Raw genomic sequence first — 101,096 nt, forward strand, 5'->3', positions numbered from 1 at the left:
GACCCGGTGGGCTGAAGGGCCTGTTTCCACGCTGTATCTCTAAACTAACCTAAACTAAACTAAATGATCAAGACCAAAGTCCAGTTAAAAATTCTTTTTTTTTTTAGAACGCGAGTCAAAGGCCGTTCCTTTAGAAAGGAGATGAGGAGGAATTTCATTAGTCGGGGTGTGATGAATCTGTGGAATTCATTGCCACAGATGTCTGTGGAGGCCAAGTCATTGGGTATTTTTAAAGTATTGGGTATTGACAGATTCATGATTAGTAAGGGTGTCAGGGATTATGGGGAGAAGGCAGGAGAAAGGGGTGGAGAGTGTACAATGGATCAGCCATTATAGATGCAATGGGCCGAATGATAAAATTGGAAATTGTCCCTCGACTGTGCAGGATAGTGTTAATGTGCGGGGATAGCTGGTCAGTCCGCACCAGCGATCTCCGCACACTAACACACAATACACACACTAAGGACAGTTTAGTTTAGTTTAGTTTAGAGATACAGGCCCTTCGGCCCACCGTGTCCGCGCCGACCAGCGATCCCGCACATCAACACTATCCTACACCCACAAGGGACAATTTTTATGTTCACCGAGCCATTTAACCTCCAAACCTGTACGTCTTTGGAGTGTGGGAGGAAACCGAAGATCTCGGAGAAAACCCGCGCAGGTCACGGGGGGAACGTACAAATCCGTACAGACAATAACCTGTAATCAGGATCGAACCTGGGTCCGTGACGCTGTAAGGCAATAACTCTGAGTAAGGCAAAGCCCCAATTTCAAAATAGTCGGCCAGGACTCGAAGGTCTGGGCTACAGGGAGAGGTTGAGCAGGCTGGGACTCTATTCCTTGGAGCGCAGGAGGATGAGAGGTGATCTTACAGAGGTGTACAAAATCATGAGAGGAATAGATCGGGTAGAGTCTCTTCCCCAGTGTAGGTGAATCGAGGATCAGAGGACATAGGTTTAAGGTGAAGGGGAAAAGGTTTAATAGGAATCTTCGAGGTAACTTTTTCACACAAAGGGTGGTGGGTGTATGGAACAAGCTGCCAGAGGAGATAGTTGAGGCTGGGTATATCCCAACGTTCAAGAAATAGTTAGACAGGTACATGGATAGGACAGGGTTTGGAGGGATATGGACCAAACGCAGGCAGGTGGGACTGGTGTAGTTGGGACATGTTGGGACGGTGTGGGTAAGTTGGGCCGAAGGGCCTGTTTCCACACTATATCTATGACTCTATCACTATGACGATCCAGGTGAGCCCCAGGCTGCTGCAAGGCCTCCAGCCGTCACTGTTAGTATATACTATGCTATTATGTATAGCAAGTGTGGGACCAGTGTGGCTTCACAAAGCATTGAAGCAATGATCATAAAGGCCCAGCTTCGGTGACCAGGCCGTGTGATCCGGACAGATGAATCCCGCATGTTCTATTCAAGAGAGAGTTAGATTTAGCCCTTAGGGCTAATGGAATCAAGGGATATGAGGAGAAAGCAGGAACGGGGTACTGATTTTGGATGATCAGCCATGATCATATTGAATGGCGGTGCTGGCACGAAGGGCCGAATGGCCTACTCCTGCACCTGTTTTCCATGTTTCTCTGCCTCGTCAACTCCTGTACGGGGTTCTGTCCCAGAGTCAAAGGAACCCAGGGCGCCCACAGAAACGGTGCCCACAGCATCGAGGGGCAGCTTCAGCACACAGGCCGAGCCCCAAAAGAACCGGGAACCCGTGCCAGTAGCAGGACTGGCTGGTGTACAACCATAGAGTGATAGAGTCATACAGTGTGGAAACAGGCCCTTCGGCCCAACTTGCCCACACCCGCCAACATGTCCCAGCTACACCAGTCCCACCTTCCTGCGCTTGGTCCATATCCCTCCAAACCCTGTCCTATCCATGTACCTGTCTAACTGTTTCTTGAACGTTGGGATAGACCGGGTCTCGACGACCTCCTGTGGCATCTTGTTCCATACACCCGCCATTCTTTGTGTGAAAACCACTAGGAGGGCGACCAGCGGTTTCGAAGCCGACTGGTTAGCGCCGGAGACAGGTGGAAGGCTGGGGTCCTGAATCCCCCCAACAGTGCCCCCCCATCCCACTGCTCCTGCATCGGACCCGAGAGCCACACTCGATCCCACAAGACACGAGACTGCACAACCATGCCATCGTCGACTACGACGGGCCACCACCACCATTATGTACTGTATACCTGATCTGCTTGGATAGCGTGCAATGCCGCCTGACCCGTTGAGTTACTCTAGCCTTTTGTGTGTATCTTCAGTGTTTGCCAGCATCTGCAGTTCCTGCCTATGCATAAATTAAGATTGTTCTGGGTAAGATCTGATAGGTTGCTAGAATAATTTCAGGAAGGATGAAAAGGTTAGTATACAAGTTTAGTTCAGTTTAGAGTTACAGCACAGAAACAGGCCCTTCAGCCCACCGAATCCTCACCGACCAGCGATCCCCGCACATTAACACTGTAATGCACACACTGTAATTAACACTCTAACGCACACACTAAGAACGATTTACACTTAGAAACGTGGAAACATAGAAAATAAGTGCTGGAATAGACCATAAGGCCTCTCGAGCCAGCACCGCCATTCAATATGATCGTGGCTGATCATCCAAAATCACTACCTCGTTCCTGCTTTCTCCCCATATCCTTTGATTCCGTTAGCCATAAGAGCTATATCTAACTCTCTCTTGAATACATCTTGAAAAACAAAGCTTTTCAGATATACTACACATAATAGCATAGTATGTACAATTAGTGTAGGAAAGAACTGCAGATGCTGGTTTAAATCGAAGACAGACACTAAAAGCTGGAGTAACACAGCAGGACAGGCAGCATCTCTGGAGAGAAGGAATGGGTGACGTTTCGGGTCGAGGCGCTTCTTCAGATTATTAGTGATGGCTGGAGGCCCCGCAGCAGCCTGATCTTAAAATTTGACCTGAGTCCTATGAATTTTTCTCTCCACTGATCTAAATGTCTATAATTCCCTAACTCATAGTGAACTGCAAGAAGCAATGCCTTATGTAACACTGTAATCCAATGGGATTAACGTAAGGTCATGTTAGTTTGAAAAATGTAGCTTAAAGCCAACCTGAAATAAATCAAAGATAGACACAAAAAGCTGGAGTAACTCAGCGGCTCAGGCAGCATCTCCGGAGGGAAAGAATACATTACACTTTGGGTTGAGACCCATCTTCAGACAGGATCTGGGTCAGGGTCTGTCTAAGGGTCTCCCGCTGAAACGTCACCTATTCATTTTCTCCTGGTCGGCGCGGACTCGGTGGGCCGAAGGGCCTGTTTCCGCGCTGTATCTTTAAGCTAAACACAGCTAAACAGGAGGCTGGGACTGGGATGTAGGAGACCAGGAGATACATGGGTGTGTACGAAGGAACTGCAGATGCTGGTTTACACCGTAGACACAGAACGCTGGAGTAACTCAGCGGGTCAGGCAGCATCTCTGGAGAAAAGGAATAGGTGACATTTTGGGTTGAGGCCCTTGTTCTGAAGAAGGGTCTCGATCTGAAACGTCACCTATTCCTTTTCTCCAGAGATGCTGCCTGACCCGCTAAGTTACTCCAGCACTTTGTGTCTATCTTCAGAGACATATGGAGCTGGGAATGCAAGGCTAAATTGAAAGGGGGCATAAGAGACAGCCAGGTGTGTTTGCAATTTAGAATTTTGCTAATCGAACTTGGTTTTTAGACTATAGAGATGCAGCGTGAAAGCAGGCCCTTCAGCCCGATGAGACAGCGCTGACCATCGATAACCCCGCACATTAATACTATCCTACACACTGGGGACAATTTACAATTAACCTACAAACCTGCATGTCTTTGGAGTGTGGGACGAAAACAGAGCACCCGGAGAAAATCTTCATGGTCGCGGGGAGAATGTACAAACTCCGTACAGACAGCACCCATAGTCAGGATCGAACCTGGGTCTCTGGCGCTGTAAGGCAGCTACTCTAACGCTGCGCTGCCGTGCCACCCCTAGTGTACAGGAGTAAATCAAGGGTTAAAGCAGCATCCCTGGATGACATGGACAGGCAATGTCACAGGTTGGGACCCTGACGATGGGTCCTGATCCGACACATAACCTAAGCATGTCCCCCAGAGATGCTACACAATCCACAAAGTCACTCTTGCACCTTGTGTTTCAGTCATCTTAAGATAGTTAAGATAGCGGCACGGTGGCGCAGCAGTGAAGTTGCTGCCTTCCAACGCCAGAGACCCAGGTTCAATCCTGACTACGGATGCTGTGTGTATAGAGATTGTACGTTCTCCCCGTGACTGTGTGGGTTTTCTCCGGGTACTCGGGTTTCCAAAGGCATACGGATTTGTAGGTTAATTGGCTTCAGTAAACTGTAAAATGTCTCCAGTGTCTAGGATAGTGCTAATGCCGCTAGTCGGCGTGGACTCGGAGGGGCCGAAGGGCCTATGTCCACACTGTATCTCTAAAGCCTGAATCTTATTAACTATCTTATTAACGTATTAATTAGACCTTTAATACGCAAACACCACGACATTATTCCTTTTTGGCACTAACAGTGAAAATAATGATTTTAAATCAGCAGCAGTCAATATTATTCCCACCCTCCTGTTCAGGGCCCTGTACAAGGCAACAGATAGGCAGTCTGCTTCCAACCATTTCAAATGCACACTGGAAATGGCACAGACCTTCTTTTCCTTGAAGGTCCGGACTACAGAATGAAACTGTGTGGGTTCAATGAGCACGATGGTGTTGAATCTGTTCCAAATATTATTCCATGGGCACACATACACTTCTTGTGCAAGTCACATACCAGATGCCATATTGCCGAAGGCCGATGAGATTGGTTTAACATGGCATCATGTACGGCACAGATATTGTTGTTCCGAAGGGCCTGTTCGCGTGCTGTACTGCTCTATGTTGTATGTTGGTGCTGTGCATCGGAACTTGAGTGCAAAGACGCTTACTGTCAATTGTTATGTGAGGGATATTCTTGGAGGTGAATTAGCAACAGGTCTCAGTTTGCAATACACTAATATAGGCAAGGCAAGGCAACTTTATTTATATAGCACATTTCATACACGAGGCAGACTCAAAGTGCTTCACATAAAAACATGTCATACAATAAATGAAATAATAAAATGAAATAAAATAGAAGAACTAAAAGAAAAGAAAAGCAAAATTAAAAATGCATTATAAAAAGTGCAAAAGTTAAAAGTGCAATGTAGTTAAGATTTAGCTGAAAGCTAAAGTAAACATAAAAGTTTTCAGTCTTGTTTTAAAAGTGGTCAAAGTTGAGGCAAGTCTTAAATCTTCAGGAAGTTTATTCCAGCTATTTGTTGCATAGCAACTAAAGTTATAGTGTGAGGGAGAGGGGGAGGGAGAGGTAGGGAGGGAGAGAGGGAGGGGGGGAGGGGGGGAGGAAGATGGAGGGAGGGAGAGATAGGGAGGGGGAGGGAGTGAGAGGGAGGGGGAAGGGAGGGAGTGAAGGAGAGGGGGTGAGGGAGAGGGAGATTGAGGGGGGGGAGAGAAGGAGATGGAGTGAGATAGTGGGAGAGAGAAGGGGGAGGGGTGGAGAGAGAGAAAAAAATGGGAAAAAAGAAAAAAGGGGGAACTGGAGTAAACCAAAGGGGTCGCAGGAAGAACATGCAAACTCCGCACGGACAGCACCTGAGATCAGGATGTGACGAGCTGAGAGGCAGCAGATATACCAGCTGTGCCACTGTGCCATCCTTTAGCACCATTGTTCGGGTTCGACCCTGACTACGGGTGCTGTCTGTCCGGAGTCTGTACATTCTCCCCGAGACCTTGTGGGTTTTCCACGGGTTCTCTGGTTTCCTCCCACACTCCAAAGACAAACAGGTGTGTAGGTTAATTGACTTTGATAAATTGTAACTTTTTCCCAGTGTGTGTAGGATATGTTTTAGTGTACGGGGTGATCGTACTGAGTAGGTTAACCTATGATGAGCGTTTGTCGGCACTGGGCCTGTACTCGCTGGAGTTTAGAAGAATGAGGGGGGGACCTCATTAAAACATACAGAATAATGAAAGGCTTGGATAGAGTGGATGTGGAGAGGATCTTTCCACTTGTGGGAGAGTCTTGGACTGGAGGTCATAGCCTCAGAAATAAAGGATGTTTCTTTAGCAAAGAGATGAGGAGGAATTTATTTAGTCAGAGGGTGGTGAATCTGCGGAACTTATTGCCACTGAAGGCTGTGGAGGCCAAGTAAGTGGATATTTTTAAGGCAGAGATAGATAGATTCTTGATCAGTACGGATGTCAGGGGCGATGGGGAGAAGGCAGGAGAATGGGGTTGGGAGGGAGAGATAGATCAGCCAAGATTGAATAGCAGAGTAGACGATGGGCCGAATGGCCTGATTCTACTCCTATCCCTTATGACCTTATGACGGTTGATCGGGCCGGAACCAGTGGGCCACAGGGCCTGTTTTCCCATTGTATCCCACAAAGTCTAAAGATCCCCCACTCCGGACATTCCTTGATCTCCCCTCTCCCGTCCGGAGATGGTGCAGAAGCTTGAAAGCACGCACCACCAGACTCAAGAACAGCTTTTTCCCTTCGTTTATCAGGCTTCTCAATGGTCCTCCCATAAGCCTAGGGTGCTGTCGGATTCACCTCTCCCCCATTGCTGGCATTGTATTCTGTCTATGGAACTAGTGTACTACAATGCTGAAAACTGTATTCTGCACTCTGTATCTTCTCCTTTGCTCTACCTATCACTTCTTCCTCTTGTACACGAGTTTGAGTACAGAGATTCCTGGGATGTCAGGACTTTCATATGAAGAAAGACTGGATAGACTTGGCTTATACTCGCTAGAATTTAGGAGATTGAGAGGGGATCTTATAGAAACGTACAAAATTCTTATGGGGTTGGACAGGCTAGATGCAGGAAGATTGTTCCCGATGTTGGGGAAGTCCAGGACAAGGGGTCACAGCTTAAGGATAAGGGGGAAATCCTTTAGGACCGAGATGAGAAGAAACCTTTTCACACAGAGAGTGGTGAATCTCTGGAACTCTCTGCCACAGAGGGTAGTTGAGGCCAGTTCATTGGCTATATTTAAGAGGGAGTTAGATGTGGCCCTTGTGGCTAAAGGGATCAGGGGGTATGGAGAGAAGGCAGGTACGGGATACTGAGTTGGATGATCAGCCATGATCATATTGAATGGCGGTGCAGGCTCGAAGGGCCGAATGGCCTACTCCTGCACCTATTTTCTACGTATCTATGTATCTATTGTATTACCCGAAGAGTGATCCCAACCCGAAACGTCTTGTATCTATATTCTCCAGTGATGCTGCCTGACCTGCTGAGTTACTCCAGTTATACTTCCTGAGAAGGCTTAGGAAATTTGACACGTCCCCACCAACGCTCACCAACTTCTACAGATGCACTGTAGAAAGCAATGTACTGGGGATGCATCACATCACAGCACGGTTTGGGAACAGCTCCATACAAGACCCGCAAGAAATTGCAGAGAGTTGCGGACGCAGCCCAGGCCATCGCATAAACTGACCTCCCTTGCATTGACTCAATTGCTACCTCACGCTGCCTCAGCAAGGCCAGCAGCATAATCGAGGACGAGTCGCACCCTGGCCTCTCCCTCTTCTCCCCTCTCCCAGCAAGCCGGACTGCTCATGAATAAGATTTATTTTCATTTGTTATTTTATTTCTACCCCTGGCTGTCTTGTATGACTGACCTGTATGACTGATCTGGCTGGTGAATTTCACTGCACCAATTGATGTATGTGACAATAAATGAACTTATACATGAGGAGCAAGGGCTGGAGAGAAGGGTGACCCGGGGTCATGCCACCAGCGCCTTCAAGGTCGGCTGCAGGAGGAGGCCCCTGGGACACAAAGATGGCCGTGCGAGGAGAGGAGATGAGAGGAGAGGGACGTCAGTTAGCGGGAACTGCTCCAGTACATCGAGCGCACGGACCGACCGGACTTTAGACTTTCAATAACGGCGCCAAAAATGGCAGAGCCAGCATGTGTAATGGATGCAAAGCGAATTTAACTGCGCAGCTGCACATGTGACAAATAGAGACACATTGAACTGGATAGCGTGGATGTGGAGAGGATGTTTCCACTGGTGGGAGAGTCCAGGACCAGAGGTCACAGCCTCTGAATTAAAGGGCGCTCTTATAGAAAGGAGGTGAGGAGGTGCTTCTTTAGACAGAGGGTAGTTAATCCGTGGAACCCATTGCCACAGAGGGCTGTGGAGGCCAAGTCAGTGGATATTTTTAAGGCGGAGATAAATGGATTCTTGATCAGTACGGGTCTCAGGGGTTATGGGGAGAAGGCAGGAGAATGGGGTGAGGAGGGAAGGATAGATCAGCCATGATTGAATGGCGGAGTAGACTTGAAGGGCCGAATGGCCTAATTCTGCTCCTATCACTTATGAACCATGCTGCCGATGTTGTAGTTTGCTTTCCGACCGAAGCTGCCCATCAGGCTATTTTATTGCGATCAGGTTCGTCTTAATGTTTATCAAATAGTTTGATTTACTCGATTTATAGATGACCAGCGTCTTCCTTGTCTTTCCTTCATTGCAGGAAAATGGGCAAAGGAAGTATGGAGGCCCTCCTCCTGACTGGGAGGGTCCATCGCCTGAGAGGGGCTGCGAGATTTTCATCGGGAAATTACCACGGGATCTTTATGAAGATGAACTTGTACCGGTTTTGGAAAAGGTGATGATTTCTACCTGTTTTTTTTTCATTTCAAGAAGTTAAATATACGTTAAATATACGGTAGAGTTGCTGCCTACAGCGCCAGAGACCCGGGTTCCATCCTAACTACGGGTGCTTGTCTGTATGTTCTCCCCGTGACCTGCGTGGGTTTTCCCCGAGATCTTCAGTTTCCTCCCGCACTCCAAAGACGTGCAGGTTTGTAGGTTGATTGGCTTGTTGTAAAATGTGAGAATTGTCCGATGGTGTGAATGTGCGGGGATCGCTGGTCTGTGCGGACTCGATGGGCCGAATGGCCTGTTCCTGCGCTGTATCTCTAATCTAAACAAGTAACCCAAGCAAAAAAATGTATTTAGTTTAAGTTTAATAATGAATTAATTACAAACAGCACCTATGGTCAGGATCGAACCCAGGTCTCTGGTGCTGGTCTCAACCCGAAACGTCACCTATTACTTTTCTACAGCCTGTCCCGCTGAGTTGCTCCAGCATTTCGAGTCTATCTTTGATGTAAACCAGTAGTTCCTTCCCACACAAACTGAAAACCAGATTCTTTCAACATCCAGCCATCATAATTTCACCTTGGCTTTGTAAATCTCAGTTAACTTTGTAATTAAGAACTTTGTTCATTGCTGCCCTTCATTGTTTGTCCACCGTGAGTGACTACTCAAATAAAGCTCTGTGCACATGTTCTCTATTTACACTCCCGGCGCACACTATTATGCAATTGTTCTTATCTTATTTGCCTTTGATGTGCCCAGAGGTAGACTCCTCGCTAAGATTTCTCGATCCAAAATCTTTGTTGCTCTCCCTGTGGTAGAGGCCTGAATGCGACTCTTTTAGATTGCTAATGAGTCGTAGAAGCAGAATTAGGCCATTCGGCCCATTGAGTCCACTCCGCCATTCAATCATGGCTGGCCTATCTTTCCTTCTCAACCCCATTCTCCCCATAACCCTTGACACCCTTACACCCCACCTTAAAAATATCCAATGACTTGGTCTCCACAGCTGTCTGTGGCAATGAATTCCACAAATTCACCACCCTCTGATTAAAGAAATTCCTCTTCGTCTCTTTTCTAAAGGTGGGTCCTTTTATTCTGAGGCTGTGCCCTTTGGTTCTAGCCTCTCCCACTAGTGGAAATATCCTCACTACATCCACTCTATCCAGGCCTTTCATTATACAGTAAGTTTCAATGAGGTACCCCCTCGTCCTTCCAAACCCCAGCGAGTACAGGCCCAGCCATCAAACGTGACTCGCGTATTAACCCAATCATCCCCAGGATCTTTCCCGTGAACCTCCCCCGGACCCTCTCCACCGCCAGCACGTCCCTCCTCAGAAATGGGTCCCAATGGATAATATACAAGGTTCTAATGGATGAATGGAAAAATCCTAGTGGCAACATGTGGGAAACCACATTCAGTGCCTCTCCTCACTGAACCACACCCATGACAATTAGCCTCTGCTCACTTGAGCAAATACTAATTCTTGACAGCCCGTGACCTTAAGTTCGTAATAGTCATCATCACCATCGTGGAAAACGTTAGCGACGCAGTGGTGCTGGTTTCCAATGGGAACGGTGACGGACGCACCACACATCTCTGTCCTCAAGATCCCGCGGACTTCTGCCGCTGGAAGTATAGGATTTTGCTGTGTGTGTGCTTTATCATCATTCCTTACAATGCTATGTACGACAGTGATCGCAACTTCTACTGACATATGGATGGCCGTTGGCTCGCTAGAAGCTCATCCGCCCTTTGACAGGTCTTGTTTTTGGTCCTGCTGGGGGTCCACAGCCTCCTCCTCACCTGGCAAACCAGGTGGGCAGACGGTTTAGTCGCCGACTATCCGACCATGGAGCAGGTAGCACGGGGTTACATGGTACCGTAGCGGGGGTAAACTCCCCCCCCCCCCGACCTGACTTGAATAATAGTGAGCCTTATGCAATGATTTTATCAAAGGCAGAGCTGCAGTGTTGGACTAAACTAAATTTACTCACCAAACCTTTACATCGAACGTAAACCAACAGCCGACTTAAACAGAGGAATATCGTTACAGGGTTAAGTTGAATCAGAAATCTAGGCCCACCGAATCTCCCTGTTGCTGACTATTTTAACTACCCCTCCCATTCCTACACTGACCTTTCTGTCCTGGGCCTCCTCCACTGTCAGAGTGAGTTCACATGCCAACTGGAGGAGCAGCACCTCATATTCCATAACCCATCAGTATGAACGTTGAATTCTCCAATTTAAGGTCATTTCCCCCCTCCCTCTCCGCTTCACCCCACTGTATTAGTTGGTGAGGATCTGTGCAAGACGTCGAACTCTCCAGTTAATTGTATCTCATTTTGTTTATCTTGCCTACGTGAACTAGAAAACACATGCTTTTTATTCCCTGAAGATAGACACAGAATGCTGGAGTAACTCAGCGGGCCAGGCAGCATCTCTGATGAGAAGGAATGGGTGACATTTCGGCTAAGACCCTTCGTCAAGATATGTCTCGACCCGAAACGTCACCCATTCCTTCTCCCCAGAGAGGCTGCCTGGCCCGCTGAGTTACTCCAGCATTTTGTGTTTATCTTCGGTTTAAACCAGCGTCTGCAGTTCCTTCCGACTGCATTTTGTTCTTCATTGTTTACTTGTCTCTTCACCCAGATTGGAAAAATATACGAATTACGCATGATGATGGACTTTAATGGCAACAATAGAGGATATGCTTTCGTCCTGTTTACCAATCGGCAGGAAGCCAGGAATGCAATTAAACAACTCAATAATTATGAAATAAGGTTAGTTAACGGCACGGCGGAGAAATACCGGTGTGGTTTCAAAATGTACCTTGCATGCGCCACCAGGCTCAGGAACAGCTGCTTCCCCTCTGTTATCAGGCTTCTGTCCTATCCATGTACCTGTCCAAATGTTTCTTAAACGTTGCGATACTCCCTGCCTCAACTACCTCCTCCGGCAGCTCGTTCCATACTCCCACCACCCTTTAGTGTGAAAATGTTACCCCCCTGGTTCCTATTAAATCTTTCCACCCCCTCACCTTACTCCTATGTCCCCTCCTCCTTGATTTCCCCCGCTCTGACCAAGAGACTCTGTGCATTTACTCGATCTATTCCTCGACTTTGGAGTGTGAAGAAAGGTCCTGACCTGAAATGCCACGCATCCAACCCATGCCCTCAACAGATACTGCCTGGCCTGCTGAGTTCCTCCAGCACTTTTTTTTGTTTCCCCCCCAGGTAACAGCACCTGCAGTTCCTTGCGTCTTCACAAGTTATAGGAGTAGAATTGGGCCATTCGGCCCACAAGTCTACGCCGCCGTTCAATCATGGCTGATCTCTGCCTCCTAATCCCATCTTCCACACCGACTAGCGATCCCCGCACACTAATACTAGTCCTACGCACACTAGGGACAACTGTACATTTTATAGCAAGCCAATTAACCAACAAACGGGTCCGTCTACACACCAACAGGAACGGCCGCCTCTTGGGCGTTTGCGCGAGCGTGGACAACTGCCGCCTGTTTGTCGGGGGCATCCCCAAAACCAAACGGCGGGATGAAATCCTGGCTGAAATGAAGAAGGTGACGGAGGGGGTGATGGACGTCATCGTCTACCCCAGCGCAGCGGACAAGGCCAAGAATAGGGGCTTCGCCTTCGTGGAGTACGACAGTCATCGAGCCGCGGCGATGGCCAGGAGAAAATTACTGCCAGGTTTGGAAACATTTCGTTTAGTTTCTCATTTTGGACACACAAGGGACAATTTTTACATTTACGCCAAGTCAATTAACCTACAAACCTGTACGTCTTTGGGGTGGGGGAGGAAGCCGAAGATCTCGGAGAAAACCCACGTGTGTCACGGGGAGAACGTGCAAACTCCGTACAGACAGCACCCATAGTCGGAATTGAACCCGGGTCTCCGGCGCTGCAAGGCAGCAACTCTACCGTTGCGCCACTGTGCCGCCCTTGCATGTTTTTGCCCGTTGCCCAATGCATGCTTTTGAATAGGACAGCAGGAGGCTCCTCCATTGTCAGAGTGAGGCTAAACGCAAATTGGAGGAACAGCATCTCATATTTCACTTGGGCAGCTTATCTGCGGAGAATGGAGGCAGATTAGATTAATTTATCTAGGCATCACGTTCGGCCCAGTCATGGTAGGCCAAAGGGCCTGTTGTGGCGGCTCCCAAGGGTCGTGCCACCTTAGTGTCGAACCCCTCGGCACAGGAGTGGTTCAGTCCGGAGGCGGCCCTTAGCCGGAGGCTTTAAAGGCTGGGGTTTGGGTGCCATCTTTCTCTCGTTTGGTCTTCCCTACAACCGGGAGGATCAGAATAAAAAGTGTCTCTCTCTCTAAACACGACTCCGTGCTTTATTCCAAGACACACGCTACATTGGTGACCCCGACGCTCCATTGGCGTCATGATGGAGAACAGAGAAAGCCCTACCTCCTCACAGGCCGGCCTGGCCCTGTCTCTGGACGCGGTCTCCGTTAAACTGCCCAAGTTCTGGACCACCCGGCCGCTCATCTGGTTCCAGCAGGCGGAGGCCCAGTTCAACCTGCGGGGCATCACGGTCGATGCCACCCGTTTCTACTACCTGGTACGAAACGATGATAAAACGCCACCATGCCGACAAATTCCTGCAGGCCACGCACCGTGCGTGGGCGGGGAAACCGGCGGATGGCGTCGACCCTGTCAGGCAGGGGAACCGCGCCTTGCGCAGTCACGCGGTGGCCGAGGAAGTCAATTTCATTCACCCCAAAACGGCACTTGTCCAGGTTGATGGCCAAACCATGCTCGCTGAGCCGCTGACAGAGCTGTCGAAGGTGAGCACAGTGTTCCTGTTGCGAGCGGCTGGCCACCAGGATGTCGTCCAGGTACACGAACACGAAATCGAGGCCGCGACAAACCCCGTCCATGAGGCGCTGAAAGGCCTGTGCTGCGTTTTTGAGGCCGAACGGCATCCGAGTAAACTCGAAAAGCCCGAATGGCGTGATGATCGCCGTCTTCGGCACGTCATCCGGGTGAACTGGGATCTGATTTTAACCCCGTACCAAATCCACTTTGGAAAAAATCGTGGCCCCAGCCAAATGGGCCGTGAAGTCCTGGATGTGGGGTACGGGGTATCGATCCGCTGTTGTTGTCGCGTTCAACCGTCGGTAATCCCCACATGGCCGCCAGCCCCCGCTTGACTTGGGGACCATGTGGAGTGGGGACGCCCAAGGGCTGCTTGAAGGGCGGACGATCCCCAAGGCCTCCATCGTGCGGAATTCCCGCCGTGCCAGACGCAGTTTATCTGGTGGCAGTCGCCGTGCTCGTGCATGGAGTGGTGGGCCAGTAGTCGGGATATAATGCAACACTCCGTGGCTGGGGGTTGCTGATTGAAACTGCGGAGTGAGAATGTCCGGGAACGCAGCCAAGATACGTGCAAATCGGGAGTCCACGGACGCCAGTGGCCGTCCCACCGGTTGATCCACACGCAACGTGATCGGCTCCATCGTAGTGGCGTTGATCAAACGCTGACGTCCGACGTCCACCATGAGGGAATGCGCCCGGAGGAAATCGGCCCCGAGCAATGGTTGGGAGACGTCGGCAATGGTGAAGCTCCATGAGAAATGGCAGGAGCCGAGCACGATGGGAACCATCCGCAGTCCATATGTGCGGATGGGGCTGCCGTTCGCCGCGGTGAGGACGGGCCCCCGCTTACCGGAACGAATGTCGGCCAGCGAAGGGGGCAGGACGCTGAGCTCCGCTCCTGTATCCACGAGGAAGCGGGTCCCGGAGCGCCGATCCCAGGCAAAAAGGCGATGATTTGTCCTGGACATGGGGGGCCGGCCGGAGGCAGTGTCGATCGACCGGTTGAAGCCGGCACACCTGGACATTGACCAGCCGGTGCTGGTTGCCCAACCTCGGCCCCGAGGGCGCCCCCCTTCACGGCTCCCTCCGCCTGTCACTCCACCTGTCCTCCCGCCGGTCCCTCGTCCTGTCCCTCTACCTATGCCTCCGCAAGCCCCACGAGCGGCTAACTTCCGCACACGGGCCGGCCGGGTCGTTCGCCCGCCGGTGCGTTTCGTGCCTCTGGCTCTGGGGGGGGGTCCTGTGGCGGCTCCCAAGGGTCATGCCACCTTAGTGTCGAACCCCTCGGCACAGGAGTGGTTCAGTCCGGAGGCAGCCCTTAGCCGGAGGCTTTAAAGGCTGGGGTTTGGGTGCCATCTTTCTCTCGTTTGGTCTTCCCTACAACCGGGAGGATCAGAATAAAAAGTGTCTCTCTCTCTAAACACGACTCCGTGCTTTATTCCAAGACACACGCTACACTGTTCCTGTTTGATGGGCCGAATGGCCTAATTCGGCTCCTATTCCTAATGACAATTGCACAAAGCCCAGTATTTCAACGCAATGTCTTCTTTTTCATGTTTAGCAAATTGACAAACGTTCTTTTTTTGTTAATTTAGGAAGGATTCAGTTGTGGGGACATCCAATAGCTGTGGATTGGGCTGAGCCAGAGGTGGAGGTGGATGAAGAAACAATGTCATCAGTCAAAATTTTATACGTACGTAATCTTATGCTTCCAACCAGCGAAGAAACTATTGAGACAGAATTTAATCGTGTCAAACCAGGTAAGACCTGTAAACGTCAATACGGGAATGGGGAAGCATTTTGTCTGAACTCTGGCTGATTGGAGGGTTAAAGATGAGGGGTTACCAGTGATTTGTTTCAATGGGCCTTTCGAGCCTATGTGAACAGGGTGGCACTGTGGTACAGCGGTAGAGTTGCTGCCTTGCAGCGCTTGCAGCGCCAGAGACCCGGGTTCAATCCCGACAATGGGTGCTGTCTGTACGGAGTTTGTACGTCATCCTCGTGATCGCTCCCCATGCAGGAAAAATATTCCCAATGTTGGGGGAGTCCAGAACCTGGGGTCACAGTTTAAGTCCAATTAGGACTGAGATGAGGAAAAACGTTTTCACCCAGAGAGTTGTGAATCTGTGGAATTCTCTGCCACAGAAGGCAGTGGAGGCCAATTCACTGGATGTTTTCAACAGAGACATAGATTTAGTTCTATGGGGCTAACGGAATCAAGGGATATGGGGAGGGATACTAATTCTGGATGATCAGCTTTGAGCATATTGAAAGGCGGTGCTGGTTTGAAGGGCCGAGTGGCCTGCTCCAGTACCTATTTTCTATGTTTCTAAACAGATTCAATGTTTCAGGGGCGGCACGGTGGCGCAGCGGTAGAGTTGCTGCCTCACAGCGCCAGAGACCCGGGTTCGATCTTGACTACGCGTGCTGTCTGTACAGAGTTTATACGTTCTCCCCGTGACCTGCGTGGGTTTTCTCCGAGATTTTCGATTTCCTCCCACACTCCAAAGACGTGCGGGTTTGTAGGTTAATTGGCTTGGTGCAAGTGTGAATTGCCCCGAGTGTGTGCAGGATAGTGTTAGTGTGCGGGGATCGCCGGTCGGCACGGGCACGGTGGGCCGAAGAGCCTGTCTCCGCGCTGCGTCTCCAAACTAAACAGCGCTCTTAAATTTTGATTTCAGGCACAGTAGAAAGAGTGAAGAAAATCCGAGATTATGCATTTGTTCACTTTGTAACTCGAGACGATGCAGTTAATGCCATGAACGTGATGAATGGAAAGGTATTGATGGAATTTCTATTAACTAAAACACACTCACAGAGTCATAGAGCCATATAGTGTGGAAACAGGCCCTTCAGCCCAAATTGCCCATGCTGACCAAGTTGCCCCATCTGCTCTAGTCCCACCTCCTCGCATTTGGCCCATATCCCTCGAAACATTTCCTATCCATGTATCTTCCACAAATGTCTTTTAAATGTTGTTATAGTCCCTGCCTCAGCTACCTCCTCTGGCAGCTTGTTCCTGAAACCTACCACCCTCCCTGTGAATAAGCCCCTCGAGTCCTGGCAACAACCTCGTCAATCTTCTCTGTACCCTTTCCAGCTTGACAACATCCTTCCCAAGATGGACACAAAATGCTGCTGTAACTCTGCAGGTCAGGCAGCATCTCTGGAGAAAAGGAATAGGTGACGTTTCAGATCGAGACCCATCTTCATCAGACATTGTTCCAATAATATGCTGCCCAAAACTGGACACAATACTCTAAATGTAGCCTCAGCAACGTCTGACATAACTGCAATCTGACCTCCCAACTTCTAGAAGGGGCTCGCCATGAAAGGTCACCTGTTCCTTTTCTCCGGAGATGCTGCCTGTCTCGCTGAGTTACTCCAGCATTTTGGGCCCATCTTCTACACTCAATAGTGTAGGTAGGAACTGCAGATGGTGGATTTAAACTGAAGATCGATGCAAAAAGCTGGGACAGGCAGCATCTCTGGAGAGAAGGAATGGGTGACGTTTCGGGTCGAGACCCTTCGTCTTCCCGTGACTCTCAGTCTGAAGGAGGGTCTCGACCGGAAAGGTCACCCATTCCTACTCACCGGAGACACTGCCTGTCCCTCCGAGTTACTCCGCCATTTTGTGTCCACCTTCCATGCTCAATACCCTGACTGATGAAGGCCTACTGGCCGAGAGCCATTTTGACCGCCCTAATCTACCTGTGGCGCCACTGTGGTCAACAAATTGGAAGTCGGTGGTTAATAATGTTTAATAACGTGTTTTCTGTCCACTGTCTCCCACAAGGTGCTGGACGGTTCCCCGATCGAGGTGACACTGGCCAAGCCTGTGGACAAGGACAGCTATGTGCGTTACACCCGGGGAACAGGAGGTCGAGGGGCAATGCTGCAGGGAGAGTACACCTACGCTTTGGGTCACGTGTACGACCCAGCAGCGGCCTACCTTGGAGCCCCCGTCTTCTACGCACCCCAGGCTTACGCCACCATCCCCAACCTGCGGTTTGCCAATAAAGGACATCTTAGTGGGGGGGGGATGATGCGGGCCCCTTCCGTCAGAGGTAACTCTCTCCCCCTCTGCCCCCTCTCTCTCAGTGGTTCTACCCCCCCCCCCCCCTTCACCAGAGTGGGAATGGCAGGCACCATTACAGCACTCATTCTCGATATGGGAGACCGGTTCCTCGATAAACGGCCACCAGCTATAATCTGAATGGGCGGCAGAAATTCCCATTCGGGTTCTGAGGCCGGGTGATGGAGGAGGATAAAGAACTATTTGTTTAAGAAGGAACTGCAGATGCTGGAAAATCGAAGGTAGACAAAAAAGCTGGAGAAACTCAGCGGGTGCAGCAGCATCTATGGAGCGAAGGAAAAAGGCAACGTTTCGGGACGAAACGTTGCCTTTTTCCTTCGCTCCATAGATGCTGCTGCACCCGCTGAGTTTCTCCAGCTTTTTTGTGTACCGAGGATAAATAAATGTTCAGTTTAGTTTTAGTTTAGCGATACAGCGTGGAAACAGGCCCTTCAGCCCACCCAGTCCACGCCGACCAGCGATCCCCGCACATTAACACTATCCTACAGACACTAGGGAACAATTTACACTTGTACCAAGTATACAAACCCAAGCCGATTTGCCTACAAGCCTGTACGTTTTTTGGAGTGTGGGAGGAAACCGAAGATCTCTGAGAAAACCCATGCGGTCACGGGGAGAACGTACAAACTCCGTACAGACAGCACCCGTAGTCAGGATCGAACCCGGGTCTCTGGCGCTGCAAGGCAGCAACGCCACCGCTGCACCACCGTGCCGCTGTTGGCGGAGTGAAAGGGTTGCGTGTTTCGGTTTGAAAGAGCTGTGAAGACGGCGCGGTGTCCCAGCGGGCACAGCTGCTGCCCCACAATGCCAGAGACACGGGTTCGATCCTGACCTCGGGTGCTGTCCGCGTGGAGTCTGCACGTTCTCCCTGTGACCTGCGTGGGTTTCCTCCGGGTGCTCCGGTTTCACCCCACATTCGTGCAGGTCTGTGCAGGGTGATTGTCCTCTGTACGTTGCCCCTAATGGGTTGCGAGTGGGTGAGAAAGTGGGATAACATAGAACTAGTGTGAACAGTGATGGATGGTCGGTATGGACTCAGTGGGCCAAAGGGCCTGTTACCATGCTATATCTCTGAACTAAACTGAATTGGCTTGCAATCCTGAGGGAGTCATACAGTCAGCGTGGCCCTTCAGACCACCTTGCCCACACCGACCAACATGCCCCTTATACACAAATCCCACCTACCTGCAGTTGGCCCATTTCCTTCTAAACCCACCCTATCCATGCCCCTGTTTAATTTGTTTTAAATATTATGATGGCATTTAAACATTGTGATATTATTTCTACCTGTTGACAAATAATTTTTTTTAAATATCAGATTCTATATGAATATCTGTTATTATATTTTTGCAGAGAGTTTTCATTTTAGAAGAACAACAGTCTAAATTGCAATAGACGTTCAGAAAAATATAACAGGCCTTGTCGACATAAATGAACACCTTCAGATTGTTATTCCACAGCAGTTGATAATATAGTGGTTGACCTACAAATATTGAATGCCCTTAAAAACAGGGAGTGATTGAACTGGTGTGTGGGCGTGTACGCACCCACCTATATCCGGCACGGTGGCGCAGCGGTAGAGTTGCTGTCTTACAGCACCGGAGACCCGGGTTCGATCCCGGCTACGGGTGCTGTCTGTACGGAGTTTGCAGGTTCACTCCGCGACCTGCGCGAGTTTCCTCCAAGATCTCCGGTTTCCTCCCACACTCCAAAGACGTGCAGGTTTGTCGTTTAATTGGCTTGGTGTAAGTGCAAATTGCCCCTAGCGTGTGTAGGATAGTGTTAGTGTGCGGGGGTCGCTGGTCAGCGCAGCACTCGATGCATTTTTCCACGCTGTATCTCTAAATTAAGCTAAACTAAACTAAAAAGAGGATGGAAAAATGAAAAGTTCATATTTTGTGACTATTTGAATGTTTTAAGACCACTCAGTATAAGCTAGGGGACCACGTCCCTACAACCCCACTTCCCCGCAATGGAGTGATGAGAAACCAGCGCAGTTCTGGGATAGTGAAGTCTTTGACTTATGCAATAGGCGAGAGACAAGACCGATTTAAAATGGCTCACTTTCCACCTCCACAACCATGTTTTTTGTGGACGGGCTGCGATAGAGAACTTACCATGTAGCTGGATGCCTTCTCCTCGTGGCACCGTTTATTGGTGTACTAAGACAATCGACAATAGGTGCAGGAGTCGGCCATTCAAGCCAGCACTGCCATTCAATGTAATCATGGCTGATCATCCACAATCAGTACCCCGTTCCTGCCTTCTCCCCACATCCCCTGACTCCACTATCTTTAAAAGCCCCATCTAACTCTCTCTTGAAAGCATCCGGAGAACCGGCCTCCACCGCCTTCTGAGGCAGAGAATTCCACAGACTCACCACTCTCTGTGTGAAAACGTTTTTCCTCATCTCCATTCTAAATGGCTTACCCCTGATTCTTAAACTGTGGCCCCTGGTTCTGGACTCCCACAACATCGGGAACATGTTTCCTGCCTTTAGCGTGTCCAAACCCTGAATAATCTTATATGTTTCAATACGATACCCTCTCATCCTTCTTAACTCCAGAATGTACAAGCCCAGCCACTCCATTCTATCAACATATGACAAACCCACCATCCCGGGAATTAACCTGGTGAACCTATGCTGCACTCCTTCAATAGCAAGAATTTGAGGAAGGACATAGAAACATAGAAAATAGGTGCAGGAGTAGGCCATTCGGCCCATCGAGCCTGCACCGCCATTCATTATGATCATGGCTGATCATCCAACTCAGTATCCTGTACCTGCCTTCTCTCCATACCCCCTGATCCCTTTAGCCACAAGGGCCACATCTAAAGGCAGGTACAGGATATTGAGTTGGATGAATAGCCATGATCATATTGAATGGCGTTGCAGGCTCGATGGGCCGAATGGCCTACTCCTGCACCTATTTTCTATGTTTCTATGTCCTTCCTCAAATTTGGAGACCAAAACTGCACACAATACTCCAGGTGTGGTCTCACTAGGGCCCTGTACAACTGCAGAAGGTATTATATCAAACCAGGTCACTCAAAACGATTGGCATGCAACAATTTTCCAGCTTTAGGATCAATTACAGTATAATTCTCCGAAATATTTGTGCAGTCGTTAAAAATTCATCTTGTCGCCTTCCATTAGGATGTATTTTGTAAAATTGAGGAAACAAATATGTGGGAAATGGAACAAGTTACAAATTTGCACATTTTCAGTGAAGGGAGGGATATGGATGATACGCAGGAAATCACAGTTTGTCTCGGCATCGTGGGCAGAGTAGACAATGTGGGCCGAAGGGCCTGTTCCTGTACTGTACTGTTCTGCATAGTTTAGTTTAGGTTTGTGACACAGCGTGGAAACAGGTCCTTTGGCCCACTGAGTCCACACCGACCAGCGATCACCCGTACACTAGTTCTATCCTACACACTAGGGACAATTTACAGAAGCCGATTAAACAACAAGCCTACACATCTTTATAGAGTGGGAGGAAACCGGAGCAACCGGAGAAAACCCACGTAGACACAGGGAGAAAGTACAAACACTGCACAGACAGCACCCGTAGTCAGGATCGAACCCGGGTCTCTGGCGCCGTAAGGCAGCAACTCTACTGCTGCGCCCCCGTGTCGGCCTACAGTTAGACAGTGTACACCCTTCCTCTCTCCCTCCCTGCTTTCCCCACCTGCTATGTGCCTGGGGAATGCCATGTTCTATGTTTTACATTCTATGGCGAGTCAATTAATGTAAAAGATCTTTCAATGAGTGGAATATCTTAAAGCTGCTTCAATGGTGCAGAAAACCACATGGAGAATTTTAAATTTTCCCTTTAGTCTATGAATTTATCAAGTGTATGTGAAATAAAACATAAAACAAGAATTCCAATGAGGTAGAATTTCTGCAAGCCTGTTTATGCTTCAAAACCAAATAGTGAAAGGCTTGGATAGAGTGGATGTGGAGAGGATGTTTCCACTCGTGGGAGAGTCTTAGACTATAGGTCATAGCCTCAGAATTAAAGGAAGGAGATGAGAAGGAATTTTGTTGGTCAGAGGGTGGTGAATCTGTGGAATTCATTGCCACTGAAGGTTGTGGAGGGTGTCAATGGATATTTTTAAAGCAGAGATAGAAAAATTCTTGATTAGGACCGGTGTCAGGGCTTATGGGGAGAAGGCAGGAGAATGGGGTTGGGAGGGAGAGATAGATCAGCCATGATTGAATGGTGGAGTAGATGATGGGCCGAATGGCCTAATTCTGCTCCTATCACTTATGACTTTCTGGCAGAGAGCAAAATAATGTGTTGCTAAAATTGCTGATTTTAAAGAAAGGTGTTGATTTATAACTTAGTAAATTCTATTGAAATATGTACGGCATTGTATTGGGGAACCGGCTAATACATGAGAGATACTGTAACAAACCAATCGTACTTTTGGATTATATGTTTAAAAGCATGTCACGGATACCAAGCCAGTTAATTCTTCTTCACAAATTCAACGTGAAAATCAGGTCTCCACGAAGAAATTGCAAATTTGGTCAAAATATTGGTCAGAATCGCGTTGTTCTGCTTTTGAATGTTTTCTGTGTTCAATAAGGAAATAACAAAGCAAAATCATATCTTAATCTATGCATGTTTTAAATAAATGTTTCACCGAGTACTTTGAAAGATGAGCTGATTGGGAGAAAAAACATTTTAAATTCTTTGGCACATGATGTGCTGTTTACAAAAATATCACAAGCATTTGCCTCAAGATCTTCTCCCTCGCCCACACACCTCTTTCCCAATGATTATTCTTCAACTTGTGTGGAAACAGGCCCTTCAGCCCATCTTGCCCACACCGGCCAACAAGTCCCAGCTACACTGGTCCCATCTGCCACAGTTTGGTCCATATCCCTCCAAACATGTCCTATCCGTGTACCTAACTGTTTCTTAAACGTTGGGATAGTCCCAGCCTCAACTACCTCCTCTGGCAGCTTGTTCCATACACCCACCACCCTCTGTGTGAAAAAGTTACCGCTTGGATTCCTATTAAATCTTTTCCCCTTCACCTTCAACCATGTCCTCTGGTCCTCGATTCCCCGACTCTGGGCAAGAGACTCGTGCATCTACCCGATCTATTCCTCTCATGATTTTTATACACCTCAATAAGATCACCCCTCATCCTCCTGCGCCCCAAGGAATAGAGACCCAGCTCAACATCTCCCTATAGCTCAGACCCTCGAGCCCTGGCAACATCCTTGTAAATCTTCTCTGTACCCTTTCCAGCTTGACAACATATATTCCTATAACATGGTGCCCAGAACTGAACACGGGTCCCAGCTCTGAATGCGGCCTCACCAGTGTCTTATACAACTGCAACATGACCTCCCAACTTAGTTTTTAAAGAAACTCGCTAATCTCCACTTTGTGCATGACCAAGAGAACTGTTTAACATGAGGCGGGCACAGTGGTGCAGCTGGTAGAGCCACTGCCTCACAGCGCCAGAGACCTCGGGTGCTGCCCGTGCGGAGTTTGCATGTCCTCCCAGTGACCGTGTGGGTTTTTCTCCGGGTGCTCCCGTTTCCTCCCACTAGCCAAAGACGTGCGTGTTTCTAGGTCAATTGGCTTCTGTAAAACTGCTCCTAATGTGTTGGGAGTGGATGAGAAAGTAGGTTAACATAGAACTAGTGTGAGTGGGCGACAGATGGTTGGTGTGGGCTCGGTGGGCCGAACGGCCTGTTTCCATGCTGTGTCTCTAAACCTCGGAGTCATAGAGTCACACAATGCGGAAACAGGCCCTTTGGCCCAACTTGCCCACAGCGACCAAGGTGCCCCATCTAGACTAGGCCCTCCTGCCCGTGTTCGGCCCATATCCCTCACAACCTTTCCAATCCATGTACCAAAGGAATCCAAATGCCTTTTAAATGTTGTTATCGTTTCTGCCTCACCTGCCGCCTCTGGCAGCACATTCCATTTACCCACAACCCTCTGTGTGAAAAAATTGCCCCTCAGATTCCCATCCATTCTTTCCCCTCGTGTCCATTTCCATTCTGCCAAGATGCACAACAAAATGGCGCCTCTTGCACGCGGGCTCAGTAGACTATTTCTGTACACTTGCTAATTGGGGATATCCTTGTGTATGGGAATGCTGTACTGGACTGTGTGAAAGAAAAGAATCTCACTGTGCGTTTACACACTGTAAAAGCACGGTAGAACCATTGCACATATCAATGGGGCAGCACGGTAGAGTTGCTGCCTTTCCGACCCGGGTTCGATCCTGACGACGGGTGCTGCCTGCACTGGGTTAGTACGTTCTCCCTGTGACCTGCGTGGGGTTTCTCCGGTTTCTTCCCACACTCCAAAGACGTGCGGGTTTGCAGGTTAATTGGCTTCGGTAAAGTTGTAAATTGTCCCTCATGCGTGTAAGGATAGTGTTAATGTACGGGGTGATGTGCTGGTCGGCGCAGACTCAGTGGGCCGAAGGGCCTGTTTCCGTGCTGTATCTCTGTAAGTGTTGCAAATTAGATGTTGATAGGATAGTTCAGACTGACTAATGAAATTCCTCCTCATCTCCCTTCTAAAGGTACGTCCTTTTATTCTGAGGCTATGGCCTCTGGTCTTAGACACTCCCACTAGTGGAAACATCCTCTCCACATCCACTCTTTCTAGGCTTTTCACTATTCTGTAAGTTTCAATGAGGTCTCCCCTCATCTTTATAAACTCCAGTGAGTGCAGGCCCTGTGCCTTCAAACGCTCATCAGATGTTTGTTTAGTTTAGTTCGGAGATACAGCGCAGAAACAGGCCCTTCGGCCTACCGAATCTGCACCGACCAGCGATCCCCACACATTAACACTATCCCACACACACACACTGGGGACAATTTACAATTTTACCAGGCCAATTAACCTACAAATCCTGTACTCCTTTGGAGTGTGGGTGAAAACCGAAGGTCTCAGAGAAAACCCACGCGGTCATGGGGAGAACGTACAAACTCCGTACAGACCAGCAGCCGTAGTCGGGATTGAACCTGGGTATCTGGGGCTGTGAGGCACCAACTCTACCGCTGCGCCACGGGTGTGTAGGAAAGTGCTAGTGTACGGGCTGATCGCTGGTCGGCACGGACACGTGGAAAAATCATAGAAAAATAGGTGCAGGAGTTGGCCAGTTGGCCCTTCGAGCCAAGCACAACCATCCAATTTGACCATGGCTGATCATCTAAAATCAGTACCCCGTTCCTGTTTTCTCCCCATATTCCTTGATTCCTTTAGCCCAGAGAGCTAAATCTCTGTACGACACACGGCGGGGCCGAAGGGGCCCGTTTCCGCTTGGCACCTCAAGAAGTGTACAGTCTGATCATGATTCGATGCATGAACGCCATCTTTCAACCCACTCGGTGACCAACATGAAACCTCCTCATTTTCACGGACGAGAATCAAGGTGATTTCTGGTGATTCAGTTTTGATGCCTTCTTGCATTCCTAGAAATTTACATGAATGTACCTGTAGGGGCTGCAGGAATTAGAGGGCTAGGAGGCCGTGGTTATTTGGCTTATACGGGTATTGGACGTGGTTATGCAGGTTACCACGTGAAAGTGGACAAGAGACAAGAGGACAAACTTTATGACCTCTTGCCCGGAATGGAGCTCACCCCAACCAACCCAGTCACACTAAAAACCCAAGGACTCAAGCACCCGTCTCAGGTAAGGAGATTTTCACCAGTTTCCGGGCAAAAAATATTTTCGCACGTTCGTTCGATTGAGGGGGATTTAAAAAAAAACTGACGGGTGGTCAAAACGAAACATTGTGTCTCACTGCAGGTCTTGGAAGATATTTGTCAAAAAAACAGCTGGGGGCAACCCATTTACCAGCTCCATTCTGCAATTGGACCTGACCAAAGGCAGCTTTTTGTGCACAAGATCACCATTCCTGCTCTCGCCAATCAGTACACAAACATGTAGGTTCTAGTTTTTAATGTTACCTTGTGCTATCTTTCGACAAGTTTTTTGTTTCTCTCCCTTGTGACCGCCAGCTTGTCGGAATTGCAGGCGCTGGTTTGGACCCGTCTGAAGAAGGGTCTCGACCCCCCCCCCCCCCCGAAACGTCACCCATCCCTTCTCTCCAGAGATGCCGCCCGTCCCGCTGTGTTACTCCAGCATTTTGTGCCCAGCTTGTTCGTAAGGTCACAAGGAATAGGAGTAGAATTAAGCCATTCGGCCCATCAAGTCTACTCCGCCATTTAACCATGGTTGATCTATCTCTCCATCCTAACCCCATTCTCCTGCCTTCTCCCCACAACCCTGACACCCGTACTAATCAAGAATCTATCTATCTCTGCCTTAAAAATATCCACTGACTTGACCTCCACAGCCGTCTGTGGCAAAGAATTTCACAGATTCACCACCCTCCGACTAGAGAAATTCCTCCTCATCTCTTTCCGAAAGGAACGTCCTTTAATTCTGAGGCTGTGCCCTCTGGTCCTAGACTCTTCCCCTAGTGAAAGAATTCCACAGATTCACCACCCTCTGACTTAATGAGTTTGATGCAGTGTCTACCCGATCTGACGGGTTGCATTGGACTGCGTGTTTTGCAAAAGATGAAGGAGTGAAGATTCAGACGTGAACCTCATGTTGTTTCCTGCAGGCAACCCTTCACACCGCCCAAACTCTGCACGTCCGTGGAAGAAGCCAAAAGCTACGCGGCAGAGCACGTTCTGCAGATCCTGGGTCTGCAGACAGAGGGCGCCGAGCCGCCAACTCCGGCTTTCACAGGTATGTATGTGGAGGTCGGTGTGGACAACAAAAGGGAGGAGTAGATCAGGTAGATGCACGGGAGTCGGGTCGAGTCCCTTCTTCACACTGAGAGTCGGGGTTGAGGGGGGGGCGGGAGATTGCAACCTTCACGTGGTCCGCCCTGTTTCGATGAATGCAATCAACCCGGCGTGCACAATCAAATAAGATCCAATAGAACAAGTTGTCCTACAACTTTAGGCTGTGCAAGAAGAAGAAGATGATGAAGGGTTGAGGGAAACCAGAGATATGGAAGGGTAAAATATTGGATAGACTCGGCTTGTACTCGCTAGAATTTAGAAGATTGAGGGGAGGATCTTATAGAAACTTACAAAATTCTTAAGGGGTTGGACAGGCTAGATGCAGGAAGATTGTTCCCGATGTTGGGGAAGTCCAGAATAAGGGGTCACAGTTTAAGGATAAGGGGGAAATCTTTTAGGACCGAGATGAGAAAAACATTTTTCACACAGAGAGTGGTGAATCTGTGGAATTCTCTGCCACAGAAGGTAGTTGAGGCCAGTTTATTGGCTATATTTAAGAGGGAGTTAGATGTGGCCCTTGTGGCTAAAGGGATCAGGGGGTATGGAGAGAAGGCAGGTACAGGATACTGAGTTGGATGATCAGCCATGATCATATTGAATGGCGGTGCAGGCTCGAAGTGCCGAATGGCCTACTCCTGCACCTATTTTCTATGTTTCTATGTAAGGTGTGAAAACGACAGATCAAAGCAGATGACGATCAAGAAAATGTACAATGATTCATTGTTGGCGGAGGGGAAGGTGACAACGAGGCGCACAAACAGTAAAATTAATCAGGAGGACAGCGACACTAGTCGGAGAACTAGGGTGGGGGGGGGGGGGCGAGAGAAAGGGAAAACAAGGGTGACTTGAAATTAGAGAAATCAATATTCATTCCGCTGCAAACGGCGAGCTGCCCAAGCAAAATATGAGGTGCTGTTCCTCCATTGTTCATGTTAATGTTGGGCAGAATCATGTAATCAAGGATGGACAGCGTGGGCCGAAGGGCCTGTTCCTCTGTTGTACTGTGTAGGGAGGAACTGTAGATGCTGGTTTAAACCGAAGATCGACACAAAAAATGCATAGTCACTCAGCGGGACAGGCAGCATCTCTAGAGAGAAGGAATGGGTGACGATTCGGGTCGATGAAGGCTTCGGGTGAAGAAAGGTCTCGACCAGAAACGCCACCTGTTCTGTGCCTCCAGAGATGTTCATCATCATCATCATCATCCTTTATTGCCATCTTGCAAGGCAACAGTTGTACAGTGCAAAATGAGAAAACGTTTCCCAGGGAATACCGGAGCATCGCACATAAAAACTTAAACATTTCCCGCATAAAATATAAACAATAGAAAACAATCCAGTTCCTGATAAAACAGTACGAATAGTTTAAAACATAGTGCAGGTAAAAACAGCAACATTAAAAATACGTAAAAAACAGTCATAAAATGTCCAGGGCAGCTGATTTGAGTGGCCTGAGCCAGTGCCAGAGTTATTACTCGGTGCCAGTTATGAAATTGTCAGTGCAAAAGCAGCAGAATCAGATGGAGTGACTGTTTAGTAGCCTCTGACCCGCTGGGTTACTCCAGGTTCTTTGTGTCTATCTTCGGTTTAAACCAGCATCTGCAGTCCCTACCGACACAAACTGTGCCATGTTCTATGTTCTGCGTTCGTACGGTCGATCTGGTGGGTGGCCCTCAAGGTGATGACCTCTTCCTCTGGGTGTGCCTGGCTCCTGCTTGGCTTATTCATCATCTGATCTTTCCCCCCCCGTCCCCGTGTTACGCTGCAGGATACGCTCTGACCAGCACCGCCACTGCGCTGGCCGCCACGCAGCTGAAACAAGCCGTCGCCCTGGGGCAGGACCTTGCCACCTACGCCACCTACGATGCCTACCCAGCCTTCGCTGTGCCCACCCGCGGCGATACCTACGGAGCTTTCTGAGACGACGTGGACTCTGAGCAGCAACATGGCCGACACACGTTAACAGTGCCTGCGCCAACGCCGATTTTAAACTCGAAACATAGAAAACATAGAAACATGGTGCAGGAGTAGGCCATTCAGCCCGTCCAGCCAGCACCGCCATTCAATATAATCATGGCTAATCATCCAGCATCAGTACCCTGTCCCTGCTTTCTCCCCATATCCCTTGCTTCCATTAGCCCGAAGAGCTAAATCTAACTCTCTTGAATGCATCCAGTGAATTGGCCTCCACTGCCTTCTGTACCAGAGAATCCCACAGATTCACAACTCTCTGGGTGAAAAACCTTTTTTTCTCATCTCAGTCCTAAATGGCCTACCCCTTATTCTTAAACTGTGGCCCCTGGTTCTGGACTCCCCCCCAACATCGGGAACAATTTTCCCCGCATCGAGCCTGTCCAATCACTTAAGAATTTTGTATGTTTCTATGACGTACCCTCTCATCCTTCTAACAGCCAATTGCTTATAACTTATAGCCAAACATAGGAGTAGATGAACAGTGATTCTAATCATCGAGTGTGGGAGCGTGATTTCAATAATAGCTAGAATCTAATTTGATTGTGTATGCCTTGCCAGCTATTATTATATATGTATATACATATACATTAAGGATGTATCTTAAGTTAAGAGAACTTTTAAAATGAAGCAAAAAAAAAAAGCTATATAGCCCTTTAATATTTTTATATTTCTCAGGTATAATTTGGCCTTTATGTTTACATTGTACTTCATGCTTATGCCATACAGGACACTTGGATATTGGAAGAATATTTTTTTTTAAGTGTTTTGTGTAAGATGTGTGCAACTATTCAGTTAAAAGAATTATCCAATATTTAGTTTAGTTTAGTCTTCATCTTATCGAGCCCACACACAAGATTAGTTGTTCAGCCAGAGCTCAACACACTTCTCAGCATCTGCATACAATGGTGTCTGTCTTGTCGCTTCTTGTGAGTGGTGGTGGAAAGATTGGTGGAAACAGGGCCGTGACGTGAACGCTCTTTCCTTGACCCTAGTTTAGTTTAGTTTAAAGATACAGCACGAAAACAGGCCCTTCGGCCCACAGGAACGAACCCGGGTCTCTGGCGCTGTGAGGCAGCAACTCTACCGCTGCGCCACCATGCAAAAAATGTTGGATCCTGTATTTACTGATGGAGTTCATGTTTACTAAATTTCAACACATCTTTTAGGCTGCCTTGTGCCAAGAGGGAACCTCAGCCAAGGTTGAGTCTAACGACAGTGCCAAACAAAATACTACTGACATAAGTAGATAAGTAGATGCCACGCAAAATATTTCTATGTCCAAGTATAAAGTGAGTTATACCTTTCTGGCATACATAACAGGGAGAAGTAGTTCTTTAAAAAAAAAATAGCTTCAACATACAGCTGCTGTGTATTATTATCTGAATAAATTTGAGACTGAAGTTGAGTTTTGTTCAATATTGGCCGCCTTAGCGTTTTAAAGATAGCCAGTCCCTTTCTTTTCTATGTAGGGTAGAACTGCAGATGCTGCTTTAAACTGAAGACAGACACAAAAGTCTGGAGTAACTCAACAGTTCAGGCATCATCATTGGAGAAAAGGAATAGGTGACGTTTCGGGTCGGGACCCTTCCTCGGACTGAGAGTCAGGGGAGAGGGGAACGAACGAGAGATTATAGACAGTACTTAGGAGAAATTAATGGAAGGCGTAAAAAAAGCAACGATAATCTAGGAAATGTTGCTTTGGTCATTTTTTTTTTGTTTTCGTTTGGAACAAAACTATTGTGTTTAGAAGAGCATTAACAGTGTACCTGAGCTCGATAAGATATTCCACGGAAGGTGTCAAAGCGGAAAAACAGCGGTAACAGTATTAAAGGCGCCCCTGTGCGCTCAAAAAACTATTTTTGTATCAGTTGTCAAAATATCAATGTTTGTACAGAACGTAATATTTTCTTTCAGATATTGAAATGGTCATTAAGAAAATTTACCGATCATTAAAGAGGCTGTTATCATTGGAAAATTGCTTAGTAATAAATATATACAAAATCAGCACCACAGAAATATTGCTTAGTAATAAATATATACAAAATCGGCACCACAGAATTATAACAATGCTACTTTATGTCAGTTTAAGTTATAAAAGGAATATTGTGAAGCCATAGAGTGTTTACTTGCATTTTAATTCCTCTTTGTCCAGTTCCCATCAAAGTGATATAAAACCTGTGTCTCAAATGATACCACATTTTTGGGGGATCTATCAGTGAGTGTGACACATTTAATTAAAGATATCTTCATTATTAACTGTGTTTTTGATTTTTTTTGCACAAATACACATGATTAGTTAGGTTCCAAACTTGAACAGTGGATGTTGATTGCATTCTCAGCATAGTTCATAAGTGATGGGAGCAGAAATAGGCCATTCGGCCCATCAAGTCTACTCTTAACACACACTTAACACAACATCCATCACAATGAATCTCCAACACCTCCCCACTGTGATGGAAGACAAAAGTCTTATCTCTTCCCTTTGTTCTCAATGGGGCAGCCCCATTAGTGTGCGGGGATCGCTGGTCAGCGCGGACGCAGTGGGCCGAAGGTTTTTTTTTGTAATGTCAAGACTGTAGGAATGAAATTTCGTTCAAACCTTGTCTGTTTGAATGACAATAAAGGGCATTCTATTCTAATATAATATGCAACATATTCGGGTTGCAGTAATGGTGAAATGTCAAGACGTACATTTTATAAACACACACACACACACACACACACACACACACACACACACACAAAATGCTGCACAGTTAAGGCAAATAAATGTGTTCCCAGCTGAAGGGCAGCTAAGAGTCAGCCACATTACAAAGATTAGTTGCATGCAGGATAGAGCAGGTAACTACAGAAGAAATCCTTCCCCAAAGAACATTAATGAACAAGTCACAAAGAACTGCAGATGCTGGTTTACAAACAAAGACACAAAGTGCTGGAGTGACTAAGCGGGTCGGGCAGCATCTCTGGAGCACATAGATAGGTGACTTTTCAGTCGGGACCCTTCTTCAGACGGACACTTCAGTTTGTTAAGTGTGGGAAGGAACTGCAGATGCTGGTTTAAATCGAAGGTAGACACAAAAAGCTGGAGTAACTCAGCGACACAGGCAGCATCTCTGGAGAGAAGGAATGGGTGACGTTTCGTGTCGAGACCTTTCCTCAGGCCCGAAACGTCACCCATTCCTTCTCTCCAGAGATGCTGCCTGTCCGGCTGAGTTACTACAGCTTTTTGTGTCTATTTTCAGTTTATGATGCGATTTTCCTTTTCCCTTCTTACAAAGTACGAGGCAGTCTGGCCACGATCTCTGGAAATGCTGCCTGACCCGTTGAGTTAGTTTGGTTTATTATTGTCACATGAACTGAGGTACGGGGGAAAAGCGCGTTTTTGTGACGTGCTATCATGTCAGTGAAGACTGTACACGATTACAACCAAGCCATCCACAGTGTACAGCCACAGGGTAAAGGGTATAACGTTTAAAGGTCTCTAGCTGGTGCGAGGACGCTTCTGTTGCCTGATAACAGCTGGGACGAAACAGTCCCTGAATCTGGAACGTTACTCCTGCACTTTGCCTTTTTGCCCCTGTCCCACTTAGGAAACCTGAACGAAAACCTCTGGAGACTTTGCGCTCCGCCCAAGGTTTCCGTGCGGTTCCCGGAGGTTTTTGTCAGTCTTCGTACATGCTTCCACTACCTGCAACCTCCGGCAACCACCTGCAACCTCCGGAAACCTTGGGTGGGGCGCAAAGTCTCCAGAGGTTTCCGTTCAGGTTTCCTAAGTGGGACAGGGGACAAAAGTGGGACAGGGGCATAATGAACCAGATTAATTTTTAACATCAATGCAGTGACATCATAGTTATCCTAACAGGTGCTAGATTTTTATTACAAATTTATTTCATTACATTTTCAAAACCTTCCTCAGATGAGAGTCAAACATGTTCCTGGATCGATAGTCCAGAGGACGGGAAAACACAGTTAACCTTCCAAATCGCTGACCTTTCAATGTTTAAATACACTTTGACTCCACCTCTCTTGTTCTTTGCTCCAGCTTTATTGATCCCTTGCTTGAGAAATAGTCCTGGTTGTGCTATTATTGAGTAGATCAAAGTTATGGCTTCAGTCCGGAGAGCTGGAAAGGGTACAGAGAATGTGCAAGAAAGAACTGCAGATGCTGGTTTAAATCGGAGGTAGACGTAAATTGCTGGAGCAACCCAGGGTCGAGACCCTTCCTCAGACAGAAGGGCACAGAGAAGATATCCGAGGACGTTGCCAGGACTAGGGGGTCTGAGCAATGGGGGGAGAGAAGTTGAGTAGGCTGGGACTCTAATCATCGGAGGGCAGGACAACGAGGGGTGATCTTACATAGCTGTATAAAATGACTACAGCAATAGATTGTGTAAATGCGCAGTCTCTTGCCCAGAGTAGATGATTCGAGGACCAGATGACATAGGTTTAAGGTGAAGGGAAATCATTTTAATAGGAATTTGAGAGGTGACTTTTTTACACAATGGGTGGTGGGTGCATGGAACGAGCTGCCGGAGGAGGTAGTTGAGGCTGGGACTATCCCAACGTTTAAGATGCAGTTGAGCAGGTACATGGATTGGACAGGTTTGGAGGGATATGAACCAAATGCGGGCAGGTGGGACTAGTGCAGCTGGGACATTTTGGCCGGTGCGGGCAGGTTGGGCAGACGGGCCTGTTCTCCCCCCCCGCTGTATCATTCTACAGTATCCCTCTCGTCCTGAAACTGACTCTTCATTATAACCCTCTTCCGAAAATTGCCACAGGTTGAATTAGAATGTTTCCAATATTAATATCCTAAACTCAGGATTTGGCCCTGGACCTCATTCATCCTTATTTGAGGCCGGCACAGTGGCTTAACGGTAGAGTTGCTGCCTTCCCGCGCCAGAGAGCCGGGTTCGATTCTGACTACGGGTGCTGTGACCATGTGGGTTCTCTCCGGGTGCTCTGGTTTCATCCTATTTTCCAAAGGTGTACAGGTTTGTAGGTTAATTGGCTTCTGTAAAATTGTAAATTGTCTCTAGCGTGTAGGATTGTGCTAGTGTACGGGATGATTGTGGGTCGGATTGGAATCAGTGGGCCGAAGGGCCTGTTTCCGCGCTGTATCTTAAAAGTCTATTCACAATTCTGCAAAATATATTTATTTATTGCGATTATTCGCAAGGATAATTTGAGACGATATCTTGTCTATGTTATACAGAATTTCAATCCTATCAGCAATCTTTTCAATTAATCTAATTTGCAATGTTTTGTTAACGTTATCACGTAATTTATTTTACATTTATCCGGTAGAGGGGAGTGAGTTGATCTTCAGGAATCTCCTGTTCCTATTCTACTGCTCCTGTCACCGAAGATTATTTCTATCCCAGAAAAGGGGAGCAAGGTGGCACAGCGGTAGAGTTGCTGCCTCACAGCGCCAGAGACCCGGGTTCGATCCCGACTATGGGTGCTGTCTGTACGGAGTTTGTAGTTCTCCCCGTGATCCACGTAGGTTTTCTCCGCTTTCCTCCCACACTCCAAAGACGTACAGGTTTGTAAGTTAATTGGCTTGGTGTAATTGTAAACTGTATTGTAAATTGCTGCACGACAGAGAGCATACTAACGTATGGCATCTCTGTGTGGTATCTCAGCTGCACGGAGGCGGAGAGGAGAGCTCTTCAGCGCATCGTCCACAGAGCGCAGAAGATTATTGGGACACCGCTCCCAGCCTTGGAGGGCATCTACCACACACGGTGCCTCAGGAAGGCCGTCAGCATCCATTAAGACTCCTCACACCCTTGTAATGGACTGTTCGAACTACTTCCCTCCGGCAGGCGTTACAAGGCCTTCTACGCCCGCACCTCCAGACTCAGGAACAGCTTCATCCCCAGAGCTATAGCGGCTCTGAACCGGCCCTGCTGAGTGCCCCCTACCCCCCTGGACTGTCTCCCTCGGATGGTCACGTCACACAGACACATCTGCACCATGTCCTCGCAGTATCTAAATCTAAATTGTATTAGTTATTTAAGTTATGACATCAGATGGAAGCTGCAAACCCAAATCTCGTTGCGCTTATGTGCAATGACAATAAAATATATTATTATTATTATTATTATTTTTAAATTGTCTCCACTGTGCGTAGGGTAGTGTGAGTGTACGGGGATCGCTGGTCGGCGCGGACCCGGTGGGCTGAAGGGTGTGTTTCCGCTGCAGTATCTCTAAACTAAACTAAACAGATCTCAACGACATCCAAAAGCAAATAATCTGAATAGGCAGAATTATATTTTAATTGACTGTCCTCCCACTCTGTAATCAGGGGGCTTTGAAAAATCTTCTGCGATTTAAACGATCTTGTGATTCAGGAACTTCAACTTGTCACTTGGAAGGTCGTGGAGGAGCCGTTATAAGGATTGAAGATTGGCTTTAGAAATTGTAAGGTCTTAAAATGACCAAAATGGCGGATTCTGTATGTTCCAATCTCCACGGAATACGGGATGTGCCAGGACACCGTGACATTGCTGTGACCTCTCGGACCTTTGTTCCAGTACAACCTCAAAATAATAACAAACAGCAGTTAGAAATTGCAAACATGATAGATTCTTCCAAGTCCTGCCTTCATCTGCGGTGAACCCTTCAACATTGGATTAATTATAGGAAGGATGTCAACAAAATAGAGAGAGTACAGAGGATATTTATTAGAATGTTGCCTGGGTTTCAGCAACTAAGTTACAGAGAAAGGTTGAACAAGTTAGGTCTTTATTCTTTGGAGCACAGAAGGTTAAGGGGGGGACTTGATAGAGGTCTTTAAAATGATGAGAGGGATAGACAGAGTTGACGTGGATAAGCTTTTCCCACTGAGAGTAGGGAAGATTCAAACAAGGGGACATGACTTGAGAATTAAGGGACAGAAGTTTAGGGGTAACATGAGGGGGAATTTCTTTACTCAGAGAGTGGTAGCTGTGTGGAATGAGCTTCCAGTGGAGGTGGTGGAGGCAGGTTCGATTTTACCATTTAAAAATAAATTGGATAGGTATATGGACAGGAAAGGAATGGAGGGTTATGGTCTGAGTGCAGGTAGATGGAACTAGGGGAGAATAAGTGTCCGGCAGGGACTAGAAGGGCCGAGATGGCCTGTTTCCGTGCTGTAATTGTTATATGGTTATTGGTTTGGTTTAGTTTAGTTTAGAGACACAGCGCGGAAACAGGCCCTTCGGCCCACCGGGTCCACGCCGACCAGCGATCCCCGGACATTAACACCATCCTACACCCACTAGGGACAAAATATTTTGCATTTACCAAGCCAATTAACCTACAAACCTGTACGTCTTTGGAGTGTGGGAAGAAACCGAAGATCCCGGAGAAAACCCACGAGAGCTGTGGAGGCCAAGTCAATGGATATTTTTAATGCAGAGATAGACAAATTCTTGAATAAAACGGGTGTTATGGGGAGAAGGCAGGAAAATGGGATCAGGAGACAGAGATCAGCCATGATTGAATGGCGGAGTAGACTCGATGGGCCGAATGGCCTAATTCTACCCCTCTAGCGTGTGAACGTGAACACAATAACAATGCATTTTCTAGCATGGAGTACAGCCTCTCCACCACTAGAGGCAGCACTGCTGCAAGACTGGTTGGAGACAAAGGTTCACCTGTATCTCCTCCAACCTCATCTACTGCATCCGCTGCTCTAGATGTCAGCTGATTTACATCGGTGAGACCAAGCGTAGGTTGGGCGATCGTTTCGCCGAACACCTCCGCTCAGTCCGCAATAACCTACCTGAACTCCCGGTGGCTCAGCACTTCAACTCCCCCTCCCATTCCCAATCCGACCTCTCTGTCCTGGGTCTCCTCCATTGCCAGAGTGAGCAACAGCGGAAATTGGAGGAACAGCACCTCATATTCCGTCTGGGGAACTTGCGTCCGGATGGCATTAACATTGGATTCTCCCAATTTTGCTAGCCCTTGCTGTCTCCTCCCCTTCCTTAATCCTCTAGCTGTCTCCTCCCACCCTCCCATCCGCCCGCCCTCGGGCTCCTCCTCCTCCTCCCCTTTTCCTTCTTTCTCCCCCCCCCCCCACCCCCCATCAGTCTGAAGAAGGGTTTCGGCCCGAAACGTCGCCTATTTCCTTCGCTCCATAGATGCTGCTGCACCCGCTGAGTTTCCCCAGCAATTTTGTGTACCTTACTGCTGCAAGACTGATTGATTGCATATGGTAGTTGAATACTAGAAATAAGTAATGCACTGTTTTAGAAATTAATCAATAAGAAGATGCTTTGACTTATTCTCGAGTCCTAATGGACTGAAAATACAAATGACTGGCACAGCAAATATTATTTCCACTTCGAACAAATACATTTTTGATCTATTTAAGGTAAAAGCTGCTAATACCTGAGGTTGCAGTTAGAACAGACAGCACAGGAACAGGCCATTCAGCCCACAATATCTCTGCTGAACATGATACCGAATTATACTAATCTCAGCCTGCACCTGATCCATATCCCTCCATTCTCTGGATATCCTTTAACATCAAGGAGCTCGCAGTCTCGGGAGAGACCGAGTCGGGAGCTCCAAAACCGCACGACTTTCGACTATCCCCGATCCCGGGATAGATCGCCCGGCGCGGGGGAGCTGAAATCCCCCCCCCCCCCCCCCACCAATGCAGGAGCTTGATCGCCCAGACGTGGTGGCCTGCCGCCGGCTACGGGAGTCAAGATTGTTAAAGCTGCCACAGCCAGACATAAAAACAGTTTTTATCCACGAGTAGTTGCTCTACTCAACAGCCAAAAATCTGTCGCCTCCCTTTGATCTGGTATTTTGTTGGTTCACATACTTGATCAACGGTGTTTCATCATTCATGTTTTATTATTATTAATGTTTAGTGTTTTCTGAGTCATTCGTAACTGTCACTGTATGTCATGTTGTTATTTGTGGGCGGAGCACCAAGGCAAATTCCTTGTATGTGAATACTTGGCCAATAAACTTACTTACTTACTCTCACCAACTTCTACAGGTGCACCGTGGAAAGCATTTTATCGGGATGCATCACAGCACGGTTTGGGAACAGCTCGATCCAAGGCCACAAGAAGTTGCAGAGAATTGTGGGCACAGCCCAGACCATCACACAAACCAACCTCCCCCCTTCCATTGACTTCATTCACACCTCACGCTGCCTCGGCAAGGCCAGCAGCATAATCAAGGACCAGTTGCACCCTGGCCACTCCCTCTTCCCCCCTCTCCCATCAGGCAAGAGGTACAGAAGTGTGAAAACACACACCGCCAGATTCAGGGTCAGTCTCTTCCCAGCTGTTTTTCTGGCAACTGAACCATCCTACCAACAACTAGAGAGCGGTCCTGAACTACTATCTACCCCATTGCGGACCCTTGGGCTATCTGTGATCAGACTTTACTCAGCTTTATCTTGCGCTAAACATTATTCCCATTACCCTGTACCTGCACACTGCAGATGGCTTAATTGTAATCATGTATTGTCTTTTCACTGACTAGTTTATTTTAGTTTAGTTTAGTGATACAGCGCAGAAACAGGCCCTTCGGCCCGCCGAGTGCACGCCGACCAGCGATCCCCGCACATTAACACTACCCTGCACACACTCGGGACAATTTACACTTGTACCAAACCAACTAACCTACAGACCTGTACGTCTTCGGAGTGTGGGAGGAAACGGAAGATCTCTGAGAAAACCCACTCTGTACAGACAGCACCTGTAGTCGGGATTGAACCGATGCTGGCGCTGCAAGCACCGTAAGGCAGCAACTCTACCGCTACACCATCGTGCCGCCCCCTAGTTAGTACACAACAAAAGCTTTTCACTGTACCTCGGTACACGTGACATTAAACTAAACCCAACTTATGTCTTGTTTTGAAAGTTACTATCTTTGGTGTAAACCAGCATCTGCAGTTCCTCCCTACACATGCTTTCAAATGCAGTTTCCTTTATCTGATGCAGGGTCGGTCTGTTACTACATTTCCCTTCCACAGATAGCCAAGTTAAAGCTTTTTTTTTTTTACAACTCTGAACTTGAAGGGTACGAGAACACACAGTGGCGTGGCGGAGGAACTGCTGTCTCACTGCGCCTGAGGCCCAGGTTCGATCCTGACCGCGGGTGCAGGGCGTAATATGCCATAGAGTCATAGAGTGACACAGTGCGGAAACAGGCCCTTCGGCCCAACTCGCCCATACCGGCCAACAATGTCCCAGCTACCCTAGTCCCACGTGCCTGCGCTTGGTTCATAACCCTCCAATCCTGTCCTATTCATGTACCTGTCTGTTTCTTAAACGTTGGGATAGTCCCAGCCTCAACTACCTCCTCTGGCAGCTTGTTCCATACACCCACCACCCTCTGTGTGGAAAAAGTTACCCCTTGGATTCCTATTCAATCTTTTCCCCTTCACCTTGAACCTGTGTCCTCTGGTCCTCGATTCCCCTACTCTGGGCAAAAGACTGTGCATTTACCCGATCTATTCCTCTCATGATTTTGTACACCTCGATAAGATCACCCCTCATCCTCCTGCGCTCCAAGGAATAGAGACCCAGCCTACTCAACCTCCCCCTATAGCTCACACCCTCTAGTCCTGGCAACATCCTCATAAATCTTTTCCGAACCCTTTCAAGCTTGACAACATTTTTCCTATAATATGGTGCCACCGACAATAAAAGACTTACCGTGTGTCCCAGGAGGCATCATTGTACCGAACTACCCATCTGCCAGCCACATGGTCAGATTTCTCGACTGTCAGAAATGTTCCACCAGCCTAAAGCAGACGTGGGATAATGCAAATGTATATCAAGATTACGGAAACTTATCAATAAACTTGTAGCAGCAAAGAACTTAGATTTAGCTCTTAAGGCTAATGGAATCAAGGGATATGGGGATAAAAGCAGGAACGGGTTACTAATTCTGGATGATCAGCCATGATCATATTGAATGGCGGTGTTGGCTCGAAGGGCCGAAGGGCCTACTCCTGCACCTACAGTATTTTCTATGTATCTACATTTCTATGAACTGCAGATGCTGGTTAATGCACAAAAGGACACAAAGTCTGTAGGAAGGAACTGCAGATGCTGGTTTAAACCGATGATAGACACAAAATGCTGGAGTAACTCGGTGGGACAGGCAGCATCTCTGGAAAGAAGGAATGGGTGACGTTTCCGGCCTGACCCAAAACGTCACCCATTCCCCTTCTCTCCAAAGGACACAAAGTGCTGGAGTAACTCAGCAAGACAGGCAGCATCTCTGGAGAACATCAGTCGGTGACGTTTTGGGGTCGAGACCCTCCGTCAGACTTCGTAAACTTGGCTGAGCGAATAAATGTAATTGGGCAACAGTTTGACGGTTGTATCTAAATGACATTGGAATTCCAATCATTCATATTGCCGTTCCTCATCATCTCCAATGACTTTCCTACTCGGTCTGTCAACTGAACGCTGATCCACTAATCTGTGTCCAAAATGTCGCCTGTCCATTCCTCCAGCCACTGAGTTCCTCCAGCGCTTTGTGCTTTTCTGAAGGTTCCAGCATCTGCAGTTCCTTGTGTCCCCGACAATCTGTCTCCGTATTCCACTTATACAGATGCGCCGTAGAAAGCATTTTTCTCGGGATGCATCACAGCACGGTTTGGGAACGGCTCCATCCAGGATCGCAAGAAATTGCCACGAATTGCGGACGCAGCCCAGACCATCACACAAACCAACCTTCCTTCCATTGACTACATTTATACCTCACGCTGCCTCGGCAAGGCCAGCAGCATAATCAAGGACGAGTCGCACCCCGGCCACTCCCTCTTCCCCCCTCTCCCATCAGGCAAAAGTGTGAAAACTCCAGATTCAGGGACAGTTTCTTCCCAGCTGTTATCAGGCAACTGAATCATCCCACCACAACCAGAGAGCAGTGCTGAACTATTATCTACCTCTGTGGTGACCATCGGACTATTCTTGATCAGACTTTGCTGACATTATGTTATTCCCTTATCATGTATCTATACGCTGTAAATGGATTAATTATTATGATGTATTGTCTTTCTGCTGACTGGTTAGCACGCAACAAAAAGCTTTTCACTGTACCTCGGTACAGGTGACAATAAACTAAACTGAAAATGAAACTCTTCTCCACTGTCTAATATATTGGTCATAGTTGGTAATTTAATGCACTTTATCGCTAAACCTAATCAATGATTCACAAGTGGTTACCTGAATCAGAGGGATTCAGAGCTATACCATAGTCTTTCTGTTGCCGATTTGTCCAAACAGGTCTGTGGGTGCTAAAGAGCTCTCTGGCCTAATCCATATCCCAAAGATGTGGGGGTTGGTACGTTAATTTCAGTTTAGAGACACCGCGTGGAGACAGGCCCTTCAGCCCACCGGATCCATACTGGCCATTGATCACCCTTTTGCACCAGTTCTACGTTGTCCCAGTTTTGCCTTCACGCCCTACACATTCGGGGGAATTTACAGGGGGGCCAATTAACCCACACACCCGCACGCCTTTGGGATGTGGGAGGAAACCGGAGCACCTGGAGGAAACCCACGCGGTCAATGAGCACACGCAACACGGACAGCGCCCGAGGTCAGGATTGAAGCAGAGGACTTTAGCACTGTGAGGCAGCAGCTTTACACTTTGGAGATAGAACGTGGAAACAGGCCCTTCGGCCCAAAGAGTCCGTGCTAACAAGCAATTACCCCGTACACTAGCACTGTCCTACACACCGGGGACTATTTACACTTTACAGAAGCCAATTAACCTACAAACCTGTACGTCTTTGGGAGTGTGGGAGGAAACCGGAGCACCCGGAGAAAGCCCACACGGTCACTGGGTGAACATGCAAACTCCGTACAGGCGGCACCCGTCGTCGGGATCGAACCCGGGTCTCTGACTTGCTGTAAGGCAGCAACTCTACCCTCTGCACTGCCATAAATTGGCCCTAATGTGCAGAGAGTGGATGAGAAAGTAGGATAACATAGAACTAGCGTGTGAATGGGTGATCGAAGTTCATCTTCAGTGGGCCAAAGGGTCAAATTTCATGCTATACCTTTCAATCTATCAATTCAAACAATAACTTTTTTCCTTCACCATCACCATCTGGTTAAGTGACATACCATGAAACCAACCGAGTTCCTGGGATTGCCGCTAATAAAAGTCACTTCTGCAACATCTCCCTACAACAAATAGAAAGGTGGAAAGAGAGTTAAACATTGCATCGAGAGCACACAGGTTTTACAAGGCAATTCTTGCAATATTTCCCCCAAAAATTGTTGGCAATTTGATCAGTAATTTCAAGACTGAATCACTTGTTAAAACCAGAAACAACCCCACTATTGAACAACCCCGCATTCAAACCTTCTCTCATCGACAAAACATATCAACAATGGGATAGACTGGGGATTAGGAAAGTAGGGGATATGTATGAATTGGGCAAACTGTTATCATTTCAACAATTAAAATTAAAATTTAAATTGAAGGATAATCAATATTTTAAATATATACAGGTATGTGACTTTATGAAGAAATAAACACGTAGATTTCAAACTATATTTTTAGACCCTTTAGAAGAAGCAATGAATATTAAGGCTGATTCACAAAAATTAATATCATACTTTTATAATAATATATTATATAGAGAATCACCCTCAACAGAAGCACTAAGGGAAGATTGGGAACATGAGCTAATGATAAAGATCTCGAAGGATAGATGGGAAAAGTATTTGATGAATACACATAACTGTTCTATTAATACAAGACATAATTTAATTCAATTCAAATTATTACATAGACTATATTATTCAAAAACGAGGTTGAATAAATTTTATCCAAACGTCTCTCCCAGATGCGATAAATGTTTGTTTCAAAACGCTAATATAACACATTCATTTGTAGGATGTACAAAGTTGAATACATTTTGGAGTGATATATTTGATATATTTACAAAGCTCTTCAAGTCAAGAATAGAACCCAAAATGGAATGGATTATATTTGGAATAATAGGAGAAGATACCAATTTAAATAAAGACCAAAATGTTTTTTTTAATTATGGGTTAATAATTGGAAAGAAATTGATACTTAAATTTTGGAAAAATACAACCATACCAACTGTTAAAATGTGGATTAGGAATATGATGGACATAGCACGCCTTGAAGAAATGAGACTCCGACTAATAGATAAATATGACCAATTCTTAAGGAGTTGGTCTCCTTTCATCGACTTTTTGGAATCATGTGATGCAGCGGTACCATAAGGATTGCTGATTTCAGTTCATGACGTGGATAGATCTACATCTCCGAATACAGATTTGAAAAATTCTCTTTTAAGGGGCCTTCTCTTCTATTTCTACTTTCCACCTTTTCTTTTTTATTTTATTTTTTTATTTTTATTTTTTATATCCACACTTCACGTTTTTCTACTCTCTACCATCTATTTTTCCACTCTTTCCCCTTTCTATTGTTTTCTTTTTCTTGTCTTGCTTACTTCCTTCTCATAACATAAAACTAGAGGTTGTACATAGAATGGATTACGGTATGACATAGTTGGCACCTAAAATGAGGTGCCACTGTATTGTTTTGTATTGTATTAACTTCTAATAAAATAAACAAAAAACAAAAAAAAAAACAAAACAAAAAAAAAACCAGAAACATGGATCAACATTGCTGGCTTACCGGCTTGTATGCAGCATGTGCATCTATAACTACATCACCAAACGTTGTGTTCTTCGGCTTCTTATCAACGGGGTTAGGAGGCAGCAAGGAGATCAGCTTCTTGTCCGGGAAATTGGGTGGTTCGGGACCTTTGGGCAACTGATCAACAGAATTCTAGAGCATTGGAAAATGGATACATGTTATCTTGCTTTCCCCTCTCTCTGTCCCTGCCTTATCCAAGTTCTCCGACCAGTTTCACTGTCCTTCTGATTAATTTTCCTGATCGGATGCCACCTCATCTCCTTCCCCGCAGCTAGCAATGAGCCATTCTACATTCCCTTAACATCTTCTGCTTTGATCTGTCATTTTCACACCTTACCCCTCCACATGTCTGGACTCCCTCTCCCCTGAATCTCAGTCTGAAGAAGCTATTGTAGCGTACAGTTTTGGTCTTCAAATCTGAGGAAGGACATTATTGCCATAGAGCGAGTGCAGAGAAGGTTCACCAGACTGATTCCTGGGATGTCAGGACTGTCTTATGAAGAAAGACTGGATAGACTTGGTTTATACTCTCTAGAATTTAGGAGATTGAGAGGGGATCTTATAGAAACTTACAACATTCTTAAGGGGTTGGACAGGCTAGATGCAGGAAGATTGCTCCCGATGTTGGGGAAGTCCAGGACAAGGGGTCACAGCTTAAGGATAAGGGGGAAATCCTTTAAAACCGAGATGAGAAGAACTTTTTTCACACAGAGTGGTGAATCTCTGGAACTCTCTGCCACAGGGTGTAGTCGAGGCCAGTTCATTGGCTATATTTAAGAGGGAGTTAGATGTGGCCCTTGTGGCTAAGGGGATCAGAGGGTATGGAGAGAAGGCAGGTACGGGATACCGAGTTGGATGATCAGCCATGATCATATTGAATGGCGGTGCAGGCTCGAAGGGCCGAATGGCCTACTCCTGCACCTAATTTCTATGTTTCTATGTTTCTATGTAACAGCTATTCTAACTGTATATTATCAAAGAGTATATCAACTCTAAACTAAACTAAACTAAGACTTCTGTATGAAATAGTTTAGTTCAGAGATACAGCGTGGTAACGTGCCCTGCAGCCCACCAGGTCCGCGCCGACCAGCGATCCCCGCACATTAACGCTATCCTACACACACTAAGGGACAATTTTTACATTTATTACGCCAATTGACCTACAAACCTGTGCGTGTTTGGAGTGTGGGAGGAAACCAAAGATTTCAGAGAAAAGCCACGAGGTCACGGGGAGAACGTGCAAACGCCGTACAGACAGCACCTGTCGTTGGGATGGAACCCGGGTCTCTGGAGCTGAATGCGCTGTAAGGCAGCAACACTACCGCTGCGCCACTGTGCTGCCATTAGAACCTATAGTGGAAACTAAAGCTATTGAAAGAGACTGAAGCGACCTTATTTCAGTGACAGTTTTACCTCATTGCGGGTTTAGCCTGGAGAAATGAGCTCCTGAGAGGAAACACAATAAGCTTCAACACTGACCTCAGCTATGGCCTTAGCCAAGCCTCTGAACGACTGTATGTAAGCGGAGAGAGTGTGGGGACCGTATATGGTTGATGCCGCTTCATAGCGTTGAACCTGGTGGAGAAACAAGCATGATTGTGTAGTGGTGACACTCAAATTATCAAAGAGCAGATCCTCAAAACAAAACATCATCACAGAAACCAACCTCCCTTCCATTGACTCCATTTACACCTCACGCTGCCTCGGCAAGGCCAGCAGCATCATCAAGGATGAGTCGCACCCTGGCCACTCCCTCTTCTCCCCTCTCCCATCGGGCAAAAGGTACAGAAGTGTGAAAACGCACACCTCCAGATTCAGGGACAGTTTCTTCCCAGCTGTTATCAGGCAACTGAACCATCCTATCACAACCAGAGAGCAGTGTTGAACGGCTATCTACCTCTTTGGTGACCCTCGGGACTATCCTTGATCAGACTTTACTGGCTTTACCTTGCGCTAAACGTTATTCCCTTATCATGTATCTATTCACTGTCAATGGCTCGAACTGTAGCTGCTTGTGAACACTGAAGATGGACGCAAAATGCTGGAGTAACTCATCAGGACAGGCAGCATCTCTGGAGTGAAGGAATGGGTGGCGTTTCGGATCAAGACCACTCCTCAGATTATACATACTGTAAATACAATCAAGTCAACCTCAAGTACAAGACACAGTGCATAGGGGAAGGCTGTAGAGAGTTAATGGCAAATTGTAAGTTATCGGGTAAAGAGATTTAATAAAAGACTGTGTACGAAGGATCTGCAGATGCTGGTTTACACAGAAGATAAACACAAACTGCTGGAGTAACTCAGCAGGACTAGCAGCATCTCTGGAGAGAAGGAATGGGTCACCCAATCCTCTCTGGTGAAGAGTGTAACAGCTATAAGGTAACGCCAGCGATTCATTTATTGAAGAGCCCTGCGCAATCTAATTATAACATGGTTTAATTTAGTTTAGGTTAGAGATACAGCGTGGAAACGGGCTCATCGGCCCACCCAGTCCAGGCCGACCATCAATCACCTGTTCAAACTAGTTCTATCTTATCCCACTGTCTCATCCGCTCCCTTCACATTAGGCGGTAATTTACAGCGGGCCAATTAACCTACAAACCCGCAAGTCTGTGGGATGGGGAGGAAACCGGAGCACCCGGAGGAGGCTCGTGCGATCGCACGGAGAACGTGCAAACTCCACACGGACAGCAGCCGAAGTCAGGATCGAACCCGGGTCTCCGGCGCTGTGAGGCAGCAGCTCTACCAGCTGCACCACCGTGCTGCCCTCGTGACATGAGCTAAACAGTTCTCTTGATCATAGACAATGATTCGATTCAATGATTCAATGATACATTCTCGTCACATGTACCTAGGTACAGTCAAACGAAGTCGCCATGTTTCTAGCGTCGAAAGTTGGTCGTTCTTAGTTCTCGGGGGAGAACTCTTTAATGAGTTTCTTTAAAAGTTACTTATTAAGGCAGCACGGTGGCCCAGCGGTAGAGCTGCTGCCTTACAGTGCTTACAGCGCCGGAGACCCTGGTTCGATCCCGACTGCGGGTGTCGTCTGTACAGAGTTTGTACGTTCTCCCTGTGACCTGCGTGGGTTTTCTCTGACATCTTCGGTTTCCTCCCACACTCCAAAGACGTACATGTTTGTAGGTTAATTGGCTTGGTGTAATTGTAAATTGTCTCTAGTGTGTGTAGGGTAGTGTTAGTGTGCGGGGATCGCTGGTCGGCCTAGACTCGGGGGGCCGAAGGGCCTGTTTCCACACTCTATATCTCAACTAAACTAAACTAATAAATAGTAATTCATAAAAAGGCACATTACATAGCAGGAGGAGTGAGATCAGATCACATCAAGGCATTAGCCTCAAGTTCTCTCAGCCAAGGCCTTGAAGTGTGAATTCACAGATATCCTGCAAGATATCCTTGGTGAAGTCTGTCAGTTTCTAGTGTGGCCACCAGGTGGAGCTCTGTGCTCACCAATCCCTCCTGTGATAAGACACAAAATGCTGGAGCAACTCAGGCAGTCAGGCAGCATCTCTGGAGAGAAGGAATATGTGATGTTTCAGGCCTAGACCCTTCTTCAGACTTCAGGGTCTGAACCAGGGTCTTGACCCGGAACTTCAACTATTCCTTCTCTCCAGAGATGCTGCCTGACCCACTAAGCTACTCCAGCATATTGTGTCTATCTTCAGTGTCAACCAGAATCTAAAGATCCTTCTAATACATTTGAACTTCCACAGCAAATACTTTGCCAAGGGAAGCTTTATGAAACCGCCTAAAGGTACAACATTAGCCAAAGCCAACTTATACAAAACAAATACAGCTGAAAGGAGTGCTGAGAAGATTTACAAAGATGTTTTAAGTTCCGGTGATAGGAGCAGAATTAGGCCATTCGGCCCATCAAGTCTACACTGCCATTCAATCATGGCTGATCTATCTCTACCGCTTAACCCCATTCTCCTGCCTTCTCCGCATAAACCTGACACCCGTGCTAATTAAGAATCTATCTCAGCCTTAAAAATATCCATTGACTTGGCCTCCCCTGCCTTCTGTGGCAATGAATTCCACAGATTCACCAGCCTCTGACTAAAGAAATTCCTTCTCATCTCCCTCCTAAAAGAACATCCTTTAATTCTGGGGCTACAGTATGTCATCTAGTTCTTGACTCTCCCACTAGTGGAAACATCCTCTCCACATCCACTCTATCCAGGCCTTTCACTATTCGGCAAGTTTCAATGAGGTCCCCCCCTCATCATTCTAAACTCCTGCGAGTGGAAGGCCCAGTGTCATCAAACGCTCATCGTCTGCTAACCCACTCATTCCTCAAAACCCACTCGTCCATATGCAGGCACAAGGCACCGTGCAAAGTGTGTCGAGACCCCCTAGTCACTGCTCCCCCCCCCCCCCCCCCCCCCCCCCCACCCAATTGACGATGGAGCAGAGAGCCAGAGGCACCGGCTTCTGCCATGTGTTTCAGTTTAGTTCATCGTCACAGCAAAAAACTTTTTTGTTGGGTGCTATCAAGCCAGCGGAAATACAACACACTATAACAATCGAGCCGTCCACAATGTACAGATACATGATAAAGGGAATAGCATTTAGTGCAAGATAAAGTCTGGTAATGTCTGATTAAAGATGGTCTCCAGTGAGGTCGGTGGTAGGTCAGGACTGCTCTTTAGTTGGTGATGGGTTGGTTACCATCAGTGCATGAACAGATTGTGCAAGTCTCTTCAGCAAATGAATCACTGAAAGTAACTCAAAAACTCACTGCTAACTAACTCCTAACAAAATCCCTTCACCCAATAACTTGCATCCACCCTTTGAAGTATGATTCACCACTTAAGATCCTCTAGCCTTCCCCTCTGCGCTATCTATTGTACTAGAGTTTGACTTTCCCCAAAAAGAACCCACATGATAATATGTTACACGCTTTAGCAGGTCTTGAACCAAGGTTGCTAGGTGACGATGCTGGGCTACGCTATCATTTAATGAGATAAAGGGCAGGCAAAGATGTATCAAGGTCAAGGGACGTTTAAAGTTCACTTCATAGACTCAAGGAACCATAGTGGTCTACTTTAGATACAGCACAGAAACAGGCCCTTCGACTCACCGAGTCCGCACCGACCAGTAATCCCCGCACATTAACACTATCCCACACACACTAGGGACAATTTACAAATTCACTGAAGCCTATTAGCCTACAAAGCTGTACGTCTTTGGAGTGTGGGAGGGAACCGGAGATCCCGGAGAAAACCCACACGTCACTATGAGAACGTACACACTCCGTACAGACAGCAGCCGTAGTCAGGAGAAAGAAGAGGGGCCATCGAGATCATATTGAATATGAATTTCACCGCACCAAGTACACGTGACAGTAATAAACCTTAACCTAAAGGGTGGCGCGGTTACACGGCGATAGAGCTACTGCCTTACAGCGCCAGAGACCCGGGTTCCATCCTGACCGTGCTGTCTGTACGGAGTTTGTACGTTCTCCTTGTGACCTGCGTGGGTTTTCTCCGAGATCTTCGGTTTCCTCCCACACCAAAGATGTACAGGTTTGTAGGTTAATTGGCTTGGGTAAAATTGTAAATTGTCTTTCGGGAGTGTAAGGTCATAAGGTCATAAGTGACAGGACCAGAATTAGGCCATTCGGCCCATCTAGTCCACTCCGACATTCATCATCTCTCTCCTAACCCCATTCTCCTGCCTTTTCCCCCCATAAACCCTCGACACCTGTACTAATCAAGAATCTATCTATCTCCGCCTTAAAAAATATTAACTGACGGCCTCCACATCCTTCTGTGGCAAAGAATTCCAGAGATTCATCACCCTCTGATTAAAGAAACTCCTCCTCATCTCCATTCTAAAGGAACGTCCTTTCATTCTGGGGTTATGTCCTCCGGTCCTAGACTCTCCCACTAGTGGAAACATCCTCTCCATATCCACTCTATCCAAGCCTTTCATTTGGATACACTACCTTTAACAGGGTGGTGTTAATGTGCGGGGATCGCTGGTCGGCGCGGACTCGGTGGGCCGAAGGGCCTGTTTCCGCGCTGTATCCCTGAACTAAACTAAACTATACTAAACATAAAACCTCATCCTGGCGTGAATGACTGGGTGGGATTGTGTGTAAAGCCTTGCCTTCAACAGTGCAATGAGGTTGGGTGGGACACGACATAGCACTGGGTCCACTGTATCTGTGAACTCATGAAAACTTGGCTCTTCAAAGGAAAAAAAATAATTTCTGGAATTAGTCATGGATCCAAATCCAGCTGGAAAATCCAGTGCTTTAGCAGCTTTAAGAAGACTGCTGACATAGGAATTTTGGCAGCTGGTGAACAGATTGCAGGGAGTATTTTGAGCCGCTGTCCCCTTAAGACTGTTTTGCAGAACATCATGTAACATTCCTTCAACAATTTCTACAAAAACACGAACAAAAAGGAAAACATTAGCAGAGGAGCAGTAATTGGCCGCTGTGCCCTAGGACTTTCTCCATCAATTCTGGAGTTTTAGTTCATTTTCACAAGCATCGAGGCATAGTGAAAAGCTTTTGTTGCGTGCTAACCAGTCAGCGGAAAGACAACACACGGTCACATGGGTGCCAGAGGAGGTAGTTGAGGCAGGTACTATAACTGCATTTAAAAGACACTTGGACAGGCACATGGATAGGAAAAGATGAGAGGGAAATGTCCTAATTTGAGGAAGAACATCCTTGTGATTGAGGCAGTGCAGCGTAGGTTCACGAGATGGATCCCTGGGATGGCGGGACTGTCATATGAGGAAAGATTGAAAAAACTAGGCTTGTATTCACTGGAGTTTAGAAGGATGAGGGGGATCTTATAGAAACATATACAATTATAAAAGGACTGGACAAGCTAGATGCAGGAAAAATGTTCCCAATGTTGGGCGAGTCCAGAACCAGGGGCCACAGTCTTAGAATAAAGGGGAGGTCAGAGAGTTGTGAATTTATGGAATTCCCTGCCACGGAGGGCAGTGGAGGCCAAATCACTGGATGGATTTAAGAGAGAGTTAGATAGAGCTCTATGGGCTAGTGGAGTCAAGGGATATGGGGAGAAGGCAGGCACAGGCTATTGATAGGGGACGATCAGCCATCATCACAATGTATGGCGGTGCTGGCTCGAAGAGCCGAATGGCCTCCTCCTGCACCTATTTTCTATGAAATGAGCCAAATGTGGGCGGATGGGTCTAGTGTAGATAGGAAGATCGATACAAAGAGCTGGAGTAAGTCCGTGGGTCAGGCAGCATCTCTGGATAGAAGGAATGTGATATACTACAGATGGTTGGTTAGCTAAAATTGGAACATTCAATGTTCATACAATTGAGTTTTAAGCTACCCATGTGAGGTGCTGTTCTTCCAGTTTGCATGTGGGCCTCACTCTGGCAATGGAGGAGGCCCTGGACAGATAGGTCTGTACAGGAACGGGAAGAGGAGTCAAAATGATTTGCAATAGGGAGATCCAGTAGAATAATTCAGATCTGCCAACAAGTTAAAGAAGGCTGAAAGGTAAATGAAAATTGACAAAATCGCAGAATTCCATTGATACCAATTATATTATAAAGGGGCTGTCCCACTTGGGCAACCTAATTGGTGAGTTTAGAAGAGTTTGAAAAAAATGACATGTTGAAGACCTCCTTCGACTATGTAGAAGACCTCCTTCCACCTCCTTCGATTATGTTGAAGACTAGCTTCAACTAGCTATGACTAGCTATGACTAGCTACAACTAACTTCGGGAAAATTAGACACCGAATGGTGGAGAATGAAGGCGACCTCCTTCGATCTCCTTTGACCTCCCTTCGACTATGATGAAGACTGTTTACGACTACCTTTGACTACCCTCGATTACCTACAACTAACATGCCGACCTACTACAACCTACTACGAATAAACCTGCGAGTAAAAAAAGTATCAATTTTTTTCCAAGGTAACATTTTTTTACTCGCAGGCATTTTTTAACATTTTGAAAAAAACGCCGCGACCTAGCTGAGGCCGCGAGTACGCAGAGACCACTGTCGAGCATGAAGGAGAGTTACAAAGACCTCCTACGACCTCGTGTCGACCATCCTGCGAGTATGAGTCGAGGGCAAACTCACCAGAACTCGCGGATTAGGTCGCCCAAGTGGTACAGGCACTTAATGTATCATCATATCTATTAATAATCTATCATGTGAGATATGAAGTCTTTAATTACCTGGTATTCTTCATAAGTGGTGATATAATGTGTGTACACGTTACATAGGCCAGCAACCACCACATCGAAGTCTTTCAAAGATCCACTGGATTCAAGCTCCTGGGATGGAAAAAGATCGGCATTTGAAATAAAAGTTATTAATGCAATATTTTCACACCCAAATACGGATATGAAAATCTACTAATCATTAGTGTTGTTGCAGGCAATATCAATATTGTCAGATAATGTTACATGTAAGTTTTAGTTTAGGTTTTGAGCAGCGTGACAAAACAGGCCCTTCGGCCCACCGAGTCCGTGGTGATCAGCAATTCCCGCACGCTAACATTATCCTATACACACACACACACTAGGGACGATTTACAATTATACCAAGCCAATTAGTTCCGTTTTAGTTTATTGTCATGTGTACCGTGAACAGCTTTTGTGCTTCTTTGACGTATGGGAGGAAACCTGAGCTCCCAGAGAAAACCCACAAGCAGACAAGAGTCAAGAGAGTTTTATTGTCATGTGTCCCAGATAGGACAATGACATTCTTACTTGCTGCAGCACAACAGAATATGTAAACATACTACAAAACAGAAGATAAAAGTTCAGTGTGTCTATCGACCATAGACCATATATACACAGTAAATAAACAGATATAGTGCAATAATAATAATAATAATAGACTGTTATGGTTCAGAGCTTATTTGATGTTGTTTTTAATAGCCTGATGGCTGTGGGGAAGAAGCTGTTCCTGAACCTGGATGTTACAGATTTCAGGCTCCTGTACCTTCTTCCCGATGGCAGTGGCGAAATGAGTATGTGACCAGGATGGTGTGGGTCTTTGATGATGTTGGCTGCCTTTTTGAGGCAGCAACTTCACTAGATCCCTTCGATGATGGGGAGGTCAGTGATGGACTGGGCAGTGGTCACAACTTTCTGTAGTCTTTTCCGCTCCTGGGCGCACAAGTTGCCGAACCAGGCCACGATGCAACCAGTCAGCATGCTCTCTACTGTGCACCTGTAGAAGTTCGAGATAATCCTCCTTGACATCCCGACTCTCCGTAATCTTCTCAGGAAGTAGAGGCGCTGATGTGCTTTCTTTATAATTGCATCAGTGTTCTGGGACCAGGAAAGATCTTCTGAAATGCGCACGTCCAGGAATTTGAAGTTTTTGACCCTTTCCACCCACCATAAGAAGCAGCCGTAGTCAGGATCAAACCCAGGTGTCTGGCACTGCAAGGCAGCAACTCTACCGCTGCGCCACCGTGCCGCTCCAAGAACATTTTAAATTCATTTCAAGGGCATCTTTGGCAAGGCCAGCACCTATTGTCCATTGCTAATACCCACAAGAGGATTTGTTTGTGCTGCCATCTTGAAGCAATTCAGTCCATTCAGTGAAGGGTCCGTGTTGGGATTTACATTGAAGGAGCAACAAAGGTTTTCTAAGATGAAATGGTGATCAAACCCACACTGGAACAAATTAATCCATTCGGAGAAATAGAGAACTGCAGATGCTGGAGTAACTCAGCGGGTCAGGCAACATCTCTGGAGAACATGGAGAGGTGTGTTTCTGTTCGGGACCCTTCTTCAGAGTTCAGACCTTCTCAAATCTGAAGAAAGGTCCTAACCCGAAATGTCAGCCATCTTTTTTCTCTCGAAATGCTGCCTGACCCACTGATTTATACCAGCACTTTGTGTCTGCCAAAATGATTAATTTTGAATTTGGCCATCATCGCTCAAAACATTCCTGTGGAGGCAGTTTGTACAATTTACATTATGGGCTTCAATGTGGACATTGGTCATATTCAAACATATGAGGCGCGTTTGAAGGCTGTGGGCCTGTACTCCTTGGAGTTTAGGATGAGGAGGGGGACCTAATTGAAACCTATCGGATAATGAAAGGCCCTAGATAGAGTGGATATAGAAAGGATGTTTGCAGTGATGGGAGAGTCTAGAACAGGAGGGATAAGAGGACGTACCTTCAAAATGGAGATGAGGAGGAATATCTTTAGCCAGAGGGTGGTGAATCTGTGGAATTCATTGCCACAGACGGCTGTGGGTATTGAAAAGGTGGAGATCGGCAGGTTCTTGATGAGGAAGGGCACGAAAGGTTACGGGGAGAAGGCAAGAGAGTGGGGGTGAGAGGGGAAAATAGATCAACCACGATTAGCTAGCGGAGTAGACTCGATGGGATGAACGGCACTCTCTTGCGGTATTGGATAGAGCTGTTCCCAAAACTGGCTGTGATCATAAGGTCATAAGTGATAGGAGTAGACTTAGGCCATTCGGCCCATCAAGTCTACTCCGCACGTTCAATCATGGCTGATCTATCTCTCCCTGCAAACCCCATTCTCCTGCCTTCTCCCCATAACCTCTGACACCTGTTCCAATCAAGAACCTATCTTTCTCTGCCTTAAATATATCCACTGACTTAGCCTCCACAGCCTTCTGTGGCAAATAATTCCACGGATTCACCACCCTCTGACTACCCAAAGACATTCCTCCTGATCTCCTTCCTAAAAGATAATCCTTTAACTTGGATGGCCTCTGGTCCTTGCCTCTCCCACGAGTGGAAACACCCTCTCCACATCCACTCTGTCAAAGCCTTTCACTATTCTGTATGGTTTCAATGAAACATACCCCCTCATTCTTCCAAACTCCAGCGAGTCGAAGCCCGGTGCCGACAAATGCTCGTCATATGCTAACCCACTCATAACTGGGATCATTCTCGTAAACCTCCTCTGGACCCTCTCCAGAGCCAGCACATCCTTCCTCAGATATGGGGCACAAGATTGCTCACAATATGTACCATACTGTGCAGCAGACTCTTGTGTAAATAAAGCATGAGCAAAATTATCTAATCAGTACTTGTGGAAATACTTGAAAACTGTAAGTTTGCAACAAGAAAGTAGAAACAGGCTGGGACTATTAGTGGGCACGTTATTTAATTGAAAGAAAACTATTTATTCTTGTTTAAATCCTAACTTAAATCCTCGTGCGTCAGCAGGCAAGGTTTGCTGCTGCAAGGAATTATAGACTGTTCCATGTACGTTTTGTAACATGGCGACTCTTTGTGTATTGCCAAGGTGAGGTCTGCTGTATGATTTTGCCGGGTTGTAAGCAAAAACAAAGCATTCCACGGTACCAAGCCACAGGCGACAATAACATTTCATTGAATCATTAAAATTTGAACTTTAGATGGGCATTTTACACAATAGTTATGTGTGTGACTCATGAGGGAATTCCAACATGGAGGCCAGGAAAGAGCTCCGAGGTGGAGACCACGGTGGTGGAGCTCCAAGGTGAGACCACGGTGGGGGAGCTCCAAGGTGGAGACCACGGTGGGTGGAGCTCCAAGGTGAGACCACGGTGGGGGGAGCTCTAAGGTGGAGACCACGGTGGTGGAGCTCCGAGGTGGAGACCACAGTGGGGGAGCTCCGACGTAGAGACCATTGGGGCGCAGCCACAAGAACAGCTGACTGGTTTGCGGAAACGAATGCATGGGAGGGCAGAAATGCACTGTAACCGAGACCTGCAGAGATGCACAACTCGGGTATAAAGAATTGGGCTGAAAGAATAGCTTACGTGAGGGTGAGTTTACCCAAGTCACCTGTCACGTAGGTCGGGGAGAGCCTGCCATTTATATCACCGCTAGCTGTCAGATCTCCCTCTGCTAAAGTTGTTTCGCAAGCTGTTGTATTTGCGACATTAAAACAGCGGCTACAACTTTTAAAGTATCGCTGTGATTCCCAAGGTTACAAGGGGAGTTATACAAGCGTCTTACTCTCTCACAGTAATTGATATTTAGCGATGAGAACAGTTTGAAGGTTTTATGGTTTATTCAGCACTCAAGATTTTAATAGGGCTGTTTCGGGTGGCAATAAAAATGAATTGATGGCGTATCAAAGAGATATCTGGGCTGCAGTGAGCTGCGTTTCACACTGTTTGCACTGGAGGTTTTTACAGAACCAATAAACCAGGTTTCAGGGCACCAAGCTGGTTGGGGAGTTTACAGTTTACTTCATACTTCAGTGACACAGCGCGGAAACAGGCCTTTCAGCCCACAATCACCCCGTACATTAATGCCCCTGTCCCACTTAGGAAACCTGAACGGAAACCTCTGGAGACTTTGCGCGCCACCCAAGGTTTCCGTGCGGTTCCCGGAGGTTTTTGTCAGTCTCCCTACCTGCTTCCACTACCTGCAACCTCCGGCAACCACCTGCAACCTCCGGGAACCACTCAGAAATCTTGGGTGGGGCGCTAAGTCTCCAGAGATTTCCGTTCCGGTTTCCTAAGTGGGACAGGGGCATAACACTATCCTGCACACTCGGGACAGGTTCTTCCCAGCTGTTATCAGGCAACGGAACCATCCTACCACAACCAGAGAGCAGTGCTGAACTACTATCCACCTCTTTGATGAAACTCCTTGGTTGAACGTTGCTGGCTTTTACTCTGGGTAAAAGACACTGTGCATCTACCCGATCGTAAACACCTCTACACGATCACCCCTCATCCTCCTGCGCTCCAAGGAATAGAGTCCCAACCTGCTCAACCTCCCCTTATGCCTCAGGCCCTCGAGTCCTGACAACATCCTCGTAAACCATCTCTGCGCCCTTTCCAGCGGGCCAACATCCTCTGGCTGTGATGGGCGAATTCGGTACTGCCCATTAATCAGCCTCAATGTCCTTTTAAATAAAGTTCATCCACCAGGAAAACAGGGAGCTCATTACAGCATCACGCTCCGCTCAGCGCATCTGAAGTATCTCACGTAAATTCAGCACAAAAGAATCAACTTACACGCTTCACCGTTTCTCTCAGTCTTCTTCCAGACATCGTCCTAGGTGGGGAAAAGGTCAGAAGGAAAGAATTGGATAGTTTAACAACTTGTTTCCCGAACCAGTTTGAAGAAGGGTCTAAATACCAAACGTCACCCATTCCTTCTCTCCAGAGATGCAGCCTGTCTCGCTGACACACTGCATTTTTGATTTTCTGTTTTTGGATTGAATTCTGTTTTTAATTTGTGTCTCTGTGATGTCTTTTTTTACCTGTTCTATTCCGATTATATGTTTTTATTCCGATTACTATGTAAGGTGTCCTCGAGATGTCTGAAAGGCGGCCATTAAATAAAATGTATTATTATTATTATTATTTTACATTTTATCTCAGTTTGCTTTGTTGTATCCTTCTCCCAGCCAAAGATGATCTATTCTACTTTTTCTTGATCTCATTCCCTTTCTCCTGTTTTCACACCTTACACTTCCTTATCTATGTATCTCCCTTCCCCCCTGACGTCAGTCTGAAGAAGGTTCTCAACCCGAAACGTTGCCCATTCCTTCTCTCCAGAGATGCTGTCTGTCCCGCTGAGTCACTCCAGCATTTTGTGTCCATCTTCCCTCTAAATATTTCCAATCCATATACCCGTCCAAATGTCTTCTAAATGTTGTTATAGGGGCGGTACAGTGACACAGCGGTAGAGTTGCCACCTCACAGGTAACGAGATCTGGGTTCGATCCTGACCATGGGCACTGTCTGTATGGAGTTTTTACCTTTCCCCGCTGATCGGCTCGGTGTTGGGGCCGCAACTGTTTACCATATATACTGGAAAGATGATCCCAATGTTGGGCGAGTCCAGAACCAGGGGCCACAGTCTTCGAATAAAGGGGAGGTCATTTAAGACTGAGGTGAGAATAAACCTTTTCACCCAGAGAGTTGTGAATTTATGGAATTCCCTGTCACAGAGGGCAGTGGAGGCCAAGTCACTGGATGGATTTAAGAGAGAGTTAGATGGAGCTCTAGGGGCTAGTGGAGTCAAGGGATATGGGGAGAAGGCAGGCACGGGTTATTGATAGGGGACGATCAGCCATGATCACAATGAATGGCGGTGCTGGCTCGAAGGGCCGAATGGCCTCCTCCTGCACCTATTTTCTATGTTTCTATCTGCGTGGGTTTTCTCCAGGTGCCGTTCACCATGAAGATCTTGCCCTGGTTTGGCTTTCCAAATTACAACACCACACACTTATCTGCATTAAATTCCATGAGCCATTCATTCCCCAGCCCACCTGTCCAGCTGATCAAGGTCCTACTGTAATTTTTGATAACCATTTTCACTGTCACTTGATACCACCCACTTTAGTGTCATCTGCAAACTTACTTAAATCACGCCTTGCATATTCTCATCTAAATCATTGATATAAACCACAAACAACACTGGGCCCAGCACCGATCCCTGAGACACACCACTAGTCATAAGGTCATCAGTGATAGGAGTAGAATTACGCCTTTCGGCCCATCGAGTCTACTCCACCATTCAATCATGGCTGATCTATCTCTCCCTCCAAACCCCATTCCCTCGCCTTCTCCCCATAACCTCTGACACCTGCACTAATTAAGACAAGTCACCTCCCACCACCTGCTCTGCTTTCCTCCATGTAGCCAATCTGGATCCAGTTGACTAGCTCTCCTTGAATCCCATGCAATCAAACTCTCCACAGCAGCCTACCATGCAGAACCTGATCAAAGGCCTTGATGAAGTCTCTATGGACAACATCTATGATTTTGTTCTCTTGAACCATCTTATTTGATCTGATCAAGCCCAGGAGATTTCACAGTTCATAAGTGATAGGAGCAGAATTAGGCTATTCGGCCCTTCAAGTTCACTCCGCCATTCAATCATGGCTGATCTATATCTCCCTCCAAGCCCCATTCTCCTGCCTTCTCCCCATAACCCCTGACACCCGTACTAATCAAGAATCTATCTATCTCTGCCTTAAAAATATCCACTGACATGGCCACCACAGCCTTCCGTGGCAATGAATTTTACAGATTCACCATCCTCCGAGTAAAGAAATTCCTCTTCATCTCCTACCGAAAGGAACATCCTTTCGGTAGGAGATGAATGGCTTAATTCTGCTCCTATCACCTATATCATCTTACGGTTTTCAGTTTGAACATTAAGTGGGTTTCAGGCATGAGAGTAAAGTTTGGGAATTTTTTTAAATCTATTATCTCAACGAGAAATCGGACCGCAGCGGAATCGATGACGTCCAACAGTTCTGGGGACAACTCACGTGAACTCTCCGGGAACAGCAACTATCGCCAACATGCCGATGGTGAGAATTTGCACGTCCACAATATCCGGGTGCCAAGGGACTGGTTTAGTCATCTGGAAGGAAAAGACACACCACTCAAAACACTACCGACTCCCCTCCTCGATCCAAAACATCGCCCATTCCTTCTCTCTGGGGATGCTGCCTGTCCCGCTGAGTTACTCCAGCATTCTGTGTCTTATCTTTGGTGTAAAACAGCATATCAAACATCTCAAAATACACAAAATGCTGGAGTAACGCAGCGGGTCAGGCAGCATCTCTGTAGAAAAGGAATAGGCGACGTTTTGGGTCGAGACCCTTCTTCAGACTGAGAGTCAGGGGAAAGGGAAACGAGAGATATAGACGGTGAGAGGAAACAAGAGATATAGATGTTGAGAGGCAATAGACAAATGAATGAATTATATGAAAAAGAAGTAGCAATGATTAAGGACACAGACCATTGTTAGCTGTGGCCTAAGTGAAAACGACTTAGACAATGAGACTCAACAAGGGGTGGGAGATTGCAACCTTCACATGGTCCACCCTGTTTCGACAAATGCAATCAACCTGGCGTGCACAAACAGACGATCAAACAGAACAAGTTGTCCTACAACTTTAGGCTGTGCACGCCATACGCAAGAAGAAGAAGACGACTCAATAAGGCGACTTTGAAGCTCGTACGAGTTGGTGGGGGAGGAACGGAGAGAGAGGGGATGGAAGGGTTACTTGAAGTTAGAGAAATTAATATTCATACTGCTGGGTTGTAAGCTACCCAAGTGAAATATGAGGTCTTGTTCCTCCAATTTGATAGCGACACAAAATACACAAGGTTGTGGTTATGTGCAGGAAGGAACGGCAGGTGCTAGTTTACACCACCAAAGATAGACTCATAATGCTGGAGAAACTCAGGAGATAGGGCTCAGAGATGGGGCCAGTTCACGCCTGGAACAGGGATTGCTCGACGTAGCTCCGGAGTTGCTGCCTGTCCCTCTGAGTTACTCACCGCACACTGTTTGTCTATTCTACGTTGTGGTTATACTGTGTTAACTTCGGAAGGAAAGACTCCCACTTACCTCGCCTGTGTTCAAAAGTATTGGCTTGGGGAGGTGACAATCTTGCGTTTCATTCGAGGGTTTTCCCAGTAGCACGTCACGGATGGAATCCCAAAACGGATCCCCTTCGACCGTTCCTGCAAGGGCAAAACATCACATGGGGTGGGTCTGAAGGCAGCATTTATTTTAAATATACAGAATGGAAACAGGCCCTTCGTGGCCAACCAGCCCACCCCAGCACATTAACTCTATCCGACACACCCTAGGGACCATTTACAGAGGCCAATTAACCTACAAGTCCGCAAGTCTTTGGAATGTGGGCGGAAACCGGAAGATCCGAAATAAACCCACACGGTCACAGGGAGAACGTACAAACTTTGTACAGACAGCTGTCAGGATTGAACCCGGGTCTCTGGCGCTGGTCTCAGCTAATCTACCGTGTCATCCCCAAACACACTTTTAGTTTAATTTGGAGAAACAGCATGGAAACAGATCCTTTGGCCACGCCGACCATCGATCACCCATTTACATAGTTCCATGGTATCACCCTTTCTCCTCCACTCCCTACACATTAGGGGCAATTTTACAAGAGGCCAACTAACCTACTGACCCACGTGTCTCATGGGATGTGGGAGGAAACCGGAGCACCCAGAGGAAATGGTCAACATGGTCAACATGGAGGACTGTCAAACTCCACACAGTCAGCACCTGAGGCCAGTTTCGAGCCCGGGTCTCCTGCGCAAAGAGGCAGCAACGTTGCCATTGGCGTTACTGTGCTACCAATATCCAAGATTGGTGCTTTTTTCGACGATAGACGCAAAACGCTGGAACAACTCAGCAGATTAGACAGCGTCTCTGGAGAGAAGGAATGGGTGACGTTGCGGGTCGGGACCCTTCGTCTGCGGAGGGGTCTCGACCCCTTCCGGTAGGCGGCGCGACTCTCGTCAGCTGCAGCCTCTGCAGTCCGTCTGCGTTTTTATTATTTTATGTCTATGTTTTTATGTAGTTTTTGTTATTTTTGTTGGGGTATGTGTGTGGGGGGGTGGGGGTGGTGTGGGGGGGTTGGGGGTAACTTTTAAATCTCTCCCTGCACGGGAGACCCGACCTTTTCTTTGTCGGGTTTCCGTTGTCGTTGGGGCTGCAACGAGGAGCGGCCTCCAACAGGAAGACCGGGGGCTGTGGTGCCGACTACTCACCTCACCGTCGCGGAGCTGGCCGAGTCCAGAGCGGGTGGAGCTGTGGTGGACGCTGCTGCGACCCGACCTACGGAGATTCGGTGGCTGCAACTGCAGGTTTGGCGGACGGTAACACCGGGAGCCCGCGGGTCCCTGGAGGGAGACCGCTTTTCGGGGCTTCCGCAGCGGCGACTACTCCCGCCCGAGTTGCGGGGTTGAAGAGCACCTGGAGCGGGGCCTTACAGCACCGCCCCGCGCGGCTTGGAATGGCCGCGGGACTGTGCGAGCGCGCGCCGGGGGCTCTAACACCAAGACCTGGTGTGCGACCTTGCATTACCCGGCGTGGCGTTAATGGCCACGGGACAATCGCCATCGCCCGCCGGGGGCTTTGACTTTGACTCTGACATCGGGGGGGAGAGTGCAGTGGAGAGAGAAGTTTTTTTGGCCTTCCATCACAGCAATGTGATGGATGTTTATGTAAATTATGTTGTGTCTTGGGTCTATTTGTTTGTAATGTATGGCTGCAGAAACGGCATTTCGTTTGGACCTCAAGGGGTCCAAATGACAATAAATTGAATTGTATTCAGTATTCCTTTTCTCAATAGATGCTGAGTTACTCCGGCATTTTGTGTCTATCTTCGGTTTAAAGCAGCATCTGCAGTTCCTTCCTACATTATCTTTTAGTGGGCTTGCATTCTCTTACCTTGCATATTAGACTTACCTTGTGTAAAATTAAAAGCACCCACTCCATCAGTTGTACCAGCAGCGAAGCTGTAGCCAAGGGCAGGTTTACAAGTGTGACCCTGTAAAAATTGAAAGCCCATGAATAGTGTTTATGGTCTCAATAATCACAGGCAGTGTTTGATGGCACTGGGCCTCGACTCGCTGGAGTTTAGATGGATGAGGGGCGACCTCATTGAAACTTACCAAATCGTGAAAGGCTTCGAAAGGGTGGATGTGGAGAGGATGTTTCCACTAGTGGGAGAGTCTAGGACCAGAGGTCATAGCCTCAGAAATAAAGGACTTCCCTTTAGGAAGGAGATGAGGAGGAATTTCTTTAGTCAGAAGATGGTGAATCTGTGGAATTCCTTGCCACAAACGACTGTGGAGGCCAAGTCAATGGATATTTTTAAGGCAGAGATAGATAGATTCTTGATCAGTACAGGTGTCAGGAGTTCTGGGGTGAAGGCAGGAGAATGGGGTTAGGAGGGAGAGAGAGATCAGCCACGATTGAATTGCGGAATAAACTTGACGGGCCGAATGGCCTAATTTTGCTCCTATCACATGGCCTTATGACTCACTGCTTCCAAAAACACATTAGAAAATCATGCTGGTTTGCAAATAAAAAGACAGAAAGATGGAGTTAGGCAACGGGTCAGGCAGCATCTCTGGAGGAAAAGAATAGCTGACATTTGTGGTCGAGGTTATTGTTCAGACTAAAGGGTCTGAAGGGTCTCGACCCAAAACATCATCTATTCCTTCTCTCCGGAGATGCTGCCTGGCCCGCTGAGTTACTCCAGCAATTTGTGCCTGGAAAATTGAAAGCCCGTGAATAGTGCTTATGGTTCTACAGTCTCAGACTTACCGCTTCCAAAAGCATGTAAATATTCATTAGCATTACGTACGACTTGGAATAATCCAGACAAACCGTTACATAGAAATAATTATATAGCTTCGAGCCAGCACCGCCATTCAATATGATCATGGCTGATCATCTAAAATCAGCACCCCGTTCCTGTTTTCTCCCCATATCCCTCGATTCCGTTAGCCCGAAGAGCTAAATCTATCTCTCTCTTGAATACATCCAGTGCATTGGCCTCCACTGCCTTCTGTGGGAGAGAATTCCACGGAAACAGGCCCTACGGCCGACCAAGTCCTCACTGGCAACGATCAACCCTTACACTAACTCAATCCTACAGACTAGGGACAAATTAACCGAAGCCAATTAACCTACAAACCTGAGGTACACAAAAATGCTGGAGAAACTCAGCGGGTGCAGCAGCATCTATGGAGTGAAGGAAATAGGCCTATTTCCTTCGCTCCATAGATGCTGCTGCACCCGCTGAGTTTCTCCAGCATTTTTGTGTACCTTCGATTTTCCCGCACCAGCAGTTCCTTCTTAAACACAACCTACAAACCTGCACGCCTTTGGAATGTGGGAGGAAACTGGAGCAGCGGGAGAAAATCTACGCAGGTCACGGGGAGAACGTACAATCCTCTTTCCCCTGAAAACATATCCAGATGTAATTTCCCTCTCATTCCAGCCTTGTACACTATAAACCATAATCACCCTGGCTTGCCTTTTTAAGAGAACTTTATTTTTAGCTTAATGTCGCTGGGTGAGTTATTCCACTGTGTAAAACAGAGTGATGAGCAATCAGAATTCGATTCATTTGGCCCAGACACAATTGCTTTCAACATAACGCATAGATCATGGAACTGAACACCAAATGAACAGGCCATTCGGCCCACAATAGTTGTGTCAAACATGATGCCAAGTTAAACTGATCTTATGTTTAAGAAGGAACTGCAGATGCTGGAAAATTGAAGGTACACAAAAAAGCTGGAGAAACTCAGCGGGTGCGGCAGCATCTATGGAGCGAAGGAAATAGGCAACGTTTCGGGCCGGTTTCGGCCCGAAACGTTGCCTATTTCCTTCGCTCCATAGATGCTGCTGCACCCGTTGAGTTTCTCCAGCTTTTTTGTGTACCTTAAACTGATCTTATCTGTCTGCACATGATCCACGCCCCTCTCTCCTGTGGCCTTCCATGTACCCATCTAAAAGCCTCTTCAAAGCCACTATTGTATCTAAATTTTATTTAAGTTTAGTTTAGTTTAGAGATACAGCGTGAAAACAGACCCTTCGGCCCATGCCGACCAGCCACCCCCCCCCCCCCCCCCCCGTCCGCGAACAGCATCCAACACGCACTAGGGATAACTTATAATTTTACCAAAGCCAATTAGCCTACAAACCTGTACGTCTTTGGAGTGTGGGAGGAAACCGGAGATTCCGGAGAATACCCATGCAGGTCACAGGGAGGACGTACAAACTCCGTACAGACAGCACCCATGGTCAGGATTGAACCTGCGTCTTTGGCGATGTAGGAGCAGCAACTCTACCACTGTGCCGCCCAATATTCCAAAAAAAACAATTATTGCTGATAAAGATAATCTTCCTTAAGATCTCCAATTTGTTGAGTTTTACCTGACAGTAGTCTTGAAGCAGCACTTACTGGCAACATGCATTTAATTTGGACAAATAACGTTCCTTTAGAAAGGAGATGAGGTGGAATTTCTTTAATCAGAGGGTGGTGAATTTGGTGGAATTCATTGCCACAGAAGGCTGTGGAGGCCAAGACAATGGATATTTTTAAGACGGAGATTGACAGATTCTTGGTTAGTACGGGTGTCAGGGGTTATGGGGAGAAGGCCGAAGAACGGGGGTTGAGAGGGAAAGATAGATCAACCTTGATTGAATGGCGGAGTAGACTTGATGGGCTGAATGGCCTAATTCTACTCCAAGAAGCTTATGAGATATGTGGATAGGAAAGGTTTGGAGACATTTGGGCCAAACGTCTCAAATCAAATCAAACAGCCATGATCATATTGAATGGCGGTGAAAGCTCGAAGGGCCGAATGGCCTACTCCTGCACCTATTTTCTATGTTTCTATGTTTCTAAACATGGGCAAATGGGACAAGATCAGATGGGGCATATTGGCCAGCATGGACGAGGTGGGCCGAAGGGCCTGTTTCCATGCTGTATAACTCTGTGACCAATCGAGGTCATAAGGGATAGGAATAGAATTAGGCCATCAAGTCTACTCCGCCATTCAATCATGGCTGATCTATCTCTCCCTCCTAACCGCATTCTCCTGCCTTCTGCCCATAACCTCTGACACCCGTACTAATCAAGAATCTATCTATCTCTGCCTTAAAATTTTCCACTGGCTTGGCCACCACAGATTCACCACCCTCTGACTGAAGAAATTTCTCCTCATCTCTATCCTAAAGGAACATCCTTTAATTCTGAGGCTGTGACCTCCAGTCCTAGACTCTCCCAATTTCGCAATGAATAAAGGCAGTCATGCACAATGGAAAGAAAGAAAGAAGATAGACACTAAAAGCTGGAGTAACTCAGCAGGTCAGGCAGTATCTCCAGAGAAAAGGAAATAGGTGATGTTTTGGGTCGAGACCCTCCTTCAGACCCGAGAGGTCACCTATTCCTAATCTCCAGAGATGCTGCCTGTCCTACTGAGTTACTCCAGCTATCTTCAGTTTAAACCAGCATCTGCAGTTCCTTCCTACACAGAAAGAAAGAAAAAGTGTTTCTTCACATGAGCTATTGAGCTATTGAGCCTGGTACCCACTTTATGTGTGGAATTGAACTGAATCGTAACATCAGTCATGTTAACCCATTGATGTGCAAAGTTGATGGGGCCTTTGATTTCTCTCGTGGCTGTTCTGGATAACTCCTGGAAAAAAACAACATATCAAAATTAACCACATGAATTCCAGAATCAAATCAACGGCAATCCATTATATTAATCCAAGAAAGTACATTTGTACATTTTTATTTAGTTTAGTTTAAACACAAAAAGTTGGAGTAACTCAGCAGCATCTCTGGGGAGAAGGAATGGGTGACATAGAAACATAGAAACATAGAAAATAGGTGCAAGCGGAGGCCATTCGGCCCTTCGAGCCAGCACCGCCATTCATTGTGATCATGGCTGATCGTCCCCAATCAATAACCCGTGCCTGCCTTCTCCCCATATCTCTTGATTCCGCTAGCCCCTAGAGCTCTATCTAACTCTCTCTTAAATCCATCCAGTGAATTGGCCTCCACTGCCCTCTATGGCAGGGAATTCCACAAATAACGTTTCGGGTCGAGACCCTTCTTCAGTTCTTCAGCTTTTTGTGTCCATCTTCAGTTTAAACCAGCATCTGCAGTTCCTTACTGCACATTTGGTTTAGTTTAGTTTAGAGCTACAGCGAGGAAACAGGCTTTTCGGCCCACCGTAGTCCGCACCGACCAGCGATCCCCACACATTAATACTACTGTATCCTAAACACACTAGGGACACTTTTACATTTATACCAAGGCAATTAACCTACAAACCTGTACGTCTTTGGAGTGTGGGAGGAAACCGAAGATCTCAGAGAAAACCCTCGCAGGTCATGGGGAGAATGTACAAACTCTGTACTGACAGCACCCGTGGTCGGGATCAAACCCGGGTGCCTGGCACTGCAAGGCAGCAACTCTACTGCTGCGCCACCGTGCCGCCCATACATGATTTCATGCATAATTTTTCAATAAGAACATTGGACATAAAACAGTGCCACACAGGAACTGGCCAAGAATGATGCCAAGGTAAACTAATTTAAACTCATCTCCTCTGAACATTACTAAACTGCTTACACACGTTTAGAGATCTCATAAACTGTGCTACACTGTCCACAACGACATGTTCAGTGAAGTTAGCTTTTCTGAATGAATGGATTTTATTCAATTGTTTTCTTCCATTTTACATAAGTTCATGATAGCTTTGTAACATTCAGCCCCTGAGACTTTAGACTTTAGAAATACAGAGCGGAAACAGGCCTTTCGGCCCAATGAGTCCACACCAACCAGCGATCACCCTGAACACACGAACAATCCAACGCACCAGGGACAAAGTTACAATTTTTACCAAAGCCAATTTACCTACAAACCCTGTCAGTCTTTGGGGCCAGAAAATAGACCGAAACAAACCAATTGAGTTTTATACAATGAACTGCTGGGGTCCAGGCATAGAGCTTTGTTTGTTGTTCCTCCCAGTGATTAGAGTTCAGAGTTACAGAATGGAAATAGGCCTTTCAGCCTAGCGAGGCCCAGCTCACCATCATACGTTCACAAGTTATTGGAGTAGAACTAGGTCAAGTCTACTGCGCCATTCAATCATGGCTGGTCTATCTTTCCCTCTCAACCCCATTCTGCTGCCTTCTCCCCATAATACCTGACACCCTTACTAATAGAGAATCTGTCAATCTCCGCCTTAAAAATATCCATTGACTTGGCCTCCACAGCTGTGGCAATGAATTCCACAGATTCACCACCCTCTGACTAAATTATTCCTAATCTCCTTTCTAAAGGTACATCCTGTTATTTGAGGCTGTGGCCGCTGGTCCTGGACTCTCCCATTAGTGGAAACATCCTCTCCACATCCACTCTATCCAAGCCTTTCACATCAATCAAAGATAGACACCTAGTAACCAAACATCTCTGGAGGAAATGGATAGGTGACGTTTCGAGTCACCTATCCTAATCCTTTTCCAGATCACCCGCCACACTAATGCTATGTTATCCCACTACCGGAACCACTCCCTGCACATTAGGGCCAATTCACGCAAACCGACCTACAAATCCGCATGTCTTTGGGACTTGGGAGGAAACCGGAGCACCTGAAGGAAACCCACGTGGTCACAGGGAGGACGTGCAAACACCCCAAACTCACAGACAGCACCCAAGGTCAGGATCAAAGCCGTGCCTCTGGCGCGGTGAGGCAACCAACGTGGCTCCATTCTCCTCCCCCTTAGCTTTGACAAACAGTGCTGAGGGTTTGGCTTGATGTTACACTGAAGTGGACAGGCCCTAATGTCGATGAACTTAACCCACCTTTGCCTTGTTATAGATGCTGCGGCCAATAATCGCAGTGCTGTCAAACATATCTCTCCCGGGGCCAGATGACATACACATCGAAGGCTGTGAAGTAACAGGGGACAAATGTACAAAGTTCACATAAATAACATGTTTAAAGACACAGTTCAAAAACAGGCCATTCGGCCCACCCACTCCATGCTGACCACTGATCACCTGATCACACTCGTTCTATATTAACCATGTGTTTTCATGTGCCACTTAAAGTAACATGGAGATGTTTAGTTTAGAGTAACAAGCCCACCAAGTCCAACGCCAACCATCGACCACCCATTCACACTAGTTATCCCACCTTTGCGCCCGCTCCCTACACATTAGGGGCAATTATTTACAAGAGGCCAATTAACCCACAAACTCGCACGTCTTTGGGATGTGGAAGGACATCGGAGAAAACGCACGCGGTCACAGGGATAACGTGCAAACTCCATACACACAGCACCCATAGTCAGGAGGGGTTCGGGGACCAATTTTTACTTGCTAACAGTGTTTCGATATCCACTGAGGTATCATGCTATATTAAAAGCTGTACTACATTAAAATGAAGAAGGGTTTCGGCCCGAAATGTTGCCTATCTCCTTCGCTCCATAGATGCTGCTGCACCTGCTGAGTTTCTCCAGCATTTTTGTGTACCCACATGAAGATCAGTTGTGAGCCCGAGGTCAGGATCGAACCTGGGACTCTGGCGCTGCGATGCTGGTTGGTGCCCGGCGATCCAAGCCCATTAACATTATCTGACACACACTGGGGACAATTTTACATTTGTATACCAAGCCGATTAACCTACAAACCTGTACGTCTTTGGAGTGCGGGAGGAAACCGAGGATGGCGGAGGAAACCCACGCAGGTCACGGGGAGAACGTACAAACTCCGTACAGACAGCGCCCGTGGTCGGGATCGAACCCGGGTCTCTGGCGCTGTGAGGCAGCAACTCTAACGCTACGCCACCGTGCCGCCCGATCCAACTTACCCCACCGATGGGACAGGTGCTGTCAGGATTGTCGCACGATTCGCCAGTGTTGATACAGTGGGGGCCCTGGGTGTTTGAGGAGACGTCGCCCAGGTTGGAAGAAGCAAAAGCTGCCACAAAAGGTCCCTGCGAATGTAAACACCAAAACAAGTTCAGATTTAGTTTAGTTTATTGTCACGCGTACCGAGGTACAGTGAAAAGCTTTTTGTTGCGTGCTAACCAGTCAGCAGGAAGACAATACACGATTACAATTGAAGATAGACACAAAAAGCTGGACTAACTCAGCTAGCAGGCAGCATCTCTGGAGAGAAGGAATGGGTGACATTTCGGAAAATTTCAGACAGAAGAAGGGTCTCGACCTGAAATGTCACCCATTCCCTTTCTCCGGAGATGCTGCCTGTCCCACTGAGTTACTCCAGCTTCTTGCGTCCATCTTCGGTTTAAACCAGCATCTGCAGTTCCTTCCTTCATCATGATTATATTTAATCCATTACTGTGTATAGGTACATGATAAGGGAATAACGTTTAGTGCAAGGTAAAGTCCGCAAAGTCCGATCAAGGATAGTCCGATGGTCAGCAAAGAGGTAGATAGTAGTTCAGCACCGCTCTCTGGTTGTGGTGGGATGATTCAGTTGCCTGATATGAGCTGGGAAGAAACTGTCCCTGAATTTGGTGGGAGGCGTTTTCACACTTCTATACCTTTCGCCTGATGGGAGAGGGGAGAAGAGGGAGTGGCCAGGGTGCGACTCGTCCTTGATTATGCTGCTGGCCTTGCCGAGGCAGCGTGAGGTGTAAATGGAGTCAATAGAAAGGAGGTACACAAAATTGCTGGGGAAACTCAGCGGGTGCAGCAGCATCTATGGAGCGAAGGAAATAGGCGACGTTTCGGGCCGAAACCCTTCTTCAGACCCGAAACGTCGCCTATTTCCTTCGCTCCATAGATGCTGCTGCACCCGCTGAGTTTCCCCAGCAATTTTGTGTACCTTCGATATTCCAGCATCTGCAGTTCCCTTTTGAACTCAATAGAAAGGAGGTTGGTTTGTGTGATGGTCTGGGCTGCGTCCACAATTCACTGCAATTTCTTGCCATCCTGGATGGAGCCGTTCCCAAACCGCGCCGTGATGCATCCCGATAAAACGCTTTCTGTGGTGCATCTGTAGAAGTTGGTGAGAGTTGTAGGGGACAAGCCACTGGCTGAAATAATTAACCGGCTGTTTCCGACTGAACATTGCAGATCAAATTGTTCAGGTCCCCAAAGAGAAATGAAAATAAAAATCAGTAATGGAGGACATAATTTATATTCAACTCACTGAATTATTCATTGGCTTACATTAAAATCATGTACATAATTTATGCTACGCCTGTTAATATTTTACAGTATGGAGGAAGGGATAATTAAATTTGCATATCATATTAAGGCTGGAGTTGAAGCAAAGGACTATGTCAGAGTCTGCGGCAATCTTTGTGACAGGGATCGAGAAGTAGGATCAATGTGAGTCAGTTGCAAATGTTATTTTGCTGCAATTTAACTCCAGTGTGACCTGTGAAGCCAATTAACCACCATCCTGTGTGTTTACTGGTCCCTCCTCTCCCCCTTCTCACAGTCTATAGACTTTAGGTTTTAGAGATGCAGCTCAGAAACAGGCCCTTCGGCCCACTGAGGCCGTGCCGACCAGCGATCACCCCGTACACTAGCTCTATCCTACACACTCGGGACGAGTTACAATTTGCAGAAGCCAATTAACCGACAAACCTGTACGTCTTTGAAGTGTGGGAGGAAACCGGAGCACCCGGGGAAAACGCCCACGCGGTCACAGGGAGAACGTACAGATTGCGTACAGGGAGGACCGGTGGTCGGGATCGAACCCGGGACTCTGGCGTTGTGACGCAGAAACTCTGCCGCTGCGCCACCGTGCCGCGACAGGTCGTCCAGATCTGTTGGGGATGATAATGGGGCCTGTCCCACTCGGAGATTTTTTTCGGCGACTGCCGGCATCATCGAATGACGTATCAGGGTCGCCAAAAGATTTTGAACATTTCAAATTCCAGCGGCGACGAAAAAATGTTGCAACAAAAAATGTTGACCTGATACGTCAGTCGACGATGCCGACAGTCGCCGAAAAAAATCGCCAAGTGGGACAGGCCCTTTCTTCACACAGTGGTGGTCCTGCCTTGGTAGGTGGGCCTAGATTTTATGCTGAAATCTCAGGAGTAGGACTTGATCCCAAAACCTCCAGAGTCAAGGCTGTGACCTCCGAGCTACAGCTGATAGTGCCTCTCTCTCTCTCTCTCCCCTTCTCTCTAACTCTCTCTCTCGCTCTGTGGTATTCAGACCAGAAGACAACTTCCAATGTAAAAGCAAGGAACCGCAGAAGCTGGTTTCCAAAAGCAGACAGAAAATGCTGGAGTGACAAAATAGGTGGCACAATGGCGGAGTTGGTCGAGCTGTTGCCTCACAGTGTCAGTGACACAAATTTCATGAAGGATTTCAGTCTGAAATCTAAAGCAGGGTTCCAACCCGAAATGTCACCTGGTAACTGGAAGTAAAGAGGCGGGTCAGGCAGCGTCACTGGACGACACAGACAGCTGACGTTTTGGGTCGGGACCCTTCTTCAGACCGCACTGCAAACCTTCACCAAGCCAGTTTTAAGCAACTGTGCAGCCTGTCTATTAGCATTCATGATTCCATCTCGTAAGGCTGTGGTTCAGGCTTCAGCTCAAGCACATAATCCAGGGGAAGTGCTTCAGTGCATGAACAGGAATGTGCAGCATAGATATGAGTTCAGTTAACTTTAGTTCATCATCTCGTGTGCCGAGTTACAGTGAAAGGCTTTTTGTTGCGTGCGAACCAGTCCCGACTACGGGCGCTGTCTGTACGGAGTTTGTACGTTCTCCCCGTGACCGCATGGGTCTTCTCTGAGATCTTCGGTTTCCTCCCACACTCCAAATACGTACAGGTTTTGTTGGTTAACTGGCTTGGTATAAGTGTAAATTGTCCCTAGTGTATGTAGGGCAGCGTTAATGTGCGGGGATCGCTGGTCGGCGCGGACTCGGTGGGCCGAAGGGCCTGTTTCTGATCTGTATCTTTAAACGGAACTAAAGAAGACAATACATGATTGCAATTGATCCATTTACAGTGTATAGATACAACCTCTTGTTGCATTGACTTCTTCCCTGTGAGATTAGCTCCGATAAATGTATATTAAAATAATCTTGCTGGAATTCAAAGAGCAATTGAATCTTGTGATGTGTGGAATGGAACTGCAGACGCTGGTTTATACAGAACATAGACACAAAGTGCTGGAGTAACTCAATAGGTCAGGCGGCATCTCTCTGGTGGAAAAGGATGGGTGACGTGAAGGAGGGTCCCAACCCGAAACATCAACCATCCTTTTTCTCCTGACCCGCTGAATCACTCTGGCACTCTGTGTGAATCTCGTGAAGCCTGGGCAACAATTCCTCCCACAACCAGCACTTTCACATTTGAAGAAGGATCCCGACCTGAAACGTCGCCTATCTGTCTTCTCCAGGGACGCTGCCTGGCCCGCTGAGTCACTCCAGCACTTTGTGTCTTTTTTAACTTCCAATGGAAAGTTTCCCCTCTGGCAAAATGTTAAGCGGATTGACGCTCTCTTGGAATACTGACCTTCCCGGGTAAAAAGCCTGTATTCTTCTCCTGCTCAAAGAGGTATGAAGCATATCCCATGTTGTCACTGCTCACCAGATGGTTAGTGTTGTTCATGCTGACTGGGTGAACAGCAAACCAGCTACAAGTCAGAAAACAGAAAGAGGTAATGATCAAAATCGTTAATGACTCTTCATTGCTACCTTGAAGTCTTAGTTTAGTTTAGAGATACAGCTTGGGTACAGGTCCTTAGACCCACCGAGTCCGCGCCGACCAGCGATCCCCGCACACTACCATTATCCTACACACACTGGGGACAATTTACATTCAAACCGAGCCAATTAACCTACGGACCTGCACGTCTTTGGAGTGTGGGAGGAAACCGAAGATCTCGGAGAAAACCCACACAAGTCACGGGGAGAGTGCACAGTCAAGCGCCCGCAGTCAGGATCAAACCCGGGTCCCTGGCGCTGTGAGGCAGCAACTCTACCGCTGCGCCACCGTGTCCAAAATTCCAACTGAGTTTTGAAAGGTAAAAATGCATCATTAGTCTGGTCTCTTCCAGATATTTTCCCAAAGTCTGAGGACGGCACAGTGGCGCATCTGGTAGTGCTGTTTCTTTACAGAGACCCAGGTTCGATCGGGTTGTCAGCTGCCCGAGCGAAAGATGAAGGAATCCAGTACCTGAGTGTCCCGATGCCGTGCCCATCCAGATCCACCATTTTGAGAAGGACTAATTCTTGGTCTGTATTTGATTTGTACCTAAATGAACAACAGTGTTAAAATATGCAACAACAGCAACGTTTCAATTCGCTGTCAGGCGGCCAGTAATTAAAAAAAGAACATTTCATTCCGAATCTTTCTCTGGCGATAAACATGACAAAAGGTTTTTTTACCATCCATCTTATGATCTGCTAGTCATTGCCAGTTCATTCGTACGAACATTGAATCTCAAAGCAGTTGATTACCACTACTTTGAGTCAAACTACTTTGCAACCCAGTGGGTAGATACAAAAAGCTGGAGTAACTCAGCGGGACAGGCAGCATCTTTGGAGAGCAGGAATGTTTGACGTTTCGGGTCGAGACCCTTCTTCAGACTGGTCAGACAACCCTTTGGCATGAATATTGATTTCTCTAACTTCAAACAACCCTTGCATCCCCTCTCTCTCCATCCCTCCCCCACCCAAGATGTACCAGCTTCAAAGTCAGCTTGTAGAGTCTCGTTGTCTGTATTTCGTTTTCACCTAGACCACACCTAGCAATGGCCTGTTTCCTTTATCATCGCTACTTGTTTGCATATCTGTCATTCATTTGGTCTATGGAGGAAGGAACTGCAGATTCTGGTTAACCCAAAGATAGACACAAAAAGCTGGAGTAACTCAGCGGGACAGGCAGCACCTCTGGAAAGAAGGAATGGGTGACATTTCGGGTCGAGACCCTTCTTCAGACTGATGTCAGGGGAGACTGAGATACATAGATAAGGAAGTGTGAGGTGTGAAAACAGGACAATGGGAATGGAGATCAAGGAACATGTAGAATAGATCATAGTTGACTGGGAGAAGGTAACAACAAAGCAAACTGAGATAAAATGTAGTCGGAGGCAATAAGACTGGTTGGAGAACTGGGAAGGGGGAGGGAGGGATGGAGAGAGAGGGAAAGTAAGGGCAACTTGACATTAGAGAAGTTGATATTCATACCGCTGGGGTGTAAGCTGCCCAAGCAAAATATGAGGTGCTGTTCAATACCCCTGTCCCCCGACTCTCAGTCTAAAGAAGAGTCTCGTCCCGAAACGTCATATATTCCTTTTCTCCAGAGATGCTGTCTGACCCGCTGAGTTATTCCAGCTTTTTATGTCTTTTCTCATAATTAATGCTCCACTCCTTAAATTAAAGTTAATGCTCCACTCCTTAAATTAAAGTTACTGTAAGGATGCCTTAATGCCAGAGAAAAGAAAAACATACCAAAGTGAGCTTGGAACGCACTAGCTAAAAAAAGTATTTCCGTGACATTGAAGCAATGGCTAAGAAAAAACACCTATGCCTTTATTCCTCAGAAGGCTTAGGAAGTTCGGCATGTCCCCAACGACTCTCACCAACTTCAACAGATGCGCCGCAGAAAGCTCTTTATCGGGATGCATCCCAGCACGGTTTGGGAACAAGCTCCATCCCAGACCGCAATAAATTACAGGGAATGTGGACGCAGCCCAGACCATCACGTAAGCCAACCTCCCTTCCGTTGACTCCGCAAGGCCAGCAGCGTAATCAATGACCATCCTCACCCCGGTGACTCCCTCTTCTCCCCTCGCCCATCAGGCAGGAGGTACAGACGTGTGAAAACGCACACCGCCAGATTCAGGGACAGCTTCTTCCCAAATGGTTACCACGCAACAAAAGCTTTTCACTGTACCTCGCTACACGTGACAATAAACTCAACTCAACTGAACTAAATGCCAGCAATTCTAAGCCAGTGGTGTCCCCCAGTTAGCAATTATGCAAAAAGACAACACCCAGCCAATGATGGTTAGGGGCGGCACGGTGGCTAAACTGGTGGATCTGCTGCTTCACAGCGCCAGAGACCCTGGTTCGATCCTGACCTCGGCTGCTGTCTGTGTGGAGTTTGCACGTTCTCCCTGTGACCGCGTGGGTTTCCTCCAGTTTTCTCCCACATTCCAAAGACGTGCGGGTTTGTAGGTGAATTGGCCTCGGCACATTGACCCTTGTAAAGTGTGTAGGGAGTGGATGAGAAAGAGGAATAACATGGTACTGGTGTGAATCGATGGTCAGCATGGAATTGGTGGGCCGAAGGGCCTGTTTCCATGCCGTATCACTATATGCTAAACATTAAGATTGGGAAATCTTACACAGATTTCATTAACTTTTGAGTACTGGTAAGATATTGATATCGTTGTGCAAAATATATATCAACTCACTAGATGGAGCCAGAATAACACTGAACATTGTGAGAGATATCTCTCTCAGAGACAAACAAATACTGAAAGTAGAAAGTAAACTCATTCTATGTATTATGATGGAGGCTTAAATATTTTTAGTTTTCGAGATACAGCATGGAAACTGGCTATTCGGCCGACTAAGTCCGCACCGACCAGCGATCACACGTTCACTAGTTCTATCCTACACGCTAGGAACAATCTACAGAAGGCAATTAACCTACAAACCCGCATTTCTTTGGGATGTGGGAGAAACCGGAGCACCCAGGAGAAAACCCACGCGGTCACAGGGAGAATGACCAAACTCCACACAGACAGCGCCCGTAGTCAGGATCGAACCCGGGTGTCTGACGCTGCAAGGCAACAGCTCTCCCGCTGCGCCACCGTGCCGCTACGATATATGTGGGGCTATGAGTTTTAGTTTTGGAGATACAGTGCGGAAAGTCCACGCCAACCAGCGGTCCCAGGACATTAACACCACTCTACACACACTGGGGCCAATTCACATTTCTACCAAGCCAATTCACCTAAAAACCTGTACATCTTTGGAGTGTGGGAGGAAATCGAAGATCTTGGATGAAATCCACACAGGCACTCACGTAAGGACATTCTTAAAATATCTCCTCTACAGTATTCACAGAAACATAGAAAATAGGTGCAGGAGTAGGCCATTCGGCCCTTCGAGCCTGCACCGCCATTCAATATGATCATGGCTGATCATCCAACTCAGTATCCTGTACCTGCCTTCTCTCCATACCCCCTGATCCCTTTAGCCACAAGGGCCACATCTCTCTTAAATATAGCCAATGAACTGGCCTCAACTACCTTCTGTGGCAGAGAATTCCAGAGATTCAAAGCGCGGTGGTTGTATGGAATGAGCTGCCAGAGGAGGTGGTGGAGGCAGGGACTATCGCAATGTTTAAGAAACAATTAGACAGATACATGGATAGGACAGGTTTGGAGGGATATGGGCCAAACGCAGGCAGGTGGGACTAGTGTAGCTGGGACAAGTTAGGCTGAAGGACCTGGTTGTGAAGTTTGGAGGAAATGGGAGGAGTCAAATGTAAAGTTATTGAGGGTGAGGACCAACTCCGCTAAGTGGAGGAGAGTGTCAGTGGCTGGGTATAGGTTGCTCCTCTGGTCGAGGAAGAACCGGAGGGCTCTGAGGCCATCCTGGTGGGGGATGGAGGTGTAGAGTGACCGGACATCCATGGTGAAGATGAGGGGGTGAGGGCCCAGAGAGTGGAATGCGTGGAGGCGGCGGAGAGTGTCTGAGGTGTCTAGAACATAGGTGGGGAGGGATTTGACCAAGGGGGATAGGATGGAGTCAAGGTATGTGGAGATGAGTTCGGTGGGGCACGAACACGCAGAGACAATTGGTCTGCCGACACGGGAACCCTCACCCGGCCCGGACACGGAAAGGATTGACAGATTGATAGCTCTTTCTCGATTCTGTGGGTGGTGGTGCATGGCCGTTCTTAGTTGGTGGAGCGATTTGTCTGGTTAATTCCGATAACGAACGAGACTCCCACATGCTAAATAGTTACGCGACCCCCGAGTGCCTATTTCCTTCGCTCCATAGATGCTGCTGCACCCGCTGAGTTTCCCCAGCAATTTTGTGTACCTTAGGCTGAAGGACCTGTTTCCACGCTGTATGACTCTATAAAATTGAATTGCATGTATGCTGAGGTGCATTATCCTCAAATACCTGTGGACATTATTTTAAAGGGTGCACGTATAAACTATGGTGAAGCTGATTCCTTGGCCGTATGCTTCCGATCCCATTTAGTACCTGGCTCGTTCTTCTTTCGGGTTCTGCAGGTAAGAGTATGGACTCCTGTTTATGTTGCTGCCTTCGACTTCACCCTTGTTCACAAGTATCTTTCCCGGCTTCATGTTCTTGTGAGCGATATCAATGCTCTGTTGAGAGAGGAACGCCCAGACATAAAGCAACTCTACATTGTGAAAGTAAAATAACGCCCATGTCTTGGTTTAAATTAGGAGGGACTTCTGGTATTAAGGCCCAACAGCAGTGAAAGACAGGCAATACATTTCCAAGTCAGGATGGCATGAGACTTGGAGACAAATGTGCAAATGCTAGTGGTTCTATGCATCTACTGCCATCTTCTAGGCATATTGCAAGTTTGGAAGGTGTTATAGAAACATAGAAACATAGAAAATAGGTGCAGGAGTAGGCCATTCGGCCCTACGAGACAGCACCGCCATTCAATATGATCATGGCTGATCATCCAAAATCAGTACCCCTTTCCTGCTTTCTTCCACATAATAGACATGGTTTAAACGATAGACATTTGAGGAAACATAGAAACATAGAAAATAGGTGCAGGAGTAGGCCATTCGGCCCTTCGAGCCTGCACTGCCATTCAATATGATCATGAAAGTGTCCAGAGCACCTGGGAAAGGAAGATTGTTTCTTGCAATGAGTTAATTGCAATTAAAACACAAAGTACTTGTGCTATAACACCAGGATCAGTGCTCAACCAAACGCAAAGCGCTATCTAAATTGATTATACCAACTTATGAAACCTAACTCCATATGCAATAATCAGCTGCCTACATGTCAACAAGCATATTAACCCAAAAAGTAGACAAAAATGCTGGAGAAACTCAGCGGGTGAGGCAGCATCCATGGAGCGAAGGAAATAGGCAACGTTTCGGGCCGAATCCCAGAAGGGACTCACGCGGTCAAAGGGAGAACGTGCAAACGTACAGACTGCACCCGTAGTCAGGATCGAACAAGGGCTCTCTGCCGCTGGTGAGGCAGCATCTATGGAGCGAAGGAAATAGGCAACATTTCGGGCCGAATCCCGGAAGGGATTCTGCCCGAAACGTTGCCTATTTCCTTCGCTCCATAGATGCTGCCTCACCCGCTGAGTTTCTCTAGCATTTTTGCCTACCTTCGATTTTCCCGCATCTGCAGTTCCTTCTTAAACATTAACAAAAAGTGTTATATTGTCATATGTCCCTGAAACAGATCAATGAAAATCTGTGCAGGTATCTAAACACAGTACTCAATAATATTATAAACCAATTTAGAAAGTTCAATAAATATAAGGGAACAATATAGCACAAAAACACAACAAAGCCCAAAGTTCCATGTGCAACTCAAGCGGTTCAAACCGAAGATAGACACAAAATGCTGGAGGAACTCAGTGGGACAGGCAGCATCTCTGGAGAGAAGGAATGGGTGACGTTTCGGGTCGAGACCCTTCTTCAGTCTGAGGAAGGGTCTCGACCCGAAAAGTCACCCATACCTTCTCTCCAGAGATGCTGCCTGTCCCGTTGAGTTACTCCAGTATTTTGCGCCTATCTTCGGTTTAAACCAGCATCTGCAGTTCCTTCCTACACCAGCAGTTCATAGTTCTGATTTAGTTGGAGTCCCTGGTGTTCAATAGCCTAATGGTTGTTGGGAAGAAGCTGCTCCTGAACCGAGACGTCATAGTTTTCAGGCTCCTACACTTTCCTCCCGACGGCAGGAGTGAAATGAGAGCGTGGCCAGAGTGGTGTTGGTCCTTGATGATGCTGGCTGCCTTTTTGAGGCAGCGCCTCTTATAGATCCCTATGATGCTGGGGAGGTCAGTACCCATGATGGACTGGACAGTGTTCACCACTTTTTGTAATCTCCTTCCATTGAGAGGAAATATAGATGTGTAGTTTAGTTTAACATAGAGATACAGCATAAAAGCAAGCCCTTCCGCCCACTGAGTCCGCACCGACCAGCAATCACCTTCACACTGGGGACAATTCACAGAGGCCAATTAACCTACAAACCTGCACGTCTTTGGAGAGTGGGAGGAAACCGGAGCACCTGGAGAAAACCCACGCGGTCACAGGGAGAACGTGCAAACGTACAGACTGCCCCCGTAGTCACGATCGAACGAGGGGTCTCTGGCGCTGTGAGGCAGCAACTCTACCGCTGGGCCACCAGTGCCACCATTAATGAAGAGATATAAAGAAGCTGCCAATTATTACCTCAGAGAAAATAAAAACTGCATTTGGAAAATAAGTTCTTCATATATAATTTCATCAGAACTAATTTTAAAACTTTTTATGGTGACAAAAATAATGGCAATTTTATTCAGTTTTACCTCATTTGTAATGAGAATAGGGATTAGCACGGAAAAAAAGTCGTTACATAACAAGTCGTTTCCATTTACCGTGAAGCTAAATGAGAGCTATACATTCTTCCATTATCCACGAAGATTCTTTTTTCCCAATTTACTCCCATCATTTTTCTGAGTGGTAATAGCGATGGATGATTAGGGAAAGATTCTATTAAAGATATACCAGGCTGCATTCTTTTTTATGGATTTCTGATATTTGAAATGCTATTGTCTCAAGTATAAAAGCTAGAGGTTTGATCCCTGGCCATTAGTGCTAAATGCAAAATATTGCAGGTTCAGCATTTTGTAGTCTGCCTTGGAGACTTATGCCACAGAGGTCAGTGACATAAATTTCACAGGCACAGCAGAGCACTTATCGGCAACTTGATGCACAGAGTCTCTTGCCCGGAGTAGGGGAATCGAGGACCAGAGGACGTAGGTTTAAGGTGAAGGAGAAAAGATTGAATAGGAATCTGAGGGGTAACTTTTTCCACACAAAGGGTGGTGGGTGTATGGAACAAGCTGCCAGAGGAAGGAGTTGAGGCAGGGACTATCCCAACATTTAAGAAACAGTTAGACAGGTACATGAATAGGATAGGTTTGGAGGGATATGGACCAAATGCTGGCAGGTGGGACCATTTTAGCTGGGACGTGTTTGCCAGTGTGGGCAAGTTGGGCTGAAGGGCCTGTTTCCACACTGTATCACTCTATACCGCATGTTTAATGTTAATGATAGAGGTTGAAATTCTAGGGAAGATAGGCTCAAAAAACTGGTGTAACTCAGCGGGTCAGACAGCATCTCTGGAGAAAAGGAATAGGTTGCGTTTCGGGTCTATTCCTATTCCTTTTCCCCAGAGATGCTGTCTGACCTGCTGAGTTTTTGTGTCTATCCTCGGTTTAAAGCAGCAGCTGCAGTTCCTTCCTACATATATTGAATTTCTAGAGGAGTGATTTAAAAAGTGAAAAGCTGCTACACTCATTAATTGCAGAGCTATCTAAAAGAGGACATAGACCCCAAGGAACTGCAGATGTTGGTCCACCTATAAAAGGCGCAGAGTGCTGGAATAACTCAGCGGGCCAGGCAGCATCTCGGGAGAAAAGGAAGAGGTGAACATTTGGGTCAAGACTCTTCATCATAGTTAGAGACAAGGATAGGTGGATGTGGAGAGGATGTTTCCACTGGTGGGAGAGTCTAGGACTAGAGGTCATAGCCTCAGTATTAAAGGATGTTCTTTTAGGAGGGAGATGAGGAGAAATTTCTTTAGTCGGAGGGTGGTGAATCTGTGGAATTCTTTGCCACAGAAGGCTGTGGAGGCCAAGTCAGTTGATATTTTTAAGGCAGAGATAAATAGATTCTTGATTAGTACGGGTGTCAGCGGTTATGGGAAGAAGGCAGGAGAATGGGGTTAGGAGGGAGAGATTGAATGGCGGAGTAGACTTGATGGGCCAAATGGCCTAATTCCACTCCTATCCCTTATGACCTAGGGAGGGGAAACTAGGTATGGTAAGGTACAGAACAATCAGAACTGCATCGATGACTCTGGAATGGTGGAGCCCACAACGGTCCATTGTTGGTTGGGGACGAGGTGGCGATCTAAACGGGGGACGGAGACACAAGGAACTGCAGATGTTGGTCCTCCAAAAATGTGCTAGAGTAACTCACCGGGTCATGTAGCATCCCCGGAGAACATCTATAGACGACCATTGTGGTCAGGACCATTTCAAACACCCGCCCTCCCCTTTCCCTCCTTCATCTCCCTCCCCTGAGGTGCTGACATTGCACCTATCTCTCCCCTCCCGACCTGGGTTCGATCCTGACTACGGTTGCCATCTGTATGGGTTTTGTACTTTCTCCCTGTGACCTGCGTGGGTTTTCTCCGGGTGCTCCGCTTTCCTCCCACATTCCAAAGGTGTGCAAGGCATTTAGGTTAATTCTTTCTTCGGTGAATATTGTAAATTGTCCCTAGCGTGCAGGAAAGTGCTCGTGTGCAGGGCGATCGCGAGTCAGCGCGGACTCGATGGAAATGTGGAAACTCCACAAAGACAGCACGAGGTCGTGATTGAACGCCGGTCTCCAGCACTGTGAGGCAGCAGCTGTACCAGCCGTGCTACTGTGCCGTCAAATGCAGTATTTGGGGTAAAAAATGCCGACTCGTTAAAATGGTTTTCTGCGAAGTTGAAAAATATGTATATTTTCAAACATTTCTGGTGGCCCCCAGAATCTTTCAATTTCTGGTAAGGACTGGAGATACAAATCTCCTTGAGCCTAGGTGTTAAGTCACTGAGTTTACTTCCCCTCTGCTCTTCCCTCATATTCGAACAAATAGTATGTGGAACATGTTTAAAATGTACAGAATATTGAAAGGTTTGGATAGAGTGGATGTGGAGAGAATGTTTCTACCAGTGGGGGAGTCTAGGACTAGAGGTCACAGTCTCAGAATGAACGGGACGTTCTTTCAGGATGGAGATGTGATGAAAGAACGGATCGACTGGGCTTATATTCACTGGAATTTAGAAGGATGAGAGGGTATCTTATCGAAACATATTAAAATTCTTAAGGGATTGGACAGGCTAGATGCAAGAAAGATGTTTTCGATGTTGGGGGAGTCCAGAACCAGGGGTCACAGTCTTAGAATAAAGGGGAGGTCATTTAGGACTGAGATGAGGAAAAACTTTTTCACCCAGAGATTTGTGAATCTGTGGAATTCTCTGCCACAGAAGGCAGTGGAGGCCAATTCACTGGATGTATTCAAGAGAGAATTAGATTTAGCTCTTAGGGCTAAAGGAATCAAGGGATATGGGGAAAAAGTTGGAATGGGGTACTTTTTTTGGATGATCAGCCATGATCATATTGAATGGCAGTGCTGGCTCAAAGGGCCAAATGGCCTACTCCTGCACCTATTTTCTATGTTTCTATATAATACGCTGCTCTGTCCCTTCTCCAACCCGACATTCCCTGCAATCCTCTTCTTCAGCTTTGTTTAGTTTAGTTTAGAGATACAGCGTGGAAATGGGTCCTTCGGCCCACCGAGTCGGTGCCGACCAGCGATGCCCACACACTAGCACTTTCCTACACATTAGGGCCAATTTAACATTATTACCCAAGCCAATTGACCTACAAACCCGAACGTCTTTGGAGTGAGTGAGGAAACCGGAGCAACCGGGGAAAACCCACGCGGTCACGGGGAGAACGCACAAACTCCGTACAGACAGCACCCGAGGCCAGGACGGAGCACGGGTCTCTGGCGCTGTAAGGCTGCAACTCTACCGCTGCGGCACCATGCCGCTCTTGTTGACTAGAAGCTCTGGAAAAGGGTTAGGACATAGTTGGAGAGATGCCATCAAATGTGGCATTTTAAAGAGGACTCAACGATGGAGCTTCACTTGCTATTTATCTCACTAAGATTCATAGCAATGGTATGTTACATAGCCCTTTCTAGTCTCTATTGATCTAATTGTTTTTTTTTGACGTGATTTATTATTTGGTTCGTAATTGCACCTAGTGAAGGGAACATTTTGTTCATTGATATTTCCATTAATCATAAGTATAAAGTTTATTATAGTTTAGTTTTGAGATACAGCGCGGAAACAGGCCCTTCGGCCCACCAGGTCCACACCGACCAGCGATCCCCGCACATTGTCCGGGGGATGCGGCCAATCCAGACCTTATCAGGGCCTCCGCGGCCGATCAGCGGGTGGAATTTGCTCCCTGCCCCCGGGGCTCTGGAACTCCGGCCTGGCCAGAGCCGGTAGATCCGTTCCCATAGCTGACTTACGAGGCCGACTTTGCGGGCTGGTATCTCGGCTCCTCGCGGGACTAGGCGGACCGTTCCGCTGCTCCTCTCAGAGGCCATGACCTCCGTTGGTCTGGCAAAAACGGGTGCTGAAAAATCACTGGTGGATCTGTATCACAATAATGTTTGAATGAATGCTCATTAACATGCATTGAGAGTGTGTTGGAAGACAGTCTAACCTTTACAATTCCATTGATTAGGGCGTTGATAGATGGTTTGATGTAGCCTTTGCTGGTGATGAGGCAGAGTGTATACTGAAAGTATCCCGCAGGTCCAGAATGGGTGTGGGTCCCACTCAAAACAACGTTGTCTTGTCTGTAAAGACTTCCGTACTTTCTCTTCAGTAATTTCATAACCTAAAAGACCCAATAGCATTAGCCATATATCACATAAACACTAATTGCTAAATCTTAGCTAAAGGCAAAATATCGTGGGATACACAAAGTTGATTGTTTCTTTTACTTACAGCTTTCTGTAACTACACTGATATGAAACCATGCACCATTAAAGTCAAAGAACAAGAAGCAAATGCTGTTAAAGGGATAAACTACATAAACTGAGAATTTTAGTTTAGTTTAGTTTAGAGATACAGCGCGGAAAAAAGCCCTTCGGCCCACCAAGTCCGCCTCGACCAGCGATTCTGCACATTAACACTATCCCACACACACACACACTAGGGACAATTTACATTTATACCAAGCCAATTAGCCTGCAAACCTGTACGTCTTTGGAGTGTGGGAGGAAGCCGAAGATCTCTGAGAAAACCCGCGCGGTCGTGGGGAGAATGTCAACCCCATTCTCCTGCCTTCTCCCCATAACCCCTGACACACTCGGACAAATCAAGAATCTGTTGACCTCTGCTTTAAAAATACCCAATGACTTGGCCTCCACAGCCTCCGTGGCAATGAATTCCATAGATTCACCACCTCGTTCAAAGTGCAACCAATGTCAGTCCATAGTTCATAGTTTAGTTAGTGTTGTTGTAGTCTTCAGGAGACTACTGGACATTGGGAAGAAACTTGTATTGAACCTGGAGCTCATGGTTTTTAGACTCCTAAACCTTTTGCCCCGATGGTAGGAGTGAAATGTGAGCGTGGCCAGGGTGGTGTGGATCTCTGGTGATGCTGGCTGCATCATCATCAATGTATAGAGGGAGTTAGATGTGGCCCTTGTGGCTAAAGGTATCAGAGGGTATGGAGAGAAGGCAGGTACAGGATGCTGAGTTGGATGATCAGCCATGATCACATTGAATGGCGGTGCAGGCTCGAAGGGCCGAATGGCCTACTCCTGCACCTATTTTCTATGTTTCTATGTTTCTATGTAAAGTGCAGGAGGAACTCAGCGGGTCAGGCAGCATCTGCAGGTGGAATGGACAGGTGAAGTTTCAGGTTGGGACCTGTCTTCAGACTTGTGGTGGATGTTGATCAGTAACCTGTTCCCTGAGATGGAGACAGAGATGGGAAGGATCAGAGATGGACTGTGCGAGAATCAGAGTAATGTGGAAAATGATAGCAAAAGCAACGAAATGTTTGAGTCCAACCGCGATACAGGAAACAGGATCAATACAGTCATCAATGGACCGGAGAAGAATTAAAAAGGATCAGCTTAGGACCAAAATATTTTTCCCACAAAGAGATTCTCATGGCTAAACATTTTAGTTTAGTTTAGTTTAAATATACAGCATGGAAACAGGCCAATTAACCTACAAATCTGCATGTCTTTGGAGGGTCACTATTTGGCCAATGACAATATATATTTTTTAATTATCAAAAACGTACTGTAATTATGTGTAGAAAGGATCTACAGATGCTGGTTTAAACCGAAGGCAGACACAAAAAGCTGGAGTAACTCAGCAGGACAGGCAGCATCTCTGGAGAGAAGGAATGGGTGACGTTTCGGGTCGAGACCCATCTTCAGGAGGGCCTCGTACTGTAATTATGTTCTGCAGGGACATTGTGGGCTGAAGGGCCTGTCCCAGTGCTGCACTGTTCTATAAGCGCATGGAATAATATCTAATAAACTAACGTTGGAGATGAATATGAAAGTGAAATCAGTTGGAGCTACAAAAGCAGTGAAAGGTCATGCCACGGAACACAAGTCTTGCACAGAACCCACAGGTTAATGATTAGTCATTTACAAGTTATGATTTTGATATGATAACCGCATATCGACTGCACAGTCTTCTTCTTCTTGTGTATGGCGTGCACAGCCTAAAGTTGTAGGACAACTCGTTCGATTTGATCTTAATTGCATGTGTACTGTGGTTTATTCATGATCATTAACAATCCTCCGACATACAGATGGCGCTATTAAAATTTGCACAATTTTAACATGTCTGAGGCATGCACTTTGGAATCGTTATTCATTGTGCGAGAAACCAAAAAAACCCCACCTTCTCTGCACATACAACATGAAACTTGCAGTTTAATCTCACTCCAGCTTCATGTGCAGAGATCATCTCACTGTTTTAATTTTTAGCTTTACACATACAACTTGGAAACAGGCCCTTCGGCCCACCGAGTCGGTGCCAACCAGCGATCACCCCGTACACAAGCACTGTCCTACACACTAGGGACAATTTACAGAAGCCAATTAACCTACAAACCTCCACGTCATTGTATTTAACTCCCCTGATTTTCAGGGCTCAAGAACTGCAATTGGATTCAAAGGAGACGAAAGCAAAAAGAATGAAAATATTTCAGATTTTAAAAGTTTAGTTTAGAGATACAGCATGGAAAAGGACCCTTCGGCCCACTGAGTCCACATCGACCAGCAATCACCCGTACACTAGGGACAATTTACCTACAAACCTGCTCATCTTTGGGATAATAGGAAATGTGGTCGGTAATCGGTAAACTTATCTTCTTTTTCCACAGATGCTGCCTGACCTGCGGAGTGTTTTTTTGAGCATTTCCTACTTCCATTTCAGAAATAAAACATCTGAGATAATTAACCCAATCCGCTTCCCAGTACAATATAATAACGTGCTCAAAGACTTCAGCCTGAGGTGGGCTGAAAATTGGTCCTTGGTCTCGATTTGCACAATCACAGAAGAAACCAACTATTCATCCATTGCAGATAGAAACAAAGACATTCCAGCGTTCTGTGTCTATCTTTCTATCTTCCCTTTAAGAATTGTCGAACAGTGGGATTATAGCATAACTTCAACAGGGGATGGGTACAGGAGTTGGTGCCTACCTCCAGTCTGAGCTTCTGAGATACCATTGCAATGTCAGTGCTGACAAAGACCACTCTCTTTGAAGTGCTGGGGTCTGCTACAATAAACGCTCGACTGTAGAGTCGGGTGTGGAGTCCTGCAGCAGTCTGGTCTGGATTGGCATAACCCATCTACAGATAAGCATTTACAGGTTAGAAAGAAGAAGCCACTCTCCCAATCTCACATACATGTTACACTTCATTAGTGCCTGATGCGTATTACAAGCCATTACAACTAAAGTGCAAAGAAAATGATCGTTACTTATTTTCCCATTCCTAGTGCAATGAATTACAGACATTTTAATCATGGTTGATAAATATTTATACAATTTTAGAAAAATGTAAGAAACAGGAATCAGATTAGTTTAGTTTACAGATACAGTGCGGAGACAGGCCCTTCGGCTCTCCAACCAGCGATCCCCACATATTAACACTACCCTACACATACTGGGCACAATTTACATTTATACCAAGCCAGCTAACCTACAAACCTGTGCGTCTTTCGGGTGTGGGAGGAAACCACCCCTGGATTATTCTACCTCAATTGCCACATCCTTTAATTTAAATCAAAAATTATATTTAATTCAAAAATAATTATTTTAAGAATCAATTTAATTCGAAAGTCTTAGCTTTGAAATAAATATACATAATGATTGAGCACTATCCTTTCTGCCATAGTGAAAGGCTTGGATGGGGTGGATGTGGAGAGGATGTTTCCACTAGTGGGAGAGATAGGTCAGCCATGTTTGAATGGTGCAGTGGACTCGATGGGCCAAATGGCCCAATTCTGCTCCTATCACCTTGTGAATTGGAAATATCCCTAATATGATTTAAACTTGGCCGAGAACAAACAAAAAACAAAAACTGGAAAAAAAACACTGAGTTGCTCCAGCATTTTGTGTTTATCTTCAACACAGAGTTTGAAAAATAGCAAGGAGCAATAAATTTAGCACTGCCTTGGTAATGCTGACAAACTTTTGCCAATCGATGCAGCCAACCCTCACTTCCTGTGGCAGCTGGAGAATTCCTGTATGAATTATTAGGATATTTTCTTCATAGGACTGGTGTGTAGTTAATAGAGCAGTAACACTATAGCTCCCACCACCCAGATTACTCTATATTTGAGAACCACAGGAGGACCTAGCGTGTATCCATAAAGATACATATGTAGGAAGGAACAGCAGACGCTGGTTTAAACAGAAGATAGACACAAAAAGCTGGAGTAACTCAGCGGGACTGGCAGCATCTCTGGAGAAAAGGAATCGGTGACCTTTTCGTTCAAGACCTTTCTTCAGTCTGAAGGTGTGTGTGTGTATCCATGCACATAAATCAGTAAAAGCTACAGATACTGTTCGCACATAGTATAATATTTTGCTTCAGTTCGAGGCCAAGAATGCATTTTCTATTCCTGCCGAGCTTTAAACAAATGCTCTCTGGACTAATGGAATCAATTCCAGGCTCTGTCCCTCAGGCCATGGCAGTGTGACCCTCAAATAGACTCAAGTTTAACCAGGCTTGAAAGGATTAAATTATTAAAACAGAATGCATAACATAGAGGGGCGATTGAACTTGGACTTTTAAAATGGTAAAAGGATCTCTCTCCACCCCTCCCCCACCCTGGTCGTCCTGCCAGTTCAGAGAAACAGCATGGAAACAGGCCCTTCGGCCCACCAAGTCCGTGCCGACCCGTGCCGACCACAGAGAATGGAGCAGCTGGGCTAGTACACTCTGGAGTTTAGAAGGATGAGAGGATATCTCATTGAAACATATAAGATGGTTAAGGGCTTGGACACACTAGAGGCAGGGAACATGTTCCCGATGTTGGGGGAGTCCAGAACCAGGGGCCACAGTTTAAGAATAAGGGGCGAGCCATTTAGAACGGAGACGAGGAAACACTTTTTCTCACAGAGAGTGGCGAGTCTGTGGAATTCTCTGCCTCAGAGGGCGGTGGAGGCAGGTTCTCTGGATACTTTCAAGAGTGAGCTAGATAGGGCTCTTAAAAATAGCGGAGTCAGGGGGTATGGGGAGATGGCAGGAGTGGGGTGCTGATTGGGGATGATCAGCCATGATCACCTTGAATGGTGGTCCTGTTTCCGTTCTATACCTCTCAACTAAACTAAAATTATTGGATCCTTTTACCATTTTATAAATCCAAATTTGCCCGCCCCTCTGTATTATGTAATGTATTTATCCCATTTGTGCGCACACCCCCTACACATTCAAGTTTTACAGAGGCCAATTAACCTGTAATCATGCACACCTTTGGGATATGGGAGGAAACTGGATCACCCGGAGGAAGCCCAGGTGGTCACGGGGAGAACATGCTAACTCCACATAGGCAGCACCCGAGGTCAGGGTCGAACCCGGGCCGCTGGCGTTGTGAGGCAGCAGCTCTTCCAGCCCATGTATAAAAAGTAAGGGTAAACATTTCCTCGTGGGTGGAAGAGTGAGTCGTAAATCATAAGTGATAGGAGTAGAATTAGACCATTCGGCCCATCAAGTCTACTCCGCCATTCAATCATGCCTGATCTATCTCTACATCCTAACCCCATTCTCCCCATAACCTCTGACACCGGTACCAATCAAGAAATTACGCATCTTGATATGACGCACGGCATTTTAAATCATAAAAAACACACTGGCAAAATAAAAACTAAAACAATAGGCATCTGTGCAAACAAACTATCATACCAAAGGGAGGTTAGCAATTGGACCAGTGCAGTCAGCCCGCCCAACACCAATCTGATAATAGGACGATGGCTCTTCAGATGATGTTGAATCTGAAACACAAGATGTGGGATAGTCATCCATGTCGTGGAGGAATGTGTAGGAAGGAACTGCAGATGAAGGGTCTCGACCCAAAATGTTACCTACTCCTTCTCTCCAGAGATGCTGCCTGACCCGCTGAGTTACTCCAGCATTTTGTGTCTATCATCCATAATTGCAGCTGCTTTCCCTTTCTTCCCAATAACCCTTTCTGGCTAAAGTCCTCCCTCCACCACCTCCAGTTTAAATTCCATTTGGAATATTTTGGAGGGCCAATTTGTGATCCCAGCTACAAAGACAAATGTGTACAGCAATTCGTTCTTCCCCCGCACAATTAAAGCATGGAATAATCTCCACCCAACTATAGTTACCCAACCAGATACAACTAAATTTAAAGTAGCTCTTTCTTCCCAATAACCCTTTCTGGCTTAAGCCCTCCCTTCACCACCTCCAGTTTAAATTCCATTTGGAATATTTTGGAGGACCAAGAAAGCAAGAACCAAGAACTTCACATTCATCATCATTGTTGAAAACATCAACGGGCACGGTGCCTTACAACGCTATGTACGACAGCGATCGTAACTTCTACTGAAGTTTGGATGGCCGTAGGTTCGCTAGGAGCTCATCTGCCCTTTGACAGGTCTTGTTATTGGTCCTGCTGGGGGTCCTCAGCCCCCTCCTCACCTGGCAAACCAGGTGGGGGGAAACGGTTTAGTCGCCGACTATCCGACCAAGGAGCAGGTAGCACGGGATTACATGGCACCCGTGGCGGGGGGAACACCCCCCAACCTGACCTGATTTTACATTGCCCCGCCAATACCTTACAGTCTTTTAAATTAAAGATCGACACAAAATGCTGGAGTAACTTAATAGACAAACCAGAATTATTTACTAGAATATGGTCTCCATTTATAGATTATTACTTGAAGGGGTAGATTGGACCGGCGCGGAGGCCGGACTGAAACCTGAATCTAGGACTAGATGAATAGTTATATTCTCTGATCTATCTCCTAAGTTGTATTATTGATAGTTTATCCTACTTTTATAATTTCTTTTTTCTTTATTTTTCCTATCTATAAATATAAATAAATAATTAGCAGCAATGTTAATATGTAACCGATAAAGGAGGATCCCAGCTACTTTGGTAACTGCGTCCTTGGAATCCTGGATATTTAATATGTAACCGTTAAACAAAGTCTGTATTGTACAAAGTTGATATGCAGATGCCTCTAATAAAAAATTTATATTTAAAAAAATAATAATTCTGGAGTAACTCAGCGGTTCAGGCAGCATCTCTGGAGGAAACGGATAGGTGACATTTCGGGTCGTGTCCCTTCTTCAGACTTTCTTCGGCCTGAAGAAGGGTCACGACGCGAAGCATCACCTAGCCATTTTCTCCAGATATGCTGCCTGACCCGGTGAGTTTCGCCAGATAGACTTTGATATAAAACCAGCATCTGCTGATCCTTAATAAATCTTTTGAATTATGTCATTGCAGAGTTGCAAACACAAGTGGCACACAATGAGAAAATATTAAGCAAATACCCAAGCCTTTAAAGACCACAGCATTAAGAATCGGATTTGCTATTCCTGGCTAAAAGCTCGAGCACTTCGGGCATCGCAGTGGAGTTGCTGTCTCACAATACCGGAGACCCGGGTTTGATACTGAGCACGGGTGCTGTATGTGTGGAGTTTGCATGTTCGTCCTTTTACCACGTGTGTTGCATCCTCCTACATTCCAGACGTGCGGGTTTGTCGGTTAATTGGCTTTTGCGCCTTTCTGTGCACGGGTGGTCTCTGGTCGGTACAGACTCGGTGGGCTGAAGGGTCTGTTTCCATGCTGTATCTCTACACTAAACTAAAAGCCTTGCCATTACTGCAAAACTTATTCAAAAAAGACAAGTTATTCTGTGGACAAGGACATAAGGTCAGGGTCAGGCCGAGGAGGGGTTTGAAACTTGCGATGTGTTTAAAAGCTATTATTAATGCATGTTAAGTTTAATTTAGTTTCGAGATAGAACCCGAAAACAGGCCATTCGGCCCACCGAGTTCACGTTGACCATCAACCCCCGTACATTTGTCTTTTCCAGAGAGAGCTAGATAGGGCTCTTAAAGGGATATGGAGTCAGGGGCTATGGGGAGAAGGCAGGAACGGGGTACTGATTGGGGATGATCAGCCATGATCACATTGAATGGCGGTGCTGGCTCGAAGGGCCGAATGGCCTACTTCTGCACCTAGAGTCTATTGTCTATGTTAGCACTATCCTACACACACTAGGGACAATTGACAATCTTTACCAAAGCCAATTAACCTACAAATCCGCACGTCTTTGGAGTGTGGGAGGAAACCAGAGCACCCGGGGAAAACTTATGCAGGTCAAGTGGAGAACGTACAGACAGCAGACAGCACCCGCAGTTAGGATCAAACCCGGGTCACTGGCGCTGTATGGCAGCAACTACCGCTGTGCCACCGTGCTGCATATGTTAGTAGGTCCTTTATAAGTTTGTAACCAATGCGTGAACTTCCTGTTGTCTGAAGAAGGGTTTCGGCCCGAACCTTCGCCTATTTCCTTCGCTCCATAGATGCTGCTGCACCCGCTGAGTTTCTCCAGCATTTTTGTGTACCTTCGATTTTCCAGCATCTGCAGTTCCTTATTAAAAACTTCCTGCTGTTTCAGTTTAGTTTATTGTCACGTGTACAGTGAAAAGCTTTGTCGGGTGAATGGCGTTGTATGGAGGTCCGTAAACTGAAGATGTCAACCTACCTATTCAGGATTACCGCTTCTTTTTCTTTTATTTTAAAGGAGAAGCAGTGTGGTGCATGTGTGTTGGTCCTTGGCTCTTGTATACCGCTGGGTTGATGTGCAACTGTTATTTTAAGTTGGGTGCGGTGATTATTCCCTTCAGTGTGTGGTTAACCTAACAATTTTGTATGCGCCCATGCCTCAATTCAGAGACTCTACTGTGGCCATGAAGGAGGGTCCTTTTGAAGCTGCCAGTGAGTGCACGATACACCCTTCTGCAGCAGTGCTGGTAAAACCCAATTCTCCACAATGAAAGGCAGTTACGTTGATCCGAGCTGCTTCAGAAGACATAGATTATGTGGGTTAAGATGTGGTCTGTGCTTACAGCACGCAAGTGTCATTCACAGAAAGTAACAGTGGCTTGGAGGTAAGCTGTGTTACTATTGCAAATACACTGATCAGAATGTGCATTTGGCTCATGTTAAAAAGACCTGAACAAACATTACACACAGACAGCACCGGAGGTCAGGATTAAGGTCACGGATCCAAAGATGGCTTTGTAGGGGGCGCGGAGCACATTTACCAGAATACTGCCTGGATTTGAAGGGCACACATCATCCTACGATATCTTCGCCACCTCCATTGCGATCCCACCACTAGTCGCATCTTCCCACCTCCACCCCTTTCCACCCTCCGCAGAGACCGTTCCCTCCGTAACTCCCTGGCTAGCATCCCTTCCCACCCAAACCATCCCCTCCCCAGGTACCTTCCCCTGCAACCGCAGGAGATGCAACACCTGTCCCTATACCTCCTCCCTCGACTCTGTCCAGTACCCCGACAGTCCTTTCAGGTGAGGCAGAGGTTCACTTGCACCTCCTCCAAACTCATCTACTGTATCCATTGTTCAAGATGTGGACTCTTATACATCGGCAAGACCAAACGTAGACTGGGCGATGGTTTCGCTGAACACCTGGACCTACCTGATCTCTCGGTTGCCAAAAACTTTAATTCCCCTTCCCATTCCCACTGATCTTTCTTTCCTCGGCCTCCATTGTCAGAGTGGGGCTAAACACAAATTGGAGGAACTACATCTCGTATTTCGCTTGGGCAGCTTACAGCCCAGAGGTATAAATATCGAGGAGATTTCGCAGTAGTCAGAGCGAGGGCCTGAAGAAGGGTCTCAACCCGAAACGTCACCCATTCCTTCTCTCCAGAGGTGCTGCTTGTCCCGCTGTGTTACTCCAGCATTTTGTGTCTACCTTCGGTATAAATATTGATTTCTCTAACTTCAAGTAACTGCTGCATTCCCTTTCTCTTCATCCCTCCCCCACCCAGCACCAGCTTCTTGTTCTCACCTAGCAAACAGCTAACACTGGCCTGCTTCATCTATCATTGTTACTTTTGTGTATATCCTTCATTCATTTGTTCTCTATCTCTCTACATCACCGTCTATATCTCTCGTCTTCCTTTCCCCTCCTACTCTCGCTCTGAAGAAGGGTCTCGACCTGAAACGTCACCCATGCCTTGCTTCCAGAGATGCTGCCTGTCCCGCTGAGTTACTCCAGCATTTTGTGTCTATCTCTGGATTGGAAGGTATTAGCTCCAAGGAGAAGTTGGACAGACTTGGATTGTTTTCTCTGGATCAACAGAGGTTGAGGGGAGACCTGACAGAAATATATAAAATAACAAGAAGCATAGTTAGGGTAGAGAGTCAGAACCATTCTTCAACAGTGAACATGTCAAAGAATAGAGGGCAAAGATTTTAGGTGAGAGGGGGAAGTTTAGTGGAGATGTGCAGGGTAAGTTTTTTTTACAGAGAGACTAGTGGGGGGGCCTGGAATGCACTACTGGTGTAGGTGGTGTTGTAGGCAGATATGATTATAAAGAGGTTTTAGATAGGCATGTGGATATGCAGGGATAGGGATAAAGGGCCTGTCCCACGAGCATTCGACTGCATGCGGCTAGCGCGACCGAACCGGAAGCGGGGGCCGCGCGGAGGTCGAGTGATCCCGTACGAGTTGACGAGAAGTTCGAGCGAAGTCCGCGGGAAGTTCGCGCTAGGCGTACGCCGTCAAAATTCCGTTGCCGCTCGAAATTTTTGAACAGTGTCAGTTTTTCGGAGCCCTGCGCGATGTCGGGATCAGCTCCGCACAATTCCATACGGCTCCGGCGATCGAAGTGGGACCAGCCCCGCGAGGCCGTACGGCTCAAGCGACCACGTTAGGTCGCGCTTGCCGCATGCAGTCGCATGCTGGTGGGACAGGACCTTAACATGCAGGCAGAGGAAATTAGTTTAACTTGGTGTCATGTTCAACACGGAAACTGTGGGCTGAAACGCCCGTTCCTGTGCAGTATTGTTCATGTTCTATTTAACACATCTTAACACAGATCAAACAGTGGCCTCATTTACCTGAGTGGTGAAATGTAAAACACTGCAAGATGCTGTTCATACATGAGAAGCCGTTTGTACAAAGATTCAATTAAATATCTCCACAAACAAGTTGAATCATGCTCAGAGATTTGTTTTGGCTGATGCTTTGAGTACATTGACCAACCTGTACCAAGCAACACAAAAGTGGATCATTTCAGAATCAACAATTTCTGAACGACTTGGGTCCAGTCTCAATGCACTCTTTATTTTTATTTTTTATTACGCAATATAGTGTTAAGGGGAGAAGCCAAATGTGTAAGAAGTAAAGATAGATACAAATTGCTGGAGTAACTCAACGGGTGAAGCATCATAGACTGGGCTACACCGGAAGTCGCGGCGCTGCCCTGGCAGCAGCGGCTCGCCTGCAGTCCGTTTGTTTTTACTTTTTTGTGTTGTTTTTTTTCGTTTTGTCTAGTTAAGTTTTTGGTTTTTAAGTTGCGTTTATGTGGGAGGGGGGGTTGAAACGGGGCTTGCTGTCCCTCCCTTCGGGGGAATGCGGCTTTTTTGTCGTATCCCCCTTCTCTGCCTCCGTCTGCGCTGAGGCCTAATGGCGGAGCTGGTGACCTCGAGGCTCCGGAGGCAGAGCCAGTCAGGACTTGCCCTGGGCTCGCTCCCGTGAGGGCGGCCCGGCTCGGGGCTGGAACGGCGCTCCCGTGAGGGGCTGTGACGCTCCCGTGAGGGCGGCCTGGCGCGGGGCTGAGACTCTCCCGTGAGGGGCTGTGGCGCTCCCGTCGGGGCGGCCCAGCCCGAGGGTGGAAAGGCGCTCCCGTCGGAGCGGCCCAGCTCGAGGGAGGTACGGCGCTCCCGTCGGGGGGGCCCAGCTCGAGGGAGGTACGGTGCTCCCGTCGGAGCGGCCCAGCTCGAGGGAGGAACGGCCCTCACGTGAGGGCGATCCGGCTCGGGGCTGGAACGCTGCTCGGGTGGCTGGGACGGCGTTCTGGCGGCGGTGACCTGAGTCCGGGGTTCAGCCGCGGGCCAGCGGCTGCGTCCGCTGGACTGGAGGGCGGCAGCTTCAACCACCCCCGGGCCGCGGTGTTTGAGCCGGCCCGTTTGCGGGGTTCGGTGAGCCGCGGGACTGTTTGTGCCATCGCCCGGTGGGGTATCGCCTCAGCGCAGAGGGAGAAGAGGAGGGAAGAGACTGCAGCCCTAAGATTTTTGCCTCCACCACAGTGAGGAGGTGCTTGGAGGACTCACTGTGGTGGATGTTAATTTGTGTTTATTGTTGTTTATTACTGTATTATTGTATGTATGACTGCAGGCACGAAATTTCGTTCAGACCGTGAGGTCTGAATGACAATAAAGGTAATTCTATTCTATCCCTAGAGAACATGGGTGGTTATTACAGTATATTATGATTAGTTTAGTTTAGAGATACAGAGTGGAATCAGGCTTTCGGCTCACCGAGTCCGTGCCGACCAGCGATCACCCGTATACTAGTTCTATCTCACATAACAGGGACAATTTGTAGAAACCAATTAACCTCCCAACTCACACGTCATTGGAATGTGGGAGAAAACCCACAGGGTGATCACAGGATAAGCTTACAAACTCCGTATAGACAGCACCCGCAGTCAGGATCAAACCTGGGTTTCTGGTGCTGTGAAGCAGCAACTATACCTCTGTGCCACCCAATTATATTATCGTATGTTATATTATTATATAATATATTATTATATGTTATTTTATTATATTGGTGAATATGATTATTGTATAAGGGGCAGCATGATGGCACAGCAGTAGGGTTGCTGCCTTACAGCGTCAGAGATCCGAGTTTGATCCTGACTACGGGTGCTGTTTGTATGTTCTTCCCATGACCACATGGGTTTTTCTCCAAGATCTTTGGTTTCCTCCCACACTCCAGATACTTACAGGTTTGTAGGTTAATTGGCTTGGTATAAATGTAAAATTGTCCCTAGTGTGTGTAGGATAGTGTTAATGTGTGGGGATCGCTGGCCGGTGCATACTCAGTGGGCCAAAGGCCCTGTTTCTGCGCTGTATTCCTGAACTAAACTAAAGTAACAGTGCTTTTGGAACCAAAAAAATAAATAAATTTGCTTTTGGTTTTCACACCACACCTCAAGTGTGATATTTTACACCTGCCACCACCCCACAACGCATCCACACACTTGGAAGTGGAGAGGATGTTGCCATTAGTGGGAGAGTCTAGAACTAGAGGTCATAGCCTCAGAATTAAAGGACGTTCTTTTCGGAAGGAGATGAGGAGACATTTCTTTAGTCAGAGGGGGGTGAATCTGTGGAATTCTTTGTCACAGAAGGCTGTGGAGGCCTTCAGTTAATGTTTTTAAGGCAGAGATAGATAGATTCTTGATTAGTACAGGTGTCAGAGGCTATGGGGAGAATGCAGGAGATTGGGGTTTGGAGGGAGAGATAGATCAGCCATGATTGAATGGTTGAGCAGACTCGATGGGCCGAATGGCCTAATTCTACTCCTATCACTTATGACCTTTTGACTTACCCGCCTCTGCTCTTGATATTTCTATGAAGAAAACGGCAATGATGGTCACAGCCACTGCCGTCATGAGGACAAACAGGATGGTGCAACCTATTCCCAAGGGTGAAACGTTTTTACAGCCCATTTCGTAGATCCAGTCTGAAGTGAAATAAAAGTCAGTTACAAATTAGTCATCTAATCCACCCATAAGGTGCATTAGAACATTACACCAGCAATGGCCGTGTTCAATAGTTCATTTCTACTGTGTTGCCACATGTACCCAAGTACAGTAACATTATTTATTTGCATACAGTTCAGTGACAATGGTACAATACATTAGGCACAATCATAATCTGTATAAGAGTATAGTTTAGTCGATCACACTGAGTCTGTACACAAGAGTCGCCATGTTTTAGGCATCTTGAACCCATTCAAGTTTTTTTTTAATGTTGTGTGTGTGTGTGTGTGTGTGTGTGTGTGTGTGTGTGTGTGTGTGTGTGTGTGTGTGTGTGTGTGTGTGTGTGTGTGCGCGTGTGTGCGCGTGTGTGAAGTGCATTGTGGAAACGGATAACAACATTGTAATTTGATGATTGCTTGATTGGGCAGTTTTGATCTTTCCAGGACTCGCCATCTGCGATTAATTGAATAAAAGCTCCTTATTGAGGATAAACAAAAATTACAGTGAAGGCGTCACTGTGGGACTCCCACTGCAGATGACGGTGGTTTGAGGTGACCAGAAATCATCCCGTACCCTAGCACTATCCTACACACTCGGAACAATTTACACAAGCCAATTAACCTACAAACCTGTGCATCTTTGGAGTGTGGGAGGAAACTGGAGCACCCATGGTCACAGGGAGAACATGCATACACTATACAGGCAGCGCCCGTAGTCAGGATCGAACCCGGTTTCTGGCGCTGTGCTACAGCAACGCTATCACTGCGTCACAGTGCCGCCGGGTGCTGTCTGTACGGAGTTTGCACATTCTCCCTGTGAAGGCATGGATTTTCTCCAGGAGCTCCAGTTTCATCCCAGAAGGACCTGTTTCCATGCTATATCTCTAAACTAAACTAAAGGTTTATGCCAACTGTCAGATCGTTCACTTCAATCCCCCCCTTCAACTATTCTTTCTTCCACGCTGTATTTCTTAACTAAAACTCTAAATGAGTGATATTCTTTTTAAGTCAGGATCCACCCAGTAGTTCAAGCAGTTCTAAATTTGTTATCCCGTGCCTGCTATCATTGAGTCATAGTCTTACAGGGAAGAAAGGGGCCCTTCAGCCCACACCGGCCAACATATCCCATCTACACTAGTCCCACCTACCTGCATTTGGCCCATATTCCATTAACTTGTCCTATCCATATACCTGTCTAAATGTTTCTTAAACGTTGCGATAGTACCTGCCTCGACGACCTCCTCTGCCAGCTCGTTCCACACCCACCACCCAAAGTTCTTATTTTGTCAGAGACGTTTACATTCTCATGAACTCGGCAAACGTTCAACTGACTGAAATGTACATCCCAGAATTTTGTTCCATGGCAACAAAACTCAAATCATGTCATTAAATGAAAAATGTATCTTAATCAGATGCACAGGCCGACTTGAAATAAACAACAGGAACAATCTTTGAAATCTGTGGCACGACGCAGGCAAATCAAACACATAATTGCATATCGTCTTCATAAAACCACTGCTGAAAATCTCTGGGGTTGTGTAATTTCTAGCCCTTAACATCAACGCAATTTAGAAATCTCCAAGTTAAAAAGATGCTGAACTCTGGTTTAGAAAATTGATTCGAGTTCAAAATGTCACGCTATAATCCTGCAAACAGGTCAGGCAACCATTTATTAAGACACACAATAACCGTTCATTTGACAATTATCTTCCCACGACTTTCAACGGTCGGCTTATATTCAGTCAGAATCACTTGAAGATGGTAATAAAACACAGCAGCTTTACACGACCACAAGAGAATCACCGCGTTTAATCAATAGTAATCTTACCTTAACCATGAACCATTTACTTCAGCTGCAAGAATCCACCATGTCAATGTTTACGGGCTGGGTGATTGTTTCCAACGTGGCAACTGTACATTGCCCCGAATCTGATTAGTCTTTAGTAACAAGAGCACAATTAGAGGCTAACAGCAGATAACACAGCTGGTTTTCAATTCTGAAGAGAAAACGATTGCCTGTTGTAGCTTCCAAATTACAGGGCAAAAATTAACTTCAACAAAAAAAAAAAATCAAATGTGCATACATTGAAACACTGAGCTCTTTCTGACCTAAAACTGGTTAAATGAGAACAAAAACCAAATAGTTAATGAATTTCCAAATGCGTTGTTTATTAATTTGTAAATTTTTAACCACACAGGTTATTTTGATACCATAAATGTGGTATAATCAGACAAGGTGTGGTATAATCAGCTTGATAAAAGAGAGTACATTGAACAATGTTGCTGATGTCTGTGTTATTGTCCTATGGGTAAAGGTGGTACAGCTTCAGTGAATGAGTGTATGTAGAGCTGCACTAACATTGAAGAAGAAGTCATTGCCCTAAACAGTAAAACCTCACAACAACTGACCACTGGGGAGGGGTATGGTGTCCTTTATCGCTGATTGTCATCTATAACCGAGTGAAGGGGGGTAAAGTTTAATCCAAGGCTGTGCGGGAAGAAACGCCGCTTTGGAGGGGGTGGGAAAATTCAACAAGTGAGCATTCACAGGCCAGGGAGCCATGGGACCCTGGGCCCCACACACTGCCGGTACTCGCGCCACCATCACGCTGTTCGCTCTCTCCGCTCCCGTGATCGGAATCTCCTGCCATTTGGCGCCAGCGGTAGAGTTGCTGCCTCACAGTTCTAGAGAACCGGTTCGATCCTGACTACAGGGGTTGACTGTGTGGAGTTTGTACATTCTCCCTGTGGCCCCGTGGGCTTTCTCCAGGTGCTCTGGTTTTCTCCTACATTCTGAAGATGTGCAGTTCTGTAGGTTAATTAGCTTCTATAAATTGCCCCTATTGTGTTGGATGCAAAACTGAGATAACATGGAACTAGTGTACAGGTGATAGAAACATAGAAAATAGGTGCAGGAGTAGGTCATTCGGCCCTTCGAGCCTGCGCCGCCATTCGATATGATCATGGCTGATCATCCAAATCAGTATCCCATCCCTGCCTTCTCTCCATACCCCCTGATCCCTTTAGCCACAAGGGCCGTATCTAACTCCCTCTTAAATATAGCCAATGAACTGGCCTCAACTACCTTCTGTGGCAGAGAATTCCACAGATTCACCACTCTTCTGTGTGAAAAATGTTTTTCTCATCTCGGTCCTAAAAGACTTCCCTCTTATCCTTAAACTGTGACCCCTAGTTCTGGACTTCCCCAACATCTGGAATAATCTTCCTGCATCTAGCCTGCCCAACCCCTTAAGAATTTTGTAAGTTTCTATAAGATCCCCCCGGATCTTATAGAAACGTGATGGATAGTTAGTATGCACTCAGTGGGCTGAATGGCCTATTGCCACACTGTCTCTAAACTAAAACAAATATTTAAAGACTCTCTCACCCCGAGCAAATAACCACCTCAAAAGACAAATATAAAGGAAATGTCTGCCTTGCTTTAGTCATGGATGAGCAGGTTTGTCAGCCATCACTAAATAATCCCCAGTAAACTCAAGCAAAGTTGATTCACTAATAAAGCTATAAAAATTTCCACTCTTATCAAGAGTCCATCAGGTTGTATAAAACTTTGTATTCTGGTCTTCAGTATAATCATTCAGATGATGCAAAGTCCAAAGCTACCTGATCATGAATTATATTTTCATATCTACACAATTAACTTAGCAACACTTTGAAAAGTAAAATATTCCTCACATCATTGTCCATACAGACATTGGAAATAAAAATTCACCCAGAAAGTATCAGGTGACTCGCTAAGGCTGTTATCAGGAATGTGCAATTTTTAGAAATACTTTTTTTTTCCTTTTTTTAATCCATTTTGTGTGCAAGGAAGTTTATTTTACAAAACGCCCTATACAATCAAATATTTGGACCCTAGCTTCTCATTTCAATATCAGCTACAGTACCTCAATGTCAACATGGCGGGTGTATAGTGACTCTTTGAAATACTTTGAGTATTGTATGCAAACCAAGAATTTCACTGTGTCTACATGTACTGTACATGTGATAATAACGTATCATTGAATCATTGAATTAAAAGTTACTGTCACAGAGGAATCTAAAATAGGATTTAAAACTGAACATTTCCACGCATTTTGGACATCTCCAATGCAATCCGACTATTAAAAATAACATGTAAATAATAGTAACGTAAAATAAACACTGCCAATTCACCATTGGGGGGGGGGGGGGGGGGGGGAGAATGGTTAATTTATATTTCAAAATATCTTAGATTAATTACCCAAACTCATCTTAGCTTCAGCTACAGCACCAACCGTCCTAAATCACTTACTTTGCAAGAAAAGTCCAAAGTCCTAGCTCATTGTTCAAATATGCCTGTGGGTCTCATAACTCATTCCAGTTCCAAACGTATTCATCTAGTTACACTGTAGTAGAGTATTGAGCATTGCAAAATATACACTATTTTTTGACAAACTACATTAAATATTTGAGTTGTGTCAAATGTGTTGAGGGAGCAGCGAGATGATTCCTTTGACCAAAGCAAGTGGTGGCACAGTGGTGCAGCGGCAGAGTTGCTGCCTTACAGCGCCAGAGA

At 46.7% G+C, this 101,096-nt stretch overlaps 2 protein-coding genes across 2 annotated transcripts; one reads left to right on the forward strand and one right to left on the reverse strand.

Moving 5' to 3' along the window:
* Positions 1-8,528: 8,528 nt before the first annotated feature.
* On the forward strand, positions 8,529-30,675 carry a1cf (APOBEC1 complementation factor). The gene is made up of 10 exons (XM_033034473.1): positions 8,529-8,699; positions 11,346-11,476; positions 12,165-12,403; positions 15,138-15,302; positions 16,224-16,321; positions 17,339-17,609; positions 25,102-25,319; positions 25,437-25,573; positions 26,260-26,387; positions 28,214-30,675. Exons 1-10 carry the CDS (start codon positions 8,529-8,531, stop codon positions 28,363-28,365), a joined length of 1,710 nt encoding a protein of 569 aa, XP_032890364.1. The 3' UTR covers positions 28,366-30,675.
* Positions 30,676-34,544: 3,869 nt separating this feature from the next.
* On the reverse strand, positions 34,545-96,509 carry LOC116981352 (putative neutral ceramidase C). The gene is made up of 20 exons (XM_033034362.1): positions 96,386-96,509; positions 88,660-88,748; positions 85,951-86,100; positions 82,932-83,108; positions 76,627-76,754; positions 72,572-72,649; positions 71,909-72,029; positions 68,263-68,388; positions 67,254-67,340; positions 64,969-65,073; positions 61,322-61,403; positions 59,447-59,562; positions 58,356-58,450; positions 56,086-56,125; positions 51,304-51,402; positions 44,581-44,676; positions 43,081-43,233; positions 41,526-41,585; positions 39,096-39,184; positions 34,545-34,964 (listed from the first exon to the last, which is right to left on the reverse strand). Exons 1-20 carry the CDS (start codon positions 96,504-96,506, stop codon positions 34,781-34,783), a joined length of 2,196 nt encoding a protein of 731 aa, XP_032890253.1. The 5' UTR covers positions 96,507-96,509; the 3' UTR covers positions 34,545-34,780.
* Between the last annotated feature and the right edge of the window lie 4,587 nt (positions 96,510-101,096).

The sequence above is a fragment of the Amblyraja radiata genome, chromosome 15, assembly GCF_010909765.2.
Source record: "Amblyraja radiata isolate CabotCenter1 chromosome 15, sAmbRad1.1.pri, whole genome shotgun sequence".
In the NCBI taxonomy this organism is placed as follows: domain Eukaryota; kingdom Metazoa; phylum Chordata; class Chondrichthyes; order Rajiformes; family Rajidae; genus Amblyraja; species Amblyraja radiata.

What these genes read in the sequence shown, in the direction of transcription:
- LOC116981352 (XM_033034362.1), bottom strand. Translation starts at nt 96,506, where the DNA reads ATGGGCTGTAAAAACGTTTCACCCTTGGGAATAGGTTGCACCATCCTG. An exon ending in CAGGCTTTTTACCCGGGAAG is followed by an intron (nt 68,389 to 71,908) that starts GTCAGTATTCCA and finishes TTACATTCGCAG; the next exon opens with GGACCTTTTGTGGCAGCTTT. An exon ending in TGAGAGAAACGGTGAAGCGT is followed by an intron (nt 51,403 to 56,085) that starts GTAAGTTGATTC and finishes TTTCCATCCCAG; the next exon opens with GAGCTTGAATCCAGTGGATC.
- a1cf (XM_033034473.1), top strand. Translation starts at nt 8,529, where the DNA reads ATGACCAGCGTCTTCCTTGTCTTTCCTTCATTGCAGGAAAATGGGCAA. An exon ending in CAGGAGAAAATTACTGCCAG is followed by an intron (nt 12,404 to 15,137) that starts GTTTGGAAACAT and finishes TTGTTAATTTAG; the next exon opens with GAAGGATTCAGTTGTGGGGA. An exon ending in GCGGGCCCCTTCCGTCAGAG is followed by an intron (nt 17,610 to 25,101) that starts GTAACTCTCTCC and finishes TTGCATTCCTAG; the next exon opens with AAATTTACATGAATGTACCT.